The sequence below is a fragment of the Stegodyphus dumicola genome, chromosome 12 (genome assembly GCF_044657685.1).
Source record: "Stegodyphus dumicola isolate Sdum_Otavi_A_Nest chromosome 12, ASM4465768v1".
NCBI lineage: Eukaryota > Metazoa > Arthropoda > Arachnida > Araneae > Eresidae > Stegodyphus > Stegodyphus dumicola.
The window spans coordinates 48,192,801-48,330,515 of record NC_140779.1 but is presented as its reverse complement, the minus strand read 5'-3'; the positions used below and the strand labels follow the sequence as shown (position 1 = coordinate 48,330,515).

The following is a 137,715-nucleotide window of genomic DNA, read 5'->3' as shown; positions in this document are numbered from 1 at the left end:
CCAAGATATCCTTCAGCTGCACGCGCACACCTGCAAGTATCTGAAAGGGGACGGCTTGTAATGCTCTCTCTCTAAGCCAGCGAACAACACTGATTATAGCAGCTGCAATAGCATAAGAAAGATTACGGAAACTTCATGCTTACTGCCTTATTGCCTTTCTTGTCCGACAACCACATTTTCCACTGTATAAGAAAAATGTCTTGCTGCACTACTCTTTGAATTAATTAACCACGTGTAGATTCAAAGATCCAGCGCATGCATTGCCTTTCCCGACTGTTACTTTATGCTTTCCAATAAGGTGATACGTAGCATTGAGATTTGCATATTGTTATCGACCCGTCACTCTTTTGGAAGCAAATTTCGTTTAAAGATTTTTATTTTTGTGATGTTATTAGTGATATAGTTATGCTTGTAATCAGATACTGAGCGCTGCCTGAGATAACCACTGGCCTGACTTTGTTGTAAAAGTCTTACAGTGTTAATAGACATCCTGACAGAAGGGAATATTTCTTCCGTGTAAAAATATAAATTTAAATATTACATGGGCATACAAGGCCTGTGTATAAGCATAGATATGTTAATTACAAACATTGTCTTGTACAAGTTACATGTCATAGTTGCATAAAATCATGATAGTTATGTGTACATTTAAACATTATCTGAATTCATATTTACAATACTTTTACTGAGATAATCAAAGTAAACTTCATTTACACTGGATTTTTAATGTCATTTTAAACTGCTTTATAATGTTATTTTTATCAAGTACATACAAACTGGATAGTAATATGCTTACATTACAATAGTTTTGCTCTTACAGTCCCGTTACTATTCTACGGGGTGAGCTATTTTTCTAGTGTTGATTTTCAGTTGTAGTATTTTGAAATGCTATTAAAATTACGTTGCGAAGATACAATTCTCAAGAGGAGGGGAAGAATTTCTTAGTACCTTGCTGAGCATAGCCTGATCACCTCCTCTATTTTAGCTTTCGTCTGCTTGTTGGTGATCAGATATTAAAGAATTCAGGGAATTCTGCATCTCAGGGCTTCTCTTCAAGTTACTGGTGGATGAAGGTGTCATTTCTTTTTTCGCTATATCTTTCAATTTTCTGTGATAAAATCTTTAACTTTCAAAATTTGCTCGTAAGGACGTTGCAGTCAGTTTCCTGTGATCTACGTTCCCTATAAGCTGCGCGGTTGCGTGGTCCCGCACTAATTTCTAATTATTTTTATTTAATTAAAGTTGCGCAGCGGTTTTTATATTCTGTGCACAATGTAATTCACTATTTTTTTAATTTCATTTTATAAAAGAATTACATCTAAAAATGGCAAAAAAAAAGTAAGATGCAGAGGGCCAAAAAATTTTTTGAAATCATTTTTTTTTATTCCTAGACTCCCCTACTCACACTTGCACACTTTTACATGTGTTTTGAACATTTTTGCTCCCATGCTTTTGTACTGCGCTGTCAGCGAAAAAATTAGAGGGAACATTGCATATAATACAGCACAATCAGGGCCAAGCTTAGGTTTTTCGCTGTTGTGTGCAAACTCAGCAACTTCCAAATTCCGCCGCCTAGTTTCTTGCTCATTTCTGAAGGTTTTGACTGTTTGCACTGGCTCTGGCGCTGGCCCATAGCATAGACATTTAAAACGACACAACTACTACAATTGTAGTTTTCTGTAATCAAAACTTATTTTGATAGTTAAGAACGTTACTATACACCCTGTATAATATATATATTGGTAAGAATTTTATTATAAGATATAATAACTAAATAATATAACTTATATATATAAATAAGAAGTTTACTATACACCTTGTATAATATACATATGATGAATAACAGATCATTATACAAATGCCCGCAGTCAATTATACATATTTTCCAGGCATTATGTACACTCTGCACAAAAAGGGGACAATTATATATTTTCTACTGCGCCGATTGACGAAATTTAACTTGCGTTTTTCGTGTCTCGAAAGAGTGACGTAGGAAGTGCCAAGTTTCGTAAAAATCGTAAGAATAGTTTTTAAAAAACTACCTCAAAGTTTCAATACCTCAGTGTTAATTGAATTTGGTATATATTTAGTAATATCTCTTTTCTTATTAAAGTTACTTAATTTCTTCTTTTCTAGTTCGAAATTTAAGTTCAATCCAACTAAAGTTCGCAGATATTTTCTGATTTATTTTTTTAATTTGTATTTTATAGTAATATTATAAATTTTTCGAAAACATTTTTTAATTCGGACCTATAACGTTTTTACCGTCAAGTAGATGTTTTTCTAAGCATACCTGCAAAAAATAGACTTTTTTATTTACATTTTCCTGAGATATACGTGTATTTACGTATTGGTGCACTTTGAAATTCGACAACTTCATTTTAAGCATTAATAACGTCAATTACAGTTTACGGATCTAAAAATAAAAACGCAAGTTAAATTTCGTCAATCTGCCCAGTAGAACGGGAGATTTTTTTTTCTTTCTTTTTTTTGAAGAGTGTACAATAACATCATTGATTACTTCGCTAATAACATATAGTATTTCTCTGTGAATGTATAAGTAGATCTAAGAAGTCAGAAACAATATCGATAATATTTGTTTGATTTTATCTGGTTTGTCATAGCCCTCAATACTTAAATTTAATGTGGACCTACATAGATACTGAAATACATAAACAAAACATTAGCTATGTTTCTGCGAAATTTTCTTTTCAAACATATATAAAAAAAAAAAATTGCTGTTTTCGGGAATAACCCAAAATCACCTTACAGTGTGTTTCACAATGCTCTGTTCATGTTCTGGATCAACTATTCTCTAACCAAATGATCTGTATTTTCAAAGCTACTCGAAGAGGGATATCCCGCACTTAAATAGACTTAAAGGGAGGGAAGCATGACCTTGACTGGGATTTTCCTCCGCATTTTATGTCGTTTTTAAACAATGTACATGGATTACAGATTTTCCTCTCTAAGGGGAAACGATATAGATAGATCGCCAAACACAAAGGCATTACAATTAACCTATCGTATGGAATGTGTCATTTTACAACAGTCTAAGAATTTATTTTCCTCGTTGAGTGTATTACTGGACATCATTATTTTGATAGGATTTCGCAATGTCAAAAAGAAAATGGATGTACAATTTTTATTTTCACGATAGCTAGAAGCTTTGCATAAAAACAGTCAGATTAAAGAAATTAGTATTTCCTCTTGGTCACACCACCAACAATAAGAAAACAGCTTCCTTATGAATATTATCCTCATTATAACTTTAGAAGATAATAAATATTTAGCTAAAAACTATTTATAACAGAATCTATTTTATTTTTATAATAAAGTAAAAAATATTACGAATCAGATAATCTTAATGTTATTTATTTTTAAAATGAAAATTTATGGTTTAATAGTAAATGATAAGTTACTGTGCAAAATGTTGTAAATGAATTAAATTTATATCTTTGTATTAACTGTTAAAATTTGCATGATTTTTTGGCATCATAATTACAGTCATTCTGTTTGTAACACAGCCTTATATATCCAGTCTTAACTATTATTTCACTGTACTTAAAAACCGCATGTAAACATGGCAGTAGCTGTATTACGTACTTAGGAACAAAGCGAATCCAATCATCATAAAAGAGATTGTTGTCTAACTAAATCAAGAATGCAGGAGAGGGGAAAGAAAAAAAAAAGAAAGCGTAAAATAAATTTTAAAGAAAGACACTTTTAAAGCAATATATACTGTGAGCTATAGGTAAGTTAAAAGCAGTGGCTTTAAAATGAAAATTCTCATTCGGGTAAAATCGCAAATTATCGCGAACGCAGCCTAAAAGTTTCGAAGCCATTTTTAATGATTTTATAAATATACGTCTGTAAAATGATTTCAATTCATATAGCCTTTCATATACGTATTTCTTTTCTTTGTTAACCACTGTAATATTTTGCCCCCTTATTATAATTATTATTACATAATTTACTTGCATTATTTGTTCACTGGTTAAGAAACTGGTTTTTGAACTTTAATATTAAATAAATGAATATACGGTTGTTTTTTTCATTTTTTATTAAGAAATGTTCATAGAGGATTTTGAGGGAAATTTTTTAAGTTTAGCATTACGTTACACCGCCACGTTCATGTCATTTGCTCGCTATGGTAAGTCTGTTTAAGTTCTGTCATGTCTGATTTTGGCACTACATGGACGGACCCCACACCTCCGTATTAGGCAAGTGGCAGGAAAATCGTCAAACAGCCCAAAGAGGGAGATCCTCGTTTCGGACTCATAAACTGTGCGCAGTGTCCCAGCCCGCTGTTTCACTGCGCGTAGTTTATAAAAATTTTAGCATATCTCTCTGAACCGGCAGCTCAGGGACACCATTACCGGGAGCACGGAAATCGCAAACGCGGGGAGGCCTGTTAAGGAACCTGTCTTCTGGCCATCGCGCTGCCCATTCGGATGGCCTAAGACACGACATTCCGGGATATCATAACCTGCCTTCTGTGGCCGTAGAAACCAGGTCCGTTTTATTGTGCCCCAGAGCCACTGCTGTCATAATAAAGTACTAAGCAGTACATGTAATCTCAAGGAGGTATTCGCCATGATAAGAACTGTAATAGGCACCCTGTTCCGGTATCTTATATTTCAAGCAGTACACGTCCTTTAAAAAACCAATAAATGTTGACTAATGCGAAGGTTTAAAGGTTCCACAACCTTTAAGCCTCCGCATTAGTCAACAGACAGGATACAGGCCAAAAAGCCACCAATACGCGACATAAGTTTCTTGTTTACTGCCTGCAATCCCATATTTTAGGTTTTACTAAACCCAGCTAATCTGACAAGGCCCCGTGCTTATACTTTTAAACCTGATACTTTGCTCTCGTACTACGCGGGCTGCCTCGCCCAAGGGGAATTACAAGGAATTCGGTGGGCGACGGACCAGGCCCTGCATCCCTAGTTTTTTAACTTACCACCAATCCCTCCTTGGTCTAACCGTATTAAACAATCCTATCTCAGGATTCTGAAACCGTCAGGCTCGCGTTATTGTCCCCCCTTAGAGTGCTACTGCCGTAATAAAATACTAAGTCAGTGTGTACACCCCAGAGGGTAGGCTATGGTAAGTGTTGCCACTGCGGGGAACATGAATTGTTTAATTTACCACCCACTCATGTCGCGCATAACCAGTTCTCAAAATACTGCCATTCTGCAAAATGTAAAATCTTTAAATTATGTTTCTAATTTAACTAACCTGTTAACGATTAACAAACTAAATGATTTGAAAGCAATAAACGCATTTCTTAATATTTTAAATGTTTGCATTTTTTTAATGATATATTCAATGCTGTAAATTAAAATATAATATTAAAACTAATGCAAGATTATTCTAGACTAATGTAAACTAACTAATAATAAAAGACGTTTTTAACCTGGTATGAAATCTTTTATGTAAATATTCCTTTCTTTCCCCCCCCCCCACTGAGGAAGCTTTCTGTTTTATTATAACATAAGAAATCTTTCATTAAAATAATTGAATTTTGATGTAAGTTTAATTAAAATTCTTATAACTGAATGGTACACTGAATTCTTACAATGCATTTTTCAACCGTACTTCTTTATGTATTCTTCTTTTATTATTGCGTTGTGTATTCTTTTTATTTATTTAGGTTTTAAATTTTTTTTTTTGTTCTTAATCGTTTATCTAGCGAAAATACATGATTCTTTTCTTTAATTCTGAACTGATTATTTCCCTGGATAAATTTATGCAGAATTTATATCAAAATGCATAAATGCTTACTAAAGTTAATTTTTGGAGTTTCGCAGAACTTTGCTGAAAAAGGCGGAGTTTTATGATCATTATCCTACTTTTCAAAGATGTCAGAGTTCATGGTCTACGAAATATACTAGATTCATTCATTTAACATGATAGAGTACATTACTCAGATCTTGAATAAATTACTTTAATCTTCATTTACAACATTTTTTTTATCAAAAAGAAAGTCACGATGTAAGGAATAATTATGCCTGCAATTTGAATACACCTCACTTATGGTAACAGCACCACCTCTGAAAAACTATAACAGGTGGTACTTGTTTAGAAATAAACATCGATATTTATTGCGAAATTTTATTGTTCATTATTACGGTATAAATATTTTCTGCAATTTTGAACCGTAAATAGGTTAGAACCTTGACTTAACTCGAAGAATACATCTCTAAATTACAAAAGTGTTGAAATTTTCATTTTAAAGTGACCTCGCCATTCTTTTCTAAAACTTTGGGGGTTGAATGGTTAAGTACTGAGTGTATTTTGTTATGAGACCAAACTATGCTCTTAGTTACTAGATGACATAAGGCTGTGAGTTAATCTACCAATATCCTGAAAAGATTTCTTTATACATTTTCCATCATGTTCAGGAATACAAGGCTGAAGAAAGTACATAATCTGACCTACAACTGTTGTCTGCAACTGTTGAAAACTCTCGTTTTCTATACATAAATTTTGATTTGGTATTTAATTAAATTATGATAAAATAGGTAAGAGATTGGAGTAAGATGGCTTTCTGGAGAACTTCTTAAGATAGAAGTGCACACAGCTGCCTGCTTCGGCAGCAATTGCATGAAACGAAATTCGTGCTTAGTGACTTCATATACTCAGCTAATATTGTACCCTTCACATTAAAAGAAACTAAATTACTTCTGTCATAACTTAACACTAATTTAACGATTAAAATAGCCGAGCATTGGCTGCTTTGCATTCGTGCTGTTTCCGTTAAAAAACGAAGAAATCTAAATGCATGAGTTTTTTCTTACTTCAATGTAATGTGGTAAATTTCTCTTAAAATTCTTCTGCAGAATATCCCCTTTCAAGATAATTAGCCTTAATAAAACTGTTTGACTGAAGATGTTATCTGATTAATTAAAGAATCATCTTCAGAGGAACTTACATATTAGCCCAACCATTTTTAAAACTGAGTTTAAAATTAAAAATGCCGCAAAAAGAAACGCTTAAGAAAATACGACGTTGCTTCCTAAAACTGAAAAATTACTAGATGCGTATTTAATGTTTGCCGCATTTTGAAAATCTGGCGATTTTTACTAAGATGATTGCATTAATACCTTAATACCTGGTCAGAAATTTCAGAGATTGGCTTTTATGTATAAACAGAATTGTTTTTGATTCATTTAATTTAAATTTATTTCCTCGAATATCTTTAGAGATATATTTCTCGTTCAATTCAGTTCTCACCTAGAGGAAAGGCAAAAAAAATCTTCATTAAAAATTGTAAACTACAGAACAACTTAAAACATCAAAATCAGTTAAGTAACAACTTTTACAATTAAAATTAGACTTTCTACTTAAAGACAAGTTAATCGGCCAGCGGGCTGGAAGACTGATTTTTCGATGCACAAAACTGAAAGTTTACGTTTGGTCCCACTCGGAAAAAAGACACTTAAGTTGGTGCACAAACTGCTTTAATTTATTATTCTATTATAAGTTTCAAATGTAAACAAATGGCGGCCGCGTTAGACTTAATACCATTTAAACAACTTTTAAATTGTTGATAATTTTATAACTATTGCATGTAGATTAACTAAAGGCATGAAACCCTTAACCGGAATATAAAAACAACATAATTCAATCAATTTTAAAACATAAAATGTACAATTTAACAACATATAAGAATAAAAATACTGTGCTTACCGAATCGGGTAACAAAGTGGGTAATATTTACACAATTTCAACGTTCTGAGGCTACTTGTTTTTGAGGTAGGCGAGATAGATACATGGCGAGAGGTGACTCTCAATCACCACTCGGTTGAACGTGATAATTCAAGAGGTAATGATGATCATTTACGTTTGATTGGGCAATATCTCTTCATTAGTGTGTAGTGTCATTAGATTATTTTGAAGCAAGAGACATGAAGAAGGAGCAATACTCTCACCAGGACTCGAGTCTGGATCTCTCGAATACGCGCCGAATGTGCTACCTTTACACCACGAAAGCATGCTGGAAGGAGGACGCGAAAATAACTTACGTCCTCCCTCCCTTTTTAAGGGCGATCTGGAGATTAGGGAACCGAATCGCCAAATCCCTAGTGGAGATAAATTATTGTCCTTTAGTTTTTTTGAAGCAGAAGACCTGAAAAATATGCAGTGCCCTCTCCAGGACTCGAACCCTGGACCTCTCGAATACGGGCCGAGTGTGCTACCATTACACTACGAAGGCATGCTGAAAGGAGGGAGAAAATACCTTATAAGTGCATTAAAAATACATGTGGCCAATCTCTATTTTTAAATACATTTTTTAGCTTTATTGTTACATATGCGACTTCGACATCAGTTCGAACTCGACAGTCGTGGCAATAAGAATTTTATTTTTAAAGTTACGGAGCCCATGCATGGAATACGATGAAGGAATTAGTTCAAGTGAAGATGAGTTCGATTTTTCGTTGATGAAAAATGAAATTACGTCTGTGCATAAGAAACGCAGGAATGAAGATAGCGATAAGTAAGAGGTATAAGAAGGCGAAAAAAAAGTCAGAGTAATAGCTAGTGAATGTGAAAGCGATAGTCATTCCTCAGAATAGAGAAAGAAAGTTCAAAACGGATAAAAACGTACACAGAATCCGAATAAATACGGCAAAGAATACGGTTTGTATCCGGCGAAAAAGCCCGCAGTATCTTCAGACATAAAAGAACCATTAGATTTCTTTAAATAAGTGACTGTATGGTAAATCTGCCCTAAACAGAAAAGTTAAAAAATGAATTAGGATTAAAACTTTTTGAAATTTATGGTCTGCGATCGTTACGGAACAATTTGAACAGGTTCCCACAGCTGAAATAAGATTCTTAGATTTTAATTAATTTATTTTCAATCTCAAATAACTCTTTTCAAGGGATATATATATATATTTTTTAACAGAACTGACGTTAATCAGAATGACAGCCCAATGCATATTATTTAAGCAGCAAAATGAAAAAGAGAGAAAGGAGGAAAAATTCTAATCTTATGTATTCTAGTTATTTTTTATTAGACCAGATGGCAGCACTTTCAATTTTGGCTTTGAAATTATTCGATTGTTTTCTACAAGTGTCTGAAGGATGTCTTATTCTGATACTCAGAATGATGCTCTCTTTTTTTTCTGAAGCAGCAGCGCGGGTTACGGCTAACATATTGTTTGGTCAAATGTCATATTATCATGTTTGCCATAAGAAATGCTAATACATGAAATGATACTGCTATCGAATTTCCTAATTTTCAAAAGCTTGCTTCATGACAAAGCCTTGATCTATCAGTAAAGAACCTTTCAAAAATCGTCCTAACGTAGCGCGAATAAGCGAGAGAGCCTGTGCCTGAATCGAATGAGACGTCCTATTTCCATCAAAAGGTTCGCTGTTTCTTAATGTTTTCCAAAACTTCGATTACATCCAGAGGTGAATGCATGGGGGTCGAGCAAATCGCATTCCTGGGGTGCCTTACTTCCCAACGGATCCCTAATTGTTCTCCAACTTCAAATATAAGCAGTGTAAAATGATAAAAATACCTTTTACCTTAAAATTCCAAAAACCCTCCAAAAGTTCAAGTGATGTGAAGCTGCTTCATATATCTGTTCACTGCATGTGTCATCAACTTAATGCCCTCACAAGTCATAAATCCAGACACATCACGCACTTTTTACTGAGTGAGTCATGACTCTACACATGTCATGTCAAGGTTCCCTCTTCTTATTTTATCGCAGTTTCTTGTTAGGTTAGAATCGTTGCGATTCCAGAACTTAAACTATAAAACTAATCGAACAGAATAAATTTGGTCGTGTTATGAGATTTATTAGCTGAAAAAATTATACTTATCTTAGCGTTCCAGTATTTGTAAGATAACTGCTACTATGTTGCTCTGTCATTCCATTTAGAAGAGACATAATCTTTATTTTTAAATCTTTCGAATTTTACAGGAATATTTGTTTTTCGAATGTAACATTAAATTTGCCACATAGATTTCATGTAATATTTTATCCGGATAATAATTTTAATTAATTCTCGTTCTTCAGCTAGAAACTCGAGATTCACAATGCTACAGCGGACCACATAAAACTGATTATGTGAATGATATAAACTGACAATAAAAAATAAACGATTAGTTTCATTATGATGCATAAAATCCAAAATGTCTTCAGTTTAACATTTATCACAAGAACGGGATAAGCTCAGAGGACTGCAGAAATATTCGTGTTATTTTTCATTTACCTTGAAAGGGACTTAGAACGTCATTAATAATATCAATAAATTTTCAGCGGTGGCACGTTTAGAGTTAGGGCAAGTATACCGTTACTGAAAGTTGATTCGCTATCTCTTTAGATGATGAGTATTGCCCTCGAATGCTTATTTTTGGTTCAAAGAGATGAATGCATTTTTTAAAAGGTATTTTAAAGGTGGGAAAATTTTTTAATTCAAAATACTTACAAATCTTGTATCAATATTTTTCATATAGTATAATTTGCAAGTCCAGCTTTGATTTTTTTTTCTTCAAATAATTGTTGCTTTCTGAATCTGAGAGCATAATAAGGTTAAACCAAATTTCAATTTGACGAAATTAAAATTAAATAAACTCAGCTTTATAAACTATTGAGCAAAAAAGCAATGCAAAAGAAATTATTTATAAGCATTTCTGTTAGTTAAAAAAGTAAATGTGTAATTTTATTTGAAAGGTAAATTAACTACGTCGATTGGCAAGACCTTGAAAAATGACAATTTACCGAAATGCATGGACAATAAGTTAAAGATCTTATGCCTCGTGAAATGACAATTCTTGCCTGAAAGGAGCATAAAAAAAAGCTTTGTCTAAAGCTTTCTAATATCTAAATTGGTTTGAGAAAGTATACAGCCAATTTTTTGGAAAACTGTGCTGCAGCTGATTAGAAAAAAAATTAACAAATTTAAGGTAGGAAAGTTTAAAGATATATACAAGTGTTGCCAACCAAAACTAAAAAAAGAAAGAAAATGTAGATTTTAATTTTACTTCTGGAAGTATAGTACGTAAACATTTTCAAAAAAGTCACTTTTTTGGATTATAATCTCTATAAGAGACATATTTCTCTATATTAAATTTTTCTCAAAATTAAAATATCATAATCCATTTTCAGAAGCAAAACTTTATAAATTGGCCACTCTGTAACTAAAGGGTACGATATTTAACGTTACTCATTTTCAAAGTAGCACAACATTTAATATGCACAGCAGTGGATATGATTGAAATCGAATACGTTTTGTTAGTGTTTGGATTCACAAAACAGGCTTTACTTCTGAATAAATATCATGGATCTCTAGGTAAAATAATAGCTCAAGTAACACTTGTTTTCCATAGTGAAAATCTTTTGTCCAACTAACTTCTTTCGTACTTTTTTCTACGCTACGCGGTACTACTTACTGGATATGCTAAATTGCAATAAAAATGAATGTCTGTAATTCCTAAATTTTGCTCATACTTTTCAGATAATTTTGGAAAATGAGCGTCTGCTCTGCAACTATCCCGATTGTGGCGTGTATCATCCTCGCCGGTTTTGTCACTGGAAGACTGCTTCATGCTGAAAAACTTGCTCTCCTTCATTCAGAGAGAGTATCAGAGTTGGGAGCATGCGAAGTGCCCAAGCCCCAAGTCATCCATGTCAGCGACCACTATCCAGGAAGATACTTCTTACCACATTGTACCCTCTTGCATCGATGTGGTAAGCATGCAGGATGTTGCGGCGTAGACAGCTTGAGATGCGTGGCAGCCCAGAAAGAGAAAGTAACTTTGCATTTTTACAGCGTACGTGTTTTTGAAGACGGCACACCGCCAGAGAAGAAGATCGAAAAATTAGTATTCTCCAATCATACAAAGTGTGCCTGCGTGCCTGTCTACCATCCCACAAAGAATGACCTTTAATTTTTATTTATGTTATAACTTATTGTATGTACGTATTTCTGTTATCTGTTTTTTTTGTTATAATTTGAATCTGTAGCTTCTTCGATATATAATTATGCGAAGTTGCATGCTATAATTTAACATTAGATGAAGAGATTATTTGAGTGCCCTAATTCAATGTTCGCGGATTGCCAGCACTCCTTACTAACCAAAGATGTTTCATTATTGAAGGCACCATTTATTGAATGTTTCTATAAAGAAAATTTTGAGAATGTTACTATGTTACTTCATATGAGGACCTGGCCAACAAGGCTGGGTCTAAGGCGTCATGTTTTAGGTGACCCCAAATGATTCTATAACTTCTCATATTCTGTTTTTCCTTCATGAAAATTAGAAAAGTGGGCATTAGAGGCCACTGAAAGAATGCTGTGTCTAGAAACCAAATCTGCCTTAGTCACTACCAGTATGACAGCTACTGTAGTAAATCATCGCTTCTCTATCAGCATTAAAAAAAATCAAACATTTTCTTTTATTTTCAAGGCGACAAGCTTGCAGGCAATCGTTGCCTAACAGATATAATGAAAGCTGATTAAGGCAAAAACTTCCTTTATTGAGATCTTTGTAAGGAAGATTTAAACTTACATGAATACACTAAGATGAAATTTCATTAGAAAATCAACGATGTGTGGTTTTAATTTTGAGTATAAATGGCCCCTAATTGAATTCTTTCGAATGATAAAAACCATTCTTAACCATCTTAATAACGTTTGGTATCATTCACCCGTGGTAACTTCAGTTCCTCAACTTATGAATTTTTGCATGCAATGATATAAACTTCAGAATTTTTTACGGTTATTTACACTGTACAGTGAGAAAAGAAACTTGCTGAAAATATTAAAAATCGTTCTTGCATATTAAATTACCAGTTTTAGAAATTTATAAATAAAATTCTCTCTTTTACTTACTGTATGTACTTAGAAAGAAAATCTCATGAAGAAGGACAATAATAAATCATAAGCATTTTTATCCTCAAATAAACTTATAAATGTCTAGTCAATAAACATCTTTAAATAATGATAACAGTTACTTGAAATTAAATTCTCCATATGAAAAGACAACGGAACTAAATTCAATTCAGAAATGATAAATAAATTGTCCAAAAAGAAAGGTCTATTAAAACAGATCAATGGTGAACAATAAAACGAAAGATAAAAGAGATATTTTTTCGTTTCTTTATCAATATGCAATGAGCTATATCAAAAATATAAAATGTTAAAATTCTCCAAAACAATTATAGGCCTTCATTCAAATCAAATATTTAAGGCAGTTGCAACCGGAAGGATGAGAATAATAATCAAGACTAAACGCTGATAAATGCTTTGGTTCTATAGAATAATTATTTTTGCTATCGTCTGATTTTATTTTTCTGACTACTGCAATCGATATGCCAGCATATTTCTATGCATAGAATTCTTAAATTTCAAAGTTCGTGATAAATTATACTATGTTTATAGATCTTAACATTTTGAGAAGTTTTAATGATTCATTTCTTAATACTTTTTTAAGAATCATTTTATTCCTGTCTTTCATATTTTTTCAACAAACTTCCTTATGTTATTAGTCATGTCATCTATATTTCACATACATACATCAGACTTTCAATTTAAAATGATTTCAGTGGTACCTCTAAAATAAAAGTACAAATATAAGCTAATCCTGTTCAAATGTTTAAAGAAAAGTTTGTGTTGAGAAGACATAGATTTTTGCAAGTCTTGTTTTTGAAACGAAAATGAAAAATTCTTAAATTTTATTTTGCGAGCTTACGTTTACCGATTGTTGTATCTTCGTTTTTATCTCTCTGTGATTTTTTATTACATCTGATTTTAAAGCTGGCATTATTTTAAGATGGATTAAACACACTAACATCCAAAATTAAAATCTAGAAATAAAATTTTGAAAGCAAAAACATAATTTCATTCATGGATTTTTTGTGGGAAAAAAAGAATCACGAGGTTTGTAAAAGTATGTGCTTGGACTAGGATTTGAATTTCAGATCTTTTCATCAGTTAACACTACTGTGCTTTCAATTAATGAAACAACTAATGTTCTCCTTTCTTTTTATTTTCTTCTTATGCATAATAGCTGTAATTCTTCTTTCTTTGACTCATTTTTTTTTCTTGGAGAAATATTCCATCTCTTAAATAAGGTTCATTAGAGATGATTCGCACAATGTCGAGACTGTAATAAATCTCGTTTTCAATAGGACTCAAACCTTGACTCGACGTACCAATGCCACCAAATGCTTTTCTAATTAAACTATCATAGCCTTCACCACCAAACTTTTTTTTTTTTCATAATGTACCTGATACTTGACCTTCTAAACTGGCCTAACCATTGGACCACTGATGACCACTGAATGTTGGGAGTTCGATCACAGAAGAATGGGCTGGCTTCATGGTTGGTTTTCGTGGCTTTTGCCATGTGTAACGTATATACGAACCAGTTCTCCATATAGAATCATCTATGCAGGCATCAGTCTCTTAGACAGATAATTTCGTGTGCTTACTCAAATAACCTAACCTTCTAACCTGATATAGGTAAACTAAGGTAATTATCGTTTTTAATGTACAAGATTGTTTAGGCATTGATAGACATGTATTCTTTTACATATTATTGCCTAATAAGAATTATAAAAAAAAAATTTTCTGTATTAAAAAAACTTTTCTTGCACCAGTCTACATCATTTCCCATTTGAATAACAGATTTCCAGATATCTTTTACGAATAACTAACTGAGTTCGGTTCAACGAGAAACTTTCTTTTAACTGAGTTCGGTTCAATCATTTTTACGAGCTTCTTTTTACGATGAAATATTCCAATTCCTCTTCTTGCACATACTTTCGAAGCGAAATAAACAATGTGTCTACAAAAAAATTATATCCGTAATTTAATCCGCAATAAAGCGGCTTTCAGTAAAAATAATAGCATTAATAATTAATATAAAAGTTTTAGTGTTTAATCATTTTCTTACATTAAAATTATGACGTTCAGGTTTGTTTTGTGAAGTATATTTAATTTAATCTATTATTTTACATTTTACCTGCAAAATAATTTTAATTCTGGGCGCCAATGTGTTTTACAGTACTATATTCTTTATTAGTATGTAACTACTATTAAAACTGTTTTATAAACCATTGTTATTGATTCATTTTGGAGAAAAAACATACTTCAGTATTTACCAAGTTCGATGTAAGACGTCTTTTGGTAATGCTGATCTTGCAACCTAAAGTACAACATACTAAACAGTTTTCCAAAACATTTAACAGATTATTTATAGGAATTTTCTTTTTAAAAAATCTGAAAATTCATATAAGAATTCTTTAAAATTTATAGAACACCATTAACCCTTTCGTGACCAAGAAACTAGCCATGATTATACCCTTAATGAATTTGATGGGTTGGTACTATTTTATGCGTTGACATTATGAATTTTTTCAGCCTTTGATGAACTCAGTACATTTAATCGCCATTTTCTTTGATGTGATATGTCTATATTAAATTCTATTTCATCACAACTTTTCGAATCAGTTGCAGTCGTGTTTAACGGATGTCGGATGTAACAGGCGCTAGCCAATATGAATCATGAAATGAACGACGGAAAAAGCGTACGCCATAGTCTGTTACTTTAAAATAGGAACTTCAGGGCCTTTGCCATCCCCCATTCGCGATCATAACTCGTATCTTCATCAACACATGTTATTAATTTTCATCACGTCATTTAAGACTGTAGTTCTAGTCGAACTTCATTCGCACGCTTTTCGTGAAGCAAAACAAGCCAAAAAATTAAGCGAGTCGACCTTTTTTCCGCAGCTGCTGTTCCCGTGTTTACGAGTGAAATTGAGAGGAGGAAAATAACCTCCTATTTTAAATAACAGACCATAGCCAGTGTGAATCATTTAATGGATGCCAGATATAACCGGTGTTATTAATGAAAGACTTGAGTGCAGCTGTTTTAAAGGCATAAAGTGTGATTTTAAGCAATGATTTTACACACTGAATGACTATCATGAGAATTTCTAAGAGTTCGAGAAACAGCTTTAAAAAAAAACCTTTATTGCATGTTAACAAATTTAATTGTTTTGAAATCTATTTCTTGTGATTATTTAAAAATATTAGGTAACTATATAAGACCGAAACATAAACAGTGAATTGAGTATTATAATTTTTAAACCTCTTCATAAATCAATTCATTGAACTACATTTTATTTATTAGTGCCATCGAAAATGTACCAAACCCAATAGAAAAATATACATCATTAAATCACATCATGTTTCATATGCTTACACTTTTTATAAAGTGTTGTTTTCTTGTGAAAAGATTGTCATAAAAATTAAGACTTATTTTAGGAATCTTATATTTTTCACTATGAACCGAAATACAGAAATATGAAACTTAATTCATTGGAAGAAAGCTGCCTTTCTGTTGAATATTTTATAGAAGGATAGCTATAACATTTTTAAAGCATAATGATCCATTTCTTGAGTCCGGTCAATCTTGGGAAGAGAATCTAAAAAAAATATTTCTGGTTACTGATATCATAATAAAAAGGGATAAAACGTGAGCTTCTAAATTAAAATGAAAATAATAAAAAGAAGCCGTGAAAATATGCATAATTCATGACAGAAATGATTACGAAGCAATAACAAAAAATGCGCATGTTACGTTTTCATTATGAAACTTGAAATCATGAATACTAGTTCCTTTTCTGCAGGAAACAAAATTTTGATTCTAATTATAGATGACAGTAGTTCTCAGAACTATGAGTAAAAGACGTACGAGACAGTAACCTCATAGCTTTGCTTTAGCTCACAGTAAAAAGCATATAACCTCTTGTCCGTAGATAGTTACTTTTGTCATTCGCGGTCACCCGTTGGTAAATAATTACATGATAATGATTAAACCTTGACCGTGATCTGATCAAAATCCGATTTTCGAAAGATTTAACCTAAATAAATATAGGTGGCACATTCTAAACCAGTAGTTCTCAACCTTTTCTGCCCCATGCACCCCTTTCACCATTGCTAGGCGATCTTTTCTCACCTCTCCTTTCTAAAGCTCAAAAAATACATGTACATTTATGTAAATTTAGACTATTTTTAATGTGTTTTAAAATTTAAACATAAAAGAAGTACAGTAGATGTTGACAAATGGCATAGCTTTAAAAACAGTAGTTTTTAATGTTCACAAACTAGAACTAAATTCTTAACAGGTGAATAAAAGTCTACCGCATTCCCTCCCCCTGAAGTTATGAATTCTCCTGGTTGAGAACCCCTGTTCTAGAATAATGCATAATGAAAAAAAAAAAAAATCATGGGGGTTTATTTAGGCAAGTATGAATGCTTTTGGGCAGATGAATGGATCTAGGTATTAAAATGCAATCTAAATACAAAACAGATCGTTATATTACTGTTAATTAAAGACATAAAAATTTGAGAGATTATGCAGCAACAAGGAATGGAAAATACAATCAGATTTTTCAACCAAAAGGACTTTATTTAAAAATCTTGTTTTAAGACTTTATTTAAAGATCTTGTTCTTTAACAGTTTAAACTATTAATGCACTAAATTTCACCATCAGTCCCCTAAAGTTACATATTCAGTATTTTCATTTGCTATCAAGTACATTATGGAATTTTTTTAGATTAAGTTATAAGGTATTTTTCCCGCCTTCCTAGCGTGCCTTCGTGGTGTAGTGGTCAGCACACTGAGCCGGTATTTCAGAGGTCCGTGGTTCAATTCCCGGCGAAGGCGTTTGCTAATTTTTCATCTCCTGCTTCTTAAAAAAAAATTTAAAAAAAAAAAATAAAAATAAAAATAAATAAAAAAACCTAATGTCTCTACAAAGTAAATCTTTTTTAAGTTCCAAAAACTCTATGTTTAAATACAGTGAGCAATCACACAGCTGTTAATGGTATTTTCACTTTGCAGATTGGATTATTTAATTTAGATAAAACGCAGGAAGATCATCTGCCAAAGCTTACGTTCTGTTGTTGAACGGTATTTCAGTATATAGAATTCGGGGTCCAAAGCCCCTCAGTTTCTTTGTCATAAGCCTTTTGAGAGAACTCTGAAATCGCCGGATTACATGTGCCACCGTTCTGCAAAAGCACTACATTCAAAAACATCCATGTCTTGTTAGGTATTCGAAAAACAACATTTACTATTCAAGGTGCTGTATTTGTAAACAACATTATGTCCAAGATGTGCTTAATGTGTTTTCAAGCAAGTAAGAAACCGAAACAGCTGGAAAAACTGTCAGCCGTTAAAGACGTAAAATTTTCAAGAAGATTTGTCAAATGTATTGCAATCCTCCACAGAATGTTAAAAAATCTGCTCTGAAAGTATATAGTACTGTTAATTCTTCGTTATTCAGACTTATTGAATTCAGTACTTGATTCCATATTTCATATCCAGTTGAAAATTATTTGCGTTTAAAAACGATTATTAGATTATTCTGAATTGTGAAGAAGTATTTCAAGTTTCTCCTGAAGGACGTATACTACGTGTGGCATGCGGGGTATCTTTAAAATTCGGAATCCTGGACTTGACGCATCACTATTGCACTTATTGATCTTTTCTCCATACAACTGTTGTGCATTTTCCAGCTTCATCAAAAGTTGTACGTACGTTGCTGTTAGCTGCATCAGTAAACACACAAACGGCCGAACGTTAAAGTCGTTGAACACTGGTAGTTCAGTCCGGGGTTCGAATCCCATCGAACGGACTGATTTGCATGGGCGTTTCCTTGGTGTATACGGTGTATTAGTCCTTTGTGTATATAGTTTCCCTTAGAAAATCCTTCACGAAAGCTACCCTCCTTATAGGCTGATAGCCTTCGAGTGCTTTGTCGTAATCAAATAAATCGACCAACTAGCTGTCTCAGTAGGCATTTCGTAGTTTTAAGTCACATATTACAAGAAGTTAAAAAGCGCCATATTCTGTCTTTGAACAGTTTCAAAAAGTGAGGAGAAACAAAACTAAGAAGTTACTACAACACGAAAAGTTGATCATAATACATTTATTTAAGAAGCATATGAAGTTATGATACCAAATTAGATGCATCGCACCCTTTCTTAATATAATCCAAGTAGTGTATCATTCATGTACACAAAAACTTTTAAACTGAATTCAAGATAAATTCCAAGCTGTCAAATTATTAGTCATATAGTACATAATATAATATAGACTATTAATCTATATGATATTAAATAACAGAATGCTCTGCCTTTGCAAAACTTTCCCTCGTACTTACTTTAGAGGATTAACGCCACCATGTGTAAAGAGGATGGTACTGAACTGGATGAATGAGGGGCACGGTCTTCAGTGGAACGTTATGATGCCATTGGAGAGTGTACATACCAGGCCAGACAACTGTCTCCACAGGCTTCTTCTCTTCTTTCTTCTCCTCTTCCTTACCATAAACTGCTGCTATAAGTAATGCAGCGAAGATAACTGCAAACTATGAAGATAGAAATCAGTTGTTAAGAAAAGTGTTTTACTTTTAAAAGGCAAAATATGGTAACTAATAAAAACATCATGAGGTAGACAGTAAGAAGGAGAGGCCCTAACCGGTTTTCCCCACACACTGTTTTGAAGCACTGACGATCCCTTTGTGGTGACCAAAACATTCAGTGACTTAGCATTATGGATCAATGGGTTTTGACACGATCGGATGTAAATATTTCTAATTACGTCGTAAACATACAAATAAATGTATAAATTTTCTTTTTCTACAATATTTCATAGTCCTAGGTATGTGATTAGAATACATTTTTAAGCAACATTTCACTCTGAACGGAATTAAATGCTATAATTTTCACAGAACAGTTTGCTAGGAGGGGTTTAATTTGAATGAAATATTTTCACAAGTTTTCGTTAATTACAATAGGAAAAAAAAATAAGGTAATTCGATTTTATACGGTTAAGGATTAGAAAAATTAAGATCAAATTAATAAAGTAGTTAAGTAATTTAAAAGTCATAAAGTAATTTTAATATTATTAATGTTAAAATTATACATTATTTCTTTTCTATTTATTAATAGAGCTTCTTTCTAAAATACGTTCTCAAATATGACATAATTTTTTAGCTTCTGAGTCATCTTTTAAATCGAGAAATCTAAATGAATTTATAATAAATGCTCTATTCGGTCCATTTCAAATTAGAGCACCTTTTATTTTAATAGTGAAAGACGTTAAATATTAGTGCTCATTTCCATGTACTTAAATTTCTCTGAATATTTCTAAAAGAGAATAAAAAAAAAGGATTTTTTTAAATATTATTTAAAACTTGTAACTAAGTTATTATAAAATGTAAGGGAATAATTCTTTTAATTATACTTATCAGATTTTTTTTACCATTAATTTCAACAATACATATTCTAAAACTCTTCTTTATTACTTCCTTAAGTATGCATCTTATAGAATTTTCTTTATAATACCTTTTAACAGATTGCTTTCCAGTACGAACAATTCTTGCTTAAATGGCTTTATAAACGTATTTGTCAACAGTATTTCAATTTATGTGTACAATTCAATGTTGTATATTTAGATAATATTTGTAATCATTATAAATTTAAATACATTTAAAAATTAGATTTATTTTATTTAAAACATTTTGGCGTTCGAAACATAAAATAAAAGTAGCGAATACTTTATCAATCATCGAAAGACGTATACAATTTTAAAGCTACCGCAAATTCGCTGTTGCAAGTTATCGAAAAATAACAAAGATGTGATTTTTGGGTGAATGTCACTAAACTATACAAATTGCTATTAGCCGTCACACAGTGAATGTTTCTTTTGTGCGGAAAAGCCGCGTTTTTCGGTTTGTATGGAACTGTCGTGTATCGAAATACTATCAGAGCACTGTCAAGAGAGCTTCTGAATGTAAACAAAAAACACCCTATTTGGAGATCGAAGCCTCGGAGCAATGCTTCACTCGTAGTGCGGGGTTGGCCCCTCTTTCCTTTCTTATCTCCATGGAAGTACCCATGTATTCATGTATTGCCCATCAATAACAGTATGGTTAAAATCACTAATTCGACTGGATTCTTATCATGAAGAATGGGCGAACTGCCTAACATCCCGTATTTCATTACATCTTCTGGCACCTTGTTAGATCACTGAATTTTCCGGTTTCTTAATTTTTAGCCTTTACTATCGAAAGTGCTTAGGAAAAGGCTCCCTGGCAATAAATAAAATTTATTGAATTAATGAAACTTAAATTATATAAATTCCATTCCCTCATCGCTAGTGATTTTGAGTATAAATTTTCTCTTTTAACTTTTATTAGATTTGAGGTGTTTTAATCTACAATAGATATTTGTAGAAGTTCTTATGAAGATTCAATTCATGTCTTATCTGCTACTGATTGTATTTAATTTTGTTTCACACCTTTATGTAGTGCATTACTAAATTTATTCAAGAAATATTATTTATGCTAATTATTAATTTTGTTTGCATCGCATTTAAAACTACTGTAATTTTATTATATTAATGCTTTCTTTCCACACACAAAATTTGTTTCAAGTGTAAGAAAATTACAGCATCAAATTACCAAAGAACAGGAAATGCAGAATATCGGATTAAATACTAAGATATTTTACATTAGAGTCATGTAGTTTCATGGAGTTTACCGCATGCACGTTACGCAAGCGGTAAACCATAAAACTTATATGAGCTAAGTTCATATAGCTTACATATACACTGGTCATCAAAATTAAATGATAATGAGAAAATATAAGCTCACTAAATTAATGTTGCAACTAGAGCCCAATGCTATAATTATTTATGTTAATTAAATACAATTCAACACAAAATTGCACCTCCGCGCACACGTTAGGATATATGTAAATTCAGTAAATGATAACGTGGTGCGCAATGGATGCATGTTGGAATTCCGGTCTTTAGCGTCGTTTAAAACGAATGTGGTTTCTGAGAGTGATAGTTATGGTTCGAAAGCGTAATTTAAATGAAGGTCAAAAATGGCGACGAGGGAGATCAAACACAAATGGAGACCGCACAAGATCTGAACATCTCTAAGAATATCATATCAAGAGTTTGGAGCCGCTTTTAAATACTGGATCAGTTGATAGATAGCCTTGTCAAGGACAACCAAGAGCAACAACTACATCAGAAGACCGTTTTCTGTCGTTGTCTGCTCGAAGAAACCCTGATGTGGATACAAGAGAGTTGGTTTTTAGACCTTCAGTAATGTGCATCCCAGTATGATCTTAGGCTGTGGAATCGTTACCATTGGGATCAAAACCCATGTGGACGCCGGAGAATTACCACAACTGTAGACGATCGCTTCCTGTTGCTGTGTGCAAGATGCCGTAGATCCCTAACAGTAATAAAATATTTTCGACAACTGGTGTCGCATCTTCCTATTGCTGCAGGACAGCCCATATCCTACCAAGCTGTGTTGCGTCGACTGCTTGAAGGTGGACTGTACGTCTAACGGCCTGTGGTTTGTGTTCCTTTGTCCCCATCGCATGTCAGAGCGCGGTCGAACCAGGCCTCTGAACATTACATTTGGACACTAGAGCAGTGGAACCACGTACTCTTTACGGATGAATCTCTATTTAACATCTACAACGATTCCAAAAGAGCAATGATATGGTGAGAGTCAGGGACCACACTATCGAGCGTCATATGACGTCGGAAGAGATCATTACAAAGAATACTTACTTATATGGGCTGGGATAGCAATGAACGGCCGCACCATCCTCTGCGTGATTCATAGGAGTACCGTCACAGCCGCCCGATTTCGCAACGAAATGTTGCACCCTCTTGTGTGTCCTGTTATCGCTGCAATGGATAACGAAATTTATGCGATATTTATGAACTATCACTCCCACCTGCTTAGAGATAGATTTATCTGGAGAATGAAACTATTTCCCATCTGCCGTGATCTGCTAGATAACCGGAGCTGAATCATTGGGAGTATGTGTCGGACATGTTGGGATGACGGATAGCAGATCGCAGTGTGCCGCCAGCTGCCTTGTACTAGTTCTGGCATAGATTACTACAGGAATGGGCGCTATTGCCACAACAAGAGATCAACAACACTATTGCCAACTTGCCTCGCTTTGTCAAGCGTGCAGTTCAGTATCATCCCTTTATTTGTGTGATCTTTCCATTATACATTCTTCTGACCCATTCGGTTCTTTTGCGATGTGATGGTCGTAATACATGTGTTTTTGTATATTGTTTGCTGTGTGGTTTAGTAATGTCACACCAACCTCTTGGATCAGTTTCATGCATATGGATGAAATAGTCTTTGTTTTATTCCGTGTTTAGCCTTTGTTGCTTATTTTAGCAGGAGTGTATTTGAATTAAAGTATAACGAATGAAAATGTTTTTCAGGTATCAAACTTTAGATTCCAGACAGAAAATAAATATAAATTTGAATTTTTTTCCCTTTGTGACGGTCCTTATTATTGTTTATTCATGTTTTATAAATACTTAGTAAACGAAATTTTTTAAACATTTTTTTATTTTGAAAATAAAAATTTTCATTTTATTAAAAAAAAAATTCTGGCCCATCAGCTGTTTTCAGATCGAGCATTTAGCCCACATACATTGTGAGTTTGAGACCATTGCCTTACAGTATTATTTTCATTATTCTCTCCAGTTTTGTAATAAAGTATATTGAACAGGATAAGGATAATAATTTGTACAGACTCATTAGGTTTTCATTGCCAGAAAAGCGCTCTTGCAGAAATTTGAAGCATAAATCTTTTATATGCTAACTGAACGCGCTAACCCCTACACCGCAACAGCATGCATGGGATAATGAAATAATTTCCTATAATCTCCCCTGCTTAAAGGTCGATTGTGGAGAGGCACGAGACCCAGGCGAACAAATCCAAGTAGTGAGGAATTATTATCCATTGTACAAGCTATTAGAATTTATATAACCCAGGAAACAAGAAGAATCAAATTTGATCATACCGAGATTCGAACCACGGATCTTCAGCTTCGAGCTTAAATCAGTTTATACCACGACAGCACGCGCGGGGGAGACAGTAATGACATGATTCGTTATAAATTAAAGCAAAGGAATCGATATAGTGTGCTTCAAATAAAAATTAAGGACTTGCTTTATTTTTGATGAGCTTAAAAATTAAAATGCTACCTCTTCGCATTTTCTTAAAAATTACACTTGAAATCATAACATTAGAGCTCAACCTATAGCAAGTATTAGCACAAATATCTTCCTTTGTTCTTATCCAAACCTTGTCCTTAATTATCCATTTTCTTATTACTATTTCGATTTTCTAAGGTTTATATTATGAGTAAATGCAATTGTGCGTGGGTGGAGTTACTTATCATAACCTTGGACTGAAAAAATAAGGTTAATTTTAATAATCCTTTAGTAATTATGTTTAATTTTTTTTAATAATTTGGTGGTTTGTTGTGACACGGCTAAATTCTGTAAATATCATACATACAAAAGTAATTAAACTTGGGCTTCAACAATTATTTTAAATCATAATTTGATAAATATAATATTTGCTTGTTTTTTGTTACGAGCTCCTATTTAAAATGTGCTTTACTGCGCAGCAGTCGTACCGGCCCAAGTTAAAGATGATGTTTTTCTGGAAATTCCCTTTTCTGAGTAAATATTACTATCCTATATATGTCTTTAAAATTTAAAAACTATATTTTAGAATATGTTATTGCTTTTTCATGCTAAATGGAAACGGATTTATTTAGGTTTACGTAAAAATATGTATTTACACATTTAATTACTTTAAGAAAACCTCCAACATATCTAGCTCACATGCGTTGAGTTATCTTGCGTTGTTACTTCAAAATTTAATAGTCTGTCCATTTGTGAAGTCCTCTTTAATCGTCCCACAGTGATACAAAAATTCGATTGATTATATGCAAATAAACAAAATCGCTATTCATGCATCTTCTGTTTAACAAAGTTCGTTTACGGCGCTGAACTTTTCTAATGATTTGTATTTGTACTTATTTCCGCTTAACGGTGGAAAAAAAATAAAATAAAATAAAAAAATAAAAAAATAAAAATCTGAGAAGAAAAATAGTGAAAATAGAGTTTAGCCATTATTTTCACCTAACCGGAGAGTTAGAGAGAATTTTTCGGTTGATTAAAAAGGATTCAACGATTACCATTTGCAATAATTATTGAAAAGTACGATATAACATATATGCAGATACTTCTGAATGCCTGCACAGAACTGCAAAAGACTTCTAATATGTATTGTTCCAAATGGCCGGACACTTAATGCATTCATCGATACTGTCCATAACACATGGGACATGTAGCCGTCTGTCTCATTATAAAATCTAGTCTTTGCTAACATACACTGTTACTAGACCTACCTTGGAAGTCTGTATAACGGCTTATCGCAAAGATTAGATGATGAATACGACAGGGTAAGGATATAAAAGACTCTTTCATTGAACACAGTTATTTATAGATGGCACTTACTTACGTGCTTACACTGTCAGCAACCACTTGGGGTGAGGAATTTAAAGATAATGTAGCTAAATTTTAAAGTAACTGTAATGCAAGACTACACTTAGTAGACTCGAAAAGACTAGCAGGTTGACTCAGAAGCTTACACCGGCGAGACACTAATTTCGGCGGCAAGAATGCGAAGCCGAGTTTCAAAATTCAGACAGCTAGTAGCAATAGCAACGTGCGCACTCAACAACGAAAGCATTCTCTGACTAACCTTTTCACTACATCAGTTTAAACACACTCTCATTCACCCTAATTCATTTACATACTGGCGAGGAAACGCAAAAGAAACCAGAAAGGACAGAAAATGCTAACGAATTAAAATAACTATTAGTAAAAAATAATAAAATCTTACATCATACCGAGAATATTCTCCAGAGTGCACCACAAGGGCTGATCGATTTGCACTCGCGAGAAAACAGAAGCTCCGTCTGAACAATTTTGATATAGGGGGATGGGTCTTATGGTCCCCCACTCCTCTCCTGCTACCCCTATCTTTTTCGAGAGACTTTCGGATTTCCAGTATTTTTAATACCCCCATGCAGCATACTTACACACATCTCCAGGATTCGAGCCGGAGTCCAAAGACATCACAGCCAGCATCGCTAACCGCGAATACTGAAAAGGTGGCACACTCTAACATAAATACGAATTTTCACGCTTGTTTGTTATACAGAATTCAAAATAAAGTTCCCAAATTGAGTTACTTTGTACACAAGCTTGTTTTGCGCAGCGCATTTTGGTCTCAAGAAAGTTACCTGCGTCTTATACGTGAAGGACACAGGTTAACTTTCAATACTGAATGCTATTTTTAGCCCGGATAAAGGTCTAGACACACATAACATCTTCTACATCTACATGTGTGTGGCCTTCTAAATAAGGGTGCGTCTTATATGCCAGGGCGTTTTATATACCGTCAAATACGGTAACTACTGCTTTTGCCATGCGTTGGTATTATTTATACTTTATTTGTGTTCTGGTAAAATTTGATATGCTATTTTTCTACAAATGGCAACTGCTTCTTCGCTTTACTTTATTTTGTCTTATGAAAATTTCACAGAAACACTTTATTTCGGTTGGCTCATTTATATTAATAAAATGCGGAGACATATTAATTAGGGCAAACATAGGAGGGCTATCTGTCTTTATTAATGACCTTCTAAGAGGAACTGATTCATATTCATTTCACAAAAAGCAATGAAAATGAACATGCTACCAGCCTATTCGCCAGAATTCGAACGCTGATCGAACTGCTAGCGTTCAATGTTCTTATTCACGCAGCCACAAGTTGGTTTCAGGTTATTCTTTAATGGTTTCCGAAAAGCAAGAAAAAATAGTAAAATGAAAAAACTGATGCAGTTAAATTTTTGGAATATTAGTCAGTTTAGAAATTATAATTTTGACTTAATAAATAATACCTTATCTTGAGCATGAAACGATATTTTTAAAGTGGCTTTTTGAACATCTTATTCGTTTAATATGCGCAGTTTGGTATTTAAAAAGTATATTAAGAGAGAAAGTAATAGTAAGATAAACTGCATGCGATACTGAACTTTAAAATAAGAATTGGCTGAATAATGTTTTTCACACGCACTTGCATTCTTAAATTTATGGGACATGTGTCTTTAAGGTCAAAGGTTATTCTTAAATGGTGTTTCAAAGAATGACAATAACGGAAATTTAAATTCAGATTACAATAAACTAATATTAAAAGCGAAATTTAATTCCCTCAGGAACGCTTTATAGGCCTCCCTATTTTTCATGGCGGAAGGGAAACTGTATTTCATAGCCCTCGGCAGAATTCGAATCCCCGGAGAAAGAATGGATATTTTTATGTGTATTGTATCTCTGTACGATCAGTGGGGAAATTCTACTATCCGGCCACTTTTACCTGTACATGTGTATTAAGTCTGCCGTACAGCCGGTACAGTGGTACATACTGATTGCTGTACCGATGACCGGAGAAGACATGGATGTTTGTTTGTAAGCGTATAGTGTCTGTGTGGCAAGGGTGCACTTCAAATAGACGGTAAGCCAAATATCTTCTCGAGAGGCTGGTGATAGGGAAAGAGAGGTGGGTGATCTTCAGACTGCCTTCCGGGTTGTTCTCCTTTAAAATTGGTGTGGAAACTTAAGAGTTAGCTAGACAATGCAAGATCACAATCATCTGTTGTATTATAGACTACCTATGGTCTGGCCTAGCTCCTACCTGCATCCGTGTGTTGTACCTACCACCCTAATGAGCATGATGGTTAGAGAAACTGTGGGTACGGATCACCCCCCCAGGGTGTTTCCTTATCAGAATTGGGGTGGAACTGTACAATTAATGTGGCACTGTGCTTGTATAACTTATGATGAAAATCTGGAGTCCCGCCAACTTCTACCTGTATATTTTATCTTTGCAGTCTTAGGGTACTGCTGTCGAGCTTAAAGTCCTTTCGAGAGGCTGATGGAAGGGAAGTAGAAATGGGAGACACTCGGATTCGTCTCCCGAAGAGTATCCTTAAAATGTAGGAAGGAATTGGATAATTTTAAACTGACATCTGTGTGCTGCAAAAAGCCAAGACAATAAAGGATGCAATTTTTACCTCTTGGCCACAATAAAATTCGTAGATTTGATCTGATAATATGATAAAATGATATGATAAAATTCGTAGATTAGATCTCATATATGCCAGGGCGTTTTATATACCGTCAAATACGGTAACTACTGCTTTTGCCATGCGTTGGTATTATTTATATTTTATTTGTGTTCTGGTAAAATTTGATATTGTAACAGACCTATTTAAGTGTAATTGAACTATTTTATTCATGTCATGGACTGTAACCGAACTATTTTATTTAAACGCCATCTCGTGGCGATATGAAAAAACGTCAGTCGACCTCCAGTCGCCATGATGATAGCTTACTATGTTATGTTATTCTCAATGTTTGATGTTCCATTTCGTTTATGTTTCATTTTTATATATATTTCTTTTGTTTGTAACCGTTCCTGTGTGCTCTGTTAATAAATCCTTTTAAAGCTAGCCGGCATTTGTGTCTATTGAGGAACGGCTACATCACATTGGCGCCCAACTAAATTTGAATCCAAAAATGGCGCAACAAAATGTTTAGAATTTCTGTTTGGCTTTAACAAGCTCTTACTCCCGAATTTAACTTTTAGTTGCTGGAGATCGGCTCAGTTTCTTTTCAGGTGTGGACTACTGGTCAAATATTCTGGAAACCAATTCTGGAATTAAAATTGTCATACCGTGCTGCTAGCAGATCGAATCATCAACTGGACAATTTCAACGGAAAAGATAAGTTTCGTTTACATTATCGTTTAATCTGAGTTTAAAGTTCTTTTAAACTGATTATTTATTATAAGCTGCTTCTTAAAGCAAATGTAAATTCTTTACTGAAATCTCATTTATTGATACTACATAAGAGTATTAAACGAAAGCAAACAGCTTTCTGTTAACCAAACGTTATTTCTTGAATTGTAATTTGTTATTTTAAAATGTTAATTCGCATAGTAAATTAATTTGTGAATAATATTGTTTCACTGAATACATGTTTTGATGTTAAAGTTTGAATATATTCATGGACGTTGTTCATTAGAATTTATTAGTTTCGCTTCTGCATACAGCAGCAGATGCAGATGTTTTCCCCCCGCGGAAATGTTTAGACTAGCGATGATTTATGATGTGTTTACGTCAAATCTTTTATTATTTTTATTTCCTTTGAGTGCTGTTGTTCCTTATTAAATGTTTTATTCTACATAAAATAAAATATTGTACTTGTTGATTTATCTTTCGACGAACATTTTGAGAAGATGATTATAGTATAATACTTTAAGAAAATACGATTGTTTTCCTTTAATGAATGCATGTCTTAAAAAATATTTCTTGAAGCGAAAGAAAATAATTATGAATAAAATCGAATGACTATTTAAATAAAGTAAAAGAGTTACTAAGTGTGTGTTGCTTAATCAGCTTAATATTTTGTTAAGATTAAGATTTCGAAGAATTCAGCTTAAATATAAAAGCTTATGGTAAGACATTTATGTATGTTTTGTATGTTTTGCTAACTAGTAAACAATTTTTGAGCAATTTATTATATGTTATTTTCTTGATACAAGTTGAATTTATGAGGGCATTTTATGATATTTTTACGACTTCGAAATAATAAACTTTGTGAGTATTATTGTTTACATTTATAAATACTGTTTAATAGTGGTATATAAATGTACGAGTAACATTGTTTACATTCATACATGCTGTTTAATAGGGGTATATACATTTTACTTAAAGGTATAATTATTAATTCTAAAATACTGTATTGTGAATAAAATCGAAATAACAACAAATTCAACTTCATCTTTTTCCTCCCCCCTGACCTCTCATATAATTATGGCTTACCTTGCCAAAGCACGAAAAGAGGATTTAAAAACTCTCGCTGCAGAACTGGGTTTCACTGTAAACGACACTATGCGAGTAATAGATCTTAAAGATCTTATTGTCAATTCTGACACTTATGATGAGGCTTTTACCAGGAATCTTCTGGAAACTTTAATCGAAACTAGACAACAAAAACAACGTGAAAGCAACGATCTGGAGACACGTCAAAGAAAAGAACAAGAACTTTTATTAGAATTGGAACGTTTAAAATTAAACCTGGCAGCTGCTAGCTCAAACCCTAACTATGCCGCATTTGCTTCAAATGCAGCTATTGGAACAAATATTCAACACCTAATCCCTAAATTTACAGGAACTTCTGACATTGCAACCTACCTGAAAATTTTTGAAAGACAATGTGAGAAAGTTAATATAAAACAAATAGATTACATCACTCATCTCCTACCTCTTCTGCCTATAGACATTTCGCAAATTATTTTAAGAGAACCAAAAGACAAATTAGAAGATTATTCTTACATCAAGAACATTCTGCTACAAAGATTCAAATTAAATGCTGAATCATTTCGAATTAAACTTACTACACACCAAAAACACCCTGGGTCCTTATGGAAAGATTTTGCTTACGAATTAAACAATTATCTCGAAGAGTGGCTTCATAGTCTCGATGTTACAGACTTTGAATCACTCAAAGACTTGGTCCTGACGGATCAGCTTAAAAGAAGAGTCAGTAGTGACGTTAAGGAGCATTTTATTGATACTTGGGGAAAAATAAAGAGTTCATCTGAATTAGTACAGAAATTGGATGATTATGAAGCTGTACGTGTTAAAAATACGAACTATAAAACTCAGCTTCCTGGCAGGCGAAACTATTCTTACAAACCAACTAATCCATCCAAACACAAAGTAGAAAATCGAACAAGTGACATACAGGAAACTCATAAAACCTTTTCAAATCGTGTTCAGCAACAAACAGAGGAAAAGCGACCTCCTTTAACATGCTATGGGTGCGGAAAAACTGGTTTTATCAAGTCTAAATGTCCAGACTGTAACCCCCCAAAGACTTCAAATTCATCAAATTTTGGCACTATCCAAATCCGATCCTGTTTATCTTCCACTCGGACTGCTGTATTTCCAATTAGTATTGGTGGTGTTTCCGGTACAGCTTTCGCCGACACTGGTGCTAGTCACTCAATTGCAAGTGAATCCCTCTATCATATTCTGCAAAAACAAGATGCAGTATTTGAAAAGACAACACTACAGGTGTCTTTCGCTGATGATTTGGTATCTGAAAAAGAGGTACTTCGCACCGAACAAATCATTCTTCTCGAAGGCAGAGAGTTCAAAACTCCGATCCTTGTGTTGCCTGATGCCAAAAATAACTCGACTCTGTTAGGAACTGACTTTCTTCAAAAAGCTAAAATTGTTTTAAATCTTGCTGAAAATAAGTGGAACTTTTCTGATGAACCTCGAAGAAAATATAGCTTCGTGAAACCTCATCAATCCCAAGTACTGGAAGAAACCCCAGTTGTTGTAAACAACTGCCGACTACGAGAAAATGAAGGACAGCAATTAACTACAGCCCAACGGCTTGCAACTGATGCATTGCTTAACAAATATCACACTGTCTTCAAAGTAGGGGGAGAAGCCACTAATCAAAAGCCATCTGGCTTCCTTCAAACTCCAGTCTATGCTCAACGTTTTGAGACCTTGTCAATTGATCTTTTCGGTCCCCTTCATGAAACACCGTCTGGTGAAAAATGGATTTTTATTGTGCAGGACTGTGCCACGAAGTGGACAGAACTATTTGCTTTAAAGGAAGCCACGACCAGAGAATGTGCCACTATTCTTTTGGAGGAAGTCGCCCTTCGATTTGGGTTACCCAAGAAAATAATAAGTGATAATGGTACCCAGTTTACTAGTGCTGTTATGCAACAACTATGCTATATCTTGAACATTGATCAAAGTCTTACTCCTGTCTATCACCCACAATCTAACCCAGTTGAAATGAAGAATAGAGATCTGAAACCACGTTTAGCAATACTTGTTGGTAACGACCATCAGTCATGGAAGGATAAGCTGCCATTAATAAGGTTTGCTTTGAATACAGCCAAATGTGATTCAACTGGACATTCTGCTTCTTTTCTTCAATTTGCACGAGAGTTATGAACCTTAGATGATGTAAAGCATGATATAAAAGCCGTAATTGAGAACGATAATTTTGTTCCCGAAATTACTCCATATTTGAAACGTTTTGCAAGAAATGTACAACAGGTACGAGAAAGAGTCGAATTGCATCAAGATAAACAGAAACGTTATGCTGACAGAAAACGAAGAGAAACACCGAAATTCGTTCCTGGAGATAAAGTTTGGGTCACCCTCCATCCAATCAGCAAAGGTCCACTGAAGAAAACTGCTAAATTCATGCCCAAGAGAGATGGTCCTTATGTGATAGTGACTACAAGATCTCCAACCACTTATGATATTGCCGATCCTCATGAACCAGACAAAATTCTCGGCAAGTATCATGTTTCAGCCTTGAATCCATATCAAGATCGAAATAAGTTTCAAAACACAGCTCGTGTAACTCCAGTGGTTCCTTTAAAGAAAAGAGGACGCCCGAAACGTGTAATACCACCCGAATCTGCACCTGTTGCACAAGGTGCTGGTGACGCTAAATTTCCTGCTTGTCAAACTGGAGCCCATTCATCTGATTCTCCGCCCGCTGCACAAAGTAGACAAAGGTCAGTTCCTGACTTCTTGCCGAGACGTCTACGAAGTCAGAGGGGGAGGATGTAACAGACCTATTTAAGTGTAATTGAACTATTTTATTCATGTCATGGACTGTAACCGAACTATTTTATTTAAACGCCATCTCGTGGCGATATGAAAAAACGTCAGTCGACCTCCAGTCGCCATGATGATAGCTTACTATGTTATGTTATTCTCAATGTTTGATGTTCCATTTCGTTTATGTTTCATTTTTATATATATTTCTTTTGTTTGTAACCGTTCCTGTGTGCTCTGTTAATAAATCCTTTTAAAGCTAGCCGGCATTTGTGTCTATTGAGGAACGGCTACATCACAATATGCTATTTTTCTACAAATGGCAACTGCTTCTTCGCTTTACTCCATTTTGTCTTATGGGGTGAGACAAGTCACAATTACAGCACCCTTTACAGACGAAGTCATGTAAGCGACGAGCTTGATAATATGCATTTTATTAAAAAACTGAGAATATATTTTTAAATTTTATGATTTCATTCTTAGATGACATCAAAACTTGCATACTATCTCGTAGGCCATTGGAATTTACAACATTCAGTAAACCTTTTCAATTGGACTTTCAAAAGTTACAGTTACCTTAGAGAAAGTTGACCAGTTGTCGTGAACGTTCCCTAACCATGTCGTATTTTTATGAAAATGAGAAAATTAAATCAGAACAAAATTCTCAATCAACCTAGATCTTTTCGTATTTGCCATAGCATTTATGAAACTAAATAAAAATTCACTGATATATAAAAACATGAATATTTGGACACATTTTTCTATAATGTAAATCGTGTGAATGAAAACATAAATATATAATTTATCAGAATTAATCTGAATATAAGTCTTTTACGTATTAAATTTTGCATTTCTTCTCAGGCACTGTAGCCCTCAACATATCTTCACTCACTTATGCGGCTCAAAAGCTCTTGAAAGCTGTACAGCCCCTCCCGTCAGTTAAAAGATAATATAACGCTTCTGTTTTTCACCTGCTTTCAAGCTCTTGCGAAACATGTAAATGACAGTCAGATTCAACCACTTCTAAACATTTATAGCATAACAAAATTAGTATTATTACTCGGACCTTTTTTACGTGACGAATAAGAATTGTAATTTTTTCCTACGAAAACTAGTATAGTTTTTTTTCCAGTTAACTTTTAACCATTGCAGTCAGAATTTAGACCTCAAAACGGTTACTTTTCTAAAGGTAACAATGAACTGCGGGTAATAGTATTGTTTCGGATAGTTATATTACTATTATTAATATAAACAATTTATATTTCTTTTCAACCCCCACCATAAATGAAATCAAAACTCCATAAAGGAAAGGCATAGTTAATGCATTGTCATATTACATCAAAATTGCTCGAGAATTTTACATGCATACAATTGAAAAATACTTCTCCTTAGCTGATATTGGAAAAACACAGCTAAATTCTTTAGCGGCTTAGTATTTCTATAAGAAAATTTGAAAATACCATAAAAATTAACGCAATTTAGAAACAAATAATCAGCTAGATTTTATGAGTTAAACAAAATTAAGATAAAAATATTAAAAAAAAGTCTGAAAGCGTTCACATTTTATAATAACGCCCAAAGGGTCATTTTTTTTTAACGTTTTGCATGTTACCTTTATTTAAATATCATGTTCTTCACCCTTAAACCATAAAATTCACTTCAACATGAATATCCCAAAATATTTAAAAAGAGCATATCTATAGAATTTCCAATACACAGTCTCGCGCGGAGGTAATTTTTTTCGTACAGTGTTGCCATTGCTCACTTCGAAATCCTTGATTTTGCTAATCAAAAATTCGTTAAAGTTTTACAAAATATAATACAGCTAATACATTTTTTTTCCTAATTTGGGCTTTCAGATGCCATTATTCGGGTGAAGGAGTAAGTTATTCAAAATTTGATGTCTCTAGGTACTGTTGTTTTTTAACAGTGCGAGACACATACATACATGCATGCAGATTTTTATTATTTAATTTCTTTAAATATAATGCAGGGCTGTAATATTTGGTGACAACAATTTGAAAAGTGAAACGCCGTTTTATAGTGGACGGCGCAAAATGCCACTCGATATTTCTTGACACCCTACTTAAAGTCTGTTTAAAGATGAAATAGTATCAATAATAAGCTTATAGAAACTATTAAGTTTTTATGGAAGTAGGAAATATGAAAACTCAAGGATGCCTTTGTCGGATTCGAACTATGGACCTCCCACTTTGCAGGCTGGATGTGTTACTGCTTAACCATAACAGCAGACAGGTAGAATGGGAAATTTCGTGCGATCTATGAGGATTTGATGCATTTCACATTTTGAAAAACATTACTTGGCAGCTTAGTACTATATTTGACATTTCTAAGAATAAAGTACTTTCATAGTATTATGAAACATGTCTTAAGTATTTTTCAATTCAATTTTAAGCTAAAAGAAAACTAGAAGATAAAGATAAATTAAATAACAAGGAAACATACGAACTGAACGTTTCACACCGAAATCACTTTGATATCGCTTAGAATTACAGTACTTACAAATTCCACTTTAAATAAAAGTAACAACCCACGAGTGTATAAAGCAAGCTTTACTCTTTCTCTGTTACTTTCATACACAACAAACGTCAGTACATAACTTCTGCGCAGGTATATAGTTTAAATAATTAATTGTATTAAATCTTTTTAAAAATAGAACATGATGTAGTTTTTGCAACTAAGATGCATCTTTGTTATTTCAAATTAAGTATATTTCACATCTTCTGCGCGTGAATGAGAATTGTTCATTTAATTTTAAATAAATACTCACGAGCTTCTTCATCTTGTGGATTCTTCAGCTGGTGTCGCTAAAAGATGAAATAATCTAATTTGTAAGGTCTCTTCTTTTATATTAAATTGCTGCTGGGGGGAGATTTCAAGGGCGCCGACTGGGCGATGCAATCGAAATGATATTTTTGCGTATTTGGAGAAGACGATACTCCTGAAGGTCATATTTCTTTGTGAGAAATTCTCAAACGCATCCCGGGAAAAGGAAATTTAACACAAGCTCTGTTTAATCGAAAACACTAAGTGCGTAAATTCGAAAGAATGAAGATGAAGTATTTGTTCTTTTTCGGAATGGCACTTGAATTTAAATAAGTTGTTGCTGTACGGGGTTTGTTAATAATTACGAAGATTAATAGAACTGAAAAAAAAAGTAAAAAACATAAGAACACTTTGCGGTTAAAATATATTAAAATGTATTTGAAAAGCAAAGTACCAAGAAAGAGTAAAATTCTGAATATTTTTCAAACAATGTATATAAAAAAGAATCCTCTTTGATTTAAAATACCTTACATATATAAAATTATAAGCATAAGTTGGGATTGAATCATAATAGTATATATTTTACTTTAGGTTTACTAATTTCTGTGATATTAAATAAGCAGAATTAAATTGTGATAAATCAATCTAATAAATAAATAAGAATTGATTTGAATTATCATCGATTCGACCCTTCATGTGATGGAGAATAGTGTACGAGGCTAAATTGTCCTAATAATATTTATACTATATATAAATCTGAAATGAAGCACCGTTAAAGGAAAAAAAATCGAACGATTCCAACTCAATCATGAAAATATAATTATAAGGATAAAAATTTTCCTCTTTTCAAGCAGACCTTCAAGTGTCCATAAATGGCTACACATAACAGCGAACTCCAGACAGATCTATTAGCTTTCAAGAAGCTCCTAGTAAAATCCAAGCAAATTAAGTACAAATAATTAAAATAATGGCTCTTTTTCAAGCCTTAAGGTTCTGAACTGATCATTCACCAAACAGCTATTCACTTGACGGATAAAATCTTGACGGATTCCTTACAGCTGTAAGCTGCTCAGCAACAAGGAAAATGTATACAGCAAAATGTACCACTGCGTGCATGCAGGTTCGCAAAAGACTGAATGCACGCTGATCCGATGATAGGTTGATAAAGTTTATTTTATCAAAAGAAGAATTTCCGAGTTCTAGAACTTTCCATAGAAATAATCGTACAAGTGTTCAAAGTATCATAGAATACAATCAGGAAATAAGCTAAGAACGTTAAACACAACGTAATACAAAGAGCATCTAAAAGGCGAAACTTTCAATACTCCGAAGAAGCTCGGAACTAACAAACTCACAACAACAATTCAGAGTAGATGCTGTTTCCCGGTCGCTGAGATATTTCTAGTACTTTCTGCTTCTCGAAATTGCTGAAAAGCATATCAGAGCCGAGTTACGATTACAGCTACACAGCTCGTAAAATTATTAGTAAAATAATAATAAAAAAAAGAATTATCGTTTTTACACAGTTTAAATAATTTCCAAATTACTAAGGGGTTAAATTCCTGAAACGAAAAGAAAAAAAAATTAAACTCAAAAAGAATTAAAAAACTTATTTAATAACACACATTTGATCCCGACAAGCACAAAAATAATAGTAATAAGGCACTGAGAAAGTAATTGTGCTCTAGAGTTCCAATTATCAAGAATTTTTATTCTTTAAACTCCCCATTTCAGAGTGAAACTCTTAGAATATTCGGAAAATTTAAAGAAAAAATAAATATTATGTTGTAACAAATTACTACTTCCCCAAAATCACAATTTTTACCTTCAACCAAGCTTTCAAGCGATTACAATTCTTTGTTACTGGGAAGAATTTTGTTTAAAATGGAGCATCAGAAGAATACTGAAAAATCTGAGGGGGAAAACTCGCATTACGATATTCATGCTGAATGTTTATGTGATGAATTTTGATTTCCGTAAAATAGAAAGACACCAAACACGATCAGTAATTAATTTATAAAAGAGAAAGAAGTGTTTGTATCTGTGTATGCGCCTAACGGAGCCAAAAATAACTGTTCATGTCCTTTACTTTCCTACGAATTTTGTGGCAACCTTACAAGACATTCTGATCTTTTCTAAACAGATGAGGCCAACCGGTAAAGACGCTGAATACTGATAGTTCGGGCAGGAATTCAAATCCCGGCGAATTCAGGTGAAATGCAGAATTTTTCTTGCTAAAAATTCATTGTAATACTAAAAAATGCACCACTTTGCAAAAAAAAAAAAAAAAAAAAAAAAAAAAAAAATGAAGTCAACGGAAAATAAGAAGGGCCATTTTTCATTTCTAGAATTTTAACAGAAAATGACGCGGAAAAGATTTCATTCCTGTAATTTTCTCGTGAACACAACGGAATACTTTCAACAGGACCGTCAGCGTGTAATGAAAAGCTATTTACAATTCCAATAAATTTTAAAAAGTTTTATTATTATTATTATTATTATTATTACTAATATTCCCATATGCAGGAAACTCTTCTTGCGATACCCTGAATTATTCTCTGTGAATAGTCAAACATGGTCAGAAAGTTCAGAAATATCCCTTAATCTCCTAAATATATCCTTTCGGGTGCTTAATGTCACATCGCACTACATCTTCAGGAAATCCTCGCCTCCAATGACCCAATGCAAGATATTATTAGGATTTAAAGTCCTACTTGCCACATTCTCAGGACATCTTGGAATATTCTCAACACATCCGTCCTAGTGCTTAATGTCCCATCCGAATATATTGTCAAGACATCCTCACTAGGTCCCATCAACAGATGATGGGATGTTATTAGGATGTAAAGTTCTGTTTGCCACATACTCAAGACATTCCGGAATATTCGCAACACATCCTTCAGAGGGCTTAATGTCCCATCACAATATATTGTGTCAGGACATACTCACTCGGTCCTATCAACAGAGTACGAGATATTTATGAGGATTTAAAATCCTATCTACCACATCCTCAGGATACCCCGGAACAACCCCTTAATCTCCTTAGCCTGCAGAATTCCCAGTGTGATATCTTTGCTAAGTCCCTACGACAAGGGGTATCGCGTTTACTGATCATTTCGCAAGGATATTCTCAGGCCCTACTTCTATGATCATTATTTACTAGTAGTATCACTTTTTAATGTAATTAAAATATTACATATATTTTTCCAAAATTAATTTTTTTCATACTATTGCATAATAGTATTGCATAATATATTGCATAATTTTCATACTATTGCAGTGATCATACTATTGCATAATAAAAACTGAGACTTTCTGCTTTAATTTTCTGGTGATTTTTCTGAGTTACTTTTCTAGTCCTAAGTCTTTTTTAACTGAAAACTAGTTTTAGATTCCTATTCGAAAATTTTCAGAATGGAATCTCAAATTTCTAGATATAAATCAGTTAAATAATTCATGAATTTTTAGTTTGCGAGAAAAAATTAATTACTAATTTCAGGAATTCCTGGATCCTGAAAAAGCAAAGAATTTGATAAGACATAAAATTCCTTTTATGATATATTATTCTAGAATACCTATTTAAACGCTTTCACAAACTAAATATCACACTATAGTTTAAAACATTTTGAAACGTGTTTCTAAACTAAACTAAATACGAAATTTACAATAGTTTATATATTTATCTGCTTATATATTTGTTAAATTAAATGTTAAATTAAATATTTGTTCATATATTTGTTAAATGTTTAAAAAATTTAAATTGCCTGAGGTTATTCACATCTTAAGAAATCACTTAAAATTCTCCGAATATTATTTAATGGCTTAAAATTATTTTTGTTTATGCAGTGTTTAGTTGCGTAATTGTTTTCAGATATTATAATAACCAGATATTAACATTCGGCAGTCGAGAGTGTAACAAACACATACTAAAAGCCATCTCTAAAAGAATAATAAACGTTAACTTAAAAAAAATTACCTGGTGATGGAATTACCTATTCAATAGTCATATAAATATGAAAATATCGAACTCAATAGTACCGTATTACGGGACTGGAGAATTCTCTCCACAATATTCAGCTTTATTTAAAAATAAACTAAATTTCTCTAGGAGCTTCAGAGCTGAGACCATTAGGAATTTCCTTGCAGGAAATGTGAAAAATCAACTGTACCCTCACTTTACACTACGGATCATTCAAACTGCTAGCCGGAAAGTGCTAACCACTTATTGCAAGAGAACATACAGGAAGTGCAATAATTATAGGCAGAATAATTGAATTTCTACCAGCGTTTTTCATTCTTCCTGTCTTCACAATCCACATGCACATAGTTTTGCAACTGAAAACAGAAAAAAAAAAAAACTTTTTAGAGTAAATATTATAATAATAAATTATTAATAAATGAACATATATAATTGCTTAAAACTATGCGGCAGTCATAAATAAATAAGTAATTGTCAAAGATAATAATTATCTACAAGAATCAATGTAACGTGAGTGAATTTCGAAGTTTCGAAGATTGCAAGGACCTTCTATTTCAGTCACAGAAACAGTTGTGGAATCCTTACTCTTGCAGTTCGAGAAGGTTCTGTTTAGATAAAAATTCACAACTCTAGATAAATACGTAGAAATAATTACTCAATAAACAAAGAAATACTTCTAAACATTTAGCGATCTACCAAAACAAGCAGCGGTGCTCGCACCCCTTGAGGATGCGAGATAATATTTTCATTCTTTGTTTAAAATAAATTGAATAAGTCTTTAAAAATTTACGCAAGACATTGGAGCGCATGTAAAACGTATTTTCTGCGCATGCGTCGGTGACAGATTTGCCGCGTATGTGAATAAATTGTGTATCATTTGGAAATGTTATTAAAGTGATTTAAAAGGTATTTTAAAAGAGGAGAACTGAAATCGGAAACATGAATTATAAATCCATACTCTTTAAATATGGATAATGAAGAATAGATGGAATATCTTTTAGAACTGAGCACAAATCGTGTTTTTCAAATGCAATTTGATGGTGTATTTAATTATGGCAAAGCACACTAAGACTATCTGCCTAAGGGGAGAGATGCCTTCGTGGAGGACTTTCTAAGGGAAACTGGCTCGTATACACGTTACACATGTGGAAAACCACGAAAACGCCCATGCAGCCAGCCCTTTCGCGGGATTCGAACCTCGGACCAAACTACCAGTGTTCAGCGACTTTACCGCTCGGCCGCTGGTGGGCCCAGATGCAATTTGAAAGCAGTACTTTGAAAGAATATTGGTGTTCGGCAATGCTCTCGAAACTTAGTGAAAAGGCATTGACTGTGCTTCTTCCATTCTTATACGAGTTTGGATTTAGTGCCCTTTCGTCATTCAAAACTAAATTCAGAAGTCACTTGGAGGCACTTCAAATATGCGAACTGCTATTAGCAACAAAGTCACGATTTGAAAATTCTGATCCAATCGAATTTTCAAAGAAATTAATAACTCTTATCCAAGACCAAAAAATCAGTCATTAATTTCTTTGAAATATTCGTACATGCCCATGCATGGATCGCAACATTTTAAGAGCCACTGTTATATGTTCAAGTAAAAAGCAGTTTCTTAGTTTTGTTAAATATTATTATTATTATTTTTTTTTTTTTGACTTCCTTGTACGAAGTAAATTAAATACTGTAATCGCGAAAAATTTCGGGTATCATGTTTCACCCAAAATATCCATTTTGACCGCACTCGAATTTATTTAGAAGATGGTTTTGAGTGAAATCTGTACGTACGGACAGCATAAAAGAATCTTTTTTCCCAAACGGATTATAAAATGGATTTAAAACGGATTCAGAAGAGTTTCTTTCCTGATGTCCGTACGTACATATGTACTTAAATATGTATCTCGCATAACTCAAAAACGAGTAGCTTCAGAACGTTGAAATTTTGTACATGGGACTGCTATAACATGTAGTTATACACATCCTTTCTTCGTTGCAATCGGCGAACCCAAAAGTATATATATATATATACTTTTCGGGATTGTGGAAAGAGTAGATATATATATACATAAACCAATCTGTTACTTGGCTCAGTGAGGTCAAATTTTTTATTCTTATATGTTGATTAATTTGCATTTTTTTACTTTAAAAGTGATTTTGTTGTTTTTATATTCTGGTTAAGCTTTTTATGCCTTTAATTGATCTGCATGCAGTAGTTTTAGAATTATCAACTATTTAAGAGTTTAAGTGGCGCTACTAATAAAGCGGCCATTTGTGTACATTTGAGCTCTTAGTAGAATAATGAATGAAGTCAGTTTTTGCACCAACTTCAGTGTTTTTCTGGCGAATGGGACCAAAAGTAAACATTTAGTTTTGTGCACTGAAAAATCTGTTTACCTTCCCACGGGACGAACTGCTTGTTTTTGTGTTGAAACTGTAATTTTAATAGTATTTTCTTAACTGCGTTTGGTGTGTTACGTTTTTGAGTATTTTACGATGTTTAATGATGTTTTGAATGTTTATGCATTTTTGCTTTACAGCAAAATGAGAGCTGAAGTAATTCAATGAGAAATATATCTCTAATGAAACTTGCACGCGGTGTCTACATCAGAATGCTTTATTTAGTTAGGCGTAGCAATTTTTAAATAAAAAAGCAAATGAAATTTTGCTTTTTTAGAAATTTCAAGTTGCTTCAAGAATAAACATTTTAAACGACAAAACTGCTTTTTAGGAATATGTATTTGCAAACTAAATAGCAATTAACGATTTGCCAATTAAATGCCACTTCTAGATACTTAATAACTTTTTTATTAAATGACTAAAAATATCGTGTGTAGCATTTATGTGTACAGATCTTTATTACCTTGAACTATTAAACACCAAAAATAAGAAGTGATTCATCCGGTAATAAAACGCTATTTCATCGCATTTTTCCCTTCTGAAAGAAATAATGTTTTAAAAACGATGGCTAAACTCCGTTTTAGTTATGAGATATTTTGATTTTGCAGCCGAAATCCCTTCCTGCCTCTTATGCAAAGGGTGCACGTAGTTCACGAGATCAAAGGAATTACCCTTGCAGTAGAATAAAATTCTTGGAAGGTAAATCTTTCCCTAAAAGAAACAGGAAAACAGAAAACCTAATTTTTTAAATCGTAAAAAAGTATTAACTATTTATTAAGTTCAAAATAAGCGTTAAATTTTATGTCACTGGAAATTCGCTGCTGTTAAGTTTCATAATCCTATAAGAAATAAATCCAGAGTTTGGAGTTTAATGTAATTACATGATTCTTAAATGACTTTTATCCTATCAGAACTCAACCTGTATTATGTCATTATTAAGGCATTATGTATTAACTCAGATTTTTTACTCGTTTTCAATTTAACACGCATTAAGCAGTTCATATTTCGAAGAACTGAGTACAAATACTAGTAAATGGATTGAACTGGATTATTTAATTTAGGTAAAGAATACGACAATCAAACTAAGCTCCATCTCAGTTCTGGACCAAAAAAACCCGCTGAACAATGGAGTTTGAGATTCTAATACGTCTTTTCTGCAATCATCAACTATCGAGAGAACTGATTGCAAAACGAATTAACAAATAATACTTTTAAACTGTAACTGAAAGGTTTTTATAAAAGGACCTCATGAAAGGTTTTTATATTGTCATTAATAATCTGTTCATCACGCAATATTTCTTCAAGTTAATATGATCATTCTTTCTATTAATGACACTATAGAATTTTTTTTTTTTTTTTAAATGCAGGAGACGCAAAAAATGTGCACTGCCTTCGCTGTGACTCGAAAATGAACCTCTCGAATACGTGCCGAGTGTGCTGCTGTTACACCACGAAGGCACGCTGGAAGGGGGGATCGCCTTATAAAACTAATCGTATATTTCGTAGCAAACTGGGAAGTACATTGAAATCTCGAATCACGAACTTCCTATTTCACGAACAATGCAGTTCCCGAACAAATTATCTGAACAAAAAACGCCTCAGATGATGCACAATGTCTCAACTTACGAACACTCAAGTAGATATTTTTAAGGGTATTTTCAAGTAACCTGCGCTACATAATTAACACTAAAGGACTTTTGGAAACATCTTCTGTAATACGTTCTGTTGTGTAACTCTCATAAACAAAGCCTGGCAGCAAGTGACTTAGAGAATCATGAATCTGGCATGGAAGAAATTATAGGCAGCAGAGACTTTGACACTCAGGATGCTTTTCGTTGTCTATAGTACTGTGTCTGTAGACAATGAAGATGGGGAGAATTTGCAAGAGCGCTATAAAAATGGACTCAACAAGAAAAAAACTGAACGTTCAGAAGCAGCAATAAAAGGCGATTGTAGAAGAAATGTCTTCAAAAGAAGAAGAAAGAAAATACATCCTACTTTTCTAATCTGGGAAATTCGTGCAAAATGAGGTAAGATGCCAAGTTTTCACGTAACGGTAAGATCCTTATATAGTAATAGCAAATTACAGCAGAAATATTTTCAGCGGCAATTTCATTTTGTCATTTCACAAATTTTTTAAAACGTAGATAACTGTGAATTACATTGGACAAATTTTCAGTGAAACAGAAGTCTGTTAGTCTCAATTAGAGTCAAGTGCCGCTTAGAAACAAAGAAAAGTAAGGAGGGGGGAGATATCTTTTAACGACAGACCTTATGTTTAAATGAAAGGGACTGCCTCATCTAGGAAATAAAATCTTATTCATCATTTTCCACTTACACCATCCACTCTCCTTCATATAGATGCAACAAAATTAAATTAAGTTTCTTCTCTACTTTATCTGTTCAATATTTAGCTTTTTACTTCCTTGTCTAAAGTAAAAAGGAAGTATTGTAATCGCGAAAATTTTCAGGCATCATATTTCAACGAAAATATCTATTTTGACCGCTATCGAATGCAATTTAACGATGTTTTTGCGTGACATCTGTATGTAAGGACAAAATAAAAGACTCTTTTCCTTTAAAAAAATTATAAAACTGCTTGAAAATGAATTCTGAATAGAATTTTTCGTGGTGTCTGTACGTACGTACGTACGTATCTCGCATAACTCAAAAACGAGTAGCCTCAGAACATTGAAATTTTGTATCGGATTGCTATAACATGTAGATGTTTACCTCGTATTTTGGTTGCTATCGGCCGCACCAAACATATATAAATATATTTATATATATATATCCACTCTGTTACCCGGCTCGGTGATCAGTTTCCTTACTCTTTATATGTTTGCAAATTGTGCATTTATGGGTCGGTGTTGCTTTACCGCTCTGGTGGACATGGTAGTTAGCGGTGCCAGTAGTTATGCCGTTGGGCACGAATTTGAATCTCATAGAAGGCATGGAATTCGTAAATATATAATGCCTTTGAAGCATGGTGGCATATAACATACTACTGAGATAAAAGCCTGCGCGTGGGTCTGATAGTAGTGTAAGAGGGATAGCAAACACTTGGATCCGTTCCTCCCCGTTCGCCATCAAAATTACAAGGGAACTGAGGAAAAATTGTGACCCAGCTGTAAGTGATCTCTTTCTGTGCTCTTCTCTCATCAGTTACTTGATACATTTGTGGATTACTCGGGAATTATTTTCAAAACAAGACTACTTTCCCCACTAGTGATACTTCTACAAAAAGACCGCTAAAGTGTTGCGCAAATTTGTGCATATGATAACTATTATTTTCATTCCTTTTGCCAAGTGAATCTAAGACTTATCCCCCCCCAAAAAAAAAAACTTAAGCAGACGAATAGTCAGAAAGTTTTCAGATTGCTTGTGAAAATAATGTAAAAAACGCGAAACGTGTACTTATTTTCATCATATGCTGCACATTTTAAGTATCTTGCTATTTCAGCAACGTTCATATTTAAATGCATATCTGTTATATTGCACATAGTTAACTATTGTTGTTTCTTATCATACAAAATTAAACGTCCATTAATTCATATGCTTTCAATAAATCCGATACGAGTTCTGGATTCCTGGCAGAGTCCAGTATACGTGAGATGACTTTGTGACTCTCGTTCGGTATGCATTTTAAAAGAGTTTAAAATAATTTTTAGCTTTGAATAAAAAAGGCAGATCCGAGATGACAGCTTGGAAAAATAAAATGAGCTATCTGCCGTCGTTTTTCTATCATACATATCATTGCCATTTAGTCACCCCCATATGCATCTATAATTCAGAGATGATCTGTACTGTATTAACATCAAGAAATGAGACCTTCTTAAACATTATGATTCACAATTTTCTTTGTAGCTTTTATTTGCTCTGGACTCATTCCCTTCTTATCTACTTTCATTTGCAGGTCCAACTGCACATCAAGAAAGCTATAATCCAAAGGATTTAAGGGCTGATGTACTGTCTGATTCGACTTCAGCAATAGATGCCATCTCCTCTTACCAAGAGTGTAAGAACATATGCGTTCAACAATGTCAGGAAGTAATAAAAAAACTTTCCCACAATATATCTTTTGAATGGGTACCTTCACTGTGGTATTTATGGGAATGAGATGGCTGATTTGCTTGCAAAAAAAGGGGCTGCGGTTCTCCTAAAGCCAAAAACGAGTGCAAGCCTTCATTCTATGAAGCTTCTGGCATCGCAAACACATCAAAAGGCTTTTAGAGATTTTGATACTCGGGCTTGTGATGGCAAGCCTTAGAGTGTTCTCTCAACAAACCCATCTTTTGTTCCTGACCACCGGCGAACAGTTGCGGTTGCATCTTTTAGACTATTGACGGGGCATGACTGTCTACGGAATCATTTATTTCGCACTGGACTAGCTGATTCGCCGCTGTATGTTTTATGTAGTAGTGGACGGCAATGACGGCGGAACATTTGTACGAGTGTGAAGCATTGAAAATTTTTTCTTGTAGATTTCAGCGCTATTGGCAAGCAGGGAGATTAATGGCCTAACGGCCAATGTAACTGGCATTTGACAAATAAATTTTTTTTCTTTGTAGTGAGATCCATTTAAAGTCAAATGCTTAACATGGAAGTATTATACTTGTGTATTTTGTTTTGCAATTTTTTTTCCAATGCAATTTTCCCTCAAGATTACAAGAAAGAGAATCGATTGAAAGTTAATATAATTTGACTGAATTTTTTAAGATTGACTATGGTTTTTATTTCTACTTTGTCGCTTGTATTTCTCTAGTAGCTCAGCTGCTGAATAGAGCTCGAGTGTTCAATAGTATCCAAACGCCCTATGTCACAGGTTTATTGCACCATTTAGTGCTTTTGTCTTTTGTTATTAAGTTAGAAAGAAAGAAGAAGTTGGTTTCTCTTTTATCGCTGAACAGCACCATTGAGAACTTTAACAAGAGCTCCATTACAAATGCAGTAAGTTATATTCATTTTACTGCCGTTAGTATAAATCTGAATAACTTCAGTGATGGTTGATGATATGATTTCAAGAGCTAGCACCAAGAGCTTTAGAAGCTGCCTCAAATAAATTAAATATCTGCAGTATGGAAGTTCTACCTCGGTATAGGTTTCATTAAGCTATTAATACTTTAAGGAGTACCCTTCTAAGTATATCTCTGGGAAAGTGCTTGTTATTTTACTGAAGCGATTTTATTTCTTTAGACATTGTCTGGTTTGCCATTTAGTTAAAAAACATAAAGCACTAATATTTCGACTGCCATAGCCTGAAAAATGTTTCATAATAATTAGTAAGATACGCTTTCCCTTCTTAAACGTAGATGATGCACAGTTGCGTCAGAAGGTACGATTTTGCTTGAATAGATCATACGAAGACCAGTGATGATTTTGATAGTGTTAAGCTGCACAGAAGCTCTTTTAACATTTTCGTAAACTAGAATTAGCTGTAAATTGGTAGGTCTGAAAGATGTCTTTTAAAATAAATGCAGTATATGATGACAACAGCATCATCAGCATGGGATGAGCATGCAATACTCCATTCGAAAATAGATATGTAGCTTTCTATTCTTCTTCACTACAGAAACAGCATACTTAGCACAAGTAAAAACAATTAATGACCAAGAACAAATTCTAAAACCTTAGTACATTTTGCATTATACAGCCCCCGCCCCCCAAAAAACAAGAAAGATCAGATTTCGAAATTTTTCTTTCGATGGGCAAATTGGCAACCACATTTAGCTATTATTTACAGTTTGTTTTTCTGTGTTTCTGTTAGTAAAGGAAAAGTTTCAAATCATGTATTTGTTTTCCTACGCTTTGTTGCCAAACGACGAAAAGTGAATTTTTAAGCACATGTGTAGAATTATTGCGATGTTTCTAATGCCATTTATTATGTAACTCGTTAAAGAAAATAACATATTTTTTTAAAAATTTTTTATAGCTGCTTTATCCGCAATAATATGCAAAGAGTCATCATTACTGTATTAGTTACCATAATGTAAATCTAAGGAATCCATTTAGACTGTTTACAATAACTATATCAGCTAGCATAATGTAAATATAAGAACTCCATTTAAACTGCTTGGGTAAGAAATCTTGTATGGAATTTCTGTGTGCTAGATAAAGTACCTACAACAAAGCTTTTATTGAACTGAAAGGAAAATAATTGCAGTAAATTTGCAAAAAACATGTCGGAAATTTGGAATCTTGGTTAATCATAGCAGTTAATCTGGAACTTTTGTGCGTATAACTATAAAATTTTCTTGCCGCATAACAAAATTATTAACTTAATTACAGTTCAAAACTTGTTTAACTTCAGGAGATCTTTAATAACATTCTTTACAGTCAGCTTATAGAATTATCTAATTATTACAATTATTATCATCATAACATTTCTAGAAGCTCAGCCAGTAAGTACCATGGATTGGCATTCATAAGGCAGAAAGTATAAGCCTATGACTTTAATCCAGCGATTAAATTTAAATTCTTTTAATCCCTATGGCGATCGTGTGAATATAAAACAGAACATTTCCTTATCTTTTGTAATCTCTGTGGCATCCTGCTGTTACAAAATGTTCATAAGGAGAGTGTATATCCCGACGTGTTGAAGCGTTTCAAAATAATGCAGCCGGAAGTGTTGTCTTCCTGTCCGACTGCAGGCACCACCCGTTGTCAATCTAATTTTGAAGTCAACGACGATTTGAGTATTTAAAGACGGCGACTGCTTTCGCGAAACGAGTCCAAGTGAGTTGAAAATTCGACGTCTTGTTTGGGTCAAGCGACGTGTCGCAGACTGGTAAATTGCAAACTCGAAACCAGTTCACGCTGAGAAAGGAAGGCATTTTAACAGAAAAACTCAACTTGATGGATGACTGATTGTAAACAAGAAACGCAATTACGTAACAAATTAAATAATTTGTTCTTTATATTATCGTTTGCAAACAAGAAATTTCTGTTGAGATTTGTGGGGAGTTCGTTTTAACGCACGGTCCATGAGCTTTCGCACGCAAGGCAATTTTTGTTATCTTGAAATTCAGAAAAAAATAACTTCGAAATTTAGATAGTTAGCGAGAGGGGAACAAACAAGTAATTTACAAGAATAAAAATTTTGATTTTCAAGCATTTTTTTTTTTTTTTTTTTTTTTTTTTTTTTTTTTTTTTAAATTTTTAGAAAATTTTGAACATATATGTTAGATAAAATAATATTTTTATTGATCTAGAATCATCACACTAGTCGTTTAACTTGAAGTGTTGAATCCTGTTTATTTCTCGTACAGTTCAAGGAATAAAATCATCATATTTTCCTAACTTGGCTAGCTGTCGAAAATCTTAAAGGAAAGGTGATGGATGCCATGTACTTCACTGTTATATTATACTAATTATAAGGAATAATATTGCGATGGCTCAGGACCACTGATGTTCTTTTTATATGATTTTCCCTCTTCTATAGAATAAAAAGTATAAATTATATACATACACATTATGTATAATTTATACTTTTTTATTCTTGTTGATATAAATACCCCAGTTCACAATAAAAATATTGATATCTGTTCTACTGAATTCCTTGTTTTTGACGAAATTACCTGATTTGCTACAGATTAGACCGTTTATTAATTAATTAATTTATTAAATTACTTTGCATTGTTTCATATATATAGCACATTCCATAAAAATAAACTAAAATAGTCGTTTACTCTGATTTTAATATTATTGAATCATTTTTATTTATATTCTAATTGATTAGTTTGAATTTGGACAAGATGCCTATTCTTTTCCAGCCTGTGGGAGTTGGACTGATAGATGAACAATTTAATTTAATTTAAATCTTCCTGTTTTCTTTATTTATTTGACTGTGCAATTGTCAGTTCAAATACTGTTTTTTCTTTCTTTCTTTCTTCTTTTTTTACTTCTTTCGCTGCACTAAATTCCTAAAGAAGATGCATTGGAAGATGTGAAATTCATTTCTTTTTCCTTTATTATTATTTATATAATAAGCTGTAAGGGAATATTTTTTCCCTTACAGCTTGGTTTGCATGCAATTTTGGAACAGCTCCATATAGGGAGCACTTACAGTTATTCAATTACAGTTATCCAGAGACGGGACCAAAACGTCGCCAAATGATAGCCAAGTTTGGCGATTTCTTGCTAAATTAGTCAACAGAAATTAAGTCAAAGATTAGCCGAATCGGCGGCAAAAATTAATCGCCAAACCATCACCAGCTTGGTGATATATCGCCAATCTAGCGCGATAGTCATTTACATCAGTGTTAAATAGACTTGCCCCTGTAATTTTAATTTTGCGGCAGAGCTTCGTCTCTTGAGGTATTTCATGTTACATTATACAAAAGATACTACAATTTTATATATACATTGACTAAATTATTTACATTTGTACAAAATTAATAACAATATATAATATTATATATACAATAACAATAACAATATACAGTACATAATTACAAAACACTTCTTTTGAAAATCAAATATAAACATGCCTAGTATTTTCGTGCATTAAGCTGCAGAAAAATTATCATTAAAGACATAAAGTAAGAAATTTAGAACTAATATTTCACAAAGACCAAAAATTGAAATTCATAATTAATAAATATATATATAAAATCTTGGAACTAAATTGAAATGCTTCAATATATATATAGTCGAACCTCAGATCATGGACAAATTATCCGAACAGAAACGTTTCCGATATTTTGAGGTAATTTTGTAGACAGAATTGACGCTTAGGATCTTCTGGAAACATCATTTCAATATTTTCTATTCCTTAGAAAACCTAACAACCTTTAAGAAAACCTAACAACAAATGATTTACAGGACCACAAATTCGGCATGGTGGAAATTATGGCGAGATGTTGTTGCAGGCGGAGATTCGAAGCTTTTTGATACTGTAAATATTTTTGTTAACTTTAATATCTGTTAATTTTATGTCTGGAGGCAAAATCATGAGCTCGGAGGTTAACAATGAGGATGTGAAGGAGCTGATGATGGGAAATGAAATCTCATTTCTAGTAGCTAATAGAAAGAATGATCTCAACAAGAAAGAACTGTAACAACTTCAGACACAGTGACGGAGGAAAATGCAATTGAACTCCAAAATTTAAGCCAAATGTGCAGCACTTCGTGACCTGATATTTCTCAATGAAACAACAGCAAGATGCAGCATACACGTTTCCAATAATAATACTATATCTGATTTAGAAACTCCTTTAAAATGTAGACAGCAACGAATCACATTGGATAAATTTGTAACGAACGAAAAGCCGAGTGAATTTCAAGCAGAGTGTAGCTAATGAACAAGGAAAAGATAAAAGATAAGCCTCTAGAAATAGTCACTTCACATTTGTATGGAAAGGGACACTTCATTAAAACAATGTAAGTTCCCTTTCTTTTCCTCATCACTTTCTGCTTGTGCAGCTCACTCTGCTTCGTGCTAGTACAATAAAATTAAATTAAGTTTTCGTCTAATTTCATATGTTTAAGTTACTGCTGATTTTTTTAATCACAGATTTAATGATTTCTATTGGTTTCGTGTTATGGCCTTGTACATAAAATACTATCATAATATTTAAATAAGCGATCCTTTGGGGTGCAGAAAAGGCTTCATTTTTTTTTCTATTAAATCCTATGAGAAAAATCGAACATTTCTGATGACGAAGGGGACTCGGGAAAGAATTACTTCTGTGAACCGAGGTTTTAAGGTGTAACATAAAAAATTTATATATCTATACATGTAAAGTAAAAATAAATGTAAATAAAAATTCTAACTTTTTAATTTGAAACAGCCACTAAACTTTGCAATTTAATTTTCGCATTTCCCTTTTCTGTTATAAAAATAGTAACTGCTTATAATAAACCTCTCTAAACTGCATCATTTCCAAATTGAATAACCATCGTATGACGTTTACTTAACGCTGATGCCGTAGATGGTTTTACAAACTGTAACTCAAATAGCCAATGATAATTTCAGAGAGTTATTAATTAATTAACCCCTTAACGCATTTGCCCGTGTCTGACACGAGCGAAAGTTACCAGCAAATTTGCACATGCCCGTGTCTCACACGGGCGATCTTGTATCTCGCGTCATTTTATTTCTAATGCCCGTCTGAGATCCGTTCTAGTAAAAATCAATACTCTATATTATAATTAAACTTATTTGTCATAAAGGGCACCACTACACAGCATTTTGTTTTTTGAGTAAACCATGTGGTGCATTTTGATGATTAGCTATAAGTTTATTATGAATTCTTTCTTATAAAGCAGTTGTTTGGTGTGGAAAAGGTAATGTATCCATTTTTATTGCGTTAATATCATAGAAGGAAACAGTTAACCAATAATTAAATTTTACTAAGTGTTTTTGTAACTTATTTAAAAAAAAGTTATCTGATAATGAGCGGCTCTGACGATTTTGAATATGCCAATTTATCAGAAAGTTTCAGTGATGAAAGTTATGATCTCTTCAGTGACGGAAGTGAGCAAGAAACACTGGTGGTATCAAATTAGTACAAATCATATAATAACTAGTACAGATAAAAAAAAAATAACTTACACTATACCAATATATTAATTTTCTGCCCCCCAAAAAAAGCACTCAATCATTTTTTAGCTATTTTCCGAAAAAAACTCGTGCTTTAAGCGGTTAATAAAATGATATCGAAATCGAAATGAATTCATTCTGAACTAAGATTTTGTCTCTAATGTATATCACACTTAACTTCTCGCTTCTCCTGAGTTGGACCTTATAAGGTATTTCTCCCGCCTTCTTGGCATGCCTTCATAGTTAGTACAGATAAAAAAAATAACTTACACTATACCAATATATTAATTTTCTGCCCCCCCAAAAAAAGCACTCAATCATTTTTTAGCTGTTTTCCGAAAAAAACTCGTGCTTTAAGCGGTTAATAAAATGATATCGAAATCGAAATGAATTCATTCTGAACTAAGATTTTGTCTCTAATGTATATCACACTTAACTTCTCGCTTCTCCTGAGTTGGACCTTATAAGGTATTTCTCCCGCCTTCTTGGCATGCCTTCATAGTGTAGTAGTGAGCACGCTGGGCGCTTACTTCCAGAGGTCCGTGGTTCGATTCCGGGTGAGGGCGTTGTTATTTTTTCATCACTCCTGTTTTAAAAATAACCTAATGTCTCAACAACCTAATAAGCTTGTTTTCTTCAAAAATGTAAAAAAACATGTCCTCGTACTTCAGCCAATTTTTTTTATGTTGGCTTATTGAAATGTTTGGTCAACTAAAATAAAAAGAAACACTTTAATTTTCCATGATTGCTAGTTTCTTTCTCTGTGTATTTACTATCTGTTATGTGCGTACAGGTTTGTAACAGATTGAATGCACACGGAATGCATGGTATCTTGATAAAATTTATTTTACTAAAAGAAATACTTCACAGTTCTGGAACTCGTTTTGTAATAGCTCGTAATAATACTCATTCGTTAGGTTCGTAATAGATTGAACGCACACAGAATGGATGGTGTCTTAATAAAATATATTTTACCAAAAGAAACACTTCACAGTTCTGGAACTTTCCACAAAAATAGTTGTACAACTCTTTGCTGTGACCCAAAGTACAATCAGTTGTTACACTTCAAACTACTATGAACGTTAAACACAACGCAATGCAAAGATCATCTAAATAGCGAAGCTAATCCGGAAATATCTCAGTACTCCAAACTCACGCTGAACTAACAACTAACAACTAAGAAACTGATGCTGTCTGCGGTCTTATATATTTTACTCCCGGCCACCGAGACATTTCTAGTACTTTTTGCTTCTCGAAATTACTGGACGTCATATAAGGGCCCAATAAGGTTACAGTTACACAGAGCATCGATTACAGTTATTCAATTACAATACCCATTATAGTTATACAGGAACTGGACTAAAATGTCATCAAATTTGGCAATTTTTGGCGTTTTTTCGCCAAATTTTGGGAACAAAAATTAATCTCCAAAATCGTTGCCAACTTAGTGATATCTCGCCAATTTAATGAGATAACCATTTACTCAATTTTTCCGGCAGAGGATTGTCTATCTCAGTTTTTCGTGTTACATTATACAGAAAAACACAACAGTTTCACATATATTTTCACTAAAATTATCTATTTGAGTACAGAATTCGTAACAATATATCTTCTTATCTAAATTATATTACGTGCATATATATATATAAATTTTTATCTTACATAGTTTCAATTATGTGAACTAAAAAGTACTTTTATAACTATTATAACATTTTTACCATATGTAATTAAAAATAAAACTCAGGAGCTTCCATATACACGAACTGAATTGGAATGTTAACTAATTTTTAAAAACAATAGAAGTAAAAAAATGGTACATATATAGGAATAAGAATGATTATATTCGGTTAACTTCAATTTCCGTTTGACAGTTTTGATTTTAAAGTCCGTCACTAACAGCATTTTCATGATTTCATTTTTAGTCACATATAGCCAAAAATAGTTGGATAGCTAAAAAGATATTTTTTACATTTTAATGGATTTAACTAGTGTATAACTTAAAAAGTTTTTCTTGCTTTATCTTTATCTTTTAATATATATATATATATATGTGATGTACCAGCTTTTGTCCGGAATAAAAGATTGATGAAGAATCTTAAATGTAGTCGTAGCTTAAATTATCAGACGATAAGTTTAAAAAAACAGGATCCATTTATTATTATTCAGGAGAAATAGCAGTTACAAAATCAGATATCCGGAGTAAATAAAAAGAATTACTAATAACTTTTTGTATGAAGTTTACTGCATCGTTACATTAAAGAAAAGACCCCGATATTTCTTTGCGAGTCCTTTTATAGCCTCTGGAAAGGCGGAGCTTCAAAGAAATGACGTCAGCCTCGTCAGCCAATCCAGTTCGCTTTAAATATTTCCAGAACATTCTATAACTGTACGTGTAGAAAAAGGCGGGAAAAACAACTTGACTACGGGGCTGTGGATTTAATTCCACGTACTTTCCAAATAGAGAACGTCGCCATTAAAAATGAAAAGAACATACAGTTAGAATTTTAAGTGTATTCTTGACTATGGAATTTTATTATTACATATATATTATTGAATCCTTAAAGCACATAAATTACTTAAATGCTCATCTGTTGTGCATGAATTAAATCTCATGAGATCTTAAACCGTAAAATTTACAACCAGAGCGTAGTGTTATTTAATGGTATTAATTCTATATTTAACGGTTATCGATTATTAATTGGCTTTCATTTTGTTACATGTTGCTTATTGAACGGAAGCTTAATAATCTATTTTTATTTACTAGATAATTTTACATTTATATTTCATTCATATTACTGATAATGTAAATAGCATATTGAAATATTTATTAAAATATTAAACTAATACTACTTATGAACATTAAATATTTGAGACTTTCTTAAAATACCGTCTAGATTTAGCATTAGGGTCTAAATTCTCACTTTCTAAACTAAACGTAACCAGTATTACGTACAGTCAACCGTTGAACTAAATATTAGGGAAAAAGTTGATTTTATTAAATGCTCCATTTACTGCATATTGCATGAAAAATAATAAGTAATTCGCAGTTACTAAAAATATTTACATAATATATTTGCGATATAGGCGAGGGATAAGATTTCATTGGATATTTTTTACTCGAAATCTTATTCTCAGTGCTTTGCAAATGTTTAGAATCAATAGACTTCAATTTCGATATCATTTAATTTCTTAAGAGGTTAATAAGTTTACTTTTATAAAAGTACATTACAGTTTATAGTATTATGGAATTAACATATAAGATTTTCTTAACAAAATAGTTTAATTTTCCTATTTAATTCAATAGTGATTTTCAATTCCACGAAAAGCAAATAATACATTGAAACGTTTAAAAAAAGATCTTGAGTGTAAAATTTCTATAATCATATGCCACTGTATTTTGATAAGCATTTGTAACTTTGCACTGATAAGAAGCTAAGTGTAAATAATGCAGTCGTATTACTTGGAAAGAATATTTAAAGATGCAAAGACGTTCAATTATCTCACGTTTAATCTTTATTCGAAACGAACTAGTTCAAGTAGCTTTTCATAAAAATGCACATATTTAATGAAATGAAAGGTAAAACTGTAAAATAATTTACGGAAGTATGAAAAAAGTTTAAATGTGTTACTTAAATATTCTTCCTCTTTTCCCTAGTACAATCACTGGTATAGTTAACTTTTATAAATAAAGTAAGGGACAGAAATATGTAAAATATACAACTTCCTTTCCCTCGCATTATATTATAAAGACAAAAAATGCATTTATAAGTAGCTTTAAGGCATTTGCCTAAAGATAAATCCGAGTTCAATTTACTTGTAACAAAGGTTTTAGATTTTTAAGATCGGACACTAAGCTTGCGAGCATAAAGGAGTGTCAGTGTAGGCAAATTATTGTTTCCTGGTTTTTAAAAGTCGTTATCTGAAGTAATTCTAATAAAAGTGTAAATAATATTCTTTAAAATATTATTCCATTTTCAGCATATGATGAAGAGGGTTTTTTCCTGAGAATAATAATAATAATAATAATAATAATAATAATAATTAAAAAATTGAAAGGTTTCATATTTTAAAATTATGTCTAAAGGAGTGTTTTTTAACGTTTTGTGTGTTACCTTTATTTATTAAATATCATGTTCTTGCACGGTGAATTTTGTTGCCAATACCTCTTCAGTTAAAGATAAAAACATAACGGCTAGCAGTATGATATATCATAAAATACGATGCTTCAGATATGTTGATGTTTTTCCAATCAACCAAAATATAATTTTGACGGTGTTATATACCAACGGCAACTGCAACTGAAATTATTGCAATTGCAGCTGCAACTGCAATTATTTTCAGTCGGGAATCGAGTTTAGCATGATAGAGTTTATTGCTTCGCAGCTTTATCTTCTTCTAAACAAGTTATTTTTCCATAAAAAAGATGCTATTTAAATGCAAAATTTTAAAGTACATTTTGCTCTAATAGCTACAAGCATATTAGTAGAACTTACCTGAAACTATTTGAAATCTTCACGCGATAATTCACAGGTGTTAATATCGATGCATTCCAAATCCCCTACTTGCACGTTTAACTTAATATACAATTTCGTTAAAGATATAATACAACATATTCTTGACTTTATTCCAACACACCTTCGAATGGCCCCTAAGAGGAATACTAGCAACTAGAGAGAAAGCACTGATACTGCGGCATTTAGCATTTCCCTTTACCAAGCAAGATACCATATTTATTATAAAGTAAATATAACTGAACACGGCTAGGTATGTCAGTACCTTGGATTCACAAAAAATATAACTTCTTCAATACAATGTCTTGGAGATGTTCCGCATGAGAATTAAGATGATGCTGCCATCTTGCAGACACACTTGCTATGACTTATTATTCTGCATAATAATCGCAGTGTTCTGATGAATTGCATTCTTAAGGTTGTTCCGGTCGGAAAGAGTGTGAACGGAAACGTTAGGTTGTAGAGTCATTAGGTTAATTGGAAGCAGAAAAGATGAAAAGTATGCAACCGCCTTCGCCGGGAATCGAACCACGGACCTCTGAAATACCGGCCCAGCGTGCTACCGTTACACCACGAAGCCACGCTAGGGAAGTAGGAGAAATACTTCATATACTCCCCTTTTTAAAGGGCGACTAGGGTTTTAGGGGACCTAGTCGCCAAATCCTGGGGGCGGAGAATCATCATCCACAACCCTTTTAGTTCAGGCGCCACTTGTAGAGTCATTAGGTTAATTGGAAGCAGAAAAGATGAAAAAAATGCAACCGCCTTCGCCGGGAATCGAACCACGGACCTCTGGAATACCGGCCCAGCATATTACCGTTACACCACGAAGGCACGCTAGGGAAGTGGGAGAAATACTTTATAAGGTTTCTAAATAAAAAAAAATTAAAAAAACTAAAAAATATGCAGGTTTCAGATTTTAAATTAGGTTCAAAGGGGCGTTTTTTTAACATTTTATGTGTTACCTTTATTTATTAAATATCATGTTCTTTGCACTTAAACTATAAAATTTAGTTCAATAGCAATGTCGCAAAATAATTTTAAAATGAGCCTATCTTTAGAATTTCCGATACACAGTTCCGCGCGCTGGAGATAAAAAGGGATTCCCCCCTCCCTCGAGTGTTGCTACTGCTCGCTTTGAAATTCTTGAGTTTGTTAATCAAAAATTCGTTAAAGTTTTACAAAATATGAGATCGATCATAAAACAAATTCCAAATTTCAAATTTGGTCTTCCACATGCCCATATTCGTAAGAGGGTTACCTCATTCAAAATTCGATTGCTCTATGTACCGTTGTTTTATCACAATGCGAGAAATATACTACATACATTTATGCAGATTTTTCATTATTTAATTTCTTCAAGTATAATGCAGGACTCTTTAACTTTTGGTGGCAACAGTTTGAAAAGTGAAACGGACATTTATAATGATTCAACGCAAAATCGCAAAACGAAAACAATAGTCCTTCAGTGACAAAGCCCCTTTGGACTAAAAATATATAATGCTTACTCTCTCGGTTTAGTGACATGTGGTGACTGTCATTAAACTCCTTAGATCATACATTTTTATGGGGGTATTTTGAAAGCTCAAATTTTCACTCATAAGAATCCGAATGTTTTACAGGACACTCTACCTCGCGCCATGGTAAATGTACATGGGAGATGGCAGTGCCTTAATTGTCACGGAAGACATCTTCAAGATGTTTTACTGAAGACGTGCGATCTGTTTTATAAATACAGCATACTGATTTTGTAAACAGATTTTCTCGTTCGTGGTGTAACTGGAAACACATTTAGCTGGTGATCGGAATTTCCAGAGTTCGAATCGCGTGAAGAGTATCGCTGAATTTTTGTATTATCTGTTCCAAAAGAAAGCTTAACACTGTACAGTTTATCTAATCATAATTCGGTTGTTTTTATTGCCACATACGATAAATGTGGCATCCTATTTTGAAAATGGATGATATTAAACGCCTTAGACTGCATACAAATTTTTCAGTTCGTGTTATAAGAAAATTAGAAATTGTGAAAGAAAAGACATTTTAAATCCCATTTGAAATCCCTTAACTAAAAGTTGAAATCGACAAGAGTTCTGCTGAATATAAGGTATAAAAGGATGGTAATATAAAAATAATCTTAATTGTTCTATAAAAGAATTAGAAGTAAGAATATAATAACTAAAATATTGAGAGCATTAGTCTTAAAACGGCAATAAATAAAATAGCCAAAGTATCAGGATTAAAATTGCAGTAAAAAATGATCCCGCTATTCATGAAATATGTGTAAATTTGTTTAAAACTGTACCATATGTAGGAATAGAAGACCACATTCCGATTACTGTCGGTATCAAAGTTAGAAATTTAAAATTCTACAGAAAAGTTAGGAAAATCATAAACAGAAAAATATGAATGGAGAGATTATCTATGCGTGCTGATATGTATGTAACTGGTAAAGTGATCAGTGGGTCATTATACATAATGCCTGAAGCTATTATGCAAATTACCCAGTCTCATGCTCTTCTCATTATGCATACTGGCCAGACATTAAGTGCATTGACCTCATATATCACTATGTCTGTAACATAAAAATTCTCACAGCATTTATTATTGCTTCATATTAATTTGAGAATTTCAATATCTCTTTAATAAAAATTTTCGTAATTTAAAAAATAGCTCAGCAGTTTTGAATATTGTGTCCTGTGGAAAGCATTATCGGATTTTCATCGATTTATAGAGCATATGTCAACCTAGTTCATCGAACGAAACTAGATATCCCACTCATGGCAATTAATTAAAATCTTTATCAACATGAAAAACCTAGAATTATTGTACAACTTATTTTGCTTCAGCAGGGATAATGGACTAGGAATGGCTACTTTTTTTAATTGCTTTATCTACAACTTTTACCTAAGACAGCTGAATTGGGGTCATTTTTACAATAATGGGCGGAGAAATTTTATCCAAGATCGGGGTCATTGCACCATACCTGAAAGGAGAGGTGGAGTAAAGTCTAGAAAGCATCTTAACAATAACAGCGTTTGCATTCTTTGTATAGGTTGACAGACAGATTTGAAATCAATGTTACATCAAATGTAATATTATATTCGTGTACACGATGATAAAATATCATTATAATATTCATTTATTAAACAATATGAACAATAACTATTATTTCCAATCAGGGATTTTCGAAATACAAAGGTGAACCAAAAAATCATTATTCTTGACCCAAAGCGATAATTACTTTTGTAAAATACTTTATAAATTTGTTGTAGAGGGAACTTCCTTCCACTGTTTTTTTTTTTTTTTTTTTTTTTTTCAAAATACGAACAAAATGTTGATTGTTTGTGAGAATTTTAGAAAAATCGTAGTTTAATTATGCAAATAAGTACAGATATATGTTATAAAATTTCTAAGAAAAAAAAAAGATAAATTAAGTTAAAGAGTTAAATTCTTGCCTATTCAAGTCCATTCGAGGGTAAACAGGTACAGGTTCCTCTTCATCAGGAGCAAAGGAATCTGCAAGACTGGTAAACTGGACAGTCTTGTAGAATGGTAATCTGAATAGTGCTGAAAGACTGGACAGTCTTGCAGATTTTTTTTGCTCCTGATGCAGGGAGACCTGTACCTGTATGCTCTCGAAATCTATTTGACTCAAATCTACAGCAAACTCAAGGTTATTGCGTTACTAATTTTATGTTTCACTTGGCGTGTTTCTCTTCTGCTTGCATTATTAATGTTGTTCTCTGTTTAATGTTTGTATATGATAAATAAATATTCACATCCAGATAAATTTTGCAATATGATATCCAAAAATATTCCATGATGTTTTCAGACTTTCGAATAGTTTGGAAGCAATTATTATTAACCTTCTTACAATCGCTACAAATACATGTTTAAATCATTTAATATTTTGAAAGCTATAGAATTTTCTTTTTTTCCCTTTTCTTCCCCGGAAAGAGAGCTATGCATCCCATGATGTTGACCAGCAAAAACATGGCTTAAACCAAGACATTAGTTTTCACTGCAAGAACAAATTTTGTATTTTTAAAACTCACCTACCCTCCAGAGGGTTTAATTTATAAATTCGAAATATACAATGAAAGATCGAACTGATATCTTTCATTGAACAAAATGCTGGAAAGTATGTTAAGTATTATGGAGCAAGTGGCTGTGATGGAATGAACCTAAATTTGAACCTCCTATACTATTTCACACCATAACAACTAAAATTACTATATTTAAACGTTAATTCCACAGACCATAAACAATGAATAAAAGACGGGGGGGGGAGAGAACTGTTGAATTGGCTTCAGTTGCTAGACCTTCTCTGAAATGCTCTATTAAATTATGCATTCATCATATACATAAAACTTTTTGACGCGGTGTACTAAGTAACTTATTCGCTACTGCAAAGCTAACTCCCAGTTACTTAAGCAGATAAATCTGTAGATGAATCTTATTCACTCCATTTCTTTATAAACGGAAAGGTTTGCTAAAAAAATCTGAGAAGTATTTAATAGACACTATAGTGAATTTAAAATAACTGTTTAAAGTTCCATTTGGTTCCATGAACTGCAGTGCCTCGTTTAGTAAGCTGTGTAGAGTCTAATTACTGTGTTTCGGAATCATCAACTGCAAAGACCCTATTGGAAAGACTAAATAGCGAATTTTCGCTAGGTCTTGAAAGAACAGATAACTACATGGGAAGGTTATAATAACCATTTTATTTTAATTAAACTGAACAAATGCACTCACTCGGTGCTCATGATTTAACCATTAGTTGTGGCTAGGTAACTTAAACGGAAAAATGAGATGTACAATCACAATAAAGCAAGATTGGCTACACGACTGGATCCTCCTTTATCTAAACCGCTAAATCGGCTAAACAGAACAAAGCCAAACCTAGAGTATCAATTATAATCTCAAGGAAGCGGCTTCCACCAACTATGCTACTACAAGGTCGCTAAATCAACCACGCGGCATAAACTCAAAACAAATTCTCCTACCACGAACACTTAACACCGCTGCTTAAGCACTGTTTTTTCAACTCACTTAGATTTGCATACATGTCATTAAACTTACATTCTGGCAGGAAATTGAAATCAGAAGGGAAAAGGAAGTTTCTTTAAACTAAAAATAATTGGTTACAGTAAAATAAGGTCTTTACAGCTGTAGAAAATTCTGGAGGATCATTCTTTCGCTAGATTAGATTAGGTTACTTTATAGAGCATTTCGAATTTTCGGATTTTGAAACGTGAGAATATCAGCTATGTCCTCATCAGAATTAGAAATCCAAAAATCTCCGATACTAGTCGGTTGTGCTTCCAATTACACCACGATGGCCCGCAGTAAGGTGAGAGAAAATACTTGACAGTCTTTTCCACTTAAAAGATGACAGGGAAGGTGCTAACCCAACCACCAATCCTTGATAATGACCAATTATGGTCCACCATATTTTAATTCATTCGCCATTTAGAATTTTTTGGCTTTGAAATCTGAGACTTTCAGCTAAGACCTTCTCGGGATTCGAACCCTTGACCTTCTTATGATAACCGGATATGCTTACAATTTATCCCGAAAGCACGCAGAAGAGAAAGGAGGGAGATAATGCCTATTTGGTAATAATTTTAATAATTGATAATTATTAAATATCTTATTTGAAAAAAATAACGACACAAAACAAATAAGGTTTAGAATTTTATATGCACTAGTAAAATTTTTATATGTTGACATTTCTACGAAATGCTGAATTATTCGTAAATATAACTCTTCTATTTTTTAGTTACACATATGTTTCACACATAGATTTCCATGCTTATAAGATTCTTGAAAATTCGAAAACACCTTCCTTTTAAATATTTTTTTATTTGTTAGTTTTGTTTTCATTTTAGTTTATTTAGTTTTTTAATTATTACACAGCTTGATTTTTAATAAACACATTTTTGTAGCAGAAAATATTTACTGTTATTATCCAGGCACAGTCGAATACTAATTTTTATATTCAGAAAAGTTGTTGTTTAAAATGAGCCGCCCAGACGGTATAGTGGTTAGGGAAACCTGACTGCGATACCGGAGGGCCTGGGTTCGAATCCCGGAGAGGGCATGGTTGTAACTGTTCGCCCCTTCATGGGAGGAGATGTTTGCCCACCTATTTAGGTGCCTCCATAATAAAGAAACCACCACATTATGGCCTTGTATAGATTAATGGACTGTGTTACACTGTAACTGTTCACAATCTGCCATTGGGAGAAAACATTTTTTGTTTAAAATGTCCTCGCCGACTGCAGCAACGTTGCGTCGAATGTTCGTTGGTGGTTCAGCTGTAAAGAGCTAAGTTTAGTGGCAAATACTTTTTTTTAAAATTTTCAACAGAATTCAAAGTCAACCAGCATTAGATCAAGATATCTTGGTGGCCATAAGTTCTGAGGAAGTAATGTCTAAAAATTTATTTTAAGTCGTGTTTTGATGTGAGTATAGCACATAGTGTTCTATCGCTTAAAATGCTGTTTGGCATTATGAATCTGCCTGCCAGTGCTTGAGAAAAATGGGTGCATGTCCTCCTTTCTCAGAGTCACTCATTCTTCTATAGTAATCTCGCATACTAATCAAAAAACGAAAATCAAACTTGTAAATTAATAACTCTATTACGCCAAAGTATTTTCCATGGAGGTAGGAAGTAAGATGGAGTCGCCCTAAACAAGTTTCTCCGTACCCTGCTCTGAAGCACCGGCGATCCCTACGTGGTGACCAAAACATTGGGTCATTTACCATTGAGTTCTATGGGATTTGACGCGTTCGGGTGTAAATATTTTGTAATTACGTAGCAAATATACATATAAATGTATATATTTTCTTTTTCTACAACACTTCAGAGTCCTAAGTATGTGAAAACAACATATTTTTAAACAACATTTCATTCTGAACGGAATTAAATGCTATACTTTTCACAGGACAGTTTTCTCAGAATGGTTTACTTTGAATGAAATATTTTCACAAGTTTTCGTTAATTACATTAGAAAAAAAAATTAAGGTAATTCGATTTTATTCGGTTAAGGTACAAAACTTAAGATCAAAGTTTATTGTATTATTAATATTAAAATTATGCATTATTTCTTTTCTATTTATAGAGCTTCTTCCTAAAATACTTTCTTAAATATGACATGATTTTTTGGCTTCTTTTAAATCGAAAAATGTAAGTCAATTTATAATTAATGCTCTATTCGGTTCATTTTAAATTAGAGAATTATTAGGAATTAGCGAAATACAATAATTAAATAGGTATTAAATAGTATTTGACTTTCTCTGAACATTTCTGAAAGGGAATAAAATAAGTTTTTTTTTTTTTTTTTTTTTTAAGTATTATTTAAAACTTGTAACTGAGTTATTATAAAATGTAAAGGGAATAATTCTTTTAATTATACTTATCAGATTTTTTTTTTACCCTTCATTTCAACAATACATATTCCAAAAATCTTTATTACGTTCTTAAGTGCGCATCTCATAGCATTTGCTTTACGATACCTTTTAACAGATTGCTTTCCAATACGAACAATTCTTGCTTAAATAGTTTTATAACGTATTTGTCAACAGGATTTCAATTTATGTTTACAATTCAATATTAAGGTTATTATATATTTAGATAACATTTATAATCATTATAAATTAGATACATTTAATCATTAGATTTCTTCACAGTACTTTCACAGTTGTTTATAAGTGAATAAATTCTTCATTTCAAATACATTTATAAATAATTTAATGAATATTTCAGTATTTTGTCAAAGGCAGATACATGCTTTTTGCAAGCATATGCATAAATACCCATACATATTTCCTATTTATCATTTCAGGCATGTGCAAATCTTTAATTTCTGTGCTTTCACTATATTTTTCGTGTAAAGTAATTTACACTAATTTAGCATACACCCGAAAGTTTTACATAAAAAATATATATGAATATAATTTGAAAGAAAATTATAAGTATTATTTTTAATACCCACTCAAAGGTCAGTTTTTCTTCAAAATTCCTCCACGATGGCATCTCTCTCTTTAGGCAGATAGCCCTTGCATGCGTTACTCTATTTAATAAAAACTTAATCTGACCTATGTGCCTAATTACAAATATTTTAACATACATAATTTTATATTTACATTTAGCCATGAAGTTTCAAACTTTTCAAATCTTCTAGAAAATAAATTTTGGCAGATCTCTTTTAGCAATTTTCTTAAAATCTATATTTTTGTAGTGCAACAGCTTAGAATTTTATAAAACAAATTCATAATCAAAATCGCTGTTGTTAGTTATCGAAAAATAACCAAGATGTGATTTTTGCGTAAATGTCAGTAAACTATACAAATTGCTATTATCCATCACACTATGAATGTTTCTTTCATGCGAGAGTGTCCCTTTTTCGATTTCTATGGAACTGTCGTGTGTCGAAATACTATCAGAATCTTGTCAAGCGAGCTTCTGAATGTAAACAAAGAACACCCCGTCTGGTGACCCAAGCTTCAAAGCAGTGCTTCACTTCTAGCTCGGAATGGCCCCTCCTCCCTTTCCTACCTCCATGGTATTTTCCACTGAAGTCCACGCTATCTTAGCGAGTACCAAGTAGAGCCGACAGGAAAGCGTAAATGGTTATCAATCATGTAGCAGGTCATTATCAGTACTCTTAATAACTGAATGGGCAACTGAAATTACTTTTTTTCTCAAAGTATACTGTTCTTTATACAGCATGTTTTGTACACTTTTTGTACGTTTTCAGCAATGTACGATTTATACGCTTTCAATAAATTCGAATATTCGGTTTTTCCAGGTCTTTCAGTGAAAGAATCTCCATATATTAAATTCTTTTATAAATCAAATGAGAAACCTTTGTAATAGTGTGATCAGTTCTTTAGACGAAATATAAACCTGGCATTTAATACATCCGATCACCTTTTACACATTTATAAAGTTTCCAATAAGAATTAATTGAGCTCATTTTAAACAGAAAGTTAACAAATCTGCTGTTATTGCTATCAAATAATGCAGATGCATTTTACCTTCAGATTACCACTCACGAGTGGCCGAGTGGTAAAATCGCTGAACACTGGGAGTTCCAACCTGGGTTCAATTCCCTTGGGTTCAATTCCAGGGGAACGGGCTGGCTGCATGGGCGCTTCAGTTATTTTCTTCATCCGTAACGTGTATAAGGGTCAGTTTCCCTTAGAAAGTCCTCCACGAAGACATCCCACCCCTTAGGCACATAGCTCTAGTGTGCTTTGCCCTTATCACCTTAACCAAAGGAAGCCTTCAGATTATCATCTTATTTGCTCATGAGGAATAAGTTTTTAACGACTTCTCTGGCGAATTCTTGAGATGAATTATCGGGTGTTGGTAGATTAAATGCATGAATACGATACGTGTCAAATATTTAAATGTTACAAGGTAAAGGTTTTATAGAAAAGTAACTGCTGTAAAACAAAAAGTCGGATGCTTTATGGGAGCACAGCAGTATTTCGCACAGTCCCCGTTTCGATCAGTCTCGATTCACTTCAGTACGGTTTCAAAATTTTAAAAGAAACTAAATTTTAAATAATAAATTTTTTAATTGATTCTAAAAATTAGTACACAAAATTATTTTTAATACATAAATGGTCGGTATTTTCTCTTCATTCAGTCAAGTCTCTTTTTGTGCGGTTTATAAGCTTGTGAGGATCGAGAGGATGACTTAAATAATGACTATGGTGTTAAGTGCCTGCACGAGTATTAGCAACTGAACAGCAAAATAAAAAAAATATTGGAATAGTTGAAACTTTGTTAGTGTATTATGGATGTTGATTCCAATAAATTAAACCTAGCCATACTATTCGCCTAACGATAAGCAGTGCAACTCTTTGTTACAAAAAATGTATGAAGAGGAAAGACCAAAGAATAAAATGTGCAGACATCCATACGGCAATTTTTGGAAAATAAAAATTAATAACCAAAACACATATTTAAAAAAAACTGCAGTATTTAGTTCATGGATACTCCAGTTTCAAAACAGCTCCGAATATTGACTGAAATGATTAGCTCGAATAAGCGAGCTATTTATTGTTTTACTCTGAAGTATTACAAATTGTCTTCGAAAACGTTAGACGAGGATATATGTCAGTACATAATAATGATATTCCGCAACAATATGTCACTTGAAAAATACAGAATGATAAGATATTATTCATACCAGCTGGCTCTTTCACATCACTGAAAGGCATTACAGAGCTTAAGAAATCATCAGCCATCATCACCAATTAATCATTTAACTATTTGCATTATCCATGGGTTTTTATACAAGTTCATTTCATGGATGTTTTATGAGGTAATTTTATGAGGAATTATCGCATTTCCCTGTGGTGTCTTCTCATGATACATGTCCAAATACCACCTCCAATTAGCCCTTTCGCGACGGGAAGGGCAAACGCGCGCTTATTGATGAGGACTGCAGTCTCTTTCGCTAGTGTCTGTCCAGGGCCGGAGGTTTTTTGCTATTAAGCCTAAACAGGGCTTAAGTTCTAAGATTAGAAGTGCCGGAGCCCTATGGAAGATCGTCAGCAAAGAGGAACAAGAGTAAATAAATAATTAAAATGACTAATTAATAATTTTTAAATTAAATTGTTAATTACTATCAAATTAATTAACAGTTATTTAATTAATGTTTATAAACTGTTATTTAATCAATAACTATGGCATAAATAATTAATTATAATTTAACTGATAATTATTAGATTAATTAATTATAATTTAATTGATAATTATTAGATAATTAATTATTATTTATTGAAATAATTACAAATTGAAGTAATTAAATAATTAAAATTAAATAAAATGTAAAGAGATAAATTGAAATTTAATAAGCGATTTTTAATATAATTTTATTGTTAAAATAAATTTTAGAGATAGAATTTCTACTGAAATTGTTATTCAATTACATAAAAGAAGAGCCGCAGCCTTTTTATTCAGGGCTTCGGTGCGATCAGGCTAGAATTATGATTTATTACAAAAACTAAGAAGCACCGGAGCCGAGATCCGGTGGGCTCCGGCCCAGTTTAAGCTCTGATCGTAGGGGGGAGGGAAATTCTTTTATCATCACAAAAATTAAATATACTTAAAGTATAACTGATGAAAATTCAAGGGCAAAACAGAATGAGGGTATGGGTGGGTGTAAACAAAAAATGAGGGGAATTTTGGTGAGAGAGAACGTTCTCTTTGAACGCGGCTCTCTGCTGATATAATTATAGCCATCAAGCAGATGTGTGTCAGGGGTAAAATGAGTCCTGAATCTGACTCCTAAGGATGAATGTAAAGTTGCCGTTTACTCTTTCTCCTCCATTAGTGGATACTGTGGGAAGACGATGTATAGGACGTGCTTGAGCAGTTTCGCAGTATTTCACTCTTATTTGTACTCGCTGTCAATTAACGCACATTTAAGAACACAAATTTTTCTTCCTGCGAGAATATCTAACTGTAAGCGTCGATAACAATGAAGTAGATACGATAGCATGGCTAAACATTTATGCGTTCCTAAAACAAACTCCCCCAAATTTATTGCCCTTCTTAAAGGGAAAGGTTTCCGTATGTGAGTGAGGGGACTTTACTTGAACGTCTCATGTTCTCATGAGTTCGTATTTCTAGGGAAATAGAGTATTGCAAGGTCTGCTTATTGTTAAACTACAAGTAAAACGTTATTAATTCTAATTTTTTTCCCTTTAAATTGTGGTTCAGTTTTATAAGAAAAAGTACCGGAGCTCATCTTATTTAGGGCTCCGGTGCGCTCCGGCTAAAATTGTAATTTATCTTAAAAATTGAGAAGTACCGGAGCCCGGGTGTATTTTTGGAACTTCTGTGGGACTTCTAAAAGGGAGTCTGAAATGAGGAGTTGCTATGAGAACTCGGACGAAGAAGAGCATTTCTGACGGTTCTTGTGTGGATTTGCAGTCAAATGCTTGCTGGTAAAGTATGTGACTGTCACCGGAGTTTGAAGTTTTATCGATACTTTCGAAATTTTGAATCACAGAAAGACATGGGCTATAGCAAAATCGTGGCACTTTTGTTCACAGATGTTGTGTGACTGGCGAAATTTTATTAGCGAATGTATTAGTAAGTGGATGTTATTTTACTGTTTTTATTTTGTAGAATGTTATGTTCATTTTTTTTTTTTTTTTTTTTTTTGCTATGAATTTTGTTGTTATTGTTGTTTTTTGAATTGTTTGTAATTTTAGTTATTTTAGTTTATTTTGTTGATTTGTACGCAATGCCTAGGTTGTGCAATTCGTAGATGTTTTTTTAAGTTTAAACAGGATGCTGTGTACATGGTATTCTTTTAAATTTATTGTTGTTATGTTAATTTATTAAAGCGAGGTGTGCGTAGTTCGTAGATTCGTTCGTTGCCTAGACTGTTAAATTCGTAGGTGTTTTTTTTTTAAGTTAAAACATATCCCTGTGTACATGGATTCTTGTCAAATATTTTTGGTTAGAAACTTTACGTTTTTGCTATCTAATTTTTTTGTTTTTGTTTCGGATTTTTAGCTTAAATTGTGTGTTCAAAACATGGCTTTTGTGCATGTGCGAAAACCGCGTTTTTGGAGACATTTTAGGCTTAATGTTCGAAATGTGGACAAAAAATGTAGATAGTAATATGGCAGCGTGGAGTTTCTCATCAAAAATGTTTGGCGAGAAATTTGGCTACCTGAGGGCGCATATAAGAGTAGTTCCGAGTCTTTAAATGCTACTATGTAGAGTCTTATATGAAATAGATAATAAAACAAATTTGAAATTCAAAATTCGGGGTTCCAGGTTCCCATGTTCGCGTGGAGGATTACGTTATTCAAAATTTGATGGCTCTAGGTATCGTTGCTTCTTCACAATGCGAGAAACATACATAAATTCATGCAGCTTATTCATGATTTAATTTCTTTAAATATAATACAGGTCGGTAACATTTGGTGGCAACAATTTGAAAAGTCATTTAACGCTTTTAAGGATTTGACCCAAATTGCCGTTTCGAGGCTAACAATCCAGTCCTTCTAAGCTATCACCTCTTTATTTTAACAATAAACCTCAAATGCTTTTCACTTTTACTAAATCAATCTGCAAAGAATCTATTTATAGTATATTTAAGAGAGCATTGTTTATTAAAAAAGGGAAAAAAAACGCTAAATTTATATTTTTTAAATTCAGTTCCAAATAGCTTTTCTAGTCATAATCTGCAAAGTTGCAGTAAGATTATATAAACCTGGAAGTCACAGGTCGTGTTCTGCATGAAATTTGTTTCCAGTCTAAATTCGTTTATGCAATCTTCAAGCAGGTAGATATATTCCCCAGAAAATGGCATTACGATATGGAAATACTGCTTTTAATGGTGGAAATTTTTTCATTTAATAAAAAGGAAGAAAATTCCAAATTATTTTCAGTAACATATAAAGATTTTGTTAAGCAGGTACACTTTTTTTGATCAAGGAACAATAAAGAAGCTGTTTCTTGGTCAAAGTTCAAAAGCAAGTCGCCTTATTCATTTATATTACTTGGAAAATAATATAGGTTTTCCTTTCAAATATCCAGAGTTCGTTTGATGAAATATTCTTAAAAAAAACAAAAGCTGTGCAAGTTGGGTTCCTTCGCAGAAGAGATAGGCTAATTGAGGTCAGTGAATGTTTGTAAGGTAAATGTATAAATTACTTCACAGTGTATGTCAAAAACTTTCTTAAAGAACCAACAATTTGCTACAAATTGAATTGTGAATGGCCGATTATTATTCTTTGAACTCTAAAAAAACTTCCCTACTTCACTGAACCAGTTGTCAGAGATAATAAAAGTAATTTCAACGTGAGACCTCTTTCCCATAGGTAAAGATTATAATTTACTAAGTGCCACCTCCCCAAGGAAGAAAGTTAGAAAGAACTAATATAGCTCAACTGTTGATGTCTTGCAGTTACATCTTCAAATTAATACTAAGAAAACGTCCTTGATAGAATTCTGACAACATAAGATGAATGAGTTTTCTCAAATAGCGGGCTGGGCTGTAAAACATATTATGCCTTTCTGAATAATATATATACCTGAGAAAGTTCAAATTCCGTGAAAGGGCTGTCTGCATGGGCGTTTTCGTGGTTTTCCCCATGTGTAACGTGTACATGAGCCAGTTTCCCTTAGAAAGTTCTCCACAAAGGCATCCCTCCTCTTAGGCAGATAGCCCTAGTGTGCTTTGCCATAATCTCAAAAAACCAAACCAAAACTTTCATATTAATATCTTGATAGAATAAATATGCATTAGAAATCAGTCTCGAATCATGCATATTCACTGGAATATTCCTAAAATTGCTCTGTCTGAAAGACTTCGAAGTTTTATAATTTCTCACTTTCAAAGTTAATTTATAACTAGCATATCTCAATTAACAAGTCTCGGGTGACCTTTTTCATTCATATAGTGGATTATTGTGTGTATTTCTAAATCTTCAGTGTTTTCACTGAAAGTGTACAAGATATTTCTTTAAAAATAAAATTACTAATAATTTCTATGAAAAACTCATATATCTCAAACCTTTTTACCAAAATAATAATTTTATTTTATGTGTACGTAAGCTCCGACCGTACTAATTATGCACATATTTTTAATCAAACCAAGCTGATTATTCCAGGTTTTAATTACAAAAATTTCTGTTTTGTTTTATTTCGTGTTATTTATTTTTTAATTGATTTTTAACTGATTATTCTTAGTAAAAGACAATATTAATGTTACAATGACACTAAGTTTTAGTAAATAATTTTGATACAATTTAAGTACTTTTAAGTACAACTATGTTTTACTGTAAACTGTAAAGGTCTCAAAAACGTATGGGGGGGTAATAACGATTTTTTTTTTTTTTTTTTTTGTCTATTGTTGTTGTTTTTGTCGTCCCTTGAACTGGTATAATCTAGATCAGGTCCATAAATCATCAGAATTCATAGACAGAGAAGGTAGAATCTGCCTTTGACCAAGCCCTTGAGCACCTTATAAACGATAGAACGAGTCTACCGAGTTCCATTCCAATTTCGATGGAGAACGCACGTGAGTACCAAACAATCCAAGGGTTCCTACACCTCTTCCTTAACGCCAACTTCTGATGAAAACTTCCAGTTCGACCATGTTTTAAGTGCTTCCATGCTTCTAAGATACTATATATATAGAAGCATCCGTGCCTTCTGAGGGAACCGAACCCAGACCCAATGATATTGCAACCGCCAGTAAAAATGTTTGAAATATATGCTCATTAATAAAGGAATGGAATGGATTAGATTATCCTGAAAATGAAAAAGCACTCTATGGCTAAGTGTCTCAGGGAATGGATGCCTTCGCGGAGGACCTTTTCAGAAATATTGGCTTGTAATCATGTTGCCCATGGTAAAGACCATGAAAACTCCCATGCAGCCAGCCTATTCGCCAGGACTTTAATCCGAATCGAATTATTAGTGTTTAGCGGTTTCATCGCTCGGCCGCTGGTGGGCCACATTAAGGAAGGAATTATTCATGCTACATGTATTAGACTTTCATCCATATCTAAGAGGTACAATTTGGTAAACATCTGGCATCCACTGGCTTACAGTAAAAAGAATATGGATCCTTTTATCATCTGGAGTGTCCAGATTTACAACTATCTGGATAAGCTGTGATTAAAGTTAATCCGGATATTTGGAGTTCTAATGTATTACACTAACAAGTTTTTTTTTCATGCTTGCGTAGTTACAATTCTACTGTCTATCTTTCGTTGAGAACAAGACATATGAAAGAGCAACCAGATGAACGGGAGATGCCTTGATCCTGACGTAAAGAAACATTTCAGGGTCTTCAGGTGGTAGGATCAGAACAGAACAAAGATATGATTACGCAATAAATATTATATATTGAATCATCCACGTTGTCATGGTAGGTGAGACACATTATCCATCGACACGTGGGAATAAAAGAAAATTCTGCAGCTGGAGATTAACATCGATGACGTGAAATCCGGTTCTCTTCTGATGATTTGAACCGGTCGTTATTTGAACTTCTTCCTCTATTTGTAGCAGAGGATCTGCCACACCCAACATTTCAAGGTCAAATGTCTCTCGAATTGCATCATTTGTATAACTGACCACGCTGAAATTTCTTATATGCTTTTTCTTATAATTTGTAACCTTGGCATATATTTTATAGTTACTTATAACAGGCGATTCCACGAAACTTAATTTTGTCGAATAATTTATCGTCAATTATACGTTATATAGCAAATGATGTACATAAGCTATAATATGCGATGATTAATTTGTATATCATATTAGCATTCTCTTTATCGTCAATCATATATTGCATAGCAATGGATGTACTACATAAGCTATAATATGCAACGATTAATTTATATATCATATTAGCATTCTCTATATTCATGTTGTTAAGAAAATATTTCTATTGGTATAATATTTCCCCTGTGATCAGAAAATCTAAAAATAATTTAAACTATATAAGTGTACTTAATTTTTTTTATTGTTATTAAGTTATCTTATTTATCATCATAACTTTTTTATTTCAACAGTGCAAAAGTTTTGAAAAATTTCTTCTCAAAATACAGTTCTTTCAAATTTAATAGATCAGTCACGGAAAGCAAAGCATATGACGGGAATCAGAACCAGTTCCCTTTAGAATGTCTTCCAAGGAGGCTCCCTTGGTCCGCAACATTTTATTCCTAACTTCGCCCATTTTGTCCAAACTCAGTTTAGTTATGGCTACTTCATTTCTAGGGATGAAATATTACAGTTTCTCAAAATCAGGCTACCTAGTGGAAAATCATTGTCTTGTTAGGTTCTCGAATATTTGGGGATGTCTCGTTAAATACTTCGAAGTATTTTCCATAACAATGAGTTGCAAAATAATGTTTAATCATAAAAATTCGTTCTCAGTAGGGGGAAAAGTCATCTCCATCTTGCACCAAACAAAGAATTTTTTAAATTAACAGCATACATTACAACTGAAATTTGAAGTGATTTATTACTTCTAACAAGATAGGGTGTCATCCATTGAAAGGAATCTGCCATAAATATCCTCTTGAAATTTCTAAATTTTTTGGAAGTTTTATGTGCAACTTTTGTAGCCCCCTGTGTTTTAGACGAGCCTTATTGTAAAGACTGAAACTGAACTGGTGTTTGCAATTACTGAGTATAATAGCACTTTTCTGCTCCATACAGTCAATTTGTTGTTTACCAGTGATTTACCAAAGTCGGCAACAGGTTAGGAGGAATTTCTAGTGCAAAATTTGGTTTTGGTTTTGTTTATAGAATTACAGCAAAGCACGTAAGGCCTTTCAATCTGCCTAAGGAAAGGGATGACTTTGTGGAGAACTTTGCAAGGGAAAATGGCTTTTTATACACGGGGAAAATCACGAAAACGCTCATCCAGTTCGACTAGAATCGAACCCAACTTGGAGCTACCCTAGTTCAGCGACTTTACCGCTCTGCCACTGGTGAACTCAGTGCAAGATTTGAATTTCAGCGTATTTTTCTCTTGAGTAATCTAATCGTTGAATTCGAGGTATAGGAATTAAGATTTGAATTCCAGAGTATTTCTCTCTCAATGATAATCTGACCTGGTAAAAATTTCAAAAAATTGCTATTAAATCATATTCTAGTTTATTTAGCACATTATATTATCCTGCTGATATAAAACAGTCTGTTATTTAAGAGTTCGAGCATTTTCTGATAATTATAAAAAGCGGGTAAATTTTAAAAAATAACTTCAATTTCATTTTACAACTCTCTTATTGTAACTTCCCTATTCAATGAAGTTTGCTTAACAGACGCATCCGTAAACAGTATTAAAAGATGTTTAATTGCTTCTGTTTACTGTGCATCCATGGGAGAATTTAATGATTATCAGAACACGTGTCATTTATTATTACTTCTACTCGAACTGAAAGGACTCACAATATATAGAGCGTGACGAAGAGAATTTTCTAGGCTTTTTCCTGATATTTGTTAAACGTAATCTTTGTCTTCTTTCCAACTTCAAGTACAACAGCTACTCCTTTTTAATTAAATTCAAGTATCACCGAATTAATTTCGAAAAAAGAAAAAAGGAAACCGGTTGTTGGCAGGTGGCTTTCTTTAAAACGAGTGTAACGAAAGTGGTTCAGATTTATAATAATCCGTATTCAGTTTTGACGCCTCGTTTGTGTTTTTAAGTTTTAAGATATTAACAGCAATTATTCGCATAACCAAATTTTAAAGTTCAATTCAGAGCTTTTATTTTCTGTCTTTGTTTTTCATTTAGTATATTTCATTTTTTTTTTTTAAGTTTGTATAAGGAATCAAAGTTTAAAAACAATTGGTATTTTCATCTTGGAAACCTTTCGACTCCTTTTTCCATTAAAATACTTGCGGCTTGCAGTTAGGGTGAAAAACGCCTTGCAGTTAGCATTTGTCTTAACCTACAAAAAATCCTGCTTGAACTATTACTTAAAGCACGGCGAGCCGAGTTGAATTAAGCGAACCCTATAACAACCAGATAAATTTTCAAGAAACAAATAAAAGTATAAGTGCTATTAGGTAACAAAAAAAACAAACAGCTATGAAATTGGTATCTGACGCTCTGATAATATGATTACGGCAAAGCATACGAAATCTATCTGCCTAAGGAGAAGGAGGACTTTTGAAGAAAAACTAACTTATTCGTAAAAATTGTCAATAGTGTGTGTTACAAATTAAATTTGTTTTCATCTTTTTACTGTAATTGCAGTCAATTTAACAAATCATAAACTTTCTTAAATAAATTGTTGTTGTTGCTTATCCTAAAAAGCCTATAAGAGGCTCTGATGTTAAGTCCCCCTTAGAAAGTCCGATGCAGCTCAGGATGTGATCAGGTAAAGCTTGATTGTCACAGCATTTTTAACAAGTGGGGTAGATCTTTCCGCCACTATCAAAGAAAAGCCATTTAAGGTAGGCTATTTGTTTGTCTAGCCAGAACAGTTAGGGATCCACCGTCACATTTGATTTCCAGCAGAGAGCTAGGGGATGTTTTTGTGTACCATTGGTGCGTAGGTGGCATACGCCATAATAAATTGAGTTTAGATCTTTCAGTTGAGTATAGTTCTTGATAAGTAAGCGAAGAGCCAGTGGCCGGTTCGATCTCATTACCCTCTTTGTCCAGTCTATCAGATAAGTAAATCAAATATCTTGTGTTTTGCCAAATGGCAATACTCTGATGACTAAGAATGCTTGAAGTCCTTAGGTGTGCAAAATAAGTCTCAACGATTCGCGCAATGGCAGCACTTGCAGAGGCAAGTGGATGATATAACCATGCATGCTAACGTAACGTTATATAACACAACATAACGGTCCGAAAAGTTTGGAAGCCTTTATTAAAGCAATTTCTAACGTCACTATGAATTTCTGAAACAAGTTTTAACTATCTCTTCTAAAAGTATTTTAGTTTCTTTTTCATAAAGATGTGTAAGTAAAGTTGTCTGAATAATGTACAACGTTTTCAAACTTTTCTGCGATTTTCGCAAAGATAAGTAAAAACAAATATATCCATATACTCTATAAAGGAGACTTAAAAGTTATAAAGGAACACAAATGGAATGATAAATGTAGAAATGTGAGCTGCACATGAGCATAATGGCGAAGGATACCTTCCCATCTCTAAAGGCAATTACTAAATTTTGCAATTTCAGTTCCTCATTATTTCTTTAAATTTCTGGGGAAAAATATCGTGAATACGTGACTTTCTTTTGGCATTAAAGTTCAACAGGTAGTTCCAATACGTGACTAATGTGGCTAGCTGATTATATTTGTCAGCTTAATGTTTTCCTGTTTATAAAATATCAAATAATTCTTTCGAGTTCCTTCAAGCATAGCAGGTCTAATCGGTCCCGGTCTGGTAATATATATACGCGAATTACAAGTTACCATTGAAGACAATATTTAGCAGTTGTCCTACTAACTATAGCATACAAAACGATTAATAAGTGAAGATTTGAAGGAATTTTCTTAAACAAAAATTTTGAAATTTAAATATTTTGAACAAAAAAATTTAGAAAATATACATCGGTTAACGGTATGCGTTATTAAAGACAACTAAATGAATTCTCCTAAATGCTTTGAGGAAAAAACAAAGAAATTGGTTCATTGCATTCTATTATTCGAAAGCTACGCACGCATATCATCGTTAATTCTTTCCTGTCTTAAGAAACGTAAGTTTAATAACGACTTCGAATAACTGTCTTTATATTTCAGCCCGAATATTATATATGCAAGACTGCATGTGTTTATATAAGTATATATACTTATATGTTACTTATATGTAATATTGCAACACAGTAAAATTATTGTATCCTTTCCTTTCAATGATTGTTAAAACTCACGAAATAATGTTACGAACAAATATAATAACTATTCACCATATCAGCGGAAAATAGTTTTTTTTAATTCTCAAAATAATTTATTCTGCATGCATGGAAATTAACTTTTGCGCAATATCAGAATGAAAAGCTATAGATAAATAGAATAAAGGTAATGGATTTGAATTGAAACACACAGTAATTTATAAATAAATAAATACTTTTTCTATTCAAAGATCGTTAAATAATTAATATTTATGCATGGTAATGATGAAAAAAAGCAAAAGTTCCCATCTTCAATATTTGTTGAAGGTAATATATTTATACAGTATCTATTAAATTAAAGATATAAAATCGGAATCGCCATTTCGACGTTTCAATATAAACTTCGAAATACCGATTAAAAACTACGGATTCGTAAATTTTAATGTACTCTAAAACCTTAACTATTAAAATACTTGCTTCAGTAATTAGGAATTTATAAATTTGATGGAACTTAATATTTGTGATTTACCTTAAATTAGAAGCTCACCAGCGGCCGAGCAGTAAAGTCTTTGAACACTGGTAGTTCGACTTGAGTTTCGGTTATCTGCATGAGCATTTTCATAGATTTCTTCCACCTAAATTACCCATTAGCGGCCGAGCGGTTAAGTCGCTGCACACTAGTAGTTCGCTTTGGCACTCGAATACTGGCGAACACCTTGCCTGCATAGGCGCTTTCTTGTTTTTGTCCATGTGTAATAGTATGTATACTAGCCAATTTTACTTAGAAAGTCCTTCACGAAAGCAACCCTTCCCTTAGGCAGGTAGACCTCAAGTGCTTTGCCATAATCAAACAAACCAAAGCAAATTCTATGTTCCAAGTATGTACTTGTATAAGAAGCCAGTTCCTTAAAATGTCCTCCAGAAGACATTCTTCACCTTAGGCAGTAGACCTCATATGTTTTTCCATAATTAAATAACCAAACCAATCAAGTTAACCCTTTCCGACACGCTACCTTTTAAAGTAGAAGTTTTGATTAAAAAAAAAAAAAAAAAAAAAAAAAAAAAAAAGGTAGGCAGTCTAATTAGGCCTAGAGGAGTACACAAGTAAAATTTTGTGAAGATAGCACTTATCGTTTTAATTCTGTGGGTTGTGGGTGTGCCAAAGTGACACACTGATCGAATAGAGCTTCGAAAAGAGTGCTGAAACGCGCATTGTTGTCAATCAAGTGACCTATGAGATGCGGAGAAACAAAGCATACAGACTCTCAGTTATCCTAGATTATCGGTGAGCGCGGTCTGGGCACACCTAGGTTTCGCCGTTTGATTTTAGGCAAGATTTCAAGGTAAAAATTTAAAACTAATATAGAATAAGGAGATTAGCATACATCCAAAAAAATAACATAGAAATTTCTTTTCAAAGAATTCCTTTTATACCCCCCAAAAAATCTGGAAGATTTCTTTGAAAAATGAGGATTTTAAAAAACTAAACATGGCTAAAATATATGGACTGGTTTGTGTTGAGCTGCCATCTACTATAAAAAAAGAAGGTTCAGAGTAACCTATAGTAACCTATAAATCCTTTTTCATTCAATTTTTCTGTGCGTACAGAAGGAAATTTTTAGGTGTGTCCAGACCGGACACACTTTGCCGCAAAGGGTTAAATAAGATGTATATATACTGAAATAATATTTGTCCTTTAAGTACTAGCATGTTCCATTTAAAAAATAATAGTAACAAAATATGTGGAAAAGTATTATTTATAGTTTCTCTAAGCGAATACAATGTTTCGTCCATAATTAAAATTGAATTTATTAAATCGATAATGTCCACTTGAAATACATATTACGAAAATGAGATAATCAGGATGCTAAATCCAGATATGCTTTTAGATACTTTAATTTTTTATCGTGACAGTAATTTATCAAAACTCATATTATTATTAGAAACAATTACAGTAAAATGATTACTATACCTTACTTCTGTATCTCACATACGTTAAAATAAACTATGAAATATGTATTGTTACACGTATTGTGTGTATTAAAATTTTATATGTATGTTTCTAATTTTCTAATTATATTCATTTTCGAACATGAAATTTCTGTCATAGAATTTCCTTCAAATTTACCACATTCGAAAACCACTAAAAAATCATTTAATACGGATAAAATTAAAACTAGGTTTTCTTTTTTCAGGTGCTATGTAAAATCACGTTTTTTATTACTTCCTTTTATTGCAATCGCAAAACATTTCACGTATCATATTTTAACGAAAATATCCAGTTTGAACCCTCTCAAATCCATTCGAACGATGTTTTTGCGTGACAGCTGTACGTACAAACTGAATAAAATACTCTTTTTCGCAAAACGGATTGTAAACTGGATTCAGAAGAGATATTTTCGTGACGTCTGTACATAAGTACGTACGTAAAACGAGTAGCCTCAGAAAGTTGAAATTTTATATATGGGATTGCTATAACATGTAGTTGTGCACCTCCCTTTTTGGTTACAGGATGTTTCAACAATTCCGTTATAGACTTTCAGGACAGGTAGAGTACACCTAGACGATGGAAAATCACACAGCAATATATGGTCGGAAACGCTTTCCTGGAGCAGTAGTGACGACACAAAATACAAGAAATGATGGACACGAACAGAATGAGAAAACATGTTTATTATGCGCAGTGCAGGTAAAATGCTCAGAATGTTAAATTTTTGCATACATTAGCAGCCTTGATGTGCGTCTCCACCTAAATGCCACGTATCCTTAACATTGGATCGGATCTGATGGTCCGGTGCATTGGCCAGCAAAATCGCTACACCTCACTTGCATTGACTATTTTCTCTTGGAGTATGTCAAGACACTGGTGTACGAAAACTCCCGTTAACTGTGCTAAGAACTTGTTGCGCGCATCGTGGCAGCTGCTGGGGAAGTCCGGGACATGCTAGGTATTTTGCAGAATATCAAATCGTCCATGCGCCGGAGATGTGAGGCCTGCATCACGTAATTTAAGTCGTAAAATTTCTTTTCTTTCTTTCTTTGATGACAATTATCGTCGGTTTTTGCTTTCATTTCTTAGTTAGTTTCTGCTGTACTGAGCATACATAATAAACACGTTTCCTAACCCTGTTCGTGTCTTTTCTTGTGTTTTTGTCATCACCACCGCGCCAGGAAATGTTTCCGACCATGCATTGCTATGCGATTTCTGATCGCCCAGGTATACTCTATCTCTCCTGAAAGTTTGTAACCGACTTGCTGAAACACTCTGTATATTTATATTCCCATTTTGTTACTCGATTCTGTGAAATCAATTTTTTATTCTTATATGTTGGTAAAATTGTGCATTTTTCCTTTAAAAGTGATTGAATTATATTATTCTCATATTCCTGTTGACGTTGTTATGACTTTAGTTAATCTGCATGCTGTATTTGTAGAATTATCCACAATTTAAAAGTTGTTTAAGTGTAACGAAGCCACCACTTGTTTACATTTGAAACTCTTAGTAGAATACTGAATTAAGTCAGTTCCTGAACCAACTTCAGTGTCTTTTTGCCAAGTAGGACCAAAAGGAAACTTTCAGTTTTGTGCACCGGACAACCTGTTTTCTTGTCCGCTGGCCGAATTGCTTGTTTCTGCATAGAAACTCTAATTTGAATTGTAACAAATTATTTTTAACTATATTTTTTGCTTTATATTTTTTGTATTTTACAATTTTTAATGGAGATGCTTTGAGTTTTTATGCATATTTGTCTTGCCGCGAAAGGAGAACTGAATTAATTCAGTGAGAAATATATCTTTAATGAAATTGGAAGAAATAAATTTAGATGAAATGCAACAAAATTGTGCATAATTTGATAGGCTGATTTGAATAGAAACTTCACATCAACAATGAACTAAAAATTGCACTAGTGATTCACATAACTATATACAAGGAATAAAACTTAAAACATCTACTTTGCAGAATGTCTCAGAAATAGAAATCCAAATAGAAATCCAATGCCGAAGCAAAAGTAAAAACCTCAAAGGGAAGTAGCTCAAATAAAAACAGAACTGCCTTTCAGCAAATACGTGAACAGTTCAGAAAAAAATGAAACTGTGAATTCAAATTATGATATTTATAATATGATGTTAGATTATTAGTCCAAAGGGGCTTTGTCCCTGAAGGACTATTGTTTTCGTTTTGCGATTTTGCGTTGAATCACTATAAATGTCCGTTTCACTTTTCAAACTGTTGCCACCGAATGTTAGAGTCTTGCATTATACATGAAGAAATTAAATAATGAAAAATCTGCATAAATGTATGTCTATTTCTCACATTGTGATAAAACAACGGTACATAGAGCCATCGAATTTTGAATGACGTAATCCTCTTACGAATATGGGCATGTGGAAGACCAGATTTGAAATTTGAAATTTGTTTCATTACCGATTTCATATTTGTAAAACTTGAAAGAATTTTTGAGTAACAAATTCAACGATTTAAAAGCGAGCAATGGCAACACTCTACGGCAGGAAAAAAACCTTTTTATCTCCAACGGGCGCGGAACTGTATCGGAAATTCTAAAGATATGCTCATTTTAAAATTATTTTGCGACATTGCTACTGAACTGAATTTTATGGTTTAAGTGCAAAGAACATGATATTTAATAAATAAAGGTAACACACAAAACGTTTAAAAAAAAACCCTTTGGACGTAATTTAAAATCTGAAACCTTTCAAATTTTTTTGGGGGGGGGCTTGTTATATATTGAATTTTAGGAGTATTTAAGTTATTTGTTCACTGCAAGTTACACCAGTTTCAATAAAACTCTGATTATCGAGTTCCCAGTTACATGTATCTCCAGTCCTAGAGATTTTAACTTATTGATTCTCAGTATCCATGAATCCAATCATCTTGCTCACTGTCCTTTTCCCTTACGTACATACGTCAAGAAAAAAATCTGTTCTGAATCCCTTTAAGTCCATTCTACACACATTTAACAGTCCTTTATTCTACCCATAGGTGCAGATGTCACTCAAAACCATCGTTCAAATGGTATCGAAGACAGCTGAAATGGATATTTTCCTTGAAATACGATACCCGAAATTTTTCGCGATTGCAATACTTCTTTTACTTCTACAAGAAAGTAAAACAGGCATTTACTTAACTATCATTTGAAACGGATATTATCTGAAATTGATATGTTTGAAAATGAACAAATGAAAAAAAGTTTCGCTGGTTAATTTTGTAGGAAAACAATTTCTATCTTAAATGAATAAAAATAGTATCTTGAACTGAAAAATCTTTGTCCATAAAAAATTATAATAAGCGAATAATCAAATTTCGCTTATTTGCGTACCTTAACTATGCTTTGGGCTTACCCAGAAAATGACAACCTACTATCCGACTAGTTCGGATAACTGAATGAGTAATAGTTCTAGTTACTGAGAACATTCAGAACTTTAGTACAAAAGCTACCTCGGTAACCAAAATTTGAAAAAAGCAATTTTAAACTTGAGCAAAGAAGCAACTCAGCTTTCAGATAATGTTTCAGATGTCGCAACAGAGAAAATTTTGCATTTGATTCTTGCATAGAGGGGCTAAAATTTCACTTCCTTATGTTGAAATCTTTGCGATGAACGGGATTTAGTTCTCTTTTTGACGCCCTTCCAAATTTTGCGTTTTGGTTCTATCGCAGTCGGAAAAAGGTTTCTCTCGACCTTCATACGTTCATGACAACCTTGACAATTCCCTTCCCAAATTGGAATAATGAATAAAAATAACGCCCAGCCCCTGAATTTATTACTTTTTTGACGAAACATCCAGTTTGATGTTCATAGGTGTGGCGAGGACAAATCATCGCTATATAAAGGAATATCCATTGGCGATGTCAGTTATATCTCAGAAGATATACTATCTTGATATTTCATCATGAACAAGCTGGTGAGTGCTATTACGTTTATTAGTTTATTTCTCACGTGGCTCTACTTTCATTAAGAGAAATTATTTTCATTTAGTATGATTCAAGTTATATAAATTAATCATTTCTCTCGCAATAATGTTAATAAATATTGTCCTCTCTTTCGGCTAAAAATGCAGCATAAAAAGGCTATATATGATCCACAAGAAAAGAAGAAAAATAATTTAACTTTTTTATCTAAAATTAGCACTATTATTATTTGTTAATATGTAAGTAATTATTCTGTAGTCATTAGTCATTCAATCAAAATTTTTCCCTCTTTTTTTTTCCCTCTCTCTTTTTTCGGCATATTCAGTTGGAAATCTGTGAAATGAATTGATAAATGCAGATCACAAATGAGAAGTAAATTTAACCAGATGGATAAAAACACATTTCTAACTTAAAAAATATCTTGTTGCAAAGTTTCAAATTAGGCAAAAAAAGCTACTTTAATTTGCAGATATTTTAAAAATAACTCTAGCAGTTTTGAGGGAGATCAGATATAAATCCCTTTCTTTGGGAGTAAAAAAATGTTTTTGCAAAGGTAAAAGAAGGGAAAACCCTTTTTTTTTATGAAAACAACTTTTTTATTAATCAAAATATACGAGAATCTAAAATTACTTTGGCGTCTAATTTCAAGTTTTGCATTAGTATGTTTCTTGCATAATTCTCATTAGTTCTCTCTCGACATGAAAGATTGACTCTTAGAAATATGTATTCATTTGGGTTCTGGTAGTATTAAATCAAGCAGATTTTCATTATAAATTATTAAATAAAAAATTAAAAGAAGTTTTTATAAAATAAGCTATCATTTAAAGTAATCAATGATCCACAATAAAAGGAAAAAAATAATTTAACTTTCTATCTAAAGAAAGGAAAAAACAATGACTAGAAAGAATCTCTACAAATGAGCAGTTATTTACTCAAGTGAATGATTTACCAATCGAAGGATCAGGAAAAATCGAGAATTAGAAAATGCGGAATTGATTTATTTTCGAAAGATCTGAAACTTACGCTAGTAGGTTTCAAAGCAATTGACCTTTGGAAGTTACCTAAGAAGACAAAGACAATAAACAACTTTTGAAGAAAGGAATATACCAGTAGAACTAATCCCGTAGCGGAATTTGCGTTTGCACGCGAAATTCCATTCTAAGCTTTACGAAATTCTAAATTATGAAAGAATGAGTATTAGCCCATACTGCATCAATTCTCGTACAATAAATCGACCTAATCCATGTCAAGATCGTCTTAATTTTCATTCACATGCTTATCAATACATCTGCTCTCATTTTCTGTTAAAAGATCAGCTTAGCTTTCGTGACTTCTGACAGCTTTATTACAATTACAGCATGTCCTTTGGCAAGTAATTTAAAAATAGTTTTCAGACGCAATAGATCCATAATATTTCTTAAAAATATTTTTGAACTTTAACGTTTTAACTTTTTCTGTGTTTGAAATTTTCCATTTTGTTTTTCTATATTTTATCAGTATTGATAATCTTAACTGATCTTTGACGTCTAGTTCACTTCCCTTAGAGATTCTGAGTTATTGATGAAATGAGTATAATTTATTAGATTCATTAATTCGTGAATTTTTGATGACGTCATTTGCATTTTGAATTGTTGGAGCTACCCAAGAATGAAAAGGTATTAATTTTGGTTGACTGATTTATAATGATTGGTTAAGTTTGCTTTCCATGCGCTTCGTGTACCAGCAGTCAGCGAAATGTAAATCTTGCAGTAACAGCTAGAAATAAATGTATTAACCAAAACGCAATATAACAAAATTTTATTTTTTAAATTTCTAAATTTATTTATCTTCAAATTTTATACTTTTTTATCTTAAAATTTTGTAAATTTGTTTTCCATTTTTGATAAATGTATGTTGCCATACTCACAGCTAAGAAATTAAAATCTTTTGACTCGTTTGTGCAACGTAATTTACTTTAGATAAACTATATTGCAACTCTAGGTGCACTATTTAAGATATTTTTAGTTTTTTTTTCTCCTAAAAATTTGCCAAAGGACTACTTAAAGAAATAAACTTTAATCCTTAACCACAATAATCACAGGAATTTTGCACTTTACCGTAATTTTGTCTCAGGCGCTGTTGATATAAATTGTATAAAAATTGAATGTTTTGTTGTATACAATCGCTCAGAAGTTAAAAAATTTTAATTAATTTATCTCTATGCATGCAATATGACTGATTAAATAATAAATATAATAATATAAATTAATAAACAGTGAAAGTATAACATATTAACTTATCTTTATTTAATAAATTAAATAATTTATGTTAATTTATCTCCAACTATGCAATTTTACTACGTAATAAATATATTAAGGGGTTTGAATATAAGTATCAAAACTCCAACTCGAACTAAAACTAAAGTGACCAAATCTCACAGAGGTCAGGGCGGGACAAAACAGTTTCAGCGACTGGAAATAAATTGAAGAACAGCCATTTTGCTTGAAGCATAATCTTAGCATTTCAAACAACACGCTTAGCTCGGGCTCGGTTTTTCCAGTTGTTCACATACAGTGAAGCGAGCTGAACAGACCCCACAGTTTTAAGTGATTTCGGTCTTCTATAAAAGTGTTTTGCTTTAGAGAATATGATTGTCTGTTATGTTTAGTGCCTATGATTATTTATGCTCTCAGATACACTGTCCACTTTTAGAGCTTTGTCTGTATGGATTATAGAAATATATACTGTCTTGCTACAGTAATCCCCACTTAATTTAATGATACATATTCAAATGAAACAGGATTGCTTGGGTTATAGGAAAAAAATCGCTCCATTTCGCTAAGTGTCAATTTTGTACTTGGCGATGATTTAATTTCTCGGGTATTTCCTATCTTTTACATTTCTTATCTATACAAGTATTTCATAATTCATAATTTCATATATGTAATCAGATAATTATTCTTCATAAAAAATTTCTTTTCGCAATTAGATTTTCCTTCACATGTTTAAATTCATTACATACATTACATTTTACATTGTATTTGCATTGCCTATTTTAAAAAAGTAATCCATTTAAAATGCTTCAATTAATTTAATTTCACGGCCAATTTTACAAACAGGAAACACACTTGGAGAAGACTAGAATATTTTCAGAAAGTAATCCATTTAAAAGTATTCAGCTGACTTAATTTGACTGTCCATTTTACAAATGCAGCCGGAATAGACTCAAAATTTTTCACTAACCAAACTTTTGTGGATCTAATGAGTTCGTTAAAACTTATATCTCTGGCAAGCACGAATATTTAATAACTGACGATGTGTCTTATGCCTAAAATAATCTTCATGACTGTATTGAGCGGCACTAACAAAATTCATCTCGACTTATCCAAAACTGTAATAACAAATCTAGAAACATTTACAGAATGCGGAACATTTTCTGAGACATAGCTTGAAAATGGGCATTCCATTGAAATGAGGGAATGTTTGGTACAATTTACTACATGTGGTCACTTTAATTGTAACATACTGATAAACAGTAAACCTTAACAAGGGTTGGTGAACCTTAACAAGGGTTAATAAATTAGACTAGAAAATAACAGTATCAAAGCCATTTTATTGATACGTATGACATACTTCTCTTTGTGTCTTATCTTTGCCAATGACTTGCTATTACTAAGAAGTTCTAGATGTTCATTTATATGCATGCAGTTTTGTTATGGATAATAAATTAATTCGAAATTATGAAAAGTGAAAAATGTTTTTTTAAATACACTGTGCTCGTGTCGTTACGTTTATAGTATAATTTTGCGGATTTAAAATTGTTGTAAAACAGATTTTTATCAATGGCTTTTCAGGTTTTCCTCGTTGTTGTTCTGGCCATGGTTGCCGTTGCTTCTGCTCAGTTGATCACCAGCGGAGGAGTTAAGGACTGGGCTGGAAATTACTACGATTTCACTACCGGCCAAGTGGCCAGCTCTGCTACTGGACGAGTCTACAACACTGGTGTTCTTCCCATTCCATATGCCGCACATCATGCAGTGCTTCTCTAAAGATGAAGGTAACTTAGTATACAATTTTTTTTTCTTCTTTTCTTAAGTGCAATAGCCAGATACTAGGCTGAATGAAATCTTACACCTAGTGTTGTATACAGGTTTTATAATTTTTGCTATCACCTCTCTTTTTTCCTACCTTTAGGCAAGTTTCCTCAGACATCAAGCAGTTTAAATCAGCGTAAAATTTTATGTAACTATTCATTGTAATAATATTTTAGAATAAAAATTTTGATTGGGATAAAATTTGAAATCTAAATTTAATAAATAATAAATTTAAAAGTACAGTTTTAAAACTATCAATATTTAAAAAGATCAGGATGAAATGAGTAATTAAAACTCACGAAACTTCACTCATTTCCTCAGTATAATTTGTCAAAAGAATGTTTGATTAATTTTTCAAATATTTTACACATTTCCAGAATCTTTTTAAATCGCAATGAGTACATATGAGTATTTCAAGAATTAACGCAGGTAAACATTATACATAAAACGCTAAACATTTTCCATAAGAAAAAAGAATGTGGAACTCGGGGACTCCGCGAGGTAATACTACTGATCCGGATCTATTAATATTGTAACAATTGTATGTTTTTTTAATGAACAATATAAAATTAGAAGTCAATAAAATTCCCTTTACCAAGACTTTGAGTTTAAAGTTTAGTAAATTTTTAGGTTAAGATTAGAAAGATTCAAATGATGAAATAAGCGCTATGATTTGAGAATTCAAATGTCCGATCCTTAATTTTTATTAATTTTTTTACTTTATTTCAGATTTTCATTATATTGATATCCTTTTTGATGAGGAAAATAGCAATGATTAACTAACAACAATAACTAAATTCATAGAAATTACAAATGCATTAAAAAAACTAAATACTAGAGAAATATACCATTAAGAAATTGAGTTGTACTTATAATAAAATCGAGATGAAGAAGGAGATGACGGAAGGTATAAAAAAGCTTTCTTTAAATCAAATAATACGGGAAGTGGGGGAAACTTTGAAGCAAAGGCTCGAAGTTAAAATAGAGTTTCTTTTAAAACCATGCAATTATTCATCATCAAAAATTTAACTCCACACACTGTGAAAATAAGTAAATAAAATAAAAAGTAACCAAATAAAAATGTCTAGTGAAGTAAGTTTTTACAATTTTGTAAAATATAGATACTTAAGACATTTTCGGTTTACATAAACATGCATATATATCAGGGAGGTGGCCAAACTTGATGTCAGTAAAAGCCGCGTGTTGGAAGTCAGGAAAGTTCCAGAGCCGTAACTAGAGTTTTCAAAAGCCACAAATATATATTTTCATCACTAAAAGTGGGTAACAGGTTTGATCACAGTTTTGAAATGCTCATGAAACTATCAGGACTACTATTTCTTTTTATCTGTTTTGCAAACATGTACGTGACCTGAGTAGAACAATGAGTTTAATGGAAACTATGTCCTTTTGATTTATAGAAGAGATGAAAAAGAAAGGAAGGGTTTAATTACCCTTTCTTCTCTACAATTTACAGATGCTCCCGAACTTCGGGATACAAAGACCAGCACTTGTGGTCTGAACGTAAGAAAATAAGAACTACAGCCTTATTAAATTTAAGCAAGAGCTAAACTCAAATATTTTACATAGACTAGTAACACTAAGAATGACCTTTTAGATTCTTTACGTATGAAGTATGCAGAATGCGGGAAAACTGCAATACGTCTTCACTATCAAGAGGACTAAACCCCTAGCCTTAAAGACGGACAGCAACTGACTTGGAACACGTGTGAAGTAAAGTGGCGAGAAGTCTCACTTCCTCTTTCTCTTTAACTCTTCTTGGGGAAAAGCCACAACTTATATACTCGTACTTAAGAGTTTGCAAGCACAATTTGCATAAATAAAACTAACGCGTTTATTCTTGGGGGAAGTGGGAAATAAGAGAGGACAGTAAAGTTTTTAAATAAAATAAACGTTAGTAAAACTTAAGATCCTTGTGATTTTTTTTAAATCTGCGACTCAAATCGTTTTTCTGCTGCCTCAAAATTATGCCGTTATTCCCTCGCATACTCGTTCCACGGCAAGCAAGCTGTATATCTGTTGTCTTCAAATTTTACGGATTCTCGAAATTTTCTAAAAATATCATCGTCTTCTAAGCTGTGATTGTCATCAGAGTTTTTAGAAATTCCCAAAACTTCAAACTGCCTTAATTTTTTTTAAATCGGATGTCGATTCAACTTCTAAATTATCTTTAATTTATATCAAATTCTCTATGATAATCAACGTTTCTGATGCTTTACATGCGTTTTCTAATCCACTCACAGACCACCCCAATTTAGCTTTACCTCTACTACTGATTCTGAAATTTGGCGGACCCTTCCTGTAAAGCACCCACAAGCCATTTACAAAGAATTTACAAGCAAATCTTACTTTGAAAGAATTTCTTTACAAAATTGTTTGATAGATCCAGTGCACTATTTTATTTTAAATACCATTATTAAATATCTTAACTAACAGGAAACGTGATAAAATAATTGTGTTTGCACATTGATCAGTTTAAGTTTACTTATAACTTTCTGAGTAGAAAATATATAAATTATTTCTTTTCTTTTGAATACTGAGTAGTTTAATTCTACAATATTTCATACATACATTTTATTTGCAAAAACGCAACAAAGGAAGAACACGAACAGGGTGAAAAATCTTTATTATTACGCTTAGTACAACAGAACTCAAGAAATGAGAACAAAAATAGACAACGATCATTATCAAAGAAGGTGTTCGAAATTACGACCCCGGACCCTGATGCAGGCCTCACATCTCTGGCACATGGATACCAGACATGTCTTGGACTTTCTCAGCAGCTGCCACGATGCGTACAACAAGTTCCTCAGCACTTCTCACGGGATTTCGTACACCAAATATCTTGACGTGCCCCCAAAGGAAGTAGTCAATGCAAGCCTGGCGATCTTGCTGGTCAATGCACCGGACCTGCCATGTTGAAATTACGTTTCTTTGATGGCTATCGTCTGTTTTTGTTCTTATTTCTTGGTTTCCGCTGCACTAAGCATGATAAACATACATTTTCACCCTGTTCGTGAGTCCTTCCTTTCTTGTGCTTAGTGTTATCAACTACCGCTCAATGAAAGTGTTTCCGACCATGCAACATTTGCTATGTGTTTTTCCATCTTTAGGTGTACTCTATCTCTCCTGAAAGTTTGTAACCGATGTTTTGAAACACCCTTTACGCTTAGTACGCTTAGTATATATCCTTGCCATATGTTTTTGTGTTCTGCATGCTAATTTTTGTCACTGTATTTTTCACTTTTCTATTTTGTTTATTGCTTTTTTACTTTCTTAAATTATAAACTGAGACGCATGTAGAAGTTCCTTATTAAATATATGAAAAGATAAAATTCATTGCAAGTACTCGATTTTTCTATCAGAGTATTATTTACTTTTTTATAACCCGGATTTAGTTCGTACAGCACTGCCTCGCGTTACAAAGAGGGAACACGAGAATTAAGCTAACCCTTATTTGATATCTAAATGTATTAAGAATATATCAAAAATATCCGCTATGAAGACTGATTAAGGAAGCTCGCTTCCTAATAACTGAACAGAATATTTTCGAGAGAAAAAAAAAAAAAAAAAAAAAAGCTATCATCTGAGATTTAGTCACATTTCCTGCCAACGTAATCTTCAGTTACAGTCTCTTTACTCTCGAGAGTGTGAGGAATCACTAAACTGATCAAGACAACAGTCTTTCAGTTTCATCAACGTAAATCTTTCAGGCATCTTAAACGCTTGCATATATTAAGAGCCAATTCATTTCTTCCGAAACGAGAATAATCCAGAAAGGATTATAAAGAATTATACTCACCAGTGCTGAGATCTTACCTATTTTTCGCTAGCCTACGTTGTATGAGATCAAGTAGATTTACACCTTTTTCTAGAATAGGAAGAAAGAAGCTGCGAAATGAGATCTCGCCTAATTTCTGTTTACGGATATTAGAATCTTTTCTTCTTAGCTTTGCTGAAGAATTGCTGGTGAACATGCGTCTTCCCAAACCACTCTTGCATTTAGCATTTAATATCCTTTGATCCGCATATATTCAGCCGTAAATCTTTGCGTTGCAACGAGAAGCGAAATCCCATATAGAGGACTGATTTAAAAATAAGAAACAAGAAGTATTTTTCTACTTATCTAGCAGAATGTTGCCAAATTATTTCGGATATTAACACTCTTGGGGAAAATGTGGTTTTGAAATACCAGTTGACTAAACACTAGCCAATTGTTTCATTAATTGCCTTTTCTTTCCTTTACAGTTTGGATCGTTTCCTATCCGGAAAGATTAGTTGGATGAAACTTTTCGTGGTTTTCACTTTTATGTAGCATGAATATGAACATATTTTCCTTTAGTAAACTTCAATAAAAGACTTTATAAAAGAACTTATTTTGGAATTGCAGCTAATAGTTCGCGAAAAGCTAGTTTTAAAATATAAAAATAAATTTGAATATAGAGAATATTTCCCTAAAAGTTAATCTACACAAGGTAAAGTGTGAAAGGTTACAAAGTGAAACCATCTTATATGAAACATTTTTACTTTTTCTTATAATGTACTTTTAAAAATGAATGACCACCTTTTAAAAATATAAGCACTTTTTTTTTTCACAGTACATCAAAAATTCAGTGTCATCTTTTATGTGAGGCCCTCTTATTTGCAAACCACCTACAAAAACGTAAGGTCATCTTCTGTCGGAAGCTGTCTTATAAAAAAGCCTTTGTGTGTGTGCGTAACGCACCTTCAAAAATATTTATTAAAAACTATTTTATTTATTTATTTATTGCGGTACACTTTCAAAAATACAATGTCGTCTTTTATATAAGGTCGCCTTATCGGAAAGGAAGCCCCTTTTTTCTTCCCTGTAAAATGCAAGATAGTTTTATATATGAGGGCGTCTTACATGAAAATCCTTTATTTTTTCTTACAAAGCATTTCGAAAAATGCAAGTTTGTGTTTTATGTGAGGCATCGTATTCGCAATTACATTCGGATCAACAGAGTAATCAATAAAACATTACTATTTTAAGGACGGCGTCCCCAGTTTAGTACATAACAGGACTGTAAGAGCAAAACTATTGTAATGTAAGCATATTACTATCCAGTTTGTATGTACTTGATAAAAATAATATTGTAAAGCAGTTTAAAATGATATTGAAAATCCAGTCAATGTGTAGATGAATTACAAGTTCACTTTGACTATTTCAGTAAAAGTATTGTAAATATGAATTCAAATAATGTTTAAATGTATACATAACTGTCATGATTTTATGTAACTGTCACATGTAACTTGTACAAGACAATGTTTGTAATTAACATATCTATGCTTATACACAGGCCTTGTATGCCCATGTAATATTTATACTTATAATTTTTACACGGAAGAAATATTCCCTTCTGCCAGAATGACTATTAACACTGTAAAACTTTTACAACAAAGTCAGGTCTGTGGTTATCTCAGGCGGCACTCAGTCAATGTTAATGTTAGAATGGAATTACAAGGAATTGGTCAATACATCTCTAGTGTAATTATTCCAATCAATCACTGCGTTGCGTTTCGTGTTTGTCGCCCAACCGGGATACGCCCAACCGGGTACGGTTAGCGACGTCTACTTCCGTACGGAAGGGACCGGGTTTGAATCCTGGAGAAGGCATGGATGTTGGTAAATGTATAGTGTCTGTGCGGCATGGGGGCACTCTAAATATTTTCCAAGCCTCTCGAGAGGTTGATGATAGGGGAAGAGGAGTAGGAGACCCTCGGATCCTTCCCCAATTTGGTTGCTCTTCATCAAAATTGGGGGAGGTGGAACTGTCCCCTGCATGGTGTTCAAGGCTCTTGCCAACAACAGGCGCAATCTTACACTTCTTGCCGCAATGAATTTCATGAGCTTGTCCTGATGTTACTGTAAGACAATCGAGATAAGTCACAGCATAACACATTTGTGTTTGAATCCCTTTTTATTCGCATCAAGAACGAAGGCTGCTTGGCAATTTCGTCTTTGAGTCACATTTTAATTTCATGAAGGGATTATTCGAATATAGTTTTCCATGTGAAGAAGATCTCTTTCTTGAAGAAACAGAAAACACACCTGTTGATCTCTTGGCGAATCCCAAGTCCGGATTCTATAATCCACAGTATAACTGTTCCCTAGATAGATAAGATGCTAAATTTTCAGTCCTACTGTAAACTTAGATTTTATAATTTTATGGCTATTTTTAATCTTCAGCTAAAATTACTAAAATTTAATTTTTTTTAGTAAATAATACTAATGTTTTCTAATCTTTTAAATCTAATGAACTTATGTTAAATTATATACTCTTGAAATTAATATTATAAATGTTTAAATCACGAGCACCATCTAAGCTAATAATAATTCTCTCTTTTTGTTTTTCAGATGGCAACTTCCATTAAAAAATTCTTCAAACACCTGGATGTTCGAAAAAGTCAAAAATAGTTTCAACCTTACAGTCACAGTAATTTCAGTGTGTTCTTATGATTAGATAAATCTGATGCATTTTTTTAAAACACTGCAAAACATTGCTGTAAAATTTTAAAAAAATAAACTTTTTTAGAAAGCATTTTGCACTCAGTAATGTATTTTAATGAACACAAACAACGAGCTCATAAAAATGGAAGAGTTAATAAATACCAGTATTCTATTCTAGTCGCATCATATCATTACATCCTTCATATTCAGTCCTAAACTTCAACGTATTGTCTGAAGAAGTGATGTTATGGTCACTAGATCAAAAATAAACAGAAACACGAAGAAAATATAATTACGGAACACTCACCTAAAATGCTTTATATTATAAAAATTATATGAATTCGAATTTTATCCTCGATATGGAAACAATTTTCCGGCCTGGATGCTAAATATTTGCTCCAGAACATACGAGCTTAGGGACAAAGGCGCTTCGTCGAAAACTGTGACTTTCATGGCTTTTTTGAATAAAGCTAAATACCTTGTTTATATATATATATTTACACAGAAAAGGAAAGTACAAATTAGCTAATGCTTTAAAGCACATTTGATACTACAGTTCCAAGGGTAAAAAAGTTAGACCAATTATAAACAAGGATAAAATATTAAAGCAATAAAAGTTAACGCGAAAAAAAACCTACTGTAATAATTACAACAATATATACTTCAAAAAGAAAAATGGAATTAGTGAAGACTATAAAATTTTTATAAAATGTACGCAAACAAAAACATTTTAAAGGCAAAGAAATTATATACAAAGAATTGTAAAAAATGGTAAATTAGCCCAATTCGAGGTTTTACATGGACTTATCAGGAAAAAAGCGTAAGAAAACTCCAATTTAGATAATTTCCTTGGCGCGTTTCGTCAAACGAAAGCAATTGAGACAGAAAGCGGAATTCATTAATAAATTTATAAGCCACAAGTTAATAAGAATAACCACACGAGCCAATATTTAGGACTGTAAGTTTAGGATATTTATCATGATAGAACTTGAATGTACTTTGCATTCCAAGTTTTCTTGAACATTCGTTCAGGTTTTCATAAAAGTATTTATGCATTTGCACTCATCATGTTATTTTCTATAAGAAGTATAATTACTTCCCAACCCAGAGGCAGAGCAGAGCAAATGTAAATATTTTAAACTGTGATTCGTCTGCAAATGTAGCATTGTTTTAATATGATAAATCTTTGCTTACCATAGATCTTGCAAATGACAGGCATAGTTTCTTGTTTTCTTAGCGACGGATTCCCCTCTTGCTGGTCGTCCACTGTATCCATGTGCTGCAGTGATTCTTCTGATTGTTTCAGAATTAATTTTTATTGCAGACTGTTCTTCTGAATCCACTGTAAGTTTCACAGTATTAATATTTGGGTGTTGTTTGATTTTCACTGAATAAACCACGACTTCTCTGTATTAGTTTGGAATGTTATTCAGACTTCAGTGCATTTTGAACAGTCCCACGCAATTTCCATCGTTTTGTAACATAAAAGATAGATAAAACTTTACCATCAAGGATGATTTTCTGGGTATTTCCAATACTTTAACCCTCTTTAAAACGATGAATAATTAAATTTCTAACATAATATGTTGTTCATTTATAGCGTCGTTCGTGTTAATCTCAAATATGAAACTATTAATATAGTTTGCTAGACAATAATTTACAAATACAGACGATAATTCTTGTGATATATTTTCATTTAAAACAAAAATTTATGACAAGAAATTTCATTTGCGGAATCATCTCAACAAACGTTTCGAGTGTCTAAATTATTACGTGAGTTACCGACTAATATGTTTTGAATACATTATTTTATTACAATTAATATTTTAATTAAATTTATTTTATAATAAGCAAGGTTTACAATACAGAAAAATTACTCTGAAAGAAAAAAAATCTGGAATCTATGTCTTGTTATTTACTACAAGATCTATGCAAATAAACTTGAAAAATACAAGTGTCGCAAAAGAAATGTGAGCCACTGTATATCAGTTAGATTCATTATTAAAAATTAATAAAAATATTCATTATTAAAAAACGTTTGCATTGCTTTTAACCCTTTCCGGCACGCTACCTTTTAAAATATGAGTTTTGAGGAAAAAAAAAAAAAAAAAAAAAAAAAAAAGGTAGGCAGTCTAATTAGGCTTAAAGGAGTACACAAGTAAAATTTTGTGAAGATAGCACTTATCGTTTTAATTCTGTGTGTGTGCCCAAAGTGGGCACATTGAATGAATAGAGCTTTGAAAAGAGTGCTGAAACGAACATTGTTGTCAATGAACTGACCTATGAGATGCGGAGAAACAAAGAATACAGACTCTCAATTGTTCTAGATTATCGGTGAGCCCGGTCTGGGCACACCTAGGGTTCGCCGTTTGATTTTAGGCAAGATTTCAAGGTAAAAATTTAAAGCTAATGTAGAATAAGGAGATTAGCATACAGCCAAAAATATAACATAGAAATTTCTTTTCAAACAATTCCTTTTATACCCTAAAAAAATCTGGAAGATTTGTTTGAAAAATGAGGATCTTAAAGAACTAAACATGGCTAAAATATATGGACTGGTTTGTGTTGAGTTGCCATCTACTATAAATACAGAAGGTTCAGTGTAACCTATAGTAACCTATAAATCCTTTTTCATTCAATTTTTCTGTGCGTACAGAAGGAAGTTTTTAGGTATGTCCAGACCGGACACACTGCGCTTCAAAGGGTTAAATCACAGAGTTTGTATAGTAATATTGTTATGATTTGAAATATAAATTTAATATCTTATGTCAAAGACAATTTATAAATACTTATAAATATTTATCATAAAGTAATTAACCATTTACAGTATTAACTAGAAATACACCTGTTTAAAAAATCTTTATTTAGAACATTTTATTCAGTTTAAAGAATTATAAATTTCGGTTACCACTTTGTAAAACTCAATAACTATTATAAATAATTAATCCAGATTAACTCGCCATTCAGACAAAAGCATCTCAATCTCAATCTGATGAACTAAACTAAACGTTCTTCCGCGTTCTTTTCCCCTCTTTTTATCAGATGCTAATTTTTTTCCTTCTGGAACAAAGGAATGTCTTGAGGGTAAATAATAGCTAGGAAAAGAACAACAAAAAAATATTAATTTTTAACGAAATGATAAAAAAAACTAGGGAAAAGACATTCAAATATTCAAATCCCGAAAACGATTTAGCAAGATTGTTACATATTCTGATTGAAACACAAAACGAGAAAAATCAGCGTCTCCCCGCCGAGACATGGACCTTTCAGTTATTAACTATTTTGTAGTGTATTCTATTACTTCTAGTAAAAGTGATTCAGAAAAAAGAAACTATTTTGTAGTGTATTCTATTACTTCTAGTAAAAGTGATTCAGAAAAAAGATATTTTTTATATCACTGAAACTAAGAAATCATCTGTAATATTCCAAAATATTCTACTCACTATGCGCGATGTTCTGACGGATTTTCATAATAATAACAGGCATGTTAACGATGATCTAAATATCTCTGTTAAACATTCGAAGTTTTCGAGTGTAATTTTGCTTATAACATACAGAGTTCTTAACCAAACTATGAAGAAATTCAGAAAACACTTAACAACGTCCTTAATTTCAAATTTGAAATCAAAATAATTAATATTCGATTAGCTATGAGCATTTAAAGAACATAATTTTTAACTGCACCTGTTAAATGAATCAAATTTTTTTCTTTCATAAAAAATTTCAGGTAAGTAACACGTAAATTCAGAAAGAAATCGATGATACAGTAAGCGATATTGCAATTACTTGTAGAAATAGAAGGATAATAAGAGCTTTTCCAGAAATGACCATTTCATTAATTTATTGGATATCCTTTCTTGCGAGTAATGGGGGAAAATGTTTTGAGTATAACATACGTGCTCGAGGTGAACAAACTTTAAGTTAAGAAAATCACAATTTAAAGAAAATCCCTTATCATTCTTTGCTAATGAGGAAGATCCGTTAAATCTTATCGTATTCGGATTCAGGAAAAATTTTAAAGTGATCTCACCTTTATTAAAAATGGTATAGCCTAGACCGTATTAATTTTCATAACATAAAACTTCGAGCACCAAGAGCTGAAATATTTGTCATTTATGAATCATTTTATTTATTATTTTATAATCAGAGATTAGCAGATGATTTGCTCTTCTACTCTTAATGCTATTTTCTGAGATTAATTTAAGAAATAATACGTTTTATACGAATTTCAGTAAAAATTTGCAGTAAAATTTTAATAAACTTTAATTTGCTTATAGCTATTTTCTAAGCTCAACTGTTAATAGTTTGTACATAATTATCTCAATCCTTTATATGTTCTCTTGTGGTAAAAACGGTTAACATGCTCAACAAATGTATACGCACCTTGCAGTTGCTAATCAATAACAACACATTCTATAAATTAAAGTATAATTACTATGAAGTGTTAATTTTTTACAGTCATTCTTGTCCGTTCAGACACTGTTAAATTTATCCACAGTTCGAGCAAACAAAATCTGATTTTTTTTTCTTTTTGATTTGTTGCAAATGCAAAAATTATGTAGTACGTGATATTACGCATGGCATTTTCTGTTCGGCTTCATATTAATTAATTAACCAAACCTACAATTATTTGTTCCACATTGTTGATGGCTTTCTGGTTTTCGAACAGAAATGTTACTAATTGCAGTATTTAGACATGGCTGAATTAGTCTACATGGAACCATTAATTGCTTTTTTCTTTAACCAAAGTTAAAGCGTAGTCATTGAAGCATTGCTGAGTTATTCCAAAGCACAAATAACATTTAAAATTAGAAAACTAAAGTGTATCTTTCGATCGCTGTTACGAATAAAACTATAAAATAAAAAAAACTTGCACTTCACGTGGATTCTATTGTTCGTTTGTAAAAATGGTTGTCATCTAAGCAATTCAAATCAGTAACAGAAAAAATGGCTAGCAAAAGAAAGAATGGCACGAAAGTTACAGTCTATCTACAATACAAAAATACATTTTCTGTATTGCATCAAATGATGCATAAGAGTAAGTTCTACTACCCCAAGCTTTTAAACATTCAGAAAATAGATGGAAGCATGTTATGGGATATTAAAAATTTTAACATGATCCAGTATGGAGATCAAGTAACCAGTTTTCAATTATACCCGGTCCAATGGGTAGTAGGTACGAAAGTGCACAATTTGGTACAATATGAGGTTAAAAGAAAAGGAAAGTTTAAAACTTTTTAAGAATAGAAAGAGTCTGTGAATTTTTTTACTGCTTACTTTGAATCCTGTTATATCTTCAAAATTCTATAACTTATCACCCACAAAAACACCCTACGTTCTCTTACATTTATAGTAAAATTTGTTTCTTTGAATACAGCAAAGCACAGGAGGCCTATCTGCATAACGGGGAGATGCTTTCGTTGAAGACATTCACTCATATTCAGTATTCATCAGTTGGCTTGAAATATTCTCAACCTTCAAACGCAATTAATTAACCCTATTTAATAATATTAATTTTACACTGTGGTGTTTCTTAGAATAGCCACTTTGTATTACTTTGATGATGGTCATACAGGTTGTTCCAAATATGGGGCATTGATAAAGTGAAAACTTTTGTGATCACCCTTTCCCTAAGATGATCCTCTCAGAATGAGATCAGTATTTCTGAAATAAATAAATAAATACTAGTTACAATGACAATGATCTTTACAGGAAGTCAATACCATCTGAAACATTAAGTGGACATCTCAGAGAGTGTTCGCTATAGAAGAATCTGTTTAATCTTACCCCACCTCTTTCTAGTATTAAATGAATATGACAACATATAGAAGTCACATATATGAATATGACTTCGTACACTTTGCTTTGTGGGATCATCATTCTTTGGAGTACACGGATCTCAACAATGATGCCATTAATGTAACGGGTGTTTAGTAAAGATAGGCAAACGGAAACCTGATGGTTAAATGGCATGGCTCCTTTCTTACAGTTAATATAACACAGAGCACATTTCGGCAAAAACCAAGATTTTTTAAAAGATACCACACTTAAAAATCCAGTTACGATTTATAAGGGTCCTTGAGTATGGCCCCAGTAATGGTTTCCTGGGCTTAAGTCTTCTCACGCAAATTATCTAATTTCCTGAAAGCAGATTTTTTGTCGCTCTGATATGATTATTGGACAAATGCAATAACCTTGTACAGTCTGTTAGACACATCGGGGCAGGAAACGTAAAAAATCAATTGTATTCTTGGTGGGATTAGAACCACGTATCTTTCAATTGTCAGTCGGATGCATTTACAAGAACAAAGCACTCATGGAGGAATTCGATAATTGCTTGCATGTTGTATAAAGATGTGTGGATTTGATAATTTATGCTTTTCCAAGAATCTATAGTTTGATCTCTGAGACTACAAACTGTCCAGATTGAAAATTATCGTAAAGGTAATAAGAATTGTTTTCTTGTGATCTATTAACTAGATTTTTTCATAAAAGAAATGAAAATTTAAAAAATGAAACGATTTAAAAAGTGCTTCAATAAACTGAGTTTATCAATGATTTCAAGTTGAAATGAAATTATGAAACTCTTGCAAATAATCACAATTTCTTATGACAGAAAAAAAACAAGCAGAAATTGCTGGGCACTTATGAAATTAATGAAATTTTACTTATGAGATTCGTATCAAAATAAACTTTTAAAAGTAAAAGATAAATCAAATTATGCAACATAAATCTCAGAATCAGGCCTCTAAAGTTGAGTGGCGAATAAGCAACAACAAAAAATAAATAAATAAATAAAGTAAGAATTCACAATATTAAATAGTGTTATTATGTAAAACTTCTTTGATTTGAAAGGAAAAAAAGGAAAACGAAAGTTCTTTTGTCACGTCATAATGAAAAGTTTCGTCGCAATAAGGACAGAAGACACTCAAACGAAGGTTTAGAAAAGTTTTAAGCCAATCCAGTGCAATCAATACAACTGATAAAGATCATTCTATTTGCCTAAAAAGGAAGCAGAAGCTAAAGGAAATTAAAGTTTTAAAGTTTCTAGAACAAAACGCAATAAGCTATCATGTAAAAAGCAATTCTTTTACATTTCCATTTTTAACTTCCTATTTACATTTCCTCGCCATTCTGCAACTTTGAAATATCATTTGCAGTAAAAATAACATTTCCTCTTTTCTGAATAAAAGAAACTCGCTCAGTTTCACATTCGAGACAATAAATACAAATAAATGTTTCTTGATTGCATTTTTTAAATTAAGAAAAATTAATTAATTCAAAATCTTAGATTATTCCACATGTGATTCCGATTCTAAACTGATGGATTCAGTTCGAGTAAAACTAATAGTTTTAAAATATTAATAACAGTGTTCAGAATACGCACTTTTTTGTTGTTTTCTTTTAATTTTACAATTTTCTTTAGAACTGGAAATAAATTGCTTATTTTAATTAGAAAATAAATTGGGCTAAAGAAATTAAACGACTACTTTTAAATTAAAATATTCCAGTCGAAGGACATCTACATTCTCCATATACGCAAAGAGATTTTGTGCTTTTTTATTTTTTCTTTATCTACCTAAAAATATACTACAAAACTTTTCTTAAATAAGATTCAATTGATAGTCGATTTTTGCTATCTTTTCTAAATTTGGTTGTTAAAATTCTGAAACATTGCTAAAACCTCTAAACTAACAAACTGAGACACTTTCTGATGTTGCACTGCAAATGTATAAACATTAACAATTTCGCTAACATCGAGTTTGATTCAAAGAGCTGGTGACAGAAGATTTACGTTCAGTCCTAAAAAAATGGTTTCATGTATTAACATTTTAACATAAAAATAATGAATAATGATATAATGCAGCAAAACGCATATCTAAAAAGCACCTACGGCAACAATTGGGCGATACTTATAAATACACTAGTGTGCAAAACCTAACAACAAATTCAACCATACCATTCAATACAACCACGAAATCGTTAAAAAGGGCTTTTTACGATCAGTACAGTAAAAATCCAACTCACTGGAAAGGTTGTGTATTTGCTAATATCAGTATCATGACGTCAGAAGGTACGTCAGGCCACGCAAAATGTGAGAAGTCAACGCGTGCGGGGCAAGACAACTTAAAAAGACGAAAAGAAGGCGCGTTTCCAGGCATTCTTCTGCAAGTGAAAATGAGATTGTACTTACAGTATGACTACAAGAAAACATCAGGACCCTTCACACATAGCAGAATCATTGGCAAGCATGAGGAGGGATGTAGTTTGGCGTTTGTGGCTCAAGCCTTTGGAATTGACAAATGTGTTCTTTCACGAGCTTGGAAAACCGTCCAAACAACAGATATAACCTTAAGAAAGGTTGGTACTGGTCAGCCAACGAAAACAACGGTGACTGGTGACTGATATATCGCCTACCAGGCGAAAGGAAATCGAAACCAGACAGCTAGCAACATTGCTCAGCAGCAACAAGACAACAGGTGTCCCAATTTACTGTGGCTAGAGGACTTCATAAAAATGCCTATTTACACGGCCCTCCTGGTCACAGTATACCATTGACAGCAGTCCATCGGTAGCACTATTTACAGCGGCATAGAAAACAAAAAGTATGGACACCTTATCAATGGATTAAAATCCTCTTTACCGATGAGAATCGTTTCAGTCTGACAACTGATTCTCCGCGCCAGTTGATAGGGAGAGAGGAAGGACATGCTTCCATCCCAATAATATCAATTAGTGGAGACTATTGGGGTGGTCCTGGCAATTTTGTACGAGGAGGCATTATGATGAACAGACGAACAGCTTCACATTTTCGACAGAGATACATTTACCGAAGATCGTTATTGTGATGAGGTTTTACTTCCCTATACGCATCTTTTCTGTGGTACCATTGGTGCCGACTTTGTTTTAATGAATAACAGTACACGGGCACACAGAACTCATGCTGTTGAAGAGATCCTGGAAAGTGAACGTATTCACAGAATTCATTGGCCAGTTTGATTTCATGATTTAAATCCCATTGAACATGTGTCGGATATTTTAAGAAGACGTCTGGCGGCACGTTCTTACCCTCCAGAGAACGCCAGAAATTGAAACAGAAGCGCCTTGAAGAATGAGAACTCTTATCCCAATAACTGTTAGACAACCTGGTGTTGAGTATCGACAGAATGTTCAACGCAATCATTGCAGTCAAGGTAGGTCATATTCCTTACTAAAGCCTTTAGGTTTGTTGTTCTCCTTCTCTGCCAGACAGTTTTTTTTTTTTTTTTTTTTTGTACCAACGCCATTCTGTTAATAAAGGCTTTTTCTAATCATCCGGCATTGCATGCATTCTATACAATTTTTGCCTAAAAAGACCTGAATGCCTCAATGGGTTATTAGTCTCGAAACGGGATTTTGCATCAACAACTATAAACGGCTACATCACTTTTCAAATCGTTGATACCAAATATTATCGCTCTGTATTACTTTTAAGGAAATTAAATAATAAAGAATCTGTATGAATGTATGTATGTTCCCCTTGCATTGTGAGAAAACGACGTTACCTACAGCCATCAAATTTTGGAAAACGTAGTCCTCCGCTCGAACATGGGCACCAGGAAGCCCGAATCGAATTTTATATTTCATATTTTGTAAGACTTAACGATTTGAAAGCGACTAGTTATAACTCTGTACGGAATAAAGCCCTTTTATCTCCACTGCGCGAGATGTCTATCGAAAATTCTAAAGATATGTTGTTTTCAAATGATATTTTGTGACTTTGCTGTTGAATTGAATTGTATGTGAGGGTGCGTGCAAAAAGCACGATATTTAATCAATAAATTTAAAACTCAAAATTTTAATAACAAAAAGACAGAAAAAGAAGAGTTTTGTGTCTTACTAAGAAAACTGAATGTTGATATGATGAACTGAGAAAACACTGAAATATATATATATATATAAGTGTATAGCAAAACTTAGCACTGCATCAGGAATTCTGAACATATGCTGCTATGCTACTTTTAAAATTTTTAGTTTTGTTGTTGAATTGTATAAGGTGTACTTGCAAAGAAAATGATGCTTAATAATAAAGCTTAAAAAGACAAAATGACTTAGCAGAAGTAAGTGAGCAGACTGGTAAACTGCGACCTTAGAAGGAGCATAAGAAAACCTTAACAAACCCTTTTGGGAGACCGTAAGTTCCGAACCCTTTACCCTTTGAGGTTTTGCTTTTTATTTTGTTATTCAATTTTTAGCAAAAGCCGTTAGACACAAAGGGCTATTAGTCTCAAAACGGCATTTTGCGTCGTTTCTCTTTCTGCTTTAATTCCCTTCTTAAACTGTTGCCACCGAATATTATCTCCATGTAATATATTTAAAGAAACTAAATAATGAAAAATCTGCATGAATGCATGAATGTTTCTCGCATTATGAAAAAACAATGGTACCTAAAGACATCAGATTTTGAATAACGTAGTCCCCCAAGTGAACATGGCCACTTGAAAGCCCGAATTTTGAATTTCGAATTTGTTTTATTATCTATTTCATATTTTGTAACACTTGACGAATTTTTGATTAACAAATTCAACGATTTCAAAGCGAGCAATGGCAACACTGTACGAAAAAAAAAAACATTTTTATATCTAGGGCGCAAGAATGTGCATCGGAAATTCTAAAGATATGCTTTTTTTAAGTATTTTGTGATACTGATGTTAAATTGAGTTTTATATGGTTTAAGTGCGAAGAACATGATATCTAATAAATAAAGGTAATACATAAAACGTTAAAGAAAATCCCTTTTGGCTTTCGGATTTGAAAGCTTTCAGATTTTCTTTTTATTTATTTATTTATTTTGCTATTATATTTTCCTCATCATTGAAGAAGTATATTGCGCCGAGCGTATATTAAAATAGTATTTGAAATTCCTGTTTTCCAGTTGATTTTTGCGGAATTACGGTCAAAATCAGAGAAGTTGCTTAAGTTTTGCCCACTAGTATACATACAAACACAGAAACAATATAAATCTCTTCATTCTTTCGAAAATCTTAATGACGAAAACATAATATGGCTGTTGGAAAGTTCAGTTGCGTATCATACTGTAGCATGATATATCATGCTGCGATTATATGATGTTAGACTTAAAAAGTAATTTAATATCAGCAAAAAAAGGAAATACAATTTTAGAGAATAAGATTAAAGGATTTAAGATTCGTAAATAATAAAAAGGCTGTAATCAGAAAGAAAAAATAAATTGTCTTTTTATTGGCAGCATTCAGTAATGAGACGAAACTCGTCGATAGTTCTAAAAAGATTTACATTTATAGGTGCAGGACTCCAGAGATGAACACCTGCCCTGGGACAAGCCTTTCAGTTTGTTACGTCCGAACTCCGGGGACCATCCAAGCGGGCTGCAGACCCCGCGGTCCCCCCTTGGCTTTATACAAAGCATGAGACCGGACTGAAATGCTTATATAAAAATTCAACACTAGAGGTACAAACACTTACTGTCCCTCAATATAATAGCCTGCTTGTTTACCGCCTTCTGCAAACCAGCACCGCTTCTAACAATCAGTAACCATTCGTCATTTGAGGCATCATCTGCGTCTGGCACTTAAGAGAAAATGACGAGATTTATTGATAATGTATCACATCTTCCTCCATGATCTGTCACCAGATCTGCGACGATGGGAGTGAAAGGAACTGGAATACCTGCCCTCCTGACTCGACAGATTCAGGTACAGGTAGAAGATAGGCCAGCACCTATATAGTACCACAGGTAATTGAGGTATTACTGAACCTAGCTAACTGTTAAGCTTCCGCCCCAATTTTGACGAAGAACACCCGGGAGGGGGATCGAGGGTCTCCCATCCCTCTTCCTCTAACACAAACCTCTCGAGAGGACTTCCAGCTCTCCCTGTATTTTGATTGCTTCCGTGCCTCACGGGTTCTTGCTGAACACGAATTTATATGACTATGATATTGCACCAAATTACCCAAGGATAAGAAAATCGCATACGGTTCTTTCACAAGTTGTAAACATCAGGCTGACGTCAAACAGTCAAGCCGTTAGGAGGTGTGAGACAACATATTCTAGCATTATAGAAACAATAATGTCTCACTTAACATTAAAAAAGTAATAACTCCACAACCACAATCAGAGGACTTTGATAATTTGCATTGTGTCTGTCATCAAAGACTCTAGAAGGTGACTGACCAACGATTTTGCATCTCCTCTGATATCGTCAACTATAACAAATCAACGAACTTAAAATATAACCGAAAATTAAAAAAGCGTGACTTCAGTCCATAAAATGTTCCAGACAGAGCAAGTACAGAGAATGCTCTGAAGCACTGGTTAACAGAGACTGTCACCGCTAGCAGCATCTTCTTATAATGAAGATAATAAGTATTGGAGAAAGAAGGCTATCTATATAATATCTTCTGTGCGTTCAAATACTGCTTATCAATTTGTTACTGATATTGTTAGTAGCGCCGTTATGACACTACATTGTAGTACATTTATAATAAATATGTTTGAATTCGTTGTTGCAGTTATATATGTAACCTAACCGAAAACGCAATTAAACGTTCAGTAGCCCTTACTTCTTCCCCAAAATGAAAGAACTACTTCAAGGGATCCATTACAACAGAACAAAAAGGTTATCCATTTTCACGGCGGTAGTTATGAAGCATGAACAGAAGTGGATGTGCTAAAGGTATAATGACACCTTCCAGTAATTTTGAAGAAGTTGTAGACATGACAAATGATTATACTGAGGGATTATTAGTGCTTGTTCCTGTGGTAATTAAAGTTTTTGAACAACTATCAATATTTTCGCTACTTTTACACAACTCTTGTATAAGAACGCTATAGATATGAAATGTTTTTATCATTGAAAATTACAAATTAGGTTTCACAGTAAAATGCATCAACATCTTTAACATGTTTCGATCCTATATTTCAAGCAGATGCGGATTCATGGTATCGGGCCTCCGCATTCCAATGAGCCTTATATAATTAATTTATTTTTAAAAAGCAAGGCACATATCATGTATCTTAAGACGAAGGGTTTCTAAAATATAATTATTATTAAGTCTGGTTTCTGGTTTTAAAGTCTGGCCCATAATAGGCGAGGAATTCAATCTTTCAAATACATAATCGTAGTTGACGATGCAAACTTTAGTAATTAGCCTAAATTATACAATGATGCAATGAATGGCGAAATTAATTGATGATTCTCTTCCCCTTATACTAGAAATAAGTCTCTTTTACTTCCTAACCTCCAAGCTTTTACGATTTAGTTAAACCAGCACCGCTTCTAACAACTTGTAGCCAACAGCTGGTCTAATGTCTAGGTCTTAATGCACCACCTCTAAGCCACCTCTAAGATTTAGTTGACTGAATTAAGGCAAAATGCGCGATGATGGACTGTCTACGGGAATGTAATGGAGTCATCAAGGAAGACTTTGTAATAGATTCTTGATTATATTTGTATTACACATGAGAAAAAACCATGAACACCGTTTGTAGGAAGGTTTCTTCCTAGGATTTGAGCCCGCATCAAACTACTAGTATCCAAAGCCACTGATGGATCAAGTCTCTCAGTTTGGACGCTGAAACTGTTTCGTGTCTACTACGGTCATAACGAATGCAATTATATACCAAATGCGCAAGCATTAATTTACCGATAATATAGTTGCAATCTGCTTTTAGAACATATAAGAAATAATAAAAAATATTATATTCATTATAAGAAATAATAAAAAATATATTACATTATAAGAAATAATAAAAAAGAACGCACAAATTAAATATTATTAAATATTTCCTGTAAGAGAAAAATTAAGAAAAGAATGTGAGTAAAAATAAATATTTCTTGGCAATATAATAAATAACGCTTGATGAGGAGAAGAGAAACAAGAAAATGTATTACAAGATTATTAATTTTAAATAGTAATTCAGAAAAGAATAAGATTTCAAGAAAAACTAAAAGTAATTTTTTTAAAATACACTTAGTATGAGTCTTAATACAACTCTTTATTTTCTTTTCTTTCTTTATCGTTTAAACGGCTATGCTATAATACGTAAATAATCATTATTTTACCATTTACTTAGAGAAGAAATGCGTCAAGGACCATTTAAAATCCGTTTTCATTTTCCTTTTCTTCGAAATCAAATGTGATAGAAAAATGACTCATTTTAGATCTAAGTTTTTATTGCATATCCAATCGAAAATAATAAATAAAAAAGGATTAACATTCAAACTCTAAACAAATTGAAAAATTGAAGAATTTAATGTAATTTGTTTATAATTGAATTTGTAACTAGACCTGTCTTTATGCCCCAATATTCTATAATTTTGTCTGACACATTTATATAGGTGATTCAAACAAACAAACACATATTTATATTTAGGTGATTAAAGTTCGGAGAACGGTTATCCAGTTCCCATCCTTAAAAAATAACTCTTCTCTTTCCAAGAACCCGAATATTGGCATTTAGTTTGATAAATGTTATATTAGCATTAAAACGTTATAATCACTTATTCAATATCATTTTAACAAGCTAACAAAATATTTTATTATTTTGATCTCCGAACTTATTTATGCATGCATTATTAAAAATAATGCTATTGCATGAAGTAAAGAATCAAACTGAGTTTTTATTTTATGGAACAAACAAAAGGCAAACCTAATTATAGTTATCATAGCTAATCTGATTCAGTTGTTTCTGAAATCAAATACCGGTATGACATCATCCATAGGTACCAATTTGCAATAATTGTTTTAAGGCAGAACTATCGACGGGTATTAGGTGTGGAAAGGCACATAAGTGTGGAAATGGCAGTATGGCAGCTTCTGTCTATGGAGGTAATCCAAAAAGTTTGTTTGCAATTGTTTCCATGAAACCAAGAAACAAAAACAGAAAAAACAATTGTTTGTTCTCAGATTGTTTTCTGTAAGGACAGGTCCATTTCTTCTTCCAAAGGACAATACAACAAGAATTAGACAGCTAGCAGCTAAATTTAGAGCTTGGAGGTTCTGCTGGAGCTTTTGGATCGCTGCAAACTGTTTAGTATAAAGATTTAATAATAAAATGCCCTTATGCCAGAAAGCTAATATTTTAAAGTTTCACGTATAAGACATTTTCGCCTTTCCCCACTGCATGTTTTATGTGATAGCAAGGTTTACGGTAGTACAAGGTTTGCTTTTGTGTGATGTCACTGATTTCTAATCTGCCCCAAAATAACTACTCCCTTTGTCTCTTCATTTTCCCCAACTGTATAAGTAAGTTACGTCATCATTAATAACCTTACCTTATTTGTCTGCTGACTTTGAGTAATGGTACGTCCGTCTAGCCATCGGAAGTTTCAAAGTTCGCACCTAAGGCGAAGGAATTGCTGATTTCTCCTGTTTCTGCTCTGAAAAAAACCTTGTAACGCTACCCACTGATTGATTATTCAACTGTTGCAAAGCCCACGAAGGCTATATGACCAAACAACAAAAAAGAAGTCACCTGAAAGGGGGGTAAAAAACGTACAGCTGAATTTTTGGAGGAGTTCAAGCAACAACAACCATTATAATATTCATAAATTTGCAGACCACCTTTTTTCCAATTTTCTCTATTTAAATAAGTGTTTTTTGGCGTTTTATTGATTTTCTGAAATTTGACGAGGAAAGATTTACAATGACAGCTTTTTGTTATCATTTAAATAATTGTTGGCCATATTAGACAATAAAGTTTATTTTAATTGACATGTTATTTCTTATCTTGAAATCTTTCCTGCACTTCTACCGTTTCGCCTACTTCACCAGACTACGTAATGAAGTGTGATTTTAAGTAGAAGCCAGCCTACCGTAGTGAAAATTCTCTGTTACTGCTTTGAGCGCTACTGCTACCAGCTGGTGAGGTTCTCTATTATTAAAAATTAAGTTCATGGTAGTAAAAAAGCAGAGCCAAAATCTTTTTTAAATTTGACTTGAAATCATTTTGATCCATCCTCAATAAACGAAAGTTAATTTTATTAACTACTTTAGCTCTTTACTTCAAGAAGTTTAAATAAATTATTGAATTGTTTCACATTGTTGTATTTACTTAGTATTTTAATTCTGAAAAGTTACAAAAGGGTATGAAAATTCGCAGGACAGTCCAGGTTACACTTGTGTTCAGATTAAGTTAAACTGAGTTTCATGTTATAATCAAAACCAAACGAAAGCTGCTCTTTTAACTTTCCTTTTATAAAATATACTACTTTGATGATAGTAGAAAAAGTTTATTTAGTTATTCAAATGTGTAATTACTAGCAAGAGAAGCGGAATTTTTTCCTACCGTGGCAGTTAGATTTTTGAGTTTCGATTTCCCTGACAATATTCAAATGTTAAAATTAAAAGTCTTATAATTACAAAGGAGGATTTTCTTAATGTTTTATTAACTCGTGTATCGATTCAAATGGGCAGTTATTATAATTTCTTTATTTATTTCAGATGCACAAAAGTCAACGAATTTAAACTAGGAAGTGTTCGAAAAGGAAATTTGTTCTGAAAACACACTTTCAAGTTCTAGAATTTCCCTTTTCTTTCTTGCAGATCATAACGTTTCTCCAGACACCTGAAATCAATTATTATTTCTACAACTATATACTATGCTAATCACATTTCTGTTCTCATTGACAGAAATTATGCGTAATTTTTTTAAAAATCTTAATGCATGATATCGTGAGTCATTCAGTCTTTCAAGGGCAATTTTCCTCTTTCCCAGCTGTTAAGTTATTTAAGCCGGAAATGCTTCTACAGAATTTATTATTATTTATTTAAGTTGCTCACTCTGTAGAGGTAACTGAGGTAAAGAAATGCTTGTTAAACTCTGATTCTTTATTGAATAATAATGATAGAGAAATATGTATTATATTTTATTTATTTCTCGAGGAAAATTCCTAATAGCAAAAGATTAATGATTTTTAAAATATAAAGATTTCGATTCTAACTTGTAAAGAGTTTAAGTGAAATCTAACTTAAAGTATTCCTTTTTGTTGAAAGTACTCTTTAAAAATTTCCGCAGCTCTTTTCGTTAATATATGTTATACACAAACTAAAAGTAGGAAACCAAACAAACATTGAATTTATCAACGAACTCAGTCACACAAAAGCTAAGTAGCTGCAATCAATAATTTATCAAAGCGTAATTAAAATTCAAGTGAAATCATTTAAGAAATGCAAATGCTGTAAGTTTTCAAATGGAATTTTATAGCCCCTCCCACTTCCGAAACTTAAATAAATTGCTCACTGTCCTAAAATGAATTTTGTCATCAACTGATTAGTGGTTATTAGATCACTTGAGATACTTACGGTAGTAATTAATTGATAAAATAAATGAATGCTAAGATAGGTTGCAATACAACTGTCACCATATTAAATTATAAACCACTGTTAAGATTTAAGAATAAATTTTTAATTCTTGATAAGGTATAGGAAACATTTAAACAATTATTTATACCGTTTAGAACAGCTGAATGTATATTATGTGTCTGTATATATAAGATAAAACAATTATAACATAAAACACTAACTTTAAAGTTCGCAGTAAACCTTTCAGTCTCCTTTAAAATTCGACTATTAAGTATTCCCGTTTTAAAATAATCCCATGCTTATAATAAATGATTACAAACTGCGTCATTTCAAAAATAAATTATTTTAAATTAGTTTTGTAATTAGTTTAATTAATTTTTAATTATTTAAAAATTATTTTTGTGGGAAGAAATTTTTAGCTACACAGGAAACGGATCTCAAATATTAAAATGCTTAAAATTTAATAAATTCCAACCATACGTAGATGATAGTCCAGTCGAAAAGATTAACGTTAGCATAATTGTCAAACAGACTGGCATGTGAGAGGCAACATTTAACTAATAAGAATCGATCAATCTTGACAACGCGAGCAAGTATGGGAAAGTACATCACAGCGTATTCCGATCACGTTTCGCGACAGCAGCATTTGGGGAATGCGGAGTTAAGAAATTCGGTAAAAACTAGTACTTACGAAACGCTTATCTGTCCAATCAATCGAAGGTTCAAAAAGGGTGTTTTCAAGAAATATTTATAGAATATTTTCTCACCGGTTTTATATGCTTTTTGGAGAGCTGAATCCGAATTTCAGGTTTGTCATCTCGCCGAAGACCGGCTTCATAACGAAAATTGTAAAAACACCTCAAAATGTTGGCGCTTTTTTTTCGTTTTCCGCTTATAACTTGAAAAGTAAGCATTTTTCGAAGATGACCACTCTATGCAATAAGTAAGTAAAATATTCCACGAAAATATATATTGCATATATTGAAGTTTAATGTTCGGACAATCTGCAACGCCGCTAGAGCACGCTAAATAAACACCGTTCTTCGTGAAAAACCCCAAAACACGCTTCTAACTGTGTGGTGGTGTTTTAATATCAGCATCATATGTCTGAAACTAATAATTTTATGAATGCTTGATATGCTTAGGTCCCATTAATGGAATTAACGAATGTCAGGAAGGTACGTGGTGGGCGGATCCACTAATTCATGAGAAACTGTGCTACTAATCTCCTTGCTTCATCTGCAAATGGTAAATCAAACTTGATTGTTTTGAATGAAATGATGTTACAGTAGACTAATTTTGTACTCTAAATTGTCGAAAGTCAAAGAGGTACCATGTTAGTGGGTATTTGTTAGTTTGTATGCGAAAGCGTGCAGAAAGGAGGGGAAAATACCTTATAGAGTCCTAAGAAAAAAGAGATTTAAAAGGTAGAATGTACTGGAATGATTAGCGCATGTCGTTTATACCTGCGTAAGGCTCAAGATTGCTTCCTCGTTTTTCCTGCGGATGGTCCAGAACTAATCATCTTGAGAGTTGGTATATGTCTTTTACGTTGCTCTTCCTTGTGGGTCTTGTATTGCTGGAGTTGAGTTTTCAAGCTGGGTAGCAATTTCAGTGAAATAGTTCCGACACGATGAATACTTCCTGCTATATCTTTCAACGAGGTATGTGTTGACCCGGGACGACAGTAGACTTTGGAGTCACAAAAGATGCCACCCATGGAGTGGAATGCATATACCCATCAATAATTCACGTATTGAAGTCTACGATATCCTACACCACTTGAGAAAGTGCTTGCTGATTAAATGTCAGTAACTTCTACAAAACAATAGACATATGCATATAAACCTAAAATGGGCGAAAGCACACACAGGACTAGAAGGTAATGAAATAGCAGACAAACTAGCCAAATAAACAGCTGATAATATAAAATCGTTTATACTTACTTATCCAGCTCCTCTTTCACACTTAAAAAAAACTCTTGAAAAAAGCAGTCCAAAAATGACAAAATGAATGGGTTCAGAATGAGTGCAAAAGGAAGACGAACGTATGACTTTATGCCAAAAGTTTCAACTAAATATCTTACAACCATTTAACAACTAACACAATATATAACAAGTCACTGTCCGTTTCCTGCGCACTTCATAATAGGTTTCAAATCTCAGCAAAAAAAGTCTGCGTCTGTGGAACTGAAGGCTCCCCAGAGCGTTATATCCTCCACTGTTCATTGACAGACTCAAATCATCTACGCTTACCAGCCAACTACGACACAGGATACAAAAAAATTATTATAAAAAATGGTGTGGCAATTAATGATATCTGTAGAAGTATTAAGGTCATAACAGCGATGGGTCAAGATATATGTCAGTCAAGCTAAATTAAAGTATTGACCAAGTCATCATTTCATAACGGTTTTTATTCTATTGAACATTCTCAGCAGTGACAATGCTTAATTAAGTCAGCTGAACATGACTAACTAATGAACTAATGGATCTTTTGTTTAACTGTTAGAAACTTTAAATCATGAAATAACAGCAGTACAATATGATGACCGTTATGACAAAGCAGCAATAAGCACTACTTTTTGTTTAATTATTTTATATGTTATGTATAGTTTTATGTTGTATGTGTATATGCTATGTTTTATAATTCTATGTGAATGCCGAGTATGCCACTCTGTACCACAAGCGCCACTATAACTAATGTAAAAATCAATACCTATGCAAGACCTTGTGCTTAAAATATATAAACTCCCGGAGTGGCTCTCTTGTACCCCTTGGGAGCTGTTGCTCTGGATTGGAGAAAGTGTGGGATATACAACTGTTTACCTATGTTAGACATCAAGTGTCCCCGCCTTCCGTCACTAGTTCGTCAAATGTTTACTATCATTCCTTTACATTGTTTAGAAGAAATGATAAAATTGATTGCGTTCCTGCTTCGTCTCTAGATCTGCAGTTTAGTGCAAAATCTAGCGTTTAAAATTAGTCCTATTATACCAACATTTCACTCAAAATAAGTTTTATTTACCATTTGTAAATGCAGCAAGGATAATAGCAGTGGATTTCTCATAAACTAGTCGGTTCGCCGACCACGTACTTCACTGACGTTCGTTAATTAATTAATGTGACTATTAATGTAACCTAGGCATACCAGACATTTATGAGATAATTAGTTTCAAGCATATGATGTTGATATTAGTGTACCACCGTACAGTCAGAAAGCTGTTTTTCAGGACTGTGAAGTCGAAATCAGAGTCACGGGTCGGAATCGGGCAGCTTTTGGGGTAAAAATAGTCGGAGCTGGAGTCGCTAAAAACAGGTCGACTCCGACTCCCGAATCCAGTTCTTGTTGGACAGTTTGAATTTGAAATGAAATTAAAAGAAATTGAAACAAATTAATGACAAGCTGAGTTATTATTTTTATTTATGAACTATATACATTAATAAATAGTTATTTTCTATTTTATTGACATATTAATAAATGAATATAAGGGAGGAGGATTGGATGTGACATTTCCCATTAGTTGTTAAACTGATTCATTTAGTTACAAATCTCACTGGTAAATTTAGGTAAGCAGCAATAGCAGCAAGAACTGCCAAAATTGATGCCATTCTTAGGAAGCGGGCAGGAAAAGGAGCAATTATTGATCAAGCAACGCGATAAGGAAGTACATATTTGATGATAAAGAGGTTTTTAGAATTAAGAACATTTTAGAAGATGTAGATAACCCTAATGTTTCACTAACAGAAAGACTGTGGAATGATCTTTCGGAATTGGAAACTCTTCTTTCTACACCATATATAGCCACAAAAAAGCTGCAATCTGAAGAATTGACAGGAGGTAAGAATGGGATGTTTGTTCTTTCAGAAATGGAGGGTTTATTGCAGAAGAAATCATTTCTTCAATGAAGAAAATAGAAACTAGTTAGAGAATGAGGTCTTGATGAGTTCAATATATGTAGATCCAAAACACCGAATTTTCTTGGATGACGAATAAATTAAAAAGGCAAAGAAAGCCATCTATGAACTTTCATTAAGAATGAAATTATTCTCAGAACAACTGGAGAATTCGAATCAGTTCAGTCAAACTGCAGACATTGCAACTGAGTTTTTATCATCCTCTTCTACTGATGAATTAGATTTTGAGAAATATTTTTGGATAATATTGAAAAGGCTAAGGCAAAGCAAATGAAAATAAAGAACCAAGAGCCTTTAGATATGAAAACGAAAAAATACAAACAAGATTTCTACACGGTCTTTGAAGAAATAAAGAAATATGATTGCGCTTGAGAGACACCTCTTTTAGAACTTATAAAAATCTATCCTGAAAAGTTAAAAGAAGTAGCCCTAACAGCAATATCTCTTCCTATTACTCAAGGTAATGGAAAGACTCTTAGCTCTGAAGTTTATCAAAGCGGATCTATGGCCCTCCAACAAAAAAAATCCTGCCGAAGCTATACTGTTTCTTAGAAACAACTAATGCCATTTTTTCCATTTCATAATAAATGCTAATTAATATAAATAATGTTATGCCATCAATTTTTTTCCTGTAGCATCTATTACTTCTTTTATATTAAAAAAGGTGTAACCTATGTGCATATCTTTACGTATATATATATATATGAGGGAGTGGGAGTCGAGTCGGAGTCCTTAAAATTCCAGGAATCGGAGTCAGAGACGGAGTCGGTCATTTTCCCTACCGACTCCCCAGCCCTGCTGTGTTTTGCTTTTTTTCACGAAAAGCTAAAAAGTGTCTTTTAGCGCGCTTTAGCAGCGTCGCAGTTTTCTTGAACGTTTAACTTATATATACATTGTACAAGAAATTTTATCCACTTTAATTTTGTATAAAGTTGTCATCTTCGAAAAATGCATAGTTTGCAAGTTATAAGCGAAAAACTGAAAAAGCACCAAAAAATTGGAGTTTTTGTTTTATTTTATTTTATTTTCGTTGTGAGGATGGCTTCTGGCGAGTTGGCAAACCTGAAATTTGGATTCAGCACCACCAATATATATATATATATATATATATATATAAACGCTAACTAAAAAACTTCTATATTTTTCCCTTCGGCAAACTCTTCTTTGACTGAACTAAAGAAACTTGCTAATAAAAAAAATCAAGCAACAAACTGTTGTTTAGCTTTCCATTAAACTGGGCAAAGAGCCGTCTGAAATTTTTAAGAATTTTTAGCGTGTATGGTGAATATTGTTTATCACGTGCACGTTTGTATGAATGGCTTGTAGTTTCGCAAATGGTTGAGAATCGGGAAGAGTCAATGAGGAGGAAGGTACCCGGTCCTTGTTCATACCAATAGTGAATATGAATGTTTGCATGTTCTACTTGTATTTGATAAGATCAGGCTATGGAAGATTGGATCTTAAACGGAATAATACATTATTTCCTTCAGCCATCTTGGCAATTAAATATTTAGCCAAGCATTCCTACTCTTCCACATCTGCCCTACTAGCTAGATCGCGCATTGTGAGACTTTTTCACTTCCTATATTTTGAAATTTATAATAAAATGCCTTCAATTTGATTATCTTGAAGACAGGAATTGAAACGTGACGACGGTTTTAAACCGCGTAAGTTTGAATGAATTTTGCATCTGCTTTCTGTATTGGGAGGAACACTAACGCAAGTCAATTAGATGCACAGAGATTTTTGTGAAAGAATGTAGGCCTAATTTTCAATCGCTAACAAATTTACTTTAAAGGAAAATTCTCGTTAATTAATTGTCTTACCTCACAGGTCTCTTTCTGTAAAAAGCAAAGAAAAATACAATTTTACTACTCGAATTGTCTTAAAAAATTAAACGGAGTGATCCAAGCACTATTTATACACATTTCTATTTATCCATTTCTATTTATACTCGTTATAAGAACAATTCTTTTCTTAAAACGATGCCTGGTCTTTAATATTTTTAGGATATCTTATTTAGATTGAATAATTGGTTCCTTCAGACTAGTAACTGCGAGATCACTTTTTTACTGATGTTCTTCAAAATCCAAGTTGCTTAGTTTAACCAAAAATTTCAAGTGTATCCACAACTGCTGAGCTTTCTTAGAAGTGTCTCCATTTCTGAAAAACAAAAAATATTGCGCATTGCAACAAGGAAATCAATTTCTGCCTTGAAGGTCCTAAGGCCCATTGTCGTCCTTGGAGACCGAAAGCATATCACTGAAATGTTTTCTATCGAAGTTTGTGGAATACCACCCATAAACATGTGGCTAGCCATATTGACAAATAGATAAGACCTTGTTTAGTATTTGATGTATACCTTGTAAACGTTTACGTGTATAAACCGAAATATAAGCTGTCACTTAGGAATGGCAGTTCTTATAATCCCACATCTTCTTCAGACGATTTGATGGTAGTAAATTCCCGACCACAAATCTTAACTGTGCATATCTCGATGCGTTAATACTGTATATCCAACAGTAAACAGGAAGTCTATATCTTTCATGGTCATGGTCTAATAAAATAATAAAAATAAAGCGTTCTGGCCGGCATACAAATTTATTCACTCCTTAATAAGGAAAAATCATTGATTGTCATTTCAGTTATCTTTTCGTAATATCTCCACCTAACACAAGTGACCTACAAGACCTTCTCCACCTCTTTTATCGTGTTTTCTGCAACGGATAACGCACGTGCTTGTACAGTTGATGGCGAAGTAGGACGGAATAACCGGTTACAGTTAATGGAAGCAGACACTAAAAAAAGTTAAATAGTTAAATGTGTTGTAAAATCAAAGATATTAAGTCGTTATCATTTTATTTAATTTTAAATTAGACTGCTTATATTGCTAAACAGTAAAATGGTAGTATCTTGTCTGCGATGTATGGAAATATCACAAATCATACTGTCCTATTGAAAAAACTTCTAATTCGAATAAATACAACTACGCCTTAAGTTATTTTTATCTTATTCTATTATCCACATTTTATAACGTCACTAAAGTTCTGTGTGGCCTAAGTGCCCGAGTGCCGCACTAAAGGCCCGAGTGGGGAATGGTGTGAAAATGAAGTATCGTTTTCTAAACATAGAAAAATCTATCATGTCCATGCAAAATTTCTCAAGACTGAATTCAAAAGTAATTAGACAGTACCATTTCTTCAGTTCACAGTTATTATTTATTGTATTATAGAATGTTCGTTGTACTTTATTTTTAAATATCTATAAATAATAATTTAATGATTCTTAATTCTTTAATTAAGATAAGAAGCTCTCTATGTCAATTTACTCTCAGAAAATGTATGGATCCTTGCTTGGACTTGATTTTGCAGCTTATAGATTGCTGGAACAATGTGTTTTCTGATACAAAATAAATTCGTTAGGAAAATTTTTGCAGAGGTTATTTAAAATTTCAGGCCAGAAAATATGAAATATTAACTGTGCTCTCGCCGGGATTTAACTACCCGATTTTCCAATTTGCTAAATAGAGACGCTAACCACTTACACTAAGATAGCATGCACGAAAGAGTGCAACAAATTTTTACATTCTTCCTTACTTTCGACTAAATCCGGGCAGTAAGGCGTTATCTTTCTTTACATTTTAGTTTGCGTCCACTGTAGAGACCATTGGAACTTTCAGGAATGAGGAAACATGAAAAATTAATGTCGCCGGAAAACGGATCTTAAAAACTAGCTGGATGTGCTAACCACTTACACGCGTAAGAAAAAGAAAAGCACGCGTAAGGGTGTAGAGTCATTAGGTTATTTTTGAAGCAGGAGAAGGGAGAAAATGTGCAATGCCCTCGTTGGGACTGGAACCTGAACTTTTCGAATACGCGCCGAGTGTGCTTTCGTTATACTACAAAGGCATGCTGAAAAGGAGGGAGAAAATACCTCATACCCTCCCCTTTTAAAGGGGACCCAGTCACAAAATCTTGATGATGACGAATTAAAGTTCACCACCTTTTAGTTCACGCGCCATTATAGAGTCAAGAGGTTATTTTAAAGCAGAAGACATGAAAAATGAGCAATGGCCCTCGGCGAGTCTCGAACCTGGACCTTTCGTATATGCACCGAGTTTGCTATGGTTACATTACAAAGGTATCCTGGAAGAAGAGAGAAAATAAAGGGTTTTGTATGTGGTACTTTACAGAATGCCTTAATGACCTTTAGAAAGAAAATAACTCTTCTACATCTTTTCATAAAATGTGTACCAATATATTTGTAGAATTTTCCATGCGCTTATTGGGACATCATTAAATTCAAATAAAACATTCAACGCACTATTACCGCAGATGACAGCATTTAAAACTAAGCCTAACTAAATTATTTTCCATGTTACTTGAAAGAAAGCACAATACAGCATCTTATCTAAAATACTATTCCTCAAATAATTCATTAAATTTCAGCAAAATATTTGATCACTTAAAAAAAGTTTTAAAAACGTGAATGACATTGACGTGTTATTTACAATAGATAGAAATGCTCGTATTTTGATGCATTTGTTATCAAAATTAAGGTCTCAGGCATTTTAAAACTGAAACTTATTTCAATAACAATAACAAGTAGAAGGAAGAACAGAGTCTGGTACTGAAGGACAAAAAAACGCCAAATCGGGACATACAGTTTCCAAACGATTAATGCTAATGGATGTAAATGTGAAAGCATCGAAAGCTGTTAACAAACTAGTAACTATGCATACGGAATGAAGAAATCAAGTATAAACTAAATTTAGATAAAGAAAATCAACATAAATAATTGAAAATTAAATTTTTAAAAAACTACGAGAGATTTCAGAAGAACCTACGTATTCAACACATCAAAAGAAAAAAGAAAAGTCTTTAGAAGCCCAAACACGCCAAATTCCTTGTGTTAAATGTTGTTAATGTCGTGTTAATTTAACATAATTTTTTCAACTGTAGTGAAACGTTTTTGAAACACAACGGACGCATTTAAACACCAAATTGTATTTAGCGTTATTTTTTAAACAATCAAGGAATATAATCTATTTTTTGCACTTATGTAGGTTATTAAAATTTAAAAACCGTGATAACATATTGCCATTCCTGAATATGAGTTCCTTTAACGAAATTACCTACTTGTTTGCAATTGTTTATTTACGTGTTTTCATTAAACCCTTCGAACATGTTTCTTTCCTTATTGTTTTCAGTTTGTGCACCTGATGTCCTGGCGGGAAAGAATGTATTGTCATTTACGGAAATATATATTGCAAACTTTATGCGCAATGAATCCACTGAAATAAATGCACAGCTACATCTCGAATAATTAAGTATTTTCTTTATTAACTAAGTGCCCAAATTCTCCACGTAGCATTGATTTATAATGAAACAGTGCAATAGTAAATTTGTTTTTAACCGTTTTGCTTTGCTAATATTTGCAAATTTTGAACAGCTCATTTTATGTATCAGATTTTATATTCTACAGAATACAAAACTTGATACATAAAATATCTTTAATTTAATATCTTTAAATTCTCGGCAGCTAATTCTTAAAAGAAATAGGTTTATCATTTAAAGCTGTTTTAGCTGTTAAACTGAAACCTGCATTTTTTAAATTACATTGCAATTTCTTTTTTATCTTAAGGCCTTTTTTTTAAATTTCATACACTATATTTTTACAATTTTTTGAAAGTTTAATAGTAAACTTTCCAAAGTGCCAGACTATAAACTAAAGCTTTTAAAGGGCAGTTTTTTCCTAATTTTCTCTTCTTTCTAACAAAATGAAATATAACAAAGCTAATATAGTACGTTATATAAATGTTTTAGATGTATGCTACATACTATATAAGCATAGTGGATGATCTTAAATATTATATAGAAAGAAAAACTCGTTTAATTTTATTTAAACGAAATATTAAGTTTTACTTAATGATTCTGATGTTTAATTTTAATAAAAAATAAAAAGATTATGCATTCGTATTTCAACTCATTATAAATAAAAACTAGTTTAATTATTTATTGTATTTAATAAACTTGCAATTCATTGTTTGGCTACCTTAAATAATAATAATAATAGTAATAATTTCAACATTTAATTTTATCGAAAAAGGTAGGGTTTGCAGTTTATTTCCCTGAAATAAGCATTTTATTCCTTTAACTGCATGCTGTTTATTGAATTAATATAAAATGCATAAAAAAATGAAATCCCCTTATTTTGCGCGACAATAAGTATGCTTTTGACTTTCATTTTTTATAGAAAAATGAAAGTACAATTATCTCAAAGTACAATTATTACAAAAATACAATTATCCATAATAAACGGATGGAGTAAGATCTTACTTCATAGGTAAGGAATTCTCCTGAAAACATAAATTAAGGTAGATGGATAAAACGGAGAACTTGAAAGTGACAAACTGTTTTTCATAATATTGCTGATGTAATTACAGATTTCTATTCAATTTTTGAATTAAAGAGTAGGAACCTTATAAAATTGTAATGTGAAAATTCCACAGTTGTTTCAGTATGGACTCAAACACGTAAAACGAAAGTCATTCTCTTTTCCTCTTGTCATTCTCTCTTCCTCTCATCAAACCGTTAACACATTTCAAAATGGTTTGTCCCATTAAAAAAATTAATAGTTTCCTCTGCCTAGTACATATAAAATCTAACTTACAACTCCTTTCCGTAAGAGAATAAAAAATTCTATAAGCGAGACGTTTTTTAATTTTCATATAAAAAAATAGTAGTCACACGTTTGCGAGTCTTAATAAGAAACCACTTTAATTTCCAGAGAGGTCGGCAGGTAAAATTTTGTCCTAGAAACGATTAATTTCTCCTGAACAGTTTGCATAAAAGTAAAATATTTATTTCGCTACGAATTTATTAGCTTATAATATGAGATTATGATTGATTTAAATATGAGATTGTGATCACAGTTGTTTCAAAAAAGATTCAAACATGTAAATAGAAAGCCATTCTCTTCCTTCTCATCAAAATCTGTAATCTATTTCAAAATTACCTTCTTTGCCTCATTAAAAATAAAATAATTTTTGCTTTACCTCACACATATAAAATCTATCTTACAACTCCTTTCTGTAACAGAATAAAAACTTCTATAACCAAGACCTTTTCTAATTTTCATATAAAAGAGGTGCAGTCAAATGTACGTGAGTCTTAATAAGAAACTATTTTACTTTCAGGAGAAGTCACCTGGTGCAATTTTGTCCTGAGAAATGATTAATTTCTCCTTAACATACATATAAAGGGAACTAAATTATTTAGCTACAATTTATTGGTTTATAATATGTTTGTGATTGATTAAATTTATTGTTAAACTCTGAGATTAGATAATTACAACAAATATCATAAAGTTTGATTACTTATTTTTTACATATTCTAAGAGGCAGCATATTTGCGCTATTTTCTAACTCATTTTCTATTTGTTAGGCAAACGCGTCATTATCAGTTACTGGTTTCTTTTTTGACAATATTTTCAAAGATGTAATTGAAAGCAGTTTCTAATAGAAATTAGTGGACTTAACAGTTTTTTAAAAGCGTTATTAAATTGCATTACTAAATCATTTAAAGGAAATAGTCTAACTCCCCTCACTACGTGGCATGCCGAGAATTTTCAAAGATCGCATTCTGTTTCATTCCATTCTTTCTATAAGGACTGTTTCTTATCTAATAGGGGAGCATTTAATCTGCAGTATGCTTTATTACTGCCCATCAATGGTTCGAGAATATAAAGACCACTGAACATTTGACCCAAGCTGAAATTTTAGCAAGCAGGTGGGATTTATTGTTATTTTGTCGTTTCTCCATAGAGGTAAGATGAAAAATAAGCAGACATCGTCTTACAAGTTGGAAATCGTAAAAATAATCTCACGCTACAGACATCACCAGGCATTACTTTAACTGGTACCCTTATTAATGGCAGCTTTGACTTTCTAAAAAAAAAACTTCTGAAAAAAGCTAAGGAACTTGTACACCTTGTAAGGTCCATGATAACTGGATGGTATAGCGTCGATGACGCACTCGACTGTAATTTCGATTTTTTTAAAATTTAAAATGAAATGATGATTCTTTTATTCGCCTATTGGGTAAGTGAAGCATAAAAAATTACCTGTTTAAACTTCCATGTTCATGTCAACTTCACGAACATATAAATTATTATATAAATAATTTTATTATTTACTGGTATTATATATAAATTATTTTATATTAGTTTCCTTCCTATTCGCCTTACTTTTGCTTTCTTTTGTGTTCAACAGACTTCATCGCTTTGCGCTTTGATATTGATAGTATCAATTTATAGCCTATAGAGAACATAAGACAGTGTTGCATATTCAAGAAAATGAAATTATTCAAATTACGTGTTTAAATTTCTTAATTTTTTAATAGGTAATATGTTTAGAATACTGCAATACTATTTAAACATGAAAACCTGAATAATTTTACATTCCTTATTACTAATTCTACATAAGTTTATTAAAATTAATATATTTATAAATTCACTCACTCCAAAGTTATCTTTACATACCCAAAATAATGATATTCCATGAAATAGCCAGTCTGTGTAATCCATTTTTGAAGGGAACATGGAAAACAAGTCTAATTAGCATTACCCATCCAAAAGTTATCAAACGATTTCTAATATGCAAATCAATGCGGTACGTCATCTGGCGGGGAACAAGAGTTTTGTGTAAAGTGAATGTCTGAATGAAGTTCTGAGATACAGCGTTTGATTTCAGTATGTGTGGATTCAAAACGCTTTCTTATGGCTCCGAAGTATCATTTAGAAGAATCTGTACAGTGGCGAATCATCGGCAGTTTAAAAGCAGGTCAGATAATCAGAGAAGTTGTGAGATGTGTTAATATTTCAAGATATGCAGTCTTGAAACAATAGAAACAATTTCAGTACTCAAGAACTGTTTTAAGAAGATCTGTACAAGGTCGTAAATGAATAACTACTGCTTCCCAAGATCGACATCTATCCATAACTAACCTAACATAAAGTTTACTCCTCAGCAGTTAAGTTCAGAGCTTGTAGCTGCCATTGGAACTATTGTATAACAGTAAACTATTTTTCAGAAGTTCAGTTTCAGAAGCTTTTTTTAATATCAGAAAGCCATTGCAAAGAACCCCAGAACTGGAGTGAACGCCAATGGTCCCATGTTCTTTTTACTGATGAGTCGAGGTTTAGTTTAACACTTGATTTTAAAGATGTTTACATCTGCAGGAAGTCAGGAATGCGAAATCTTCTTTCTAACCTTATGCAACGTGACGGCAGACAGATCTTGTTTTCTACTTCTAAGGAGTTTCTATAAATCAGAAATGCCTTTTCTTTTCCCTAGAATAATTATTGGTACCAACCAAAAGTATCAGAATTGAGAAACTCAGTCAGTCTGTTATTTCTAATACTGATATCAATTACCTTTTAGTTCTGATGACAGTAGTTTCTTTCCTTACCATGCTAAACTTTGCCCTCTAGTGGGGGGAAGATATTTTCGTATATTTTATTTTTGATGCACAATCTATTATTAATACAGAATTATTTAAAAGTTATTTCTAATAACGCATTTTTCTGCTCTAACTAAATTTTTAACAAAATATTTATTTAATATAATAACGATATTTTATCATTAAAACCAATGACAACAATTTTATTTCTAGCTCCTATTTTGTGACGAATAATTAGAAAAATTGAAAACATTTCAGAGTCAAATGTTTGTACATTTTATCTTCTCTTATAAAATATATCATTCAGTCGCAAAGGACCACTGAGCAACTGTCTAAAGATTCGAAATACTGCAGGTGGCCATGGATTCGGCTTTAAATGGTTAAACAGGATGACTGAAGAATGTTTTTGTGGATTTTTCATGTATAATTTTAATGCAAATCAATTATTCTCAGAAATATAACATTGACAGTTCTATCCTCTTTCGAAAGTTCTTGCAAATGGAGTAGTTATATGGATTCTGTAGATTGCCCCATTAAATAAGATCCAGTTTGCCTTAGAAAAACTTCCAAGAAGCATCCCTGTTGAAGAAGATAGCTTTCCTGTGCTTTTTCTCAATCTAATAAACTAACCTTTCAGCTATTCTAATCGAATCCTGAAGGATTTAATAGTTCGACACGTGGATATTTACCAATCCTTTGGCAGCATGCTTTCAGATACATTAACCAAGTTTAAAAAAATGTGAGAATTTCACATCAAAGAAAAAAATCTAACCTCAGAAAAAAAAATTGAATAAATCAATGCTTCTGTTACGCTTCTGTAAAGTTATTTAAAATCTTCTTTAATTGGCGAAGTTCGAAGTTTTCTCTATTCAATAAAATATTTGAGTTTTAGCTAAATATTTTAATTTCCTTATGCTTATGTTTACGGCCTTTATCTAATAAATTTGATGTTTACTTACCTCTTTTTATCTCTTGTTTATTCAGCAAACAATGCTATTTTTATATTTAAGGCGAGAGAATCATTGAACCTTCATAAAAAAATTTTGCTCTTTAAGAGAAAGAACTATTTTTTCGTGCGTGTACGTGCTTATTTATGAAGTGATTTGAACCTTTTATAATCTAATATCAAAATTAAACAAAGCTTATATTTTGTCAGTTATTTATATGCAAATTATTGTGAAACTTTGACATAGATTAGCCAGATACGGTTGTACACACATTTCCCTGACTTCCGAAATTCAGATTAGCTTCTTCATTCTTAAAATGCAAATCCCCACAGAAAAATCCATTCCGGTTAAAATAACGACTCGATGTCTGACACAAAAACCCTTTCCTAATTAACGATAAGAAATATCTTCTTTCATTTTACCTCCTCTTATGTTCGGACTGCCATATGAGAGTTCTTCACTAGCCCTAGCTTAATAAAGAGAAAAAGTATTTTTTCAGAACCCCTTTTTGACGTAATAAACATTTCTGAGATCAGCGTTTTAAGACGCAACTCATTTTCCCCACACTCTTGCTCGATTCGGAAGAGAAACTGCAATATTTTGAGTCATCCAGTTGAAATCTGAATATTATACAATTATTTTAAAATTACCTCAAATATTCAGTATACATTTTTCATACTAAATCTTCTGTGGCAACATATGTAAATTTTCATCAAACTTTCGTGGCTTGAGGTAAGAAAAATAACAGATTCCGAACTCCATTCCCTGGGATGTTCTCCAAGATAGGTATATAAGTCGTCTTTGTATTCCTACTATCAACATTTTATTATTGAAATTGTTTATATCACTTTGCATTGCCTAAATTATATAATTCAGTTCCCATATTAAAGTCCGTGCTTAATTTTTTCACATAGTTTGGGCGCATATGGTGTTCAGTTCCACAAACGATTACGAAAAATGAAATGAATGATGGGCCATTCAGTTTTTTCGTTTCTTAGATTTCATCATCATCATCATCATCATTATTATTATTACTTGCAGAAAACATTTATTCGCACAAATATAACGTTGAAAATGGAAATAAAATATTGAAATGTATACTTAAACTCGAGAATTTCGCGATACATCAACTGCTAATAATTGCTTTTAAGGCTATTGATGCTGCTACCAACTTCGACAGGCACACAGATATTCGCTTAATCCAGCATATTAGGCATTGAACTAAGTATTCCCATCTGGAGCTATCAATTTTTTCAAGTAATCAACGGATGCAACTGATTTCAGGTATTCGACCATACTTACTAACTTCGCTGTACTTTAAACATTTATAATATAGGGTATGAGTCATAATGATTAACTTGATTTCAAATGAGCATAATTCCTCGCTTATTATTAATATAACAGTATTCATAGATGTATAATGAAGATGCCGATGTTTTATAACATCATCAAAACATTCTGTAGAACTACTTATTTTCTCAATGTGGCGTTAATTGCTATCTTAGAGAATTGCATCAGTGGCAACCGAAACGATAATTTGATGAGAAAAATGGTTCGTGGTACGAAGTTGTTTCTTCGAGAGAGAATGTATGAAGTATATTGTTAACATTTTTAGTGAAATATGATAATGACAAGAGTATCGGCTTCCTAAAGAAATATTTTGAAAAGAAAATTCTGTCTCGTTACATACGGGCTAAAATGGATTTTATTTCTGAATTCTGTTCAAAAATATGAAACTAATTTAGAATTTAGAAGGATCGATCTACATTCTCTGTGGAGTCTGTTATAGGATTTGAACTCCAGCTCCAAAATGTTGGATATTTGGAGGTTTGGTTTGGTTTTGGTTCATTTAATTATGGCAAAACACTCAGAAGCTAATCTGCCTGAGGGGAAGAATACCTTCGAGGGGATGCAGCTGAAAATATTGCGGACAGAAACATCGCGGATAAATCAACGCAAGTCGAAAACGTCGTGGTACAAAACATCGCGCGAGAAAAGAAAGCAAAGAGAAAACTTCTAAAACACCGTGGTACAAAATATCGTCATCGAAAATAAAGTGGTTCAAAAACTTCGCAGTTTTCATCGTCCAAAATATCGTTGTAAAAAATAAAGCATAGACAAATTATCGCATGACGATAACATCGCACACATGCGTTTTTCAGGTTTTAAAAGCTGCAAATGCATATTCGCATAACAATTTCTAAACTCAAGAAATGTTAATGACACTTTAAGAATAAACGAAACAAAACAAGATATAATTTCCATCAAAACAATATCAGATTAACAAAAGTGAAAGAATATAAATTGATAACTAATTAATCAATTTTTATAGAGGTAACCAACCTCATGCAGTTATTTATCTTCCTTTTACTAAACATTTTTAAGCTGCATCTTTCATGAAACATTATGAGTAAAACTTTAAAAAAGATTAATTTATTAATGGCCTTTGTTAATTAACAATGCAAATTTAAAATTCTATTAAGTGATATAAGTTGCATTAATTTTCTACTCATTTTCAATTTTCAAATTAAGCTTCCTTCTTACTTTTTCAGCAAAAATTTATTAGTTCATTCAAAAATATGAAATATAAAAGTAAAAATATCCCTCTTTCCTTCCTGAGCTCCAAAATCGTAATGCGAAAATGCATTTACAGCTTTTGAAACCTGAAAAATGCATGTGTGCGATGTTGTCGTCATGCGTTGATTTGTAGGTACTTTATTTTTTCCACGATATTTTCGACGACGTTGTTTTTAAATTGTGAAGTTTATGAACCACTTTATTTTATGACGATATTTTGTACCACGATGTCTTAGAACTGTGAAGTTTCCTCTTTGCTTTCTTTTCTCCCACGATGTTTTCGCCTTGCGTTGTTTTCTCCTCGGCGTTTTCGTCCGCTATATTTTTGCCACGATGTTTTCGGCGGACACTCCTTCGAGGAGGGTATTTTAACGGAAACAGGCTCATATACACGTTACACATGGGAAAAACCACGAAAACACCCATGCAGCCAGCCCGTTCGCCGAGATTCGAACCCCGAACCGAACTACCAATGTTAAGTGACTTTACCGCCTGGGTTGTTTTGGAGATAAAACAGAATGTATTTTGACAAACGAGAAATGTGTAATTGGTCAAAAGCATAGAATAATGTTGATGATAATAGCAAAGAAGAACTTAAATAATTTGATTCTACACATGATAACTAATGACAACAATGAATCCTATAAGCATGTTTGCAAATTATTTGGTCCGACAGCACTCCCACATCATCTTTGAAACTAAATTTTTATACAAAAGCATCTTTAAAATTCCATTTTTAAAGGCATTCAAAATTTACGCAATTTATTGATTAATACAATTTGTTTCATAAACAATTTCTTATAGTGGTTGATCAACTGGTCACGCTGGTGTCATACACATTCTTAAAGAAATAACACTAGTGTTACAAAAATTATTACAAAGGCAGTTATTTAAAGCGTCATAGCCCCATTATTAACGTGGACAGTAAGAAATACTTTAGTATTTGTAATACCAATCTTACGGATAGAAGACAATGATTCAAGGAAGAGAATATTGAGATTTAACGTTCCTAGTTATTTATTTATTTATGCGAATAAACGCGAAATTTTCATTTTTGACTTTTAATTTTGCAAAATTTCCATTTTTTATGCGAAAAATACGTATCCCTGATCATAGCTGGTGTCCTCGATCCCAACGAATATTATGTTATGTGCTTTCTCTCCTTTCGAGCAATGCCTGTGCCACCTTTACTCAAAAGATCAGAAAAGCATCAAAATCGTGAAATCCTTATCATAATATTAACTATTAGAATATTATCAAAGGATATGCTAAAACACATACAGGAAAAAACTGATTTCTGTGAATAACAGACGCTTTGTCGGAGGAAAAACCTCTTAGCGATTCTTGCATATTTTGCGATGTTGATTTCAATTATAAAGTGAGAATTTCTTCAGCAAGCTCCACTTTCCTGTAATAGAATTTTCTGTTGATGCTATTGTTCTATGTCAATTGTCAGTTAGCCTGCGTTTCACTTTCTGATAAAACCTGTCTTCGATCAGTGGGAGTTTGTGATGTTAATTTATGGAAAAAAAAAAAAAAAACTACACAAAATACGCCCAAAGGGGCGTTTTGTGTGTTACCCTTACTTATTAAATAGCACGTTCTTTGTCCTTAAATCATAAAATTCAATTCAACAGCAATATCACAAAATAATTTTAAAACGAGCAAAGCACTTTAGAATTTCCGATACACTGTCTCGCGCGCTGGAGATAAAAAATGCTTTTTTTTTTTTTTTTCTTTTCCGTACAGTGTTGCCATTGCTCGCTTTGAAATTGTTGAGTTTGTTACTAAAAAAATCGTTAAAGTGTTACAAAATATGAAATCGATAATAAAACAAAATTTCAAATTCCAAATTTAGGCTTCCAGGTGAAAATATTCGGTAGAAAATTACGTTATTCAAACTTTGATGGCTCTAGGTACCGTTCTTTTATCATAGTGCGAGAAACATAAGTCCTTCAGGGCAAATTGGCCCTTTGGACTATAAAAAGATTCTGAGACATTGCCATTAAGCTAAAAAAGGATAGAATTCTTTGGAAAAAGACCAAATGATGTAATTTTAATCAGAGGCAAGAAAAACTGATTAAAAATATTTACTTCTAGAGCGAAAGATTTTGTTTATTACTATCCAATAACGGAAATGCACTACTTGAAGTTTTGAAGCCAACTTAGCAGAAACTTGATGAATGAAAACTGTTCATAAATTCCTCGGGGGGAAAAAAAAAATATCTGAAATGTTTCAGATTTTAAATTACGTCCAAAGGGGCGTTTTTTAACATTTTGTGTGTTACCTTTCTTTATTAAATATCATGTTCCTCGCACTTAAACCATAAGATCCAGTGCAACAGCAATATCGCAAAATAGTTTTAAAACGAGCATATCTTTAGAATTTCCGATACAGAGACTCACGCGCTGGAGATAAAAATGTTTTTTCTGCACAACGTTGCCATTGCTCGCTTTGAAATCCTTGAGTTTGTTAATCAAAAATTCGTCAAAGTTTTAAAAAATAGGAAATCGATCATAAAACAAATTTCAAATTTCAAATTTGGTCTTCCACATGCTCATATTCGTTGGAGGATTACGTTATTCAAAATTTGATGACTCTATGTACCGTTGTTTTATCACAATACGAGAAATATACATACATTTATGCAGATTTTTCATTATTTAATTTCTTCAAATATAATGCAAGACTCTAACATTTTGTGGCAACAGTTTGAAAAGTGAACCGACATTTATGAGTCCGACGCAAAATGCCAAAACGAAACTAATAGTCCTTTGGGATTCAAATCCCTTTGGACTAAAAAAAACATAAAATGAATATTGCTTTGCGTTTTTTTCCTCTTTTAAAAATAGAAGGTTCTATGCAGATGGTCTGAAAACGACAGAGTTCAGAGTTTGATTTAAAATTCGATGACAGTGTATTTTCCCCTTAATTTTATAATAGCGCTTCACATGAAAAATAATTATCCATCAACCCCCTAACTCCTGCTGCACACAACAGAAATGTGTTTAATCGCGTAATAGTAGCACTTTTTTTGCCATTTTTTCATTGCGAAGGTCTAGGCGACTATAATGCAGAGAAATCTACTATACAATATTAATACGAATTTTGTATTTAGTTATTTATTTTTTAGTGGACTTATAATTAAAATTGTTTTATTTTCCCGTGCAATGCAGCACGAGACATATTTTAAGAGAAAGCTACGCCAGAAAATTAAAAATACATTTAACATTTAGTAAATAGATATCTCGTAATTTATATTTAATTTGAATAAATGTAATTGACTACTACGTTAGCTGTAACCGTAATTCTGTTCTTTTGCTTTCCAGAAATCTCGAAAAGCAGAAATTGCTAGACTCTCTCTCGACCGATTTAAAGTTATAAAAAGCCAGACAGAGGAAATCTCATCTCAGTTGATGTTTAGCTAGCTGTTGTTATTCTTTTGCGAATTCGCGATCGGATTAGCTTTCTCTTTGCATGCGTTGTATTTTAGCGTTTTGAGTAGTTTAAAGTATAACTACTGATTATATTGCGTGATATTGTGATATTGTACGGATATCTCGGAGAAAAATTTCAACGTTTTGTTCTATTCCTTGCGATAAGAATAAATTTTATTAACCTTTTATCGGACTTGTGTATTCAATCTATTACGAACCCGTACGCACGCAACAATACTGTAGACTTTTGACAATTTTTTCCTGCTTCGAAAAGGGGGTGCGAGTATTACGCGAATAAACTAGGTATATTATTGCAAAAATTGCTTCTTTCAACCGAGCACATCGTGGCTCAATGAGCAATATGCCGGATTCGAAAACCGAAAGTCCATTGGTTTTTGTTTAAATTTCCTTCCTGTTAACTTATTTCCTTTATGTTCCATTTATTGGAGAATGTCCTCCATTTTCTAGAACGTACTAAGTCTAGAATGTTCCAATTTGTTCCTCAAGTGTACATAAGTGGTTTTTATTCAGTTCGAATAGTAAGGGCTTTTGAGTTAAGACTTGAATTGAAATTCGCGGATTGAAAATAACAAACACCTAACAGGTTTCCATCGAAGTATTTGAAAAGAAAGGAAATAAATTGAAGGAAATTAACCGGACTTTTGTAAATATCCGCATGGATTGTCTCAATCAGTACTTTCCTCTTCATTTGTACGATCACTTCATCTACACGACATTATGAAAACGTGAAATCCTTGCTGAGCAGTACCTCAATAAATATCGTATCATATCTGGAGAGATCTGAAAATAGTCACTTTATGCCTTGGAAAGCAACTCACATACAAGAAATGATATTCCTTGGGTTGTGACTGGGATAATAGGCTAAACGAGAAACATTATATTAAAAAGCCTTAATATGCAACACCAGCAGCTACGCAGCCAACCTTCGTCTAGCTTTTAAATGTACCGGAAAAATGTCTAAATGCCAAACATTAAATTAAAAAACTGCATAAAATTTTACTCTGCAGAACAACTTTATCAAAGAAGAAAAAAAATGACACAAATGTCAATAAAAATATATTACATATAAAAATGAATGAACAAAATGAATTACAGTGAAGTAAGCAATATCCCTTAGTACATATATAAATTATCCTATTAAATAAATTAACCAACTTCCCGTTGCCTTCTCTCAACAAACTTCCAGTATCCAAGAAAAATATAAAATTAAAAAAAAAAAAAAAAAGGCTGAACAGAATTATGGCCCTCATTTTTGCTAGTGGCAGTCCAGTATACAAAGCATTGAATCAAAAACTGTTGCCGAAACCACATTTCTAAAAGAATGAAACTATTCGAAATGATGCGATTTCATCAAAAAAGATAAAATAATAAGAAATCTGATTCGAATTTTGAAAAATCGCTTCGAGGTGCACTGGCTCTTGTCCAGATGCACCAGTGTGCCAAATTTCGTAGCCCTGGGTCTATTAACTTACGCACAAGCACGAACGAAAGACACACACACACAGACAGTTTTTTTATTATATGTAGAGATAGAGATTAAACCTGTGCATTAAATATGTAATTTCTAAGTCCATCTGAAGCTTAAATTATAGTGATCAAAATAGCGTCAAACATTCGTTTTTGAACTCCAATCTTGATTTTTTCCTCAGAATTTAGGCCTCTTGTCGATCATGAACAGCATTTCCGTTGGAATATATACCTAATTAAACTCCTTTATGATAGAAAAAAGAATCTCAAATTCAAACACTTTAAAATGGAAACAACCTCAAATTCTTTATAATGAAAATAGGAATCGATTTCTGTTGAAAAAAGATGTACCAGAAGGATCGAGAAAAAGTCGATTAACAATTTATTCAGAAGTAATGATTACTAATTATAACAGTTAGCAAGTGATGGCTTATGTTCTAAGCCATTATAATTAGTAATCATTATACCAAATTAAATTCAAATATACTTTTTCTTGATATTTTATTTCTGGTACATCTCTACAAAGTAACGGTATATTTTATGTGTGGGTAAGTGAAAGAATAAAAGTTAGTTATTGAAGAATATTCTAGGTAAAAATATCGGCTATTACTTTAAAATAAGCACAAAAATAACAGTGTGAAATTCAATATTTGAAGCTTTTGTAACAAAATATATGTTACACGTTCAACTACTTTTTTTTAAATTTATGATTAGAAAAAGCCATCTTTTGAGTATAAAAGTATGTCTTTTTAAACTGGGTGATCTTTCTTCAAACAAGATACGCTAAATGAATAAGATGTAAAAATAAATAATAAAATTCCTTCGTTTATATTACAGTCTAATCGTTCTTTTAAAGAAACAAACAAACGAAACAAAAATCCGAAAGCTTTTAGATTTTATATTACGCCCAAAGGGACTTTTTTTAATGTTTTATGTGGTTTTACCTTTATTTTTTAAATAACATGTTCTTCGCTCTTAAACCACTTAAACCACATAACTGAATTAAATATCAGTATCACAAAATATTTAAAAACAGTATATCTTTAGAATTTCCAATAGAGAGTCTCGTGCGCTGGAGATAAGAATTTTTTTTTTCGTACATTTGTAATCATTATATTAATTTATCTAACAGTTAAATTGAGTTAAAGTTACTGTCCTATCTTTTCTTAATTTCAAGCTTACAACTTCCGGCCAGAACGTATTTTTAGAATCGTGTTTGAATGCAACTGAGGAGAAGTATTTAATTGTGAAGTTCTACTGACTTCGTTAGAAAGAGAACCAGTGATTCCGACTAGCGCGTGTCCGCCTTTTTAGACTACTCTCTCTTAAGCTATTATTCGGCTCGGCCGTACTTTAGGCCCTTGATAGCTTCGCCGTTATTTAGCTTTAAGGGGCCAACTCTGTTAGAACCTTGATAGCTTCGGCTATATCTTTTTAGTTAAGTTCATTTCTTAGTTTTTGAGTTCAAGCTCGAGTGAAGGCCTTATTATAAAACTCCAAGGAGGAGTTCTGTGAAATTAATTTGGAATAATAAAGGTCTTTAACCCTTCTCAAGTTTTATTTTTCCGCCTCACGAACTCAAGCGATTATTCGCTTACCAGTTCTTAAGATTCTTCAGCTTTAACTGTAACTTAAAAGTACACAGGTTAGAACCTTACACATTGTTGCCATTGCTCGCTTTGAAATCGTTAAGTCTGTTAATCAAAAATTCGTTAGAATTTTACAAAATATGAAATAGCTAATAAAACAAATTCGAAATTCGGGTTTCCAGGTGCCCATGTTCGGGTGGATGATTACACTGCTCAAAATTTGATGGCTCTAGGTACCGTCGTTTTTTCACAATGCGGGAAACATACATGCATACATTCATGTAGATTTCTTCAGTATTTAATTTCTTTAAATGTATACAGAGCAATAACATTTGGTGGCGCCGATTTAAGAAGTGATTCCCCGTTTATAGTGAAACACCACAAAATATCGTACCACAAATACCGTACTCCTGGGCTACCGCCCCTATGGGCTAACAACAAGTTTCAATCTGAAAATAAGGTAACAATATCTGGAAACATAAGTTTAAATTACAATCTAACAATGCAAAGAGTTTATTATTAAAATTTGAAAAAGTTAAAAAAACACATTATTTAAAAAATATAAATATTTTAAGGTTAAAAGGGAACTTTAATTTGATCTTGGTTTACAAATTTCAATTTGACAATTTCAATTTTTCAATTTCAATTTGACGCCTTTAAAAATTTAAGTTAAGTAGTTACAACAGGTGTATTAATGTTAGAACTAATTCCTCATAAATCAATGTTGTTGAATATTCAAAAAGAGCTATTCAGAACGACAAAGCCAAATGGCAGGAAGAAAAAATTCTGCTGCATTATTTTATAGTATAAATTATCGGCGCATGAAGACTTCTTCACTCATAAACAAAGGACTCAGTTATTCAATACATAGTTATGCATTTATTTAACTGGATCTCTTGCGCACGTGGTGTGCAACAAATATTCCCCTCAAGTGACGACATTTTCTATTTTGCCAGGACACGAAAACCGCGGACTGAAAATAACAAAGAGCTTTCCATCGAAGTATTTAAAAAGAAAGGAATGAAATGAAAGGAAATTAACCGGATTTTTTGTGAATATCCGGATGGATTGTCTCATTAATCTGGATATTTGCAGCTACATTCAGAATTTCCTATAATCGAATTTCTCAATATCCATATATATGTTCCTAAAGTTTGAATGTAGAAAACCACACTGGTCGCGGTTGAAACCTGCTATCTTTTGATCTAACTGCGAGTTACAATAATCTTGTCCACAATGCAGTGGTTAAAAGTTCAATAATTCGGACAATTTAGTCATACCGTGAATGATTACCAAGGATTATCCTAACCTCAAGTTAAAATGTATAGCAATAATTAATTTTTTCATCATTAAATAGGGATTAGGTAATGCATTCTTCTGATTACAGTATAAAATCATTACGTTCCCCGTCTTAATATTAATCAGAGAGGTGCGTTACTTATATTTCGTGTATTACCTAAAACTTATCTCTAATTTCATAACGTATGCAAGTCTGGTGAGAATTTAATCACATTTCGTAAAATGAATGAGATTCTTATCAAACTAAGTTTCTCTGCTATAAAAATATTCCACAACCGTATCGTCTAACACAGCGAGAAAGTGTTTCCAGGTAAAGTTCACCGCGCAAGTCACGTGACATTTGTGCCACTTCGGCTCTGACTAGCGAACCGAATATATATAAACAGTCAATAGGTCTGTGATCAGTTTATTCGTTCGTTACAGTTTCACCAGTGATTTACAACTCCCTGGAAAAAATGCTGAAGCTTATAGTAAGTTTGTAAACTTTTTTTTTTTTTAGTTATGTTTAAAAGTTAATGTTCTAATATTTTAAAAGACCTGTATTCGCTATATGAATTTTTTCTAAAAATCGTTTCATATAATTATACGAAATATGCTTTAGAGCTGCAGACGACATCAAGCAATTTTGAAGAACTTTTTCAGTGCGCATATTTAATATCCATTTAGAAAATTTTCAACCATAAAAAATATTCCATGCACTAAATTTGAAATTTGCTAAGTAACTCAGTCGTACGTATGAAGAGTTTTCATTTTAAAAATTTATATTTACGTTTGTGCAAAATGAAATATCATTAAAGCGATAGAATATTTTTTACGGACAACGTTTTTTATTATATTCGACGAAAGAATTAAGGTTGCATCTTTAATTTATTTTAAGAACTATGTTTTCTAGTTACCTAAAAATTATTTTGATTTTATACTTAAGATTTAAATTTTTTTGACGCTCATAATAATAATAAAAATAATAAGGAAAGTATATCTAAATAAAAACTTTAAATTTAAACGTCGAAATAAATTGTTTTATACCGTTTTTGAAATCATAAAGTGATGGAATTTTAGAAATATACATTAAGACTTTTTAAAAATACATATTTATTTTAAGGAATAAAATATTGTATTCTCTTTATGATAATCGTTATATTCACTGAAGCATATATATTTTATATCATAAGAGTACTTTATTTTTTATAGTTTTTACTTTTTATACTTTTTACGCATACAAAATTACATATGTTAGTTTTTTTTTTTTTTTTTTTCAGTCTTTTATGAAACAAATCCTATTTATGTAAGTTTTTTTAATTCAAATTTAATTGAAATCTAAAATGAAAGTCGCGCCCTATTTATCTGCATATGTAAGAATATAACTTAAACGTAACATTTAACAGTGAAAAAGAAAAGAAATGGGGTAAAGAAAACTTTTTTTTTTTTTTCCGAAGAATAGATGTAAATATAGAGAACAATTTGCTAACCGCAATAAACGTCGCGTGAATAAAAGTAACAGTTATCTCAAATTTTCACAGAAACTGACCTTCTTCACGGTCATCGAATATTACTTTCAGATGAAGAATAACCTTCGAATCCAAGATCAACTAGAGCTGAAAAAAAAAAAAAAAAAAAACACCTTTTTTTTCTCTTCCTATTTCCTTTTATTTGTTGGTTATATTTTACTCCTTCAAACTGATACGCAGCGCGATTATTTAAAATTAAGTTTTTGGTCCGTAATTCTTTAAATTTCTTTCTCACATGGTCAAAGAATGATTTATTACCTATTAAATTTTTTTACTTTATTATTATATTAATGTTTTAGTTTATTATTATGCGATTATTTAAAATCCCATCCGAGTTACCACATAGAACGTATTAAGGTTTAAAAATGAGATTAAATTGTCATACTGTCCATTTAATTTGCTGTCTTATGTCAGTTTTTGATATTTATAAATTAAACTGTTTGAATCATGCAGGGCTTTCCGTAAACTC

The 137,715-nt window shown here is 32.6% G+C and overlaps 2 protein-coding genes and 1 long non-coding RNA gene across 7 annotated transcripts in view; 2 read left to right on the top strand and 1 right to left on the bottom strand.

Annotated features, from left to right (window-relative positions):
• Positions 1–16,296: 16,296 nt before the first annotated feature.
• Positions 16,297–109,008, bottom strand: LOC118200160 (uncharacterized). Of its 5 annotated transcripts, XR_015044413.1 has the most exons (4): positions 108,994–109,008; positions 39,708–39,760; positions 19,212–19,418; positions 16,297–16,466 (listed from the first exon to the last, which is right to left on the bottom strand). It is a non-coding gene; the product is annotated as an uncharacterized LOC118200160 (long non-coding RNA). The 5 variants fall into 5 exon arrangements; XR_015044412.1 differs by lacking the exons at positions 39,708–39,760; positions 108,994–109,008 and adding an exon at positions 35,430–35,587; XR_004760040.2 differs by lacking the exons at positions 39,708–39,760; positions 108,994–109,008 and adding an exon at positions 26,012–26,032.
• Positions 82,972–93,788, top strand: LOC118181096 (uncharacterized). Its single transcript, XM_085827698.1, has 3 exons — positions 82,972–83,127; positions 86,968–87,170; positions 93,605–93,788. The coding sequence occupies exons 1-2, from the start codon at positions 83,116–83,118 to the stop codon at positions 87,160–87,162; spliced, it is 207 nt and encodes a 68-aa protein (XP_085683824.1). The 5' UTR covers positions 82,972–83,115; the 3' UTR covers positions 87,163–87,170; positions 93,605–93,788.
• Positions 109,009–136,052: 27,044 nt separating the features above from the next.
• The window catches only part of LOC118181097 (uncharacterized), a 14,771-nt gene continuing 13,108 nt past the window's right edge, over positions 136,053–137,715 (top strand). Inside the window, exon 1 of the mRNA XM_035350175.2 lies at positions 136,053–136,208. Within this exon, the coding sequence (XP_035206066.1) occupies positions 136,194–136,208 (15 nt within the window). The 5' untranslated portion in view covers positions 136,053–136,193. The remainder of the gene's footprint in view (positions 136,209–137,715) is intronic.